Below are 121,896 nucleotides of genomic sequence, written 5' to 3' on the forward strand. Positions count from 1 at the left end.
CTCTTCTGCAGGGGCCTTTCAGGTAAACGTGTTTATGACATTTGACCATTTTCAGTGTCTGGGCTCACCCAAAAAGGTCCAGCCACATAGCTCTCCCCAGATCTCCTTGTCTCAGTCTTTCAATTATGCTGCATGACCGTGATCATCTGACCAGAGCCTTCCTTGCCTCCCAGGAATCAGGGAGGAAGGCATTCCTTTCTCTGCTGACTTTAAGGGCCGTGCTGAGAAGGGCAGTTCCCAAGGGAGGGGACTCACTACAGTGCAGCCTCCCCAGTGTGATCAGGACCTGAATCAGGGAGGTAGAGGAAGAATGGGCAGGAAGAAATGAATTAGAGAGATAATCAGGAGGTAGAAATTTCCGGGACCTAGAGATTGATCAAATATTGGAAGGACGGAGAATAGGCCATCCAGGATGCCCTCACATTTCCTCCTTGGGTGACTGAGTGAATGGTGGTGTCACCAGTTGGAACGCCATGCCCATCAGGTGTCTACGTGACTCCGTAGGCTTCTCCTCCCTCCCTGTGCTCTGTTGAGAGTCACTGAGAGGTGGTAGCTGCTACTACAAAAGGGAGCGAGACTGCTCAAGAGGGCTGTGTGGATCGAGAGAGAGAAGAGGGCCGGGAATAGCCTTTGGAGCAACTCAGGCTGGGCGGGGGGAAGGAGGGCAGACCAGAGTAAGAGCAGAGGGCCAGGGGTGACAGGGTGCCAAGCAGAAACTGAATGACTGAAATTCTCATGATCCGCAGCAGTAAAATGATGCCAAGGCAGGAGGAAGAGGGAGGGGATGCTCTTGAACTCCTTGATTTCCTGGTCAAATAACATGGAGCTGAATCACTCTCAAGTTTCAAGTTCCATATCACCTTCCTTCCAGACTCCACCAGGGACTCCCAGGATGGGACTCCTGCGGAGAAGGGGAGAGGGAGCCCAGGACAGCTGACTGCCTCAGCTCCTGGACAGCCAGCCCCTCCCACCCTGGGCCCTTGGGATCTTACCCATGAGCCTGGAGGGAGTGGGGCAGGGACAGGGTCCTATCTGCTTGCATCTCAGTGCTTTGTCACCCTGACCTCAGGGCCTCTAGGAAAGTCAGTCAGAGCCTCCTGCTCCCCCCACCCCCACCCAATTTCCTCCCTGGGCTGGAGGCCTGGGGACAAGAGCAACTTTGTAGGCATTTGCCTTTGCTGTCTTTTTTATGGCAGGCAAACACCATTGATTGGAGTGCTGTCACCTTCTTGAAATACTTAATTTTTGAAGGCGGGCGCTGCATTTTCATTTTGCACCGGGCCCCACTTATTGCTTGGCTGGTCCCGTGCAGGGAGACAGAGGCCCCAGCCTGATGGAGGAGGCACGATGCTCCTGCAGGGGCGGGGCTCCAGGGGGTGTCCAAAATAAGCACCAAGATGATCCTGCTCCCTCCCCTGACCCCTGCTACCGCATTTCTGATAGCGAGAAGCTGGGGGAGGGGAGGAACAGGAGGCGACTCCAGTCGTTTCTCAATGTCCCCTCAGCCCCTCTCACTTTCTCATTCTGCAGCAGACCACGGAAATGGGAGAAGTGCGTGACTCATTGCCTGTCGCGTCTGGGCTGAGGAAGCAGGAACCAGGGAAGCCAGGAGAGGAGAGAGAAGGGAAGAGGAGGCCACGCACGGACCTGGCTCTTCCTGCTTTCCCTTCCCGACTAATCACACTGGTTCCTAACCAAATTAATTCTCAAGGGGTCCACCTTCCAAACTTCTCACACATCTACCTGTTTATTGCTTTACTCCCTCTGCCACGCCCTCGGTTACCGGCCTGTGGCCTTTCACCCTGATGGTTGAACGGCGCCCTGCGGAACGCCCCTCCTTCCCCGCCCACTCCCCACTTGGCTGCTCGGGTATTGCCTGTAGCTCCCTCGCTTAAAACCTGCCGGCAATCTAGACTTCTGGGCACGGAGGCCCTCGCCCATGGGGGGCCCTGCTTGCCTGCTTGCCCCTGGGCCTCATCCCTCCTCCGATCCACGCCCCCCCCCCCACCGCCCCGCGCCCCCCGGGCTCCACTGTTCAACCTGGTGCTGCTTTTATTCCTTGACTGGCTGGAACAGTCAAGGAATAAAACACCCTTAAAACACCCTGATCCTGCTGCCCCTCCTTCATCTAGCTAATCCGTTTAGTAAGTCACAACTAGGTTTAAGCCTCACTTTAAGCTTTCCCTGGCTCCCTGAGTCCCTGTGACTTTGTCACCAAATGAATAGGTAATTAAAAATTAGGTGGTTCAAAATTCAAGAGATGTAAAAGGCCAGGCGCGGTGGCTCACGCCTGTAATCCTAGCACTCTGGGAGGCCGAGGCAGGCGGATTGCTCGAGGTCAGGAGTTCGAAACCAGCCTGAGCAAGAGCCAGACGCCCCCCCCCGCCCCCCCCTCTCTACTAAAAATAGAAACAAATTAATTGGCCAACTAATATATATATAGAAAAAATTAGCCGGGCATGATGGCACATGCCTGTAGTCCCAGCTACTCAGGAGGCTGAGGCAGAAGGATTGCTTGAGCCCAGGAGTTTGAGGTTGCTGTGAGTTAGGCTGACGCCACGGCACTCACTCTAGCTTGGGCAACAAAGTGAGACTCTGTCTCAAAAGAAAAAAAGGGTATACAGTGAACAGTCCCTGCCTCCTTTCTCTCCCTAGTTTCTTCCCTGGAGAAATCAATGTTTCCAGTTTCTCATGTAACCTGTATTTTATGCATACCCAGGCCAATACATATAAACATCTCCCTTTTTTACATAAATGGTAGGGCTCACATGCTATTCTGATCTTTTACCTGGGTTTTTTTTTGTTTTTTTTTTTTTTACTTAACCTAGTTGGATTGCACTAACATTTAAGTCCACACATACTCCTGAGTCTGTTACTTTTTATTTTACTTTGATAAAATTTGTACTTTAGTCTTTGATTTAGTCACGATTTCAAGCTCCTTGAGGGCAGGGAACAAGTCTTTTTTTATTTGGTATTTCCAGCACCTAGAATATGGTAGATGTTAAATGTCTGTGTGTTCTATAATTTGAAGGTTTACTGTGCACTAGGCAGTTTAATAAGTGTTGTACACACTTTGTCTCACGGTCAAAGTAATAAACAAAGAAGAGAATGAATGGACAACCAGAGAAGCTGGCATTGGGGAGGCCAGGCTGGGTACAGACCTGGCTTCCCTGGTGGTCCTGAGTGCCAGTGCTCTGCCCTTTGCCAGTGACTCTGGTCAGGGACAACATGCTACAGATGCTCCCTTCTGGAAAATGCCATCAGCCCCCCCCACCCCCCCGCAACCAGAATAAAACTATCGGAAGAGGCTTCTCAGACTGTTGAGAAAGAGGTTCTCCTCTAAGATACTGGGGGTAGAAGGAAAAGGAAATGTGGAAGGAGTCTCAGAGAAGCTGGAACCAGGAGAAGGACATTGGGGATGGTAGTGAGCTCCTAAGGATTTCAGGAACTGTGAGTTATAAAACCAAGTTAGGAAGTTGTGACCAGTACAGTTGTGACCAGTACAATCAGAGTGTACTTTTACATGTATAAGGGAAAATATCGTTTCTTTTTTTTCACTCTGTTGCCCGGACTAGAGTGCCATGGTGTCAGCCTAGCTCACAACAACCTCAAACTCTGGGCTCAAGCAATCCTCTTGCCTCAGCCTCCCAAGTAGCTGGGACTACAGGCATGCGCCACCATGCCTGGCTAATTTTTTCTATATATATTTTTAGTTGTCCATATAATTTCTTTCTATTTTTAGTAGAGACATGGTCTTGCTCTTGCTCAGGCTGGTCTCGAACTCCTGACCTCGAGCAATCCGCCCACCTCGGCCTCCCAGAGTGCTAGGATTACAGGCGTGAGCCACTGCACCCGGCCTAAAATTGTTTCTTAAACCTTTGTTTCCATTTTGTGTATGTGTGCTCTGGTTCTTGATGTGATCTTATTGAGGGTCTTGGTACAAACAAACCAAAAATGGTGAAAGGCACAGGAGAAATAATGAAAAACCTCATGGTAAGTCAAGTCCTGAACTGGGAGCAAAGATTCACAGTAGAATCAAACCTCAGAGAGGAAGGCAAGGTACCCTTTATGGAGCCCAGTGTCCATCTGAGTACAGACATCTTCCTACACCCCCAACTGACAAAGACCTTGGAGCCTCCCTGGAAGACTTCTGGGAGCCAGAAGCTCTGTATTTCTCAAACCTGTTCTGTTGATGCTGAAGTTGTTAGAAAGTTCTTCCCTTTTGCCCCTCTAACTTCCACCCAGGAGTTCTCATTTTCTGCTTCTGTTGCAACCCAGACTAGGAACAAGTAGGCAAACAAATGAAGACAGCTATCTTGTGCCCTCTAAGTTTCGTTTTCCTCCCAGTATTTGTTCTCTTTTCGAATATCTGAGCTTCCATAGATTTCATTATTCTGGTTATCTTTCTAGCATTTATTATTGAATATATAATGAATCAGATATAGATATAAGGACTTTTCATTTCTATTTTTCTAATTCTCACAACACTACTACACAAAAGTCACCATTATTATCCTTTTCCAGACGAGACTCAGAACATTTAAATTGTGTACCCAAATGCACCTAGCCAGTTAGTGGCAGGATAAAATCTATCAATGTCTTTGTGTGATGCTTAGAATTGAATTTGATCCTCTGAATGTGGTTTGGCTGGCTCAGAGTATTTATCCTGATTCCCCCTCTGGGGACAAATTGTGCTCAGACTCCTCATCTGTGACCAGGGCAGAACCATGTCTCTAGATAGGTACCGTTTTACCTTCTTAATTGAGAAATTATAACACACATACAGAATAGTGCATACATCATAAATGTGCATTTTAACAAATTTTTAGAAAGTGGACATCTACTTAACCTTCACCCAAGACCAGACGTAGAACAGTATTAGTACCCTCTAGTGACTGCTGCTGGCCTGTCTCCAATCACCACCCTCTTATTCCCCAGAGATATTCCCCATAGCAAAAGTATAAACTTTGCTTCATAGTTTTACCATCTCGGTTTGCAGCTGTAAGTAATATATAGTAGTGTTAAGAACTTTATATGGATGAAATCATACATTATTATTATTTTTTTTTTGAGACAGAGTCTGGCTCTGTTGCCCAGGCTAGAGTGCCATGGCATCAGCCTAGCTCACAGCAACCTCAAACTCCTAGGCTCAAGCAATACTTCTGCCTCAGCCTCCCGAGTAGCTGGGACTACAGGCATGCACTACCATGCCCGGCTAATTTTTTCTATATATTTTTAGTTGTCCAGCTAATTTATTTCTATTTATAGTAGAGACGGGGTCTCACTCTTGCTCAGGCTGGTTTTGAACTCCTGACCTTGAGCGATCCGCCTGCCTCAATCCGCCTGCCTCGGCCTCCCAGTGTGCTAGGATTACAGGCGTGAGCCACCACACCTGGCCTATTTATTTTTTTATTTCTGCCCTTTGCGCAATACTTTTTTTTAAAAAAAGATCCATTTTGTTACATGTAGTTCATTTTGTTGCTGTATAATATTCCATTGTATGAAGTTCTTGCAAGTTATTTATTCATTCTACTGTCAAAAACATTTGAGTTCCTTCCAATTTTTGGCTATTACATTCCCAAAACAACATTCTTATATATGTGTCTAGGTGTACACGTGCGCATCATATTTCTGTGAGTAGATTAACAAGAGTGAAATTGCTATATCACAGGGTAGGAGCATCTCCAACTTTAATAGATAATGACAAACTGTTTTCCACCAATTTACTCCCTTGTGATGGTTCACATTATTCCATATTCTTTTTTTTCCCGTCTTAGGGTCCTCAGACTAAATTTTTTTTTTTTTTTTTTTTTTGAGACAGAGTCTAGCTCTGTTGCCCAGGCTAGAGTGCCGTGGCTTCAGCCTAGCTCACAGAAACCTCAAAACTTCTGGGCTCAAGTGATCCTTCTGCCTCAGCCTCCTGAGTAACTGGGACTACAGGCATGCGCCACCATGCAGGCTAATATTTTCTATATACTTTTACTTGTCCAGCTAATTTCTTTCTATTTTTAGTAGAGATGGGGTCTTGCTCTTGCTAGTCTTGAACTCCTGAGCTCAAACAATCCACCCACCTCGGCCTCCCAGAGTGCTAGGATTACAGGCGTGAGCCACCATGCCTGGCCACATTATTCCATATTCTTGATAACATTCAGCATTGGCATTATGGTGTGTAGTGGGATCTGATTGAGCTTTTAATTTGCATTTTCATGATGACTAATCATTTCTTACATCTCTTCATATGTATATCAGTTATTTGGGGTTTCCTTTTTTAGTGACATGCCCTTTCAAGTCTTGTCATTTTTTTATTATGTTGTCTTTTTTCTTATCGTTTTTAAGGATTTCTTTATTATAATCTAGATTTTAGTTCCTTGTCAGTTATACATTACAAATATCTTCTATTCTGTGGCTTACCTTTTCACTTTCTTATTAGGGTCTTTTGATAGGATGAACATATAGTATCACATTAATATGATGAAATAAATTTAGAACTTTTTTTTTTTTGAGACAGAGTCTCCCTCTGTCACCCCAGGTAGACTGCAGTGATGTCCTCATAGCTCACTGCAACCTCAAACTCTTGGGCTCTAGCGATCCTCCTGCCTCAGCTTCTGGAGTAGCTGGGACTACAGGGGCATCACGATGGATGCCCAGCTAATTTTTCTGTTTTTAGTAGAGAGGGGTTCTCGCTCTTGCTCAGGTCTAGAACTCCTGAGCTCAAGCAATCCTCCCCCCTCGGCCTCCCAAAGTGCTAAGAACCTTTTGTGTCTTATTTATGAAGGCTTTTTTTACTCCAAGGTCATGAAGATATTTTCCTATGTTGTCTTCCAAAACTTTATTACTTTTTCTTCACATTGAGGTCTATAATTCACGTGGAATTTATTGCTGTGTTTAGTATAAGTTAGGGAGGAGGAATCCGATTTTATATTTTTCCCTATGAATACTCAATTGTCCCAGAATAATTTATTGAAAAGTAGGTCGTTTTCCTCCCTATTCCTCTGTGGTGCCATCTTTGTCATAAATCAATTGTCCAAATACGTGTGGGGCTGAATCTGGGTTCCCTACTGTGTTCTATTGGTATGTTTGTATATCCTTGCACCAGCACCACACAATCTTAATTCCTCTAAGTTTGTACTTGGTAATAAACTTTACTCTCTTGTACAGCAAGTCCTCTCCTCCCACCTCTCATGTCTAGGTATTTGGGAGGCCGGGATGGCTCATACACACAGGTCCGTGCAACCGTTTAGGGAGTGTGTGGGGTAAGGTGGGGGGGGTGGAGGAGGGGTGCTCAGGGGACAGATGGGGAGAGCAGTGCGGGGAGCCTCTCCGTTTCCATGGTATCCTCCCAAAGGGCGGGGACATGTAACATAACCACAGTGCCAATCACCCTGTAGGGAGATAACTGCGTCAGCGGGCTCCCTCGTCACTTATCCCAGAGGGACACACACCTCTGGAAACCCGGATACTAATCCAAAGAAGACAACAATCCACGCTCATCTCTTTCACAAGATCCTAGAGGCACGCCCTTTCCCGCAAGTCGCGTGCGCCTGGTCAGCACCCTTAACACGGATCCTGGGCAGATTGGTCCAGAGAGACGCGCTCGACCATTTGGGGAACCCCTTAGAGATTCCTGTCCTTCGCTCGGGAGAAATACCCCATCCACGGTGAGAAGCCACCAGCCGAGATACCCTAGGAGGCTGAGACGGACTAAAGAACCGAAAGAAACATTGACTGAGGGATTGTTTTCTGACTGAAAGACACAGACAACCTCAGTGCCTGAGCACTGGACAACCGAGGCAAACGCCTAGGGGGTTCTCTGAACCTGCCCACACTCCCTAAGGGCCAGCAGCCTTGTTTACTGCTTGTGACCAATGGGAGTCCCGCGAGCGCTGTTTCCCCGCCTCTTGGCTTAGTCCGGCCCCGTCATTCGCGGCTCATGGAGCAGCTGCGTACCGCGCTCTGCACAGTGGCCAATAGGAGAAGGGCGCTCGGCAGCTTTCGGGCAAGGGTGGGTCTCCTAGACCGGCAGACCGAGTTGTGCCCCGCCCGAAGCAGCATCGTCGGCATCCTTCGGGCACTTTCGGGTGGTTCCCTCCAGGGTAAAGTCGCGTTCCAACTCCCATCGATACATTTATTTTTCTGCCTGACTCTCACGCGTGCGCACTGAGAATACCCCAAGACCCTGAAACGAAAGCATCTTGAGAGAGGGGGAGGGACCCTAAGCTGCGGTCCGGCGAGTCAGCTGGGCCACCGCACAGCCCGAGGTGCTGCCTCAGCAGCAGTCCCCAAAACGGGAATTACAGGACCAAAAGGTATGGAGAGGTCCCACCGAGATTTGAACTCGGATCGCTGGATTCAAAGTCCAGAGTGCTAACCATTACACCATGGGACCCGCTGGCTGCTTTAGGCGGCCGAGAGTCTTCTCAAGCCTCAGGGCGCGTTGGGCAGCTTTTCGGAAGCTGCGTCAGAGCCTGGATGTGTCCAGCTGGACCCTGGGGCGCAGGCCCAGCCGCGCGGGAGGCGGAAGCAGGGCTACGAGGGCTTCCGCGTCCCTCCGTTACAGGCATGCCCAGTCCCCGAGGTGTCTTATCTTCCTGCCCCTCTTCCTGAGCTCCTCCGGGCGTCGGGACCCAAGTCCCAGGAAGTCAGAAGGGCGGTGGGCTGGCTGGATCCGCGATGCTGGGCCGGACTGCGGTCCGGGGAAAGCCGGGGCCAGTTCCAGCCCCCGGGCAGGAGGCGGGCGCACGCAGCTTGGGCTTCGCATTTGTTTATTTATTTATTTACTTGAGGAGTGCTGTGCGAGGACACTTTGGCCAAGCGGGGAGCGAAGCGGACTGGCACCTGGGGGTCCGGTGGTTCAAGCCCCAGACATCCCCTGGGATGTGCGAACCGAGCCTACGAGGCACGTCTGCTGGGCTGCGCGGGTGTAGGTGCTGGTGTTCCGCGTGGCTGGAGCTAAGGGACATTTGCATCTAACGCTTCGCCTGCACTTCGTGTCTTGTGGAGCCACCTGGTGGGACTGCTAAAATAACACCAAAATACTAAGTTGATGAGCGATTGCCCTTTAATCGTTCATCGTTAGTATCAATCAGATCAGTTAAAGGGACGCTCCCCCCCTCTGGGTTTTCTCTCTCACTTAAGTGAGAGTGTATGTGAACAAACAAAAATGTACTTAGCAATTAGTGTGTATAATAAAATCTCACTTATATGCAAACATATGTAATGGGCATTTGCCATTTTTTTTTTTTTTTCTTGCCACATGACATCTGACTCCTTTTCTTGAGGGATCCACCATGGTGTGGGTGTAGATAACAGCAGGCCTATGTCCCAAGGTAGCTATCTATACTCAACTCTGTAGGCTTGTGGCTGTCAGAGTGAGAGTGAGTGTCCTTTGCTTGGCGAATTGGACTTAGAATCCAGAGACTGATGCTCAGTAGCGGGGGCGTTTTACAACTTCTGCTGTTGGTGGTGGCTGTGACACCCAATGTCCCAGGGTCAATGGGAGCAGCCATGCCATGTCCACTGGCAGCACAGCTGCCATCCTAACCAGATTGCCCAGGATCCTGACTGCCTGGTTTCCTGGCTGCCTAGTTCCCCTTGGTTTTTGTCCATTTTCCTGGTTTTGCTTTGTCAGCCGGTCTGGCGCTTTGAGCTATCTGACATCAATAAGTCCCTTTTTTGTTTAATGTGCCCAGTCCTTTTGTGTTGCACAGAGTTAAGAGCCTGGTTAACCTAAATCTGAAAAGGTCTGTTGATGCGTAATCTTGGGGGAGCAAATTTATATGGGCCTTTCTGTTTTTCTGTATTGCTGAAAAACATTTTCTTATAACTCTAGTATACTATCAGAAGAAACAGTAAAGGTTTTTCCATTTTGAGAAACAAACCAATTTCCTCTTGAGCTCCTATGGTGGGTTAAGGGTGTCCAGTTAAGGCCTCAGCCTCCTGAGTAGCTGGGACTACAGGCAAGTACTACTGCACCCAGCAAAATGCACAAATCTTAACAGGAAAAATCAACAATTTTTTTTTTTTTTTAACAAATGTATACACCTCTGTGACCATCACCTAGACCAAGATATAAAGCATTTCCATCACCCCAGAAAGTTTCCTGGTGCTCTTTTCCAGTCATTACCTCCTACTCCCCTGGAGTCACTGTACTAGTTTCTATCACCATAAATTAATTTTGCCTGTTCTTAAATTTTACACATATAAAATATAGGTGTCTCTCTCTCTATATATATATATGACATTTACTTGGATCATACAGTATGTTTTGTGTCAGTCTTCTTTTGCTCTGTCAGTATTTGTGAGATTCATCCATGTCATTTTATATACAGTAGTACATTATTTTATTGCTGAGTAGTATTCATACCATATCAAATTCCTAGGAATGGAATTGCTGGGTTATAGGCTACCTGCATACCTAAGTTTATTAGGAACTGCCAAACAGTTTTACACCAAAGTGGTTATACTATTTTATACTCTCGCCAGCAGTGTATGGGAGAGTTCCTGTTGCTCTACATCTTTGTTAGTAGGTGGTATGTTAATCTTTTAAATTTTAGCCATCTGGTGGGTATATAGTGATCTCTTATTATGGTTTTAATTTGTATTTCCCTGATAGTGTTGTTAAACATCTTTTTTTACATGCTTACTAGCCATTTGGATATCTTCTTTTCTAAGTGCTTCTTCAAGTATTTGGCCCATTAAAAATATTTTTATTAATTTATAGGAATTCTTTATATATCCTGATATGAATCCTTTGTCACATATATGTATTGTATAGTGAACATATTTTCCTCATCTGTGATTTGCATTTTCACTTTCTTAACAGTGTCTTTTTTTTTTTTAGACGGAGTCTCTCTCTCTTGCCTGGGCTAGAGTGCTATGGCATCAGCCTAGCTCACAGCAACCTCACATTCCTTGGCTCAAGCAATCTTTCTGCCTCAGCCTCCCGAGTAGTTGGGACTACAGGCATGTGCCACCATGCCAGGCTAATTTTTTCTATATATATTTTTAGTTGGCTAATTAATTTCTTTCTATTTATAGTAGAAAGGGGGGGGTCTCACTCTTGCTCAGGCTGGTTTCGAACTCCTGACCTTGAGTGATCCTCCCGCCTTGGCCTCCCGGAGTGCTAGGATTACAGGCGTGAGCCACCACACCCGGCCACACTTGGCATTCTTAATAGTGTCTTTTGATTAGCAGGTTTTAATTTTAATCAAGTGAAATGTATCCTTTTTATTTCTTTTATGATTAATGCTTTTTGTGTCCATTGCATGTGGAGAACTGAGTTCTTTATGAGCACAATGGGATAGGAAGGGACATATGCAATTATACAGGTTACTCAAGTACATGGTGAAAATCTTGCCAGGCACCCATGGTTCACGTCTGTTAACCCCAGTGATTTGGAAGGTGGAGGTGGGAGAATCACTAGAGGCCAGGAGTTCAAGACCATCCTGGGCAACATAGTGGGACCCTGTCTCTACAACAAAACTACAACAAAAAAATTTAAAAATAAAAAAAATTACATGCCACGAGTTATTCTAAAAGAAAAAAAATAAAATCTTGATAATCTTTTGGTAAAAGTTAAAGGTGAAGGAATTAAAATATATATATGTATGGGATCTAAATTCTTTACATATCAGATTTTAAAAAAACTAGAATATATATGGGAGACTTGTCTGAAGCTGGAGCAGGAAGGCTGAGGGCATAAAGGAGGCTGTAGTATCCAGGCAAATGACTAAGGAAAAGACGAGCTGTATATAGCTTGAATCCTCCCTCAAGACCATTAGACAGATGGAAGGTTGAGTGGAGAGGTAGACTGGAGGGGTGGGGACCTCTTGGAAAGTTAGTGATCCTGAAACTGTTGCTGGTATCTGGAACACAGACTGTGTGCCTATCAAGACTGTAGAATTATGGGAAATCATGGGGAAAAATCAGAATGTTGGCAGGTGTTAGCGATTTCATGCAGTCTTCAGGATGGTCCTATAAGACAGACAACGTTTAGTCTTAAAGCCCCCCGTTTTAAGTTTTTTGTTTTGCTAACAGTGGCTTGCAATCCTATAACTTGGAGGGCTGGAAAAACTGAATTCTAGATCGCAAGAGAAAGTGAGCACCAGCAGACACAGGAGATTTAGCAGGAGACTAACTGTGAGCGAGAGACCAGCCTGGTGCATTGTACTGCTTTAAACATTTTCTGCCCACAAAGAGGAAAACCTGGGGCAAAGAGCTTTTTATTGATGATCCCTCTGTACCTTAGCTAACTATTTTGAATAGCCTCAAGGCAGAGGCCTTTTAACTGAGTTCCAGAGGCGTAGAGGCCTGTGGTTACATGAATGGATTTCCCAGTCTCAAGGACTGTGTCTAGACAAGATGTCTGGAATTGACTGGAAATGACAGGAAACCTGCAAGTTTTAAGGAATTGCCAATGAGATCTTAAAAACCTTATAACAGCCGGGCGTGGTGGCTCACGCCTGTAATCCTAGCACTCTGGGAGGCCGAGGCGGGCGGATTGCTCAACGTCAGGAGTTCGAAACCAGCCTGAGCTAGACCCCGTCTCTACCAAAATTAGAAATAAATTAATTGACCAACTAAAAATATATATACAAAAAATTAGCTGGGCATGGTGGTGCACCTATAGTCCCAGCTACTCGGGAGGCTGAGGCAGTAGGATCGCTGAGCCCCGGAGATTGAGGTTGCTGTGAGCCAGGCTGACGCCATGGCACTCACTCTAACCTGGGCAACAAAGTGAGACTCTGTCTCAAACAAACAAACAAACAAACAAACAAAAACCTAATAACAGCTAACGACTGTGAACTTCACTAACAGGCAGTGGGCAGTTAAAGCTGTGTAGGCCTCAGAAAGGTCAACTTGCCCAATTCCCACCAGATATGGATCTAGCAGGTAAAGAACCAGGGAGCTCCTCCTAGAGAGAACCTGGAACTGCCAGATGGGCTAACCAAGCCACCCACTCCACTGCCAAGGCTTGGAGTCCCTGCTATCCTGCAGGGTCATAGGATCATAGGACACCTGTGGTCTGCCCCACCTCTGGGATCCAAGCTACATGAGACAGTTTAAGACAGTTAGGTCAAGTTTTTGTTACCTGCAGGTAAACGCATTTTAAAAGATACACTTTTTGTAGTGGCATCATATATTTTTGGTTTATCAAAAATTATTAATAAAATATTTGGGGAGGGACCTTCCTAAGGTAGAGGAACGAGCATGCAGAAGCAAGACAACTAGTCCAGGTTTCCCCTTCGGCCACAGGAAACGGACACGCCCATTGTGCAAGAAAAAGACCACTAGCCCAGTAGCCAATAAGACTCCTCTTTTTTTGAAATGTAATTGTTGGGATTAATTTACAGAAAAAAAAGAAGAAAAATTAAAAAATGAGAACAAATTTCTTAAAAATAAAAAAAAGAAAAAGAAAAGAAAAGAAAAAAGAAAAGAAAAGAAAAGAAAAGAAAAGAAAAGAAAAGAAAAGAAAAGAAAAGAAAAGAAAAGAAAAGAAAAGAAAAGAAAAGAAAAGAAAAGAAAAGAAAAAAGAAAAGAAAGAAAGACTCCTCTTTTCTGAAAGTCCTAGCAGTGTTCCTTTCCTGGGCAGGGAAGTGGGAAATAAGCAGAGAGGAAATAGACAGGGCAGGCTTGAGCGCCCCCTGGAGGCCCACACAATCATTCAGATATTTGTACCCAACTTGTTCTGGAATTTGGAGTTTAGCAGGAAGTATCAGGAGACAGTCACTGTCCTGGAAGGACACCTTTATCATTGGTTTGGCCCAAGCTGCTTGGTTATGTCTGAACTTCACAGCTGGAGGAAAAATGTGGCTGTTGCTGCCCGTGACCTGATTTTTTGCTTCCAAACCACCCAAGGAGAAAACCTTTCATTTATACCAGTTTTGAAAAGAGGCAGATGTAAAGAATGCTTGTATTATTCAGGCCACTTTGGTTGTAAGTAACGGGAAACAACTCAAATTAGGTTAAGCCAAAAGGAAGAATAAAAAGGGTATGGTGTAACATAGCCCTAGGGCAGGCCTGTAGCAGACCTGGGAAAGCAGCAAGAAGTTGTCAGGAGTCTCTCCTTTTGGCCCCTCTTTGGGCACATGCTGAACTCTTTTCCAGCCGCACAGTGGCCTTCCCTGCTCCCCAAGCCACACAGTGTAAAGGAGCAGCTCTGCAGCTCCTGACTTGCGTGTCTCAAGTTCAGCCCTCGGGAGAGCCTGATTTCATGGTTTTCAGACTTAAATTCCAAGAGAGACGATCTTGATTGGCCATTAGCTCAAGCGTTGGCCTTTCTTGGTCCAATATGTTGTGGAGGGGCTGTTTTGTTTTGGTTTGATTTTTTGAGACAGCTTCTCTCTCTGTTGCCTGAGCTAGAGTGCAGTGGAGCCATGATAGCTCACTGCAACCTCAAACTCCTGGGCTCAAGTGATCCTCCTGCCTCAGCCTCCCAAGTAGCTGGGACTACAGGAGTGTGCTACCACACCCAGATAATTTTTTAAAAATATGTTTTGTAGGGCCGGGCGTAGTGGCTCACACCTGTAATCCTAGCACTCTGGGAGGCCGAGGCGGGCGGATTGCTCAAGGTCAGGAGTTCAAAACCAGCCTGAGCGAGACCCCGTCTCTACCATAAAAATAGAAAGAAATTAATTGGCCAACTAATATATATAATATAAAAATCAGCCAGGCATGGTGGCTCGTGCCTGTAGTCCCAGCTACTCGGGAGGCTGAGGCAGGAGGATCGCTTGAGCCCAGGAGTTTGAGGTTGCTGTGAGCTAGGCTGACGCCACAGCACTCACTCTAGCCTAGGCAAGAAAGCGAGACTCTGTCTCAAAAAAAAAAAAAATATATATATATATATATGTTTTGTAGAGACAGGGCCTCACTATGTTGCTTATGCTTCATGGTCCTATACATTTCAGCCAGAGACTGGGGGCACACACACTGTGCAGTAGTCAATCGGTTCCTGGAGAAGTAGGGTTAGCTCACAGAATAGGCAAACACACCACCAGACCTCCATTTTGACTATTTCTCCTTGCTGGAATAGATTGTTCCAGATCTTGGGCCAGAAAAGAGAATGTACCTAGAACATGCTAATCATGTTAACTACAGCATATCAAAATGGTCCCTGCTGGGAGATGTTGGAGAATGCTGTAATTGCCACAAAAGTATACAAATCTATTCCCCATAAGTCAAGAATGTGAGTAATCAAGATGGTGGATATTTCTGTGGCACCAGGCCTGGAACAAGAGTACCAATGAAAACCCACATCCTCATACCTAAATAATTAAAGCTATAAAAATGAAGCTGGTTGGGTGTGGTGGCTCACGCCTATAACCCTAGCACTCTGGGAGGCCGAGGAAGGAGGATCACTTGAGTTCAGGAGTTTGAGACCAGCTTGAGCAAGAGTGAGACCTTGTCTCTACTAAAAAAAAAAAAAAAATAGAAAAATTAGCTGGGCATTGTGGAATTTGAGGTAAAGTGCAGTGAGCTATGATGATGCCACTGCACTCTAGCCTTGGGCAACAGAACAAGACCCTGTCTCCAAAAATAAATAAATAAACAAATTGTAACTGTGTTCAAAATGTACAAGATTTACTTCAAGGGTAAACTGAAGCAAATGCAAGAAATTTTAAACTTAGAATTATTTTTCATGTTTTTTCAAGTTCTTTTTCTTCTAGAATATTAAAAATTAACCATTAAAATTAAAAGGCAAGCCGGGCGCGGTGGCTCACGCCTGTAATCCTAGCACTCTGGGAGGCCGAGGCCGGCGGATTGCTCGAGGTCGGGAGTTCGAAACCAGCCTGAGCGAGACCCCGTTTCTACTAAAAATAGAAAGAAATTAATTGACCAACTAAAAGTATATATACAAAAATTTAGCCGAGCATGGTGGCACATGCCTGTAGTCCCAGCTACTCGGGAGGCTGAGGCAGGAGGATCGCTTGAGCCCAGGAGTTTGAGGTTGCTGTGAGCTAGGCTAACGCCACGGCACTCACTCTAGCCTGGGCAACAAAAGTGAGACTCTGTCTCAAAAAAAAAAAAAAAAAAAAGGCAAAATAAAAATGATAATAAATATCACATTTCAACATCAAATTTATTTCAATAAAATTATTTTAAATCTAATTTTTGAAAATATAAGCCATAAAGTATTTTTATAAAAATAAAATTATTGGAATTTTAGCATTCAACAGCCACTTAATGGCCCATGTAAAGAATTGGTATCACACTTCCTGCAAAACATGTCTAGACCTACATATGTGAAAATTAAAGAGTAATACAAATAGTTTACTATTTTTATTTATTTATTTATTGCTGTTTATTTTGAGCATCTGGGTGCAGATGGGTGGAGGCCGAGAAAAAGGCGTCCACGGTTTACTATTTTTTTTTTTTTTTTTTTTGAGACAGAGTCTCGATTTGTTGCCTGGGGTAGAGTGAGTGCCGTGGCATCAGCCTAGCTCACAGCAACCTCAAACTCCTGGGCTCAAGCGATCCTCCTGCCTCAGCCTCCCAAGTAGCTGGGACTACAGACATGCGCCACCATGCCCAGCTGATTTTTTTGTATATATTTTTAGTTAGCCAATTAATTTCTTTCTATTTATAGTAGAGGCGGGGTCTCGCTATTGCTCAGGCTGGTTTCAAACTCCTGACCTCGAGCAATCCGCACGCCTCGGCCTCCCAGAGACCTAGGACTACAGGTGTGAGCCACCTCGCCCGGCCTGTTTACTATTTTTAAATCATCCTAAGCCACCATGTGCAACTGTGACTACCATGTGAATTTTCTAGTTCTTTTGGAACCATGAATATAAATGGGAAGAAAGGCCAAAAAAATAGATGCTAGGAACTAGGCCAGACTCTTATCGATTTTTATGCTAAGAGGAAGAATTTGACAAATTTAAAAATTTGTCTTTCTTTCACCTAAGCTCATTGCAGCTCAAATCCTATCAGTACTGTCCACAAATTTTCATTTCATTGGGATGCAATTGTGTTTTGAGGACATGAGACAAGTGATGTGGAGAAACATATCCCTGGGGCCTGGACAGTGTTAGTCCCGAGAGTGGATGTTTAGGGTTATCAGTCATGCTGTACTAGCGCTGAGCACTGGATTCTGAGTGACAGCGATGCCGAGTTGTTCATCAGTAAATATGCATGGCTGTGATATGCAGGATCCTTTAGAGCACAGGATCCAGGTAGGGGTCTAAGGGCAGTCATATGGGATGATTAGAATGGGATGATCCAATATTGTTTTCCTAATAGCTATGTTATTGTGCATAAAAATGCATGTGCTGCTGTGCACAATGATTCTGCATGCTAATTAAAACTGTAAAAGCTCTGGCCATAGAATCTTTTTTTTTGAGTTTGAGTTTGAGTCTCAGTCTGTTGCCCAGGCTAGAGTGAAGTGGCATCAACCTAGCTCACAGCAACCTCAAACTCCTGGGTGCAAGTGATCCTCCTAGCCTCAGCCTCCTGAGTAGCTAGGACTACAGGTGCACACCATGATGCCCAGCTGATTTTTCTACTTTTAGTAGAGACAGGGTCTCCCTCTTGCTCAGGCTGGTCTTGAACTCCTGAACTCAAGCAATCTTCCTGCCTCGGCCTCCCAGAGTACTAGGATTACAGGTGTGAGCCACCACGTCCAGCCAGCAATAGAATCTTTATGATATATATAATGGAATGAGGTATGTGCTCAATTCTGTTTTGGGAGAATGAAAAATGATTGCCAGTCTATAGCCACATCTAAGAAATGCTGAATTAAAGTTAAAAGATTTTGGCAAGGCATGATGGCTCACACTTGTAATCCTAGCACTCCGGGAGACTGTGGTGGGAGGATCGCTTGAGCTCAGGAGTTTGAGACCAGCCTGAGCAAGAGCGAGACCCCATCTCTACTAAAAAGAGAAAAAATTAGCCAGGCATGGTGGCACATGCCTGTAGTCCCAGCTACTCTTGAGGCTGAGGCAGGAAGATCACTTAAGCCCGGGAGTTTGAGGTTTCAGTAAGCTAGGATGACACCACTGCACTCTATTTACTCAGGATGACAGAGCGAGACTCTCAAAAAAAAAAAGTTAAACAGATTTCTTTACTCCAGGACTACTCAGAGCCTTTAATACACTAATGTGAACTGTGACTTACCAAGGAGAGACCTCATGGTATATTTTTCAAAATTACTTGACCACCAAAACATTTCAGGAACTTTTATTAATATCTCACGGAACACATTTTTAGCTCCTGCACTACCCTAGGTGTTCAGTAGGAAAGAGTCCCCAGGAAAGTAGAAACCATAAAGGCAGGACTGGAGATGTCACTGCAGAATCTGTCAACTCCAAGATAACAGAGAGACTTCCTCCACAACAGAGTGATGGATCCACTTTGTAACTGTCATGGGTTTTGAGTGGTCAGCAAGTCCCTGGAATTTAGTGGCTTGTCACTGCACCCTGTTCATCATGATACCTTGGCATGTTCAATCCCTGGCATTCTGGAATGTGTCGCTGTGTCTGATGCCAGGGCAACCTGAGTTCTGTAGGCAGTAGAATGCCCCCTGCACCTCCCTCCCTCCCTCTGATGCCTGATGCCATCTTTCAGGCTCCCACAAGCTCTCTCCATGGAGCCTTCCTCAGCTTCCCGGGCCCGGTTGACTCCTCCTTTCTCTGATCCTCTAAACTTGGCTGCCCCATTCTGTTGCTGGACTGAACCAAACCAGGCTGCAAAGCTCCTGAAGGCAAGGACCCTGGGTTATTCACATTTTTTGAGTCCACAAGATAGAACCCAATAAAAATGTGTGGGTGGCAGTGACGCTGGAGATGATGCTTCTGACTGTGATAGAATTTCCACCAAATAACCCCCAAGGACCCACCAGCCATTCTTTTGATCAAGGATACCAACCAAAATATTCTTTTTGAGATCAAATGAGATAACACGAAATACTATGTGCGCAAATGCTTCATAGAATATAAGGTTATTAAGTGGTTTTTTTGTTTGTTTGTTTGTTTGTTTGTTTGTTTGTTTGAGACAGAGTCTCACTCTGTTGCCTGGACTAGAGTGCCGTGGCATCAGCCTAGCTCACAGCAACCTCAAACTCCTGGGGTCAAGGGATCCTCCTACCTCACCCTGCTGAGTAGCTGGGACCACAGGCATGCACCACGATGCCCGGCTAATTTTTTCTATATATTTTTAGTTGGCCAATTGATTTCTTTCTACCTTTAATAGAGACGGGGTCTTGCTCTTGCTCAGGCTCGTCTCGAACTCCTGACCTTGAGCGAACTCCTGACTCCTGACCTCCCGCCTCGGCCTCCCAGAGTGCTAGGATTACAGGCATGAGCCACCGCGCCTGGCCTTAAATGGTTATTAATACAGTCTCCATTGTCCCGATCAGTGATTGCTCTATTTCTAATGATCTTTAACCTTTTATTGGTACTTCTAGTAACTCATGCCATACCCATTTGCCTTGCCCACCAGCTGATTCGTTATGATGTTCATCTTACCAGGGGTCTAGTTTTTCATGGCCATAACCACGGTTCCAGATAACGACAAGCGGTCAGCCTAGTGCTTTTTCTGTGTCCCTTCCTGGGTGCATTCGAGATGGTTCTTGAAGTAGTGGAGAGCCAGCTTGAACTGGATCTGGGCATTGGTATTAGTCCGGTACGTGCTGTAGATCTTCTCCAGAGCGGCCAGATCTGAGTCCACCGCTGGAGATCGGGACTGGTGACCTATCATCACGTCTGGACATGACCCCACCAGCAGGCTCCCTAGCCCGTCAATAAAGAACTCTGCAAAAACAGGGAGAGCAGAAGGAGGCAGGAGCTGCCACCAGAGACCCAGGTCCTCTCCCAGGTCTGGGAGGAAAGTCCTGGGGAGAGGACACTGTTTATACCCTGGGAACGTTCAGCTCCATGTGAAGCTGACACCCTTAACTCTAGGACCTGTCCTAGAACCTGTCCATGCGATGAGTTGAAAGCAAATGAAAAGGCTCATTTCTCAGGCAGTGATGTGGGTGCAGAGGCAGAGAGGCACAGGGTAGCTTTCCAGCTGGACAGAACTGTGGACTCCAGGGCTGATGGAAAAAGAGGAGAAGAGAGAAGGCGGTTACGTAGGAAAAGATTTCTGGAAAAAGAGAATAAAGCAGGGTGGGAAAAGAAGGAGAAGACAGAGCTGTAGGGGAAGGATCGGGAAGGGTGTCTCAGACAGGCAAAGACAGTCTACGGGAGAGGCACAAGTCAAGGAGAAGTGGAGATGGAGGCAAGAGAGACCCTGAGCTCCCTAGTTTGGGGTGAAAGGGGAAGGAGACCCCTGCTGCTGGGCAGGCGGGCGATCATGACCAGTGGGCATGGCCCTTGGGAAGAACAAACTTCTGAGGCTCATTCACAGCCCATCTCCCTTCCACACTCTTCCAACCTTCCCACCTGAGTGAGCCACTCGTTGCAGGCGGGGATCGAAGCCAACTCTTTGGAGTCGCTCTGTGTGGGCCAGGAAGAAGTTGGCAACGCCACTGGTCACCACACAGCCGGGGAAGCCTTCCAGGGGCTGGAAAGATCCTGTCCTCTTGTGAAGGCAGTCTCCGTTCTCACTCTGTTCCAGCAGCAGCTTAAACTGGAACGCATTTCTCTGCACACTGCCCCCTACCTAGTCGGTGAGCAGAGAAATCCATGTTAGAGAGTACACACTTGACATCCATCCTGCCGCCTCCAGGAAGCCCTGCTGGACTGCACCTCAGTTATAACAAGAACTGCACCCTGTGTCTATCCTCCCAAATTATCCCTTTATCCCAAATGATCCCAAATTACTCTGTTTTTGCTGTTGTGGCCATGGCTTTCACCATACTACTGTTGGATCCTTTGGAACTTTTATTTCCTCCCTACCCCAAAAAATCTTGAGGTGAGCAGCACCTACCCCAAGTGCGAAGGGCAGACAGACTACCACCAGTACTCTGCTCATTTGGCAGCAAGCTCACCCTTTCCAGAAGGTTACTGACTCCCTTCCATTAGGAGAGCAGTATTGGAGTGCACGAGAGGCGCCCTGCGTGCACTGGTCCATCTCTGGGGCCTCCACTTGTTAGGTTTCTTGCAGGGAGCAGTTTGTCTCAAGCTGTTTTCCTCCCATTCTCTGTCCAACCCCCGCTTACCTCTCTGAGCTGCCTCTTCATGCACTCATGGGAAATATGTGTATTTGCACTTGAACCTGAGTAGAATAGGATGAGCAAGGACATCTATTCCCAAAACAACTTTAATCCTCTAAGGATGACATGGTAAAGTCTGCTCATTGTCCCTCGTCGCCTGTTTTTTCCTTCTTCCTTTTAGTAAATGAATTCTCTGAGTTTTTGTTTATTTGTTTGTTTTGTTTTGTTTTGTTTTTGAGACAGAGTCTCACTTTGTTGCCCAGGCTAGAGTGAGTGCCGTGGCGTCAGCCTGGCTCACAGCAAACCTCAATCTCCGGGGCTCAGCGATCCTATTGCCTTAGCCTCCCAAGTAGCTGGGACTACAGGCATGCACCACCATGCCCGGCTAATTTTTTGTATATATATATTTTAGTTGGTCAATTAATTTCTTTCTATTTTTGGTAGAGACGGGGTCTCGCTCAGGCTGGTTTCGAACTCCTGACCTTGAGCAATCCGCCCGCCTTGGCCTCCCAGAGTGCTAGGATTACAGGCAGGCATGAGCCACCGCGCCTGGCCCGTTTTGTTTTTTGAGACAGAGTCTCACTCTGTTGCCCAGGCTAGAATGAGTACTGTGGCATCAGCCTAGCTCACAGCAACCTCAAACTCCTGGGCTCAAGCAATCCTTCTGCCTCAGCTTCCTGAGTAGCTGGGACCACAGGCATGCGCCACCATGCCCGGCTAATTTTTTCTATATATTTTTAATTGTCCAGCTAATTTCTTTCTTATTTTTAGTAGAGACGGGGGTCTCCCTCTTGCTCAGGCTGGTTTCAAACTCCTGACCTTGAGTGATCCTCTCGCCTCGGCCTCCCAGAGTGCTAGGATTACCGGTGTGAGCCACCACACCTGGCCTCTTTGAGTTTTAAGTGGACTAAATTAAGATATAGTCAACCAGCCAACTGAAATCTGTGTTTCCCCGCCTCCCTTGCAGCAAAGTTTGGCCATGCAACTGAGTTCTGGCTGAAGGGATATGATTTAGAACTCGTGTGCAACTTCTAGACCACATCCTTAAAAGAAACCTGCCTGCCTCTACTACCTTCCTTCCTTCTTGGCTATGCAGCCGGGGCCCACGAGGATGGTGAAGCCACAAGAAAAGGTCCAGGATTATCTTGGAAGCTGACTCAAGTGCCTGTGTGGCTTGTTACACGAGCAGGAACTACACCTTCTCTCTCGCTTAAGCAGTTGTGAACTGGTCTCTACAAGTCACCAAGGGATGTCTTATTTGATCTAGATGCTTTGGGCATTGTACACTTGCAGTAAGAGATAACGATGCCACTTACCTTCTTATCCATTTCCTTTTCTTCTTCTCTTTTCTATAGTGAATTGACTTTGAATGGTTTTATTATTTTCTTCTTTTTTTTTTTTGTTGCTCAGGCTGGTTTCGAACTCCTGACCTCGAGCAATCCGCCCGCCTCGGCCTCCCAGAGAGCTAGGATTACAGGCGTGAGCCACCGCGCCTGGCCTATTTTCTTCTTTTTTTTAACAGCATTAGCGCCATGTGTGCTTCTAAAGCTTTGTAACATTTACAGTTTTTAAAATATTGTGTGACAACAAGAGCCCTGCTCTCTTCCATTGCACATCAGTTGAGGGAAGGAATTAGAAGTGATGCACAAATGCACCATTTTAAAAGTAGAACAATTGTGAATTGTGGGGGAGCGTAATTTGCTCAATGAAAAGTAAGTGTGTAGGCAGAAGCAGAACTCAGACATCTGCCGATTCCTGCTGTCATGCCCTTGACCCCAGAGCTCTGCTGACTTAGTCGTCTCTTGCATCAGCCCCTCTCCCTCTCCTCTTGCATCAGCCCCTCTCCCTCTCCTCTTCCCTCACACTTTCCTCTCTCTCTTCTCCCCCTCCCAGTCTCTACGGATTGCAGTTGGGTAAAACCGGCAACTATTCCTTACCATGTCCAGTTCAGTTTTCTCCAGAACATCCACCAGCACCTCAATCTTGGTCTTGTCATTAAAGAAAAAGTCATCGTCCACCCAGAGAACATATTTGGTGGTGACTTGAGATATGGCCAGGTTCCTACCGGCAAACCAACCCTGTAGGTGGAATGCGTTAGATCGGTGGTTGCCTGCCCTGGCTCCATATGAGAATCACCTGGGGACCTTTCTAAATTCCCTGTCGCCAGGCTACATGCAACCCAGACACATTCAGATTAGACTCTGTGGGGATGAATCCAATGTACAGCCAGGTTGACAAACCACTGGGTCCAGGGAGTCCATGTCTCAGTGAAACACCGGAAGAAACAGTGACTACTCAGATCAAAGACTGAGACACAGAAAGACTAGAATGTCCTTCCTTGGCCCTGTGGCCTTTATGAATTGACTGAAGTCCTTTTTCACCTGACAGAGTTTCTGCAGCTCTCCCTATATCTCCTGGAAGATGTTGAGTTTAGGGGGTATCTGGTGTGTATAGTATCCATTTCCTCCTCTGTCCTTGAAGGAAGGTATGTGGGAGAAAGAGAGGGAGAGGGATCGAGGGAGGGAGGGAGAGAGGGAGGACAAAGAGAGATAGAGAAGGATGGAGGGAGGGAGGGACTGAGGGAAAGGGGAGGGAGGAGAGAGAGAGAGGCCCTAGCTTGGGTGGAATCACAGGATGAGAGGTTTCTTTGCGTGCCAGGAATGCTTGGGATGTTAAATAACTCAAGTCGCTTATCAGGACCCCACTTTCCATCCAATAATGAGAAATGCAGAAAAGTGAGTGTGACCCCGTATTTTTCTGAATCATGAGTCAGCCAGGGGGACTCAGAGGACAGTCCTCACTCCCTCCCACTCCAGGACTCTGCATCCTTGGGAAGACCACTGAGGCAGCCCCGTCCAGAGTAGAACCTGACTCTGGGACCCTCTTAACCCAGGACCCAGGTGCCCCCAATCTAGAAGGACCATACCTTCCGAAAGGGCATGGTATAATACTCCACGTGGCTGTCTTTAATGTCCAGGGGCTTCTTGCTGTCGTCGGCCACTATCACAGTCAAGTCAGGGTAATACTCTCGAATACTCTGGAGCATGATCATGAGCTTGTGGGGGCGCAAGAAAGTCTTGGTGGCAATGGTCACCAGGTCTCTGAGCTTCCTCTCTGGACAGAAAAGGGTGGCTGTCACAGCTCTGTCCTGCCAGAAACCTCGCTATCTTGATTGCTTTGTTCCTGTGGCTTCCTTAGGCTACAACCTGTCAGCGTTTGTGGGCCTCATGGCTCTTATACAAGGGAGGTGCTTAATAAGAGTTTGTTAGTTGGATTGGAAAAGAAAGATATTTAGAACATAACCAATTTTGTTGAATTTCCTGGTTCTATTGGCTCTACTATGCCATTTACCTACTGACTGTTGGAATACTTCATTTTTTAAATTTCAGCATATTATGGGGGTACAAATGTTTAGGTTACATATATTGCCTTTGCCCCGCCCAAGTCAGAGCTACAAGCATGCCCATCCCCCAGACAGTGCATACTGCACCCATTAGGTGTGAATCTACCCATCTCCACCCCCTTCCCACCTGCCTGACACCCAATGAATGCTGCTACTATATGTGCATGTAAGTGTTGATCAGTTAATACCAATTTGATGGTGAGTGCATGTGGTGCTTGTTTTCTCATCCTTGTGATACTTCACTTAGTTCATTTTTACGGGTGCCTGTTAGCACCTTTCCTGTGTCCTGCTTTCATCTTTTTTTTCCCCTTCTTTTTCTATTTCCATCTTAATACTAGGAGTTGAGATCACAGAGCTTTTCCCACCGAGGGGTTCAATATGGAGGGTCACAGAGCCCAAGAAGAAGAAAAAAGGTCTAAGGGCCCAAGCAATCAACCCCTGGGACTACAGGCACACATCACCGCACTGGACTAAATTTTTCTATTTTTTGTACAGATAGGGTCTTGCTCTTGCTCAGGCTGGTCTCAAACTCTTGACCTCAAGTGATCCTCCTGCCTCAGCCTCCCAAAGTGCTGGGATTACAGACGTGAGCCACTGCTCCCAGCCAGATTCCACTTTTTATCTTCCATATAGCTACACAGTTAACCTACATGGTTACTTGAGTAATCTATCATTAATTTGGTAATTTGTCAAAGTTCAGCCATGGAGGAATTAACAGAAAAAGATTGTGTTAATTTGTCCCCCTTTAATTTGAAAAGCTACCTTTATCATACAGTGAAACTCTAACATATATTGGATCTATTTCTGGATTTCCAATTTGATTCTATTGATGTATCTACTCATGCTCTAGTATCATTCTGTTTTTATTACTATTACTTATCAAAATGTTATAATTCATTAGTTTTTTTTTTCAGAATAAGCACAAAGCACATAATAAGTTAAATATAATTAGGAGAGTGTGTCCTAGAATTTTTCCTCCCAAACAGAGCTTGCTGTCATGAATCATATCAGAGCTATTATTTGACCAATGCTCCCTCTCCATCTCAGAGGTGATCCCCTCTGAATTTCACCAACAGCTCAACAAGGTGCCACCATGGAGCGCCAAGGACAAGGGCCTTACCTGGTCCGGGGTCATATAACCTGGGTATTACAGGATGGCGGATGGTGACTGGAAACTTGGCCACTGAGGACTTGGACTCCATACTCACTGGAGGGAGAAATAAAGTCACAGCCCGGGCAGTGTCACGTCTACATCAAGCTCCATGCTGCCCCCAGGAAGCTGACGTGACAGGGGAGTGAAGGTTTGGTAGGGAGAGTTCTGGCTGGGATGATCTGTGGCATTCGGTCTCCTGGCTTGCTGCGTGTCCCTGGGGCAGCCTGCTGAACGCCGCCTAAGCTCACATTTGCCACCGTGGGAATGCGGTAGGGGGAGTGGGCTTGGGATCAGACGGTCTGGATTCCATTTGACTTTGCCATTTTGTATCTGAATCTTTTTCTCCTTCTACAAAACCAAGATAATAACACCCACCCTACCTAAGCTCATAGGGTCATTTTGTGAAGGGAAATGTTTGAAAATCTCAAGGAGGGGGAGAACTATCTCTTTAGTTAGTGGTCATGACTATCATCTATCCCGTGTTTCATTTTTTTCTGTTGGTGTCCTGGGAGTGCGTCCTGTGTAGCTGGTCGAAAGAGAAAAGAGGGATTTTAATTCATCCAGAAACAAACTGAGGCTGCCCTCAGGGTGGCAGGGATTGTTCTCCTAAGAATTTTTGGGGTGGGAGGACAGGCGTGGGGAGACAAAGCCACTGCCCTTGCAACTGGGAGTTCCCACACCTCCATTCTTTCCTATTAGTGCAAGTTACGGTCACGCAGACTGGCTCCCTCCTCTACGGTAATGGAACAGTTCTCACCATGTGCTGAGAGCACAGCATGAATAGTCTGTCCTCTCCCCCAGTCGCTCTGTGGGGCCAGTGGCAATCTGGGGGAAGTCCCTGGTACAGTAATTAGGAAGCTAAGTGTCTGGGGTTAGAAACAGGAACAAGGGAAGAATCTTAAAAGCAGGCAGGCTTCCTGGAGGAAGAAGACTTTGAGAGGGCCCAGTGTTATTTCCTGGCTCTCTAAGCATTGTGCAACCCAAGGACAGGCCTTCTTTACCCATGTCCACCATGTGATGCTGGTACCCTGAGCTGGTGTAAGTCACATGCTGGAGGATGAACTTCAGAAGCTTCCGGTCACTGGTTGAAATGGTCAGCTGCTTCTGACCTCTGCCCTGCACCACACTGTCTGGGATGTCAGCAAGGGTGTTCAGTGTCCCCAGAGAAGCTGTCAGGGTGACCTAGGGTGGGGGAAGTGGAAAGATGCTAAATACAAGGGCTGGAAAATATCTGTTTTTGGGAAAGGCACCTGGCCAGGATGTCAGCCAGCCATAGAGCACATGGGGGGGGGGAGCATCAGGGATGCCCTTGACAGTATAGGACCAGCTCCGCAGGGGGTCCCTGTGACAGCTGCCTCTCCCAACCCCCAACCCCCCAAGCCCTAGGGCCCCACGGGTTCAAGGGCCTGTTTCTGGAAACATTCACATCTCTTGGCTTGCTGGGCACCATTCTTCTCAACGTCTTACTCCAGCCCCTGCTCTTTTCATCTCTCCTACCACCTCCTCCTCCTCCTGTCTCTGACCTCGAAATGGAGTTTGTCAGGCCTTGGTTCTAGACCCACTTCCCTTCTTCCTCTACACCTTCCCACGAGAAGGTGCCTTCTGTTCCCAAGGCTTTAAAACCCATCCACTGGCAAGTGGTGTCAACACATGTGTCTTCCGTTCTGAGACCCAGCTGCCGGCTGGTCGCTCTGCTGGGATGTGTCACACTTGCTGTCTTCAACACGGAACGACTAACTTTTCTCTAGACACCCATGTCCTGCCCTCACCCTAGTCCTCCCTGCCTTGTGGATGGTTCCTCCACCCCCTCAGCTTTCCGATCCTCCAGAGGGAAGTCCCTGCACCGCTCTTGTCCGCAGACAGCCCGTCGGTAGCAAGTCCTGTCAGCTCTGCCTTCAAAATGCTGCTAGGACTGGCTCACTTCTCTCCATCCCCATCACCACTCCGCAGGCTACTCTCTCCTCTCTTTATTTTCTTTTCTTTTCTTTTTTTTTTTTTTTTTGAGACAGAGTCTTACTCTGTTTCCTGGGCTAGAGTGCCGTGGCATCAGCCTAGCTCACAGCAACCCCAAACTCCTGGGCTCAAGCAATCTTTCTGCCTCAGCCTCCCAAGTAGCTGGGACTACAGGCACGTGCCACCATGCCCGGCTAATTTTTTCTATATATTTTTAGTTGGCCTATTATTTTCTTTCTAGTTTTAGTAGAGACCAGGTCTCGCTCTTGCTCAGGCTGGTTTCGAACTCCTGACCTTGAGCCATCCACCCACCTCGGCCTCCCAGAGTGCTAGGATTACAGGCGTGAGCCACCACGCCTGGCAACTCTCTCCTCTCTTGCAGCAGATGGCTATCTTTATGAAAAACAAACTGGACGATGTCACTCCTGCTGAAAACACTCATCAGGCCACAGGTGATACTTTCTGGGAACCTAGTTACAGGCCCTGGGAGAGCTGCAGCAAATGCCTTCAAGAAGCTTGTGTTTGGCTGGGCGCGGTGGCTCTCGCCTGTAATCCTAGCATTCTGGGAGGCTGAGGGGGGAGGATTGCTCAAGGTCAGGAGTTTGAGACCAGCCTGAGCAAGAGCGAGACCCCGTCTCTACTAAAAATAGAAAGAAATTAGCTAGACAACTAAAAATATATAGAAAAAATTAGCCGGGCATGGTGGCACATGCCTGTAGTCCCAGCTACTCGGGAGGCTGAGGCGGGAGGATAGCTTGAGCCAAGGAGTTCGAGGTTGCTGTGAGCTAGGCTGACCCCACGGCACTCTATAGCTCAGGCAACAGAGTGAGACTCTATCTCAAAAAAAAAAAAAAAAAGAAGAAGCTTATGTTCTCGCGGGGAGGAGGCAGCAAGCATGTAATCACACATGTGTTCGGGTCCAGGGCAGCGCTGGGAATAAGGCAATGTAGAGAACGAGAATGTGACTGTGGCAGGCAGGGGAGGCCTAAGGGGGACAGAGTACCTCTCCTGATCTGCTCACTTGTCACCCATTGCAACCTCTGACTAGCACATGGAGTGGGGACAGTTAAGGCCACATCCCCCAGGCGCCTCTTAGTTAGGGTTCTGGGTGGGATCCCCACCCATCAGCTGTACGGTCATAAGACTTCGTTTTGGATCTACATTAAGAGAGGAAAGGAAGGCAGGGCACAGAGCACTGTCTGCCTTGCTGGCCCCAACCCTGACAGAGGCCACACCATGCAGGATCCTGTGGCCATGTGGCGGCTCCTCTTGCAGCAGAAACAGCAGCATCCGAGGTCCCTCCATGTGGTCTTGCAAGTCCTCCTAGAACTCCAGCCACTGTCATGGCTAGAAGAGTCACACCAGCTATGCACACCCTTCTCCCCCTCCTACCTCGGGCTCATGCAGGATATTTAATCTGGAGAGGGGCTCTGTCACAGGCTGAGACAGGACAGGATGCCAAGTACAAACAGGAGCTCGGAAGGGGACTCTTACCTCATAGACTGGGGCATCTGGTCCTTCAAACTGCAGACCTGGAGGACACGGAGGGCAGGGGGGAGATAGAAAAACCACCATCTGAGTGGACACCACAACTCCCTGCCGCTCTCACCTACCTCCATAACTCCTACACCTCCTGGGACAGTCCCTTCCAGTGTCACCTCCTGTCCAGAGTGTTTGCTGACACACGCCCCTCTCCCCAGGGCTCTGTAGATGGTGTTCCGTGTCTCTCTCCAACCCCAACGGTTCTACAACCTCTGATGCCCATTCAGCTCTGGGTGCTGTGCATTAATTCAGTCCCTTCCAGTGTCTCTCACCCAGGGGAAGGAAGCAATGGATAAGTAATGAATCATCATTCTACGAGGTCAAATTCATGGAGACAGAAAGTAGCATGGCAGTTGCCACGGACTGGGGAAGGGGGAGGGGGAAGTTCATGTTAAATGGGTGTGGAGGTTCTGTGTGGGATGATGGAAAAGTTCTGGAGTCGGAGGGTGGTGATTAATGGCTGCACAACAATGTGAATGTACTTAGTGCCACTGAACCGGATACTTAAAAATGGTGAAAATAGTAAATTTTATGTTATACATATATTTTATTGCAATAAAAAAAGAATCATCCACAATGAAAAATCATTTTTAAAATGGCTATTCAAAAACACTAGCTATTCACTCCCAATGTATTTATTGTAGAATCTATCTCTGTTCTTGGAATATGACTAATTCAAATTCTAATTCAAACACATCCTTTCTATGTGGCCTTAGACAACTTACTAAACTCTTAACCATCCATAAAATTGGAAAAATATTGTATACCTTACAAGGTGCTTGTAAATGTGAAGTATATGAAGTCAGTTTATCTTTGTATTATTATTATTTATTTACTTATTTATTTATTTATTATTTTTTTAGAGACAGAGTCTCACTCTGCTGCCCCGGCTGGAATGCAGTGGCCTCATCATAGCTCTCTGTAGCCTCCTACTCCTCGGCTTAAGTGACCCCCACCTCAGCCTCCCGAGTAGCTGGGACTACAGGCACAAGCCACCATACCTGGCTAATTTTTCTATCTTTTGTAGAGATAAGATCTCGCTATGTTCTTCAGGCTGGTCTTGAACTCCTGGCCTTAAGCCACCATGACCACCTGAAGTCACCTTAAAAGGAAGGATGTCGAGAGCGGAAGTGAGGTAAGCAGGGTCCACCTAGCCAAGGGGCTGAGCCTCAGCCAGCTTCCCACTCCCCTCTGCCCCAGGTCTGGCACCTGCCTTTCCTTTTGTGTAGCAAACGCCATCCATTAACTCCCTGCACTCCCCTCTGTCTCAGGCAATCACTCTCATCTCACCTGTTTGATTTGTGGGTTTGTGCAATTTGGGTACCTGTTTTGCTCATTGATGCTGTACCTAGAGAGAGCTCAGCTCAATCTATGACATGTGCCAGATCCCCAAGCGTCACCACCACCCAGATCCTACTGGGAGGTTTTTTCTGGGGCCTGTGGTGGGGGCTGTTTGCCTCAAGATGACAAGAGCCCACATGCAGAAGAGTCCAACATCTCTGCACTGGAAGAAACATCTGCACCTGCAGGTTCACACCTCTGCTCTCTCCTGATAATATTCCACTCTGCTCTGATAAGGGATGTGATGCTGAACTAGAGGGGTGGTAAAATCCATGGTGGAGGGCAGTTTTACCAACATAAACATTGTTTTCAAAATGCACTCCCAGGCCGGGCGCGGTGGCTCACGCCTGTAATCCTAGCACTTTGGGAGGCCGAGGCGGGCGGATTGCTCAAGGTCAGGAGTTCGAAACCAGCCTGAGCAAGAGTGAGACCCTGTCTCTATCAAAAATAGAAAGAAATTAATTGACCAACTAAAAATATATATACAAAAAATTAGCCGGGCATGGTGGCGCATGCCTGTAGTCCCAGCTACTCGGGAGGCTGAGGCAGGAGGATCACTGAGCCCCGGAGATTGAGGTTGCTGTGAGCCAGGCTGACGCCACGGCACTCACTCTAGCCTGGGCAACAAAGTGAGACTCTGTCTCAAAAAAAAAAAAAAAAAAAAAAATGCACTCCCTAGGCTGGGCGCGGTGCTCACACCTGTAATCCTAGCACTCTGGGAGGCCGAGTCAGGTGGATCGTTTGAGCTCAAGAGTTCAAGACCAGCCTGAGTAAGGGCGAGACCCATCTCTACTAAAAATAGAAAGGAATTAGCTAGACAACTAAAAATATACAGAAAAAATTAGCCGGGCATGGTGGTGCATGCCTGTAGTCCCAGCTACCTGGGAGGCTGAGGCAGAAGGATTGCTTGAGCCCAGAAGTGTGAGGTAGGCTGATGCCACGGCTCTCTAGCCCAGGCAACAAAGTGAGACTCTGTCTCAAAAAGAAAAAAAAATGCACTCCCTGGAGGTGGGCTCATGCTTTGCCTGCTCCCATGATGCTGGAGGACATCCAAAATCCAATTATGTCCCAAGATTCTTGGAGGCACTATGCTATCTCAGAGCCCCAGGAAGAAGTCAGAGTTACTAAGAGAGATTTCCAGTTGTAGAAACAGTGAGGCTAACATTACATGAAATCACACTGGGCTTCCTACATTGTGCTAAGTACAGGTATTTTGCCTAAGAAGAGTAAGAACGTTGCCAGGGTCCCCTGGGGATTGCATGACGGACCTACCTGGGATGGGAATTGTGTGCAGGGGCATCACTTCCACTCCGTGAACTGGGTACCCAAAGGGGAGGTTGGGCTGAGCCAGCAGGGGCGGTGGGCGGGGCAGCCCTTCTCTGCAGGAGAACAGAAGCATCAGCAGCTGCCCTGACACTGGTGCTTGGGTTCTCAAAGTGGTGCCTGTGCCCCAGCCTTGCCCTGCCAACGTGCGACAATCGAAAGTGGATTGTCCCCGTCTTCCCTCTGTTCTCTCCCCACCACTTTTATTTGTCTCTCTCCCTCCAGTCTCCACAGAGACACAGAAGCCATTTACAACAAAGAACATAAAAAATAAAAATCACAGCCAGCAAAAAGAAAGAAACGAAATTATCAGACCATAGGGGCCAACCCAGCTGCAGGAGCTGAACACCAAAGTCACAACTGAACTTCTTGGTGGCCAGAGTAAAAAGTGATTGGCAGTCAGGACACTGCCCTTTAGACCAAAAGGAAGAAGCAGACCAATTCCTGAAGGGAAGTAAAACTTTTCCTAGCACTGAACTAAAAAATAAACTGTCACAAGTAACTTTATATGGAAGTGGTGGTTGTCATAGTATTTTTATTTTTGTTTGTTTATTTATTTAGAGGCAGGGTCTCACTCTGTTACCCCAGGCTGGAGTGCAGTGGTGTCATCATAGCTCACTGCAACCTCAGACTCCTGGGTTCAAGAGATCCTCCTGCCTCAGCCTCTCCCAAAGTCACAATATTTTTAGAGCAAACACAGTAGCTACTTTCACGTGTTATTTTGTTATTATGAACAATATTTAGTCAAAGGCAGGTGCATAACACAATCCCGTGAGACTGATTCTTTGAAGGATTAAGGTAATATGGTTAAAATGTAGCCTTTAGGGTTTTTTCTTTTTCTTTTTTTTTTTTTTTGAGACAGAGTCTCACTCTCTTGCCCGGGCTAGAGTGCCCCGGTGTCAGCCTAGCTTACAGCAACCTCCAACTCCTAGGCTCAGGCAATCCTCCTCCCTCAGCCTCCCTAGTAGCTGGGACTACAGGCATGCACCACCATGCCCAGCTAATTTTTCTATATATATTAGTTGGCCAATTAATTTCTTTCTATTTATAGTAGAGACGGGTCTCGCTCTTCCTCAGGCTGGTCTCGAACTCCTGACCTTGAGGGATCCACCTGCCTTGGCCTTCCAAAGTGCTAGGATTACCGGCATGAGCCACCACGCCCGGCCCAGGGAGCCAGTTTAACCAAGGATATCAATAAAATTAGTTTGAAAAAAGCTTAGGCTACTGCAGTGGATATTTATGGGAATGCGAAAAAGACAACATTTTTAAATGGAAAAGGACATAAACAGGCAATTAACAGAAGAGAAAACACAAACGGCAATAAACATATGAAACATGCCCAGCTTCAATACCAATCAGGGAAATGTGAATTTAAAAGGGAATTGAGGCCAGACGTGGTGGCTCACGCCTGTAATCCTAACACTCTGAGAGGCCGAGGCAGGAGGATCGCTCAAGGTCAGGAGTTCAAAACCAGCCTGAGCAAGAGTGAGACCCCATCTCTACTATAAATAGAAAGAAATTAATTGGCCAACTGAAAATATATATATATATAAAAAAATTAGCTGGGCATGATGGTGCATGCCTGTAGTCCCAGCTACTCAGGAGGCTGAGGCAGGAGGATCGCTTGAGCCCAGGAGTTTGAGGTTGCTGTGAGCTAAGCTGATGCCATGGCTAGAGCTAAGCTCTAGCCCGGGCAACAGAAGTGAGACCCTGTCTTAAAAAAAAAGAATAAAAAAAATAAAAATAAAAAATAATAAAAGGGAATTGAGGAACTAGTCCTTAAATGAATATTTATGAAACTTTGCATATGTAAAACATTTCATAACAACAACAACAACAAAAAGAGCACTCTTAAAACTGGGACTCCATCTCTTTCCTTAGATTAAGAGGTCCCTGAAGGCTGGCACTGCTTTTAGCAGGATGTGTCCAGCTAAAGAAATCACACATAGTCCATAACACAGAATCTTTGGCTTCCTGGTGAATGTCTCGTAAGCTATACAAATCTCTGGGGCATAAAAAGGAGCTGCTTCATATTTTATGTGCTTCCTTACGTGGTGGTACGCGAGGTAATCTGACAAAACTGCATTTGCAGACTACATCAGCAATGTGCCTGAGAGCACATGTCTGATGTGGAGGAATTGAGCTGGGCATCCACACAGCATGGCCGATTAAGAGGATATCTTGCCTTGAATTAATTATCTATGTCCTTGACATTATGAGAGGGGCTTGATACTCGGTAAGATCTCTGACTCATCTGAGTCTCATTCCAATCTGATCCTGTGTGCTAGCTCCATACTATACCCCAATTAAACTACTTGGGAGGCTCATGCCACTGCACTCCATCCTGGGTGACAAACTGAGACCCTATCTCAAAAGAGAAAAAAAAGTAGCACATGAGTAATGCTCCTCTAAGAAAAAGTTCATTTTACATTAAGGATTACAGGCATGAGCCACCATACCCGGCCTTCCTTCAATTCCCTTTCTTTGCTTTATTCCTATAGTTCCTCCCAGGGACCACTGCAAGGGAGGGAGGGTGGCCTTTCCTCTTCTCTCTCTCTTTTTTTTTTTTTTTTTTTTTTTTGAGACAGAGTCTCAGCTCTGTTGCCCAGGCTACAGTGCTATGGCATCAGCCTAACTTACAGCAACCTCAAACTCCTGGGCTCAAGCAATCCTCCTGCCTCAGCCTCCCGAGTAGCTGGGACTACAGGTGCATACTAACACACCCGGCTAAGTTTTTTTTTCCATTTTTCCATTTTTACTAGACATAGCATCTTGCTCTTGCTCAGGCTTGTCTCATACTACTGACCTTAAGCAATCCTCCCACCTTGGCCTCCCAGAGTGCTAGGATTACGGGCATGAGCCACTGCATGGGGCCATCCTTTCTCTTCTCTTAAGACCCACACCCTCAGAATGTAGAGAAAACTCTATAGAGCTGAACTTCAGGACCCAAGGGCCCTCAAAGTCTACATTACCTCCTCTGAAAGTGTTCAAATTCAGCCTGTCTCCTCGCTTTCACCGCTGGGAGGTCACTCTGGTCATATGCATCCTGAAAGTTATAACTTCTCTGCTCTTCGGTGGTTTCACATTTGCACTGGTTCTTCGGGAACAGCCTAAAATGAGCAAGAGGACCTTAAGCATACACTGAGTGGAGGTCTGGGGGTGGGGAGAGGAAACCTGAGGCCTAATCCAGTGGGCCATCCACCCTGAAAATCTCCTTTCCCTCACCCAGCTGTGCTAATTGGGTTGAGACCCTAGAATCCCTGGCAGAGACCCCTCACAAGGGAAGAGGGAAGGGAAAAGGGGGTGAAGGCTAAAGACTGTCCATCTCTTGAATTCTGCCCTGCACCTAACTTCTCTAAACCTGACAGCCATGTGAACATCACTGGCATCTCAGTCCCCCTAGAAGAGGAAGGCAGAGGGACAGAAAGGCAGCCTCTTTCCTACAGTTTGGGTCAAACAGGCCCTCCAAAGTTTTAAGGGATGTTGCTGGGTGCTATAAAGAAGAGATTGTGCCCTATAGACCACACCCTTTTCTGATCCCCACAATTTGGAATTTCTCATGCAACCAGGTTCAGAAAGGAAGGGAAACCATCTGTAAAATGGGCACAACAGGACACCACAGGAGGAGCAGGGAAGATGTCTGGACTAAAGTAGGAGAAAGAACACTCAGTATCTCACCAGATGCCGTCGTAGGTAAAGAGGTTCCGGAGACGTTCCTCAGGCAGAAGCTTCAGCACCTGGACCCCCAGCGGAGAACCTGGGGGCTCTGGCTTAAGACTCCTGAACTCTGCCTGAAGGGACACACTTCCGAACATAAATAAAACAACGCCAAGTCCCACGATTAAGATCAACATCTTGAGAAGCCACAGAAATCTATAGCTGTTGGGACACAAAAAAGAGCAATTTATGTTAAAATCTTTTTTCTTTATGAGATAATAGATGGCTTGATTTTTTTTTTTTTTTTTTTTTGAGACAGAGTCTCGCTTTGTTGCCTAGGCTAGAGTGAGTGCCATGGCGTCAGCCTAGCTCACAGCAACCTCAATCTCCTGGCTCAAGCGATCCTTCTGCCTCAGCCTCCCGAGTAGCTGGGACTACAGGCATGCGCCACCATGCCCAGCTAATTTTTTATATATATATATTAGTTGGCCAATTAATTTCTTTCTATTTTTATAGTAGAGACGGGGTCTCGCTCTTGTTCAGGCTGGTTTCGAACTCCTGACCTCAAGCAATCCGCCCGCCTCGGCCTCCCAGAGAGCTAGGATTACAGGCGTGAGCCACTACGCCCGGCCGATGGCTTGATTTTATAATGTATAAAGGGATATTAACTTGAAGGAAAATGTCAGTTAAGCCTACATCTGGTAATGGTTGCTAAAATTATTTCTGATAAATAAAGACGTAAAGAATCAAGCTTCAACAAAGGGACTCAGAAAAATCACAAGTAAACGGAAGCATGGGCAAAAACATCCAGAAAAAAATAGGCTTTCAATATTAATGTCAGCAGAGTTGAATCCCAGGCAAAAAAAAAAAAAAAAAAAAAGGCATTAAATAGGCCAAAAAAGGAACACTTATAATGATCAAATTCATAATCCACGAAACAGATAGAGTAGTCATGAACTTTATCTGCTAAATAACCGCATTAAAGTACAAAGAATGGCAGGCTATGAAGGAAGAAGGCTTAGAAATACAAAGATTCTAACCTGCCTCTCTCGGTCCTTAACTAATCAAGTCCCAAAAATATATAAAGCAGCTACAACAACAAAATGATGTCATTCATATTTTATTAAAGAGCTTTTCGAACATTTACAAAAATTGGCTACAAATTAGGATGCAAAAGAAAACTGTAATAAAGTAGAAATAGTTCCGGTCATATATTCTGTTATTTATTTTAAAGATTATATTATGGAACACTTCACGAATTTGTGTGTCATCTTTGCACAGGGGCCATGCTAATCTCCTCTGTATTGTTCCAATTTCAGTATACGTGCTGCCAAAGCAAGCACCCCATCATATATTCTGACAATGCAATTGAAACATAGATCAATAACAAGCCCTCTTCCCAATGATGTGGAAATTATTAAGAAAAAACTCTCCAAAGCAACTCTTTTATTTTATGTTTTTTTTGTTGTTTTTTTTTTTTTTTTTTTGAGACAGAGTCTCACTCTCTTGCCCGGGCTAGAGTGCCATGGCATCAGCCTAGCTCACAGCAACCTCAAACTCCTGGGCTCAAGCGATCCTCCTGCCTCAGCCTCCCAAGTAGCTGGGACTACAGATATGCGCCACCATACTCAGCTAAGTTTTTCTATATATTTTTAGTTGGCCAATTAATTTCTTTCTATTTTTTTAGTAGAGGCGGGGTCTTGCTCTTGCTCTGAGCTGGTTTTGAACTCCTGACCTTGAGCGATCCACCAGCCCCAGCCTCCCAGAGTGCTAGGATTACAGGCGTGAGCCACCGGGCCTGGCCTATTATCTTATTTTTTAATTCTATAATTTCTGTTTAGGTCCTATTATATTCTCCAATTCTTTGTTAAAATTTTCAATCACGTCTTATCATTCTTTTTTTTTTGAGACAGTCTCATTCTGTTGCCCAGGTTTGAGTGCCGTGGCGTCAGCCTAGCTCACAGCAACCTCAAACTCCTGGGCTCAAGCAATCCTACTGCCTCAGCCTCCCGAGCAGCTGGGACTATAGGCATGCGCCACCATACCTGGCTAATTTTTTCTATATATTTTTAGTTGGCCAATTAATTTCATTCTATTTTTAGTAGAGACGGGGTCTTGGTCTTGCTCAGGCTGGTCTCAAACTCCTGACCTGGAGCGATCCTCCAGCCTTGGAATCCCAGAGTGCTAGGATTACGGTGCCTGGCCATGTCTTATCATTCTTTTTTTTATTTTCTTAAACTTCAAATGCAGAGTCAGAATCTTATCATTCTTTAGCATAGTAAACATACACATCTTACAGTAAGTCTGATAACTCTAATATATATTACTCCAATATATATGTTTTAGCCTTTAAAACAAAAAGGTAAAACAACAGATAAAGATGAATACTTCTAGGCTGGGTGCTGTGGCTCATGCCTGTAATCCTAGCACTCTGGGAGGCCGAGGCGGGCGGATTGCTCGAGGTCAGTTTGAAACCAGCCTGAGCAAGAGCAAGACCCCATCTCTACTACAAATAGAAATTAATTGGCATATATATATATATATATATATATATATATATATTAGCCAGGCATGGTGGCACATGCCTGTAGTCCCAGCTACTCGGGAGGCTGAGGCAGGAGGATCGCCTGAGCCCAGGAGTTTGAGGTTGCTGTGAGCTAGGCTGACGCCATGGCACTCTAGCCTGGGCAACAGAGTGAGACTCTGTCTCAAAAAAAAAAAAAAAAACGTAAAGCAAAATATTGAAAGAATTATCTCAAAAAAATATGCAAAGCAAAATATTGAAAGAATTACAAAGGAGGGGGAGCTTGGGGGCTTAGTCGATCATTACATCCAGAGGGAGGTATGGGACACGGGAGCCAAATACCGAGAGGGACGACGGCCTCGCGCTGTCAAGGTATATACAATCAATTTGGAATCGCGGTACTTATTAATACAAGGAGTTCCTGCAGTGGGAGCCATGAAAGAATTAGTTGAGCAATTTGCTCTATATGGTGCAATTGAACAATATAATGCTCTAGATGAATACCCAGCAGGAGACTTTACTGAAGTTTATCTTATTAAGTTTATGAACTTAAGAAGTGCAAGGACAGCCGAGAGAAAAATGGATGAACAGAGTTTCTTTGGAGGATTGCTTCATGTGTGCTATGCTCCAGAATTTGAAACAATTGAGGAAACTAGAAAAAAACTAGATGAAAGAAAGGTATACATGGCAAGAACTACTCAAAATAAAGACCATTACATGACAAAGAAGAAACTGGTTGCAGAGCAAAAAGACACAAAAGATTTTAGACAAGACTTCCACTCAGAGATGTCTGGATTTTGTGCAGCTGCTATGAATGCTTCTACAGGGAACTCAAATCCTGGTCTTCCTTATTCTTGTGAATTGCCTTTATGTTATTTCTCCTCAAAATGTACGTTTTCATCCAGGGAGCATGTGGACAGAGCATCAAACTCCTCTAAGGATGGTGGAAACCATGATCAAACAGAGCAGTTACCATAGTGACTCCTTGCAGAAAATACAGGTGAACACTTTTAAAAACTCAGTGACCTACTCTGGCACACAAAAATCTATTACTCCTTCAGAGGCGGCTGACAGATTTATGCCTAGGACAACACAACTGCAGGAGCAGAAAAGAAGAAGAGAAGATGATCGTAAACTTGGAACTTTTCTTGAACCAAGCACGAGTAGTAATGAGGTTATGATTGGGCCTCTATTACCAGACATACCTAAAGTGGATCTGCATGATGACTCATTGAATACAACAGCGAATTTAATTTGGAATAAACTTAAAAAGGTAATTTCATGTGCGCCAAAGGCTCCAGAGGACAAGCTGAAAGGTGTGCATACGAGTCCTCCATTTAAACACAGAAGAAGAATATAGAATGCCAGCAGCAAATCAATACTTTCTTTTTTTTTTTTTTATTTTGTCCTGGATTATTGATGCTGGTTATTTTAATTTTTTTTTCCTTTTTTTATTTTGGCATATTATGGGGTACAGATTTTAAGGTTTCAATAAATGCCCATTTCCCCCCCTCCCCCCAAAAGTCTGAGTCTCCATCATGACCATCCCCCAGATGGTGCACATCTCACTCATTATGTATGTATATACCCGCCCCCCTCCCCCCTCCCACCTGCCCAATACCCTGTTACTGTAGCACCTATGTGTCCACTTAGGTGCTACTCAGTTAATACCAGTTTGCTGGAGAATATATCTGGTGCTTGTTTTTCCATTCTTGGGATACTTCACTTAGTAGTATGGGTTCCAGCTCTAACCAGGAAAATATAAGATGTGCTATATCACCATTGTTTCTTAGAGCTGAATAGTACTCCATGGTATACATATACCACATTTTATTAATCCATTCTTGGATTGATGGGCACTTGGGCTGTTTCCACAGCCTTGCAATTATGAATTGTGCTGCTATAAACATTCGAGTGCAGGTGTCTTTTTTGTAGAGTGTCACTGGATCATTTGGGTAGATGCCCAGCTATGGGATTGCTGGATCAAATGGTAGATTCACTTGTATCGCTTTAAGGTATCTCCATATTGCTTTCCACAGAGGTTGAACTAGTTTGCAGTCCCACCAGCAGTGCAGGAGTGTTCCTCTCTCTCCGCATCCACGCCAGCATTTATTGTTTGGAGATTTTTTGATAAAGGCCATTCTCACTGGGGTTAAGTGATATCTCATTGTGGTTTTGGTTTGCATTTCCCTGATGATTAGAGATGTTGAGCATTTCTTCATATGTTTGTTGGCCATTCTTCTGTCTTCTTTAGAAAAATTTCTGTTCAAGTCCTTTGCCCACTTTTTAATGGGGTTATTTGATTTTTTCTTCCTAATTTTCGTGAGTTCTAAGTATATTCTAGTTATCAGTCCCTTATCGGATGCATAGGATGCAAAAATTTTCTCCCATTCTGTAGGTTGTCTGTTTACTTTCATGACTATTTCTTTGGCTGTGCAGAAGCTTTGTAGTTTGATCATGTCCCATTTATTTATTTTTGTTGCTGCTGTGATTGCCTTTGGGGACTTCTTCATAAACTCTTTGCCCAGGCCAATGTCTAGGACAGTGTTTCCAACTTTTTCCTCTAGAGTTCTAATAGTTTCATATCTTAGGTTTAAGTCTGTTATCCAGCGTGAGTTGGTTTTTGTGAGAGGTGAAAGGTGTGGGTCCTGTTTTAGCCTTCTACAGGTGGCTATCCAGTTTTCCCAGCACCATTTATTGAAGAGGGATTCTTTTCCCCAGCGTATGTTTTTGTCTGCTTTGTCAAAGATTAGATGGCTATATGAGGATGGTTTTATATCAGGATTCTCACATCTGTTCCACTGGTCAATATTCCTGTTTTTGTGCCAATACCATATTGTTTTAATTACTACAGGTTTGTAGTATAGTTTGATATCTGGCATATTAATGCCTCCCATTTTGTTTTTGTTGCCTAGAATTGCTCTTGATATTCGGGGTCTTCTTTGGTTCCATACGAAGCGTAAAATTATTTTTTCTATATCTGTGAAGAATGCTGATGGGATTTTAATAGGTATTGCATTGAATCTGTAGATCAGTTTGGGTAGTATAGACATTTTGATGATATTGAGTCTGCCGATCCACGAGCATGGTATGGATTTCCATCTGTTTACATCCTCTGCTATTTCCTTCCTCAGTGTTTCATAGTTCTCCCTGTAGAGGTCTTTTACGTCCTTGGTTAAGTAAATTCCTAGGTACTTTAATTTCTTTGTTGCTATTGTGAAGGGAATTGAGTCTTTGATTTGGTTCTCAATTAGATTGTTGTTGGCGTATATGAATGCCTCTGATTTCTGTGTATTGATTTTGTATCCTGAGACTTTACTAAATTCATTTATCAGTTCCAGGAGTTTCTTGGTTGAATCCTTGGGGTTTTCTAGATACAATATCATATCATCAGCAAACAGTGAAAGTTTGATCTCTTCTGCCCCTATTTGGATACCTTTGATTCCATTTTCCTGTCTGATTGCTGTAGCCAAGACTTCCAGCACTATGTTGAACAGAAGTGGAGATACTGGGCAGCCTTGTCTGGTTCCAGTTCTAAGTGGGAATGATTTCAATTTTTCCCCATTCAGTATGATGTTGGCTATGGGTCTGTCATATATGGCTTGTATCATTTTTAGGTATGTCCCTTCTATGCCTATTTTCTTAAGTGTTCGTATCATGAAAGGGTGTTAAATTTTGTCAAAAGCTTTTTCTGCATCTATTGAAAGAATCATGTGGTCTTTGTTTTTGCTTCTGTTTATGTGGTGAATTGCATTTATAGATTTACGTATGTTGAACCATCCCTGCATCCCTGGGATGAAGCCCACTTGGTCGTGGTGGATTATTTTTTTGATAAGTGTCTGGATTCGGTTAGCTAAGATTTTGTTGAAAATTTTTGCATCTATATTCATTAGGGATATTGGTCTGTAGTTTTCTTTTTTTGTTGCATCCTTTCCTGGTTTTGGTATCAGAGTAATATTCGCTTCATAAAAGGTGTCGGGGAGGTTTCCGTTTTTCTCGATGTTGTGGAATAGTTTCTGCAAGATAGGTACTAGTTCTTCTTTGTAAGTATGGTAAAATTCAGGTGTGAAGCCATCTGGACCGGGACTTTTCTTTTTAGGGAGATTTTTAATTGCTGTTTCTATTTCAGCTGTTGAGATTGGTCTGTTCAGGGAATCTATTTCTTCCTGGTTGAGCCTAGGGAGGCTGTGTGTTTCTAGAAATTTGTCCATTTCCTCCACATTTTCCAGTTTGTGTGCATAAAGATTTTTGTAGTATTCATAAATTGTATCTTGTATCTCTTTGGGATCAGTTGTGATATCTCCTTTTTTATTCCTGATGGAGCTTATTAGAGATTTCTCTTTTCTGCTTTTCGTTAGCTTAGCCAATGGTGTGTCAATTTTGTTTATTTTTTCAAAGAACCAACTTTTTGTTTTATTAATCTCCTGAATAGCTTTCCTGTTTTCAATTTCGTTTAGTTCTGATTTGATCTTGTTGATTTCACTTCTTCTGCTGGGTTTGGGGTTGGTCTGTTCTTCTTTTTCCAGCTCTTTGAGTCGTTTCATTAGATTGTCTATTTGTGATCTTCTTGTCTTTTGGTTATAGGCATTTATGGAGATAAACTTTCCTCTCAGAACTGCTTTAGCTGTGTCCCAGAGGAGTTGATAACTTGTCTCTCCATTGTCGTTTTCTTCATAGAACTTTTTTATTTCCGTCTTGATTTCTTCATTTACGAAGTAATCATTTAGTAGGAGGTTGTTTAATTTCCACGTTTTTGTGTAGAAATGTGTGTTTCTGTTAGGGTTGATTTCTAGTTTTATTCCACTGTGATCTGAGAAGGTACATGGTATGATTTCTATTTTTTTAAATTTCTTGAGATTTTCTTTGTGTCCTAGGATATGGTCAATCTTAGAGAATGTCCCGTGAGCTGATGAGAAGAACGTATATTCAGTGGATTTTGGGTAGAATGTTCTGTAGATGTCTGTCAGACCCAATTGTTCTAGAGTTTTGTTTAAGTCCATTATTTCTTTATTAATTTTCTGTTTGGAGGATCTGTCTCGTGCCGTCAGTGGGGTGTTGAAATCTCCGGCGATTATGGAGTTGCTATTAATCCATTTGCTTAGCTCCAGTAAAGTTTGCTTTATGAATCTGGGTGCACCTAAGTTGGGTGCATATATATTTAAAATTGTTATCTCTTCTTGTTGGACTGTGCCCTTCACCATTATATAATGACCCTCTTTGTCTTTTACTACTTTTGTTGGTTTAAAAACTAAATCGTCTGAAATTAGAACTGCCACACCAGCCTTCTTTTGGCTTCTATTTGCTTGGAATATTGATCTCCACCCTTTTATTTTTAGTCTATATGCATCCTTGCAGGTTAGATGTGTTTCCTGAAGACAGCATATACTTGGCCTGTATTTTCTTATCCATTCAGCCAGCCTATGTCTCTTGAGTGGAGAGTTTAAGCCATTCACATTTATTGAGATAACTGATAGGTAAGGTAGATTACTGATCATTCTGTTGGGTTGGATGTTGTTTCTATGATTTCTGTCTTGAGCCATTGTAATATCTGGCCTTTAATATCTTTGGGTTTTGGTTGTTTTTATATTCGTGGGTTATTATTATGATGTTCTGTGCATAACGCTGTTTTAAGTACTTCTTGTAGGGCTGGTCTTGTCTTGGTGAATTCTCTGAGCCTTTGCTTGTCTGAGAATGTTTTTATTTCTCCTTCATATACGAAGCTTAGTTTTGCAGGGAATAATATTCTAGGCTGGGCATTGTTTTGTTTCAAAAGAGTGAGAATGGGGCCCCAGTCTCTCCTTGCTTGTAAAGTCTCATTAGAGAAGTCTGATGTTATTCGAATTGGCTTTCCCTTGTATGTTACTTGCTTCTTTTGTCTTACAGCTCTTAGAAGGGCCTCTTTAGTTGATACTTTGGTCAGTCTGATGACTGCATGTTTTGTCGTAACGTCTTCCTGTTTGCATTCAATCTCCCAGGGGTCCTCTGAGCTTCTTGAACTTGTATATCAAGATTTTGAGCAAGGCCTGGGAAATTTTCCTCTATTATATCTTCAAACAGCGTGTCCAACCCTTGAGTGTTGTCTTCTTCCCCTTCTTATAACCCTATGACCCTCACATTAGGTTTCTTCACATAATCCCACAGCTCTTGTAGGCTTTGCTCTTTTCTCTTGTTTCTCTGCTCTATTTCTGTGACTGATTTATTTAATTGGAGGGTGTTATCTTCAAGCTCTGAGATTCTTTCTTCTGTTTCATCTACCCTGTTCTTGAGACTTTCCACTGTATTTTGTAGTTCCTTGAATTGATTCTTCATTTCCAGGAGTTTGGTTACACTTTTCTTCAATGTGTCTATTTCTTTTCCCATATCCTGGAGACTTTTTGTGGTTTCTTTGTGTTGATTATTGAGTTGTTGTTGCAGCTGGGTGAGTGTTCTTATGATGCACATACGAAATTCCTCTTCTGTCATATTGGTTGCCTGATTTTGGTCGGTGTCTGTTTCTAGGGGGCTGGTGCTCCTCTTTGGGGGTGTGTTTTCCGTTTGGTTCTTCATATTTCCTGAGTTCTTTCGCTGATTTCTTCCCATGTCGATCAGTTGTTGTTTCTTTCCTTAGGTTATTGTTTGGGTATTCACACACCTTGTTTAGTTTCTGAGGCGTTAGGTGGTGCCTGTGGGTGAAATTGGACCACTCCCTGTATATTGAGTCAGTGGGTGCCATGGAAAGGCTGTGCAAGATGCCGTCCCTGTCAGTAGGTGGCGTTTGCCTGGAGGAACAGGCTATGGTGTTGATTTTGAGTCCTGTTATCAGCTCTCGTTCTGGGCGGAGCTGGGTTGGGTAAGCCTGCCCTCAGGCCATTAGCAGGGGTCAAAGTTCTGTTCTCTGCTTCCAGGGAAAGCTGTCAGGGCGGGGCTGGAATGGTCCCGCTCAGCCAGAAAGTCTGTGTGTGGGGGTGGGGCTGTCTGAGACCCGCAGTCTGGAGCGGGCCTCGCTTCTTTCCACCCTCCCCAACTCCGCAGCTACTCCTGGGCCTCTGCCAGCAGGCCAGACCACAAGCCACCAGGCCTCCCCGGACTGTGTTGCTGGTGGGGAGGTTCCCTGCACAGGAACGCCACCTGGGTTGGGCGCACGGCCTCCTCCTGGGAGGAGGGTTGCCCTCTAGGACGCTGATCCGCCCCTGGAGGCACACACACCTCAGTAGGCTGTTCACGTATAACCCTTCTGTGCCCCAGGCAATGCTAGCCCTCGGTGCAGGGGATCTGGTCTGCAGGTCTGACCACTGGGTCCCAGAGTTCAAACTGTATTCCCACCAGGGAGAGGATTTCCGGTCCTAATTCACCCACAGGGAGCCCAAGCTGGGTCTATGTCTCTTAGCCTCTGAGTCGGCACCTTTTTCCTGGGAACACGGTGCCAGCAGCACCTGGGAGGGCGGGCGGGGTCCCAAACGGGAAGGTCCCGTTCTCTGGAGGTGCCTCCGGCTGGTGGCTGTATTGTCTCTCTGGGCAGCCGCGGGTAGGGTCGGCGGAGGGGAGGAGGAGGCAATATGGCGCCTGCCGCGCAGCTCGGGTCTGTGCACACGGAGGTGCCCGGAGGAAGTTGGGAACCTGGTGCCACGTCTGCTACAGGCTCACCGTTGGCAGGCGGCGGCGGTCTCTGGGCTGGTGTCCGCAGGTCTCTCCACCCGCTGGGGAGCCCACCAGCAGTCCCGAATGCAGGGGAGGGGAAACAGCAAATCCACCTACCCTTGCCGCTGGTCTCCGGGCTGCTCCGGTGGTCTCAGCCTCCAGTTCTCCTCTGCAGCCTCCTCCCTTGGAGTCTCCCGGGGTCTCAGGTACCCCTCCTTCCGGCCCTTGTCCGCTGTATGCTCGTCTTCTTGCTTCTTTCCTCTAATTTCTGCTAGAATCTGTCTTTTCTGCAGAGACACTCTGTCTGGCGGTGTTATTCGTCCGCCATCTTGCTCCGCCCCTCAAATCAATACTTTCTAAAGAGAATTTTCGTTTTTTTTAGCCTATCATTTTAATTCTTCAAGAGATTTTACTACTGGTGTTTTTTATTGCACTCCTTGTAATTTCATTCAAGCTATTTATCTAAAATCATTTCTTTTTTTTTTTTGATCAATACTTCATATTAGGCCAGGCGCGGTGGCTCACGCCTATAATCCTAGCACTCTGGGAGGCCGAGGCGGGCGGATTGCTCGAGGTCAGGAGTTCAAAACCAGCCTGAACAAGAGCGAGACCCCGTCTCTACTATAAATAGGAAGAAATTAATTGGCCAAGTAATACATATAGAAAAAATTAGCCGGGCATGGTGGCACATGCCTGTAGTCCCAGCTACTTGGGAGGCTGAGGCAGGAGGATTGCTTGAGCCCAGGAGTTTGAGGTTGCTGTGAGCTAGGCTGACGCCATGGCACTCACTCTAGCCAGGGCAACAGAGTGAGACTCTGTCTCAAAAAAAAAAAAAATACTTCATATTACAGAAACTGTTCTTGTCATATAACATTGTCTCTCACCTTGCATAACTAAATGTAAAATTAATTAAAACAAATATAGAAACTTTACAGTACAAATAAAGATAGGCAGCCAGGAAAAAAAAAATAATTACAAAGGAGAAATAGACAAATCTACAATATCTACAATCATGGCGAGAGATTTTAACATGTAACTCTCCATAGCCAACAGAGCAAACAAACAAAAAGTTAGCATGTACTTATATTATTTCAACCACACAATCAGCAAACTTGATATGAACAGACATACACAGAACACTGCAGAATGCATGTTCTTTTCAAATATACACAGAACATTTACAAAAATTGAACAAATGCTGGGTTATAAAATGAGTGTCCAAAATTTCAAAGAATTTAAATCATACAGAGTATATTTTCTGACCCCAATGCAATTAGGCTAGAAGGGAACAACAAAAAGATAACTAGCAAATCCCTATGTGTTTGGAAATTCAGAAACACAATTCATGATAGTCGAACTAAATGATAACAAAAAGACTATGTGTCAGCTGGGCTCAGTGGCTCACGCCTGTAATCCTAGCACTCTGGGAGGCCGAGGGAGGTGGATCACTCAAGATCAGGAGTTGGAAACCAGCCTGAGCAAGAGTGAGACCCCGTCTCTACTAAAAATAGAAAGAAATTAATTGGCCAACTAAAAATATAGAGAAAAAAATTATCCGGGCATGGTGGCGCATGCCTGTAGTCCCAGCTACTCAGGAGGCTGAGGCAGAAGGATTGCTTGAGCCCAGGAATTTGAGGTGGCTGTGAGGTAGGCTGATGCCATGGCACTCTAGCCGGGCAACAGAATGAGACTCTGTCTCAAAAAAAAGACTACATATCAAATATGCTAGAATGTAGCTAATGCATTGTGTAGAAAGAAATTTATGGCTTTGAATACTTAGAAAAGAAGAAAATCTGAAAATCAGGAAGCCAAACGTCTACCTCAGAAATTTTTAAAAGATCTGAAAATTAAACCCACATAAAGTAAAAAGAAAAAAATGATAAAGACTACAGCAGAATTTAATGAAACAGGAAATGTACACTATAGAGGATCATCAAAGCCAAAGTTGTTTTATTTTAAAAAATTAATGAACTCTTTAGAAGGTTCCAGAAAAAAATGAGAGTAAGCACAAATCACTGATGTCAGGAACACTGGGGCATCAGTGTAATGGGGCATCAGAAGTAATAAGAGAACACTGGGGCATCAGAAATAATAAGAGAAAAACAAAAGAAGTAATAAGAGAATGTAATTGAACAATCATATGCCAATAAACTTAAAAATGTAGAGGAAATAGGTAAATTCTTAGAGAAAAATACAGCTTGTAAAAACTGACACAAGCAAAGATAAAAAATTCCTTATAACCCTATAAATACTAAATAACTTGAATCTGAAAATGACACACCCACACATATCCCAGGCTCAAATGGTTTCCCCTATATATTCTACTCCACATTTAAGATGTGTAAAAAACGATGTCAAATTTTCATTTTCATTTCATTTCTTATTCTTCCAAAGAATAGGAAAAGAAGGAACACTTCCCAACTGATTTTGTGAAACAGCATAAATATTTTACCAAAATCTGACAAGGATATTATGACAAAGGAAAATCACAACCAATGTCACTCATAAAAAGAGATGCAAAAGTCGTATGGTAGCCAATCTCCAAGGTGGGTCTCCAAAGATCTCTGCCTTCAGGTACCCACACTTTTGTTTAGTCCCTTCCCATAATGGGCTGCATGACCAATATATATACAGCATATGCCATTTCCGAGATTAGGTAATAAAAGATAGTGTGGCTTTCATCTTGGTGGCACATTTTCTCTCAGACCATTTGCTCTGGGAAACCCAGCTGCCATGCTGTGACTTGCCCAGGCAGAGCCAACAGACACACAAGCGAGCTAGGAAGTAGAAACCTTGGGCCCAGGCAAGCCTTCAACATATTAGTCCCTTTTCTTTTTCTCTTATAGATGGGGTCTTGCTATGTTGCCCAGGCTGCTCTCCACCTCCTAGATGCAAGGGATCCTCCTGCTTCAACCTCCCAAGTAGCTAGGACTATAGGTGCACACCACTGCTCCTGGCTAATTACAGTTTTTTCATTAAAATATGCCATTTATATTAACACCTAGTAGGTTTATGATCGTTATTTTTAATGACAATATTTTTAAAATTTTCTCAGCTTTAATATATAATTTGGCAAATATCTGTAGATACAACCCACATGTACAAAAGCTCTTTGTAGGCTTCAGTAATTTCTTAGAGATACAGGATTTTGAGCCCCAAAAGATTGAGAACTGTTGGTTTAAGTTCTAAGCGATGGCTGTGGTTACCATTAAGTTTTAATAACATACATAAGCTTCAAGTGAGCACATTTTATTATTCTTTAATAGAAATTATATTCTACATAGAAGTTAATCTGAAGAAGCAGTTACCAAGTGAGTTCCCAACACACACCTGGCTCAGCTAGCTACATGGGTTCCTTCTGAGAGTAAGCTTGCAAACAGAGGAGTTCATAATAAGCAGAGTTGTTCAAGTTGACTTAGGCAGCAGTCGCTAATTCTCGTGGCACGACCTATTCCTCCAAGTAAGGAGATGTAAAATAAACAGTAACCACCCGGTGATTTTAAAGATTAAGAAACCAAGCTTTAATTACTTCAAGTCTGTCACTCTGTGTGACCACTTTGAGTTTTTAATTAACAAAACAGTGCAAATTGCCAGGTGTAATATTTTTGTTTGGTGAGGGTAATATTTTCTTTGGTAAGTATGAATTAGTCATTTTAATTCATACATAAAGTATTTCGCCCAATTTGATTTTTCTTTTTTTTTTTTAGACAGGGTCTTGCTCTGTCGCCCAGGCAAGAGTGCAGTGGCATCGTCATAGCTCACTGCAACCTCCAACTCTCGGCCTCAAGCAATCCTCGCCACCCCACCTCCCACCCTCGCCTCCCAAAGTGCTGAGATTTCAGGCGCGACACACCGCGCCTGCTTCCCCCCTTCACTATTATTAATATATCACTCCTTAGAGGCTCTTTAGCACGCCGGGCTATACCACAGACGCTCACTCTGCTTTGCGGCTGTGTGCTTGACCAGAAAGGCGACTTTTCCCTTTCTTTGTGGGGACTGTCTCTGGAAGCCGCGGAAGGGACGAAGCCCTGCCCCTCCCCCGACCGCACGGAGCCCGCAGCAACCCGGGCGGGACCCACAGCCTCCCACTGACGGTGGGCGTAGGGAAGGGTTCCTCTGGTCGGCGTCTCCGGGTTCCAAGCCGCGAGCCCCGAACCCCGCGCTTGCAAGGCCGAACACCCGAGACACGTTGTGGGCCACGAAAGGCAACCCCACGTCGAATTTTCCCCACGGAAATACCAGCGTTCCCGGTTCCTGGGGGCGCAGCTTTTCTGCACCGAACCGCAGGCTCCCGGCGGCATCCGCACGCGTTGTCCCCTAGCTGCAGCCACTACCTGCGCGGGAACCCGCTGGGCTATATTTAGACGCCAACCTCCCGCTGCCTCCGCGCTGCGTCCGCGGCCCCCGCGCCTGCCCCTCCGGGAGACGGCAGGAAGGCCGCGCCGCGCGCCCACGCTGGCCAAGTCCGAGCTCCCACTCTCCTCTGCTCGGGGGACACTCACCCGGCCGAAGTCATCCTGAATCCCGACGCCCATGGACGACCGGACCTTGCTGAGCCGGACAGCCAAGCCGCCGACTGCCCAGCCCGGGCACCGACCCAGCCAAATTCTTGGGGAGCAGGATAGGTGGCACAAGCTGGGAGAGCTTGGGACGGTCCCCGCCCGGTCCTCCGCCCCCCGCCCACGCCCTAGATGTTTCTAGGGACCCAGCCTGGGGCGCCGGCGGGTCCAAGCATGGAAGCGCCGGCGCGTCTGTCGTGGTCTGGGGATCAGTGGACCTTGCGGGGCGCAGACCCGCCACTGGCCCACTCCCAGAACCCCAGACGGGCCAGAAGGTGGCAGTATTGACCCCTGCCTATGATACTTGCTGTCTAAGTAGTGGCCTTGGCACTAAACGCTTTATCTACGCGTGTCGTGTGTTCGTCACAACAGGCCTAAGAGGTGAGTACAGTTACGAGCCCCACCTTTCGGACGAGGACACTGCGGTAGAGTGGGGTAGGCTCTGCAGTGGAGGAATGGAATTCGAACCGAGTCTGGGTGATCCTGACGCTCGCGAGTCGAGCATTTTCCGTCCCTGGGACTTGGAGCTAAGAATACAAGGCGGCTCCGCGCGCCCAGGCCGGCGGCGCTGCGCCGCGTGGGGAGTCGGAGCGGACAGTCAGTCCTCTCAGAAGGGGATCGTGCCGATTCCGCGTCTGACCCAAAGCTCTGGGTGAGAAGGGGCGGGCGAGGCTGGGAAGGCAGCCTCCTGTGACCTGGGGTCGGTCCTGCCCCCCACCCCATCAGGAGCAAGTGGCGTCCTCCGCACTTCCCTTCCCGCTCGCGGCCATCGTCCACAGCTGCGGGAGCCAGTCCTCGCTCGGCGGTTGACCCGCGGCGCACCCTCCGCGAGCGCTTCTCGCCTCGCGGCTCCCAAGCCCCGCCCGGTCTCTGTCTTGGCCCCTTTTCTCCTCGGCTGCCGCCGGCCGTCCCCGGGCTTCGCTCTGCACCTTACAGAGAAACACAATCCCCGCGCCCGCCCTGGCTCCCTACTGCCGCGCCCGACCTCTCCTTCCTGGCTAGGCTGTGTCCAGGCGCCCACCAACCTCGCCGCTCACACTTGGGGTCGCCACACTCGGCCTTTGCCCCGCCTCCACCCTCCTGCTTCACCCCACACTCCACCCGAACTGTCCTGGCGAAAGACGCCGGGGAGACGAAAGCTGGAGTGTGGTCGAATCCCACTAATACACGGGGACCTGTGCGGCCACGTAGTGCCCCCGTGCCTGGAGGAAAGAGTCTGGTGAATTTCAGTTGAAATTAGCATTTGCGAGATCCTTCCCATAAGCCTGGTGCGGCGCTTCCAGTGGTACATCTTACGTGGGACGGTATTGTACTCTGATGGCCCAGCTAAGTCGCAAGCGTGAGCATTTTTAAGCAGACATAATGATAGTGTGCCAAATGCCTGCAAAATGGGCAGTGAGTGTGTACCGCCTGTACTTAATTATACCTTGCTGTGTCCCCAAAAGGATTTAAGATAAGGAGACATACAAGGCAGTGTACATAAAAGAGAAAAATGGCAATCAATAATTAACCAAATGAGTCTGAAAAGAGCATAGAAAGAAATGCCAGCATGATCTACAACCTTGGTGCAGGCGAGTCCCAAATTTAGGTCTGAGTTTTTCAGCAGCTGGCAGAGAAGAAAACGGAGGCTGAGGCAGGAGGATCACTTGAGCCCAGGAGTTGGAGGTTGCTGTGAGCTACGATAATGCCACTGCACTGTACCCAGGATGACAGAGTGAGACTCTGTGTCAACATCAACAAAAAGGAAAGTGAATACCCCCTTACCCGACTTCATATAAAAAGAAAAGTAGGAAAAAAAGAAGAAAACATCTTCCTTGATAGGACTCTGGAGTTTGCCCAGCTTAGACTCACATTTATAGGTGACACAATGGACATAAAGCTGAGGACCCAGAGGCATTTACGAGACACCACTATTTCTAATTGGGGCTATCAGTGTCAGCATGGAGGACATGGCAGAGCCCTAAACCTCGATGCAAGAGACCTGACTGTGACCCCGCTCTGTGTATCCTTGGGCAGCCCCTTCACCGTGCTGGGCCCCAATTTCTGCTCTCTCCTCTTGCCCCATCCTTTCTGTGTAATATGTAGAGATTCTTAAAGTCTCCACCTCACACCAACACCCAGAATTAGAATAAGGAAGAATAGTAATTCACATATTTATGACATTTTGTAGGTGATTCAAAGATGAGAGCTGTCACTAATATACTAGGTGACAGGAACAAGACCAACGTTGGCTCTAACAATGACTGAGCCTATTCCAGTGAAATTTATGGGGGGGCAAACATTCAGGGGGCATCCCCACTGATGCTCCATTACAGGAAAAAGGCCTCAGAGCATAACTGCAGGAGCTGTGAAACAGATGAGGGCATTAGCCCCAGGAGAAAACCCAGGAGGCATACCCCCTGGGGGTGTGCTGCCACCACCTCAGCCAGACACCTGCCAGATCCCCTATGGAGCCAACTCCTGACTGGAATTTTCTCACTACCCTCGTGAGAATCGGGCCTCCAGAGCCTGGAAGGAAGACAGGTTTTGTGACTCCATATCCTGCTTACCCCACGGCATGTTTTCCCCTCCTAGAAGGACGAAAGCACTATTTGAGAGCAGTGGGAATTAGGCAGAAGCCACACCTCCTGTTGGCAGGGCGCTCACCCCCAGGCCTGCCCTGCCTCCCTCTGCAGCCTGGGCACAAACTCACGGGGAGTCACTTCTGCTTTGGCTGGAGCTTGGGCTGGCAGGAAGAGGAAGAGGAAAGCCTTTCTGGTAGGGAGCACAGCTTGCCATTCCAAGTCAGTTAAGGACGGTGAACATTCTCGGTCATAATGATGCCACATACCTTTGTAGCTGTTTTCTCTTTAGAGAGGAGGGGGATGAAAGCAGAGGGTCTTCTGTGAAGTAGGGTGTAATAGAATTCACACTCAGACCTTCTGATTCCAAGGAAACGCTCCCGCTTCTAGACCAAACTACCCGACTCTCCTTCCCCCTCCACTTACCCTCCCTCCCACTCACTGGCAGGTAGAGAAAAGTGAACAGAGTCCCTCATCTCTCTCGGGTGTGTGTTCTCCATGACCTCAGTGCTGGTCTCTTTGATGCAGAGAGTTATCATTCACCCCAGACATGTTTGATTGTGACTTGAGATATGCCCAGGTTCCAATCTGCAAATCAGCCCCACAGATAGGAATAAGATTCCAGAGGGGGCCGGGCGCAGTGGCTCACGCCTGTAATCCTAGCTCTCTGGGAGGCCGAGGCGGGCGGATTGCTCGAGGTCGGGAGTTCAAAACCAGCCTGAGCAAGAGCGAGACCCCGTCTCTACTATAAATAGAAAGAAACTAATTGGCCAACTAATATATATAGAAAAAATTAGCCGGGCATGGTGGCGCATGCCTGTAGTCCCAGCTACTTGGGAGGCTGAGACAGAAGGATCGCTTGAGCCCAGGAGTCTGAGGTTGCTGTGAGCTAGGCTGACGCCACGGCACTCACTCTAGCCTAGGCAACAAAGTGAGACTCTGTCTCAAAAAAAAAAAAAAAGGCCGGGCGCTGTGGCTCACGCCTGTAATCCTAGCTCTTGGGAGGCCGAGGCGGGCGGATTGCTCAAGGTCAGGAGTTCAAAACCAGCCTGAGCAAGAGCGAGACCCCGTCTCTATTATAAATAGAAAGAAATTAATTGGCCAACTGATATATATATAAAAAAAAATTAGCCGGGCATGGTGGCGCATGCCTGTAGTCCCAGCTACCCGGGAGGCTGAGGCAGAAGGATCACTGGAGCCCAGGAGTTTGAGGTTGCTGTGAGCTAGGCTGACGCCACGGCACTCACTCTAGCCTGGGCAACAAAGCGAGACTCTGTCTCAAAAAAAAAAAAAAAAAAAAAAAAGATTCCAGAGGGAAGATGTCGCTTTTACACAGGCCAGGCCAGCAAACAAACCAGCCAGCCCTGGCAAAGTGAAAAGAGACTGGAAAAGCTCAGGGATCAAAGGCATAGTCAAAGAGAGAAGAGAAAGTCCTTCATTAGCCAGGGCCATCCATAATTGATTTGGGTCCTTCTACACAAAGGACAGAGTCTGTTTGTCCCCCATGATGCTCATTCACAGTGGCTGAATGATCAAAAAAAAAATTATTTTGCGTATTTTTTCTTTGGATTCAGACCATGTGATTCCTGGGGCTTAAGGACTTAGGGAACTGGTAGGAAAATTTCAGGGTATGAGACTACTTCATATGGCCCTTAGTAAAGTCCTATGTGAGACACCACCAAAAAATATCAAGTTTAGGTTCAAACCAGCTAATCTGAAAGAAGAGAGGGTCAAATGTAAATTTGCTCTGGATAGCCATTCCTGCCAGTGGCTGTAATCCACAGGATTCGGTGATCTGGAGACTTTCAGGGTTGAAAAAGCCAAATTCTCTTCCTTAAGCTAAAATGAATGTAAGAAAGTAGAACCACATAGGAGATTGTATCAATTTCCTATTGCTGCTATAACAAATTACCATGAATTTGGTGGCTTAAAACAACAGTTGATTATCTTACAGTTTTGGAGGTCCTGAGTCTGAAATAGGTCTCCTGGGACTCAAATCAGGGTGTCAGCGAGCTGTGTTCCTTTTGGAGGCTATAGGGGAGAGCTAATTCCGGCCTTTCTGAACTGCCAGATGCTGCCCTTATTCCTTGCTGTATGCACTAAACTGTGTTCTCCCAACCCCCCTTGTTGAAGCCCTGACCCCCAGTGAGACTGTGTTTGGAGATAGGACCTAGAAGGAGGTAATAACTGTTAAATAGGTCAGAAGGGTAAGACCTTGATCTGAGAGGGCTGGTGTTATAACAAGAGGAAGAGACATCAGAGATCTCTCTCCTTATGTTCACAGAGGAAATGCCATGTGAAGACACAGCAAGAAGGCAGCTGTCTACAATCCACAAAGAGAGGCCTCACCACACACGAACCCTGATGACACCCTGATCTTGAACTTCTAGCCTCCAGAATAGTGAGAAAATTACCTTCTGGTGTTTAAACCACCCAATCTGTAGGATTTTGTTATTTCAGTCCTAGCAGACTAAGACACCTTGGCCCTGGACGTCTTTCCTCTTCACTGAGTCTCCTCCTCTAGCTCTCTCTCTCCTGCCTCCCTCTTTCACTTATAAGTACCACTGTGATCACATTGGACCTGCTTAGATGACTGATCCAGGATAATCTCTCCATCTCAAGATCCTGAACTTATTACATCTTCAAAGTCCTTGTCCAGGGCCAGGTGCGGTGGTGCGGTGGCGCGGTGGCTCACGGCTGTAATCCTAGCACTCTGGGATGCCGAGGCGGGCAGATTTGCTTGAAGTCAGGAGTTCGAAACTAGCCTGAGCAAGAGCCAGACACCGTCTCTACTATAAATAGAAATAAATTAATTGGCCAACTAATATATATAGAAAAAAATTAGCCGGGCATGGTGGCGCATGCCTGTAGTCCCAGCTACTGGGTAGGCTGTGGCAGGAGGATTGCTTGAGCCCAGGAGTTTGAGGTTGCTGTCAACTAGGCTGACACCATGGTACTCACTCTAGCCTGGGCAACAAAGCGAGACTATGTCTCAAAAAAAAAAAAAAAAAAAAAAGTCCTTGTCCACATTCTGGTTGGGGGTGGCTTATTCTGCCTACTACGGAGGTCAAACTGGGGCCCATGAGAATTCTGAACTCCCAGGGCTGATAGACCAGGATGATGGTGGATGTAGCCACACAGACTAGACACCCTGGACCTGGACTTTGGGAATGAGAGCACTGCATGTAAATGAGCATGTTTTTGAAAGTATATGGGAAGAAGAGGATGGATGGACGTTGGGCAGCCAGAGGGATGGACTGTAATGGACATTTGCTGTTAGCCTAGCCAAGGTTCATTATCCTTTCTTCTGGTAACAATCCCTGGTTGTGATCTGGGTGGGGTCCAGTGGTAAAAGGCAACACAGAACCAAACCCAATCAGTGCATTGTATTCTCTAGACCAGGGGTCATCAAACTATTTTATCTAAAAGGCCAGACAGTAAATATTTTAAGCTCTGTGACTTACACAGTCTCTGTTGCAACTACTCAAATCTGGACTACTGCCACTGGGCAAAGGTTTGCTGACCCCTGCTGGAGAGCATGAGCTTGGGTTTAGTGATGAGAACATGGTCTAAGCCAATTAATTAGGGTGCATTTCAGGACTATTATGGGCCTACCTAAAGGAGGCTTGCTCTTTCCTGTGATACATGTAGGCTGTGTTGGTTTATGTCACATGCTAGAGGATAAAATCCAAGAGCTTCTTCTAGGGACCTCCATAGTGGCTCAGATGTCACCGTGGAACCACTTGATTGGACAGTTGGGAGTTGCATTACTATGTAAATGGGTTGTTCTAGGTCAATTTCCAGACTGTATAGTACCTATGCTGCTTGGCCCATGCATGGGTTAGAGAGTCCTCTGCATTCTTTTGCAGCTGGCGCACTGCGTTATTTATGATTGGCAGATTCGCAGGGTATTTCTTCCTCCCAGGTATGCAGAGAATTAGGGTGGAGCAATTTCACCAAGGCAAAGCGCCCACTTTCGTCCCTAGGAGACCCAGAATCCCTCACTATCTGGGATAAGGAACCCCAACTGGACCTGCTGATCTCTGCCCCATCTGGTATGCCATCTTCCAGCAGTCTTGTTCACAAGTGGCACAAAGATCCCTAATATCAGCAAGAGAGGACAAACTTTTTCAAGTCTCTACTTTCATCACTTTGCTAAATAGAGCAAGCCACCTGGCTAAACCCAGATTAAAAGATTGGGAAATAGAATCCCTCTCTTATTGTGAGGGTCATCAGGATCATAATGCAAAGGGGTGTGTATAGAGCAACTGGAGGAATTTGTGACCATTTTTGCAATCAACCACTTGGCCTTGGTACAGAGACTAAATCAAGGGTGTGGTTATCACGTTCTTTTATAAGACTTCTCAAAGGATTGTGATGGTGCCTGCAGCCCCATTCAGCCAGACAAAAGGGGTCCTGGAATGAGTAACTGTGTGGTCTGACAGAAGCCTGATATGCGTATTATTTAGTATCTGATATTAAGTCTACAGAGAGAATTGTGGGCATAGCTTTTGGTTTTATCTGAATTTATCTGAATGAATTTATCTGAAATTAAATACATAGAAAATACTGTGTTTTGAGAGAGCTATTTTGGCAAAGTGCCTCAAACCTGGACTGAAAGAGACCGAAGATGTCAAATAACCTGTATGCCCCTCGCTTCTACAGACAGGAAGCTAAAACAGCTTCTCAGGCAACACAGAGGGCATATTCTTCAATGCTGTCTTCCAAAGTGACCAAGGAGGAGGATGAAAAAAGAAGGAGCTTGTGAATATTGAGACAGGAAGGACACTCAGGTGGCAAATACTCCATTGAGAACTTCATGTAGCTAGATGCCATGGTCACTTTTTTGGGCTTGTGCTATGTCTTCTCGGGAGATTTTAGCACAATGATCGCTCCCTCTGTCTAGTAACTTGTTCTTTTTTTTTTTTTTTTTTTTGAGACAGAGTCTCACTCTGTTGCCTGGGCTAGAGTGCCGTGGCGTCAGCTTAGCTCACAGCAACCTCAAACTCCTGGGCTCAGGCAATCCTGCTGCCTCAGCCTCCCGAGTAGCTGGGACTACAGGCATGTGCCACAATAAAATTTAAAAAAATAACGGGGTCTACCCAGCCTATGCAGCCCCAGGAACCTCTACTCATTGGTGCTCAGTGGCTCTGCTTTGTCACATGGCCCCACTTAACCTCATTAGCAATGCACGTCTTTCAGCTAATTAAATGCAGAGTTCTGCCCAGGTGGCCAAGATTGTTAACCTAATTTAAATCAGTTAGCTTTGCACAGAGGAAAATGTCAGTGCTCCACCAGACCTCACACCCTTTCCTGGGCTGGACCAAATGTAACAGGATATAGGATCCTGCGGGTCAAAACAGGGATGAGGAGAGAGAGGGAGATCAGAGCGGGTCCATCTCCCATTTCCCGCCATGGGGGAGCCCCAGGCATAGAGACACAGAGCCCTAGTCACTGTGCAGAACCCTAGTCAAGCAAAACCACATAATTTGGGTTTAAATGAACCTGATTTAAGATGAAAGAGAAGAAAAGACACTGTTCATGGCAGAAACTACTCTCACTCCCTCAGGAGCTGGAGGGAGCAAAGGATGCCCACTCTCTCCAGGAAGGTGACCTGGAGCCCTGACCCTGACCACCTACATTTCTCTCAGGGCCTTTCGTAACCCACACCAGGCCCCGCACACCTTCCCAGGCCACCAGCCTCTCTACCCCTTTTAGCTGCATCCTAATCTTGTAGAAAGAGGGCTGTAGAAGCCTTTTTTGTTGTTGTTTTTGTTTTTGAGACAGAGTCTTGCTCTGTTGTCTGGGCTAGAGTGCCGTGGCATCAGCCTAGCTCACAGCAACCTCAAACTCCTGGGCTCAAGTAATCCTCCAGCCTCAGTCTCCTGAGTAACTGGGACTACCGGCACGTGCCACCATGCCCGGCTAATTTTTCTATATATTTTCAGTTGGCCAATTAATTTCTTTCTATTTTTAGTAGAGACGCGGGGTCTCGCTCTTGCTCAGGCTGGTCTGGAACTCCTGAGCTCAAATGATCCGCCCACCTCGGCCTCCCAGAGTGCTAGGCTTACAGGCGTGATGTAGAAGGTTTTTTGCCCATGATAGGATCTGGTGAGATTTGCCCTTCTTCCTTCCCCAGCCCCAGCCCCAGCTCCGGGTCAGCAGCCTCTGATTATAAAGCTGGTCTCCACCATACCCTTTCACAGTGAGCCTCTCTGTCCTTGGGCCCCCACTAAAGCAATCTCAAGTGGCAGAGGGGAGGAAGGATCCGGTCGGTAAAAGAATGACACGCCCGTATCTGAAGGACACATTCCCAATTGTCTGAAGCATTCGGATTATCCGCATTACTCTTTCTGAAGCAGTTTTATTGATAGATATTAGACACCATAATGAACCTTCTAACCAGGAGACCGTGGGAGAGATACTTATTTGGAACTAGCTGTGGCTTACCACGTATTGGAGAACACTCTGCACGGGTAGCAGGTACATTCATTCGCCCACACATGTACTCAGCAGACATTGTTGAACGTCTGCCAGACCAGGCACTCTTTTTTTAAAAATTATTATTATTATTATTTTCTTTTTTTTTTTTTTTTGAGACAGAGTCTCACTCTGTTGCCCAGGCTAAAGTGCAGTGGCGTCAGCCTAGCTCACAGAAACCTCAAACTCCTGGGCTCACGCAATCCTCCTGCCTCAGCCTCCCGAGTAGCTGGGACTACAGGCATACGCCACCATGCCCGGCTAATTTTTTCTATATATATTTTTAGTTGGCTAATTCATTTCTTTCTATTTTTAGTAGACACGGGGTCTTGCTCTTGCTCAGGCTGGTCTGGAACTCCTGAACTCAAATGATCCGACCACCTCAGCCTCCCAGAGTGCAGGATTACAGGCGTGAGCCACCTCGCCCAGCCAAGACCAGTTACTCTTCTACACACTGGAGATACAGCAGTGAACAAAACAGAAAGAAATCCTGGCCTCATGGAACTTACATTCTAGTAAGAGAGGACAAATAAACAAAACTAATAACTTATGGAAAATATTAGAAGGATACATGTATGTGTTATGGAGAAAAAGAGCAAAGAATGGTGATGGGGAATGGGGAGGAGGGAGTTGCTATTTCCACAGCAATTCTCAGAATTGGGCCCTGGGCTCAGCCCCCCTGCAGCCTCTGGTGGACTCACCTTCCCTGGGCCCTACTCTACAACAGGCATCGCTTTGCACTCTTGGTCAGAAAACTTGAAGAGATCCTCCCCCTTTCCTAAAAGACTACGTATTTCACACCTTCTCTCCTAAAACATCCATACCTCTTTCCCCCTCCTCATCCTTAGCCAACAATGTTGCTTTCTAGGTCAATCAATCAGGAAAAAACATCCACAAACTCTCACCACCACACCACCCTCCACCAGTGCCTGTGCCCAGGTGCTCCGCTGCCCCTCCTGCCACTGCTAACAGACCGTCCTCACTCGCATGCAAGGCCAGCCCTCTGCATGATGCTCCACATTCCATCTCTTTTCACCCTCACGAGGTTGTCTGCTCGGAAAGTTACGCCCTTCTCCTGTTTTGTCAGATTTTCCCCATCAAATAATTTCCTATCAGCCAATAAACATGCTAGTTTTCTCCCATCTTAAGCAAAAACAAAACAGAACCCCACAACCTTCTCTTGACCCCAGTCCCCCATTAGCTACCACTCCATTTCTCTCCTTCTTTTTAGTAAAACTCTTCAGAAGGGCAGTCTTGTCTCAAATACCTTTAAACCCACTACAATAAGTCTTTTGCACTGAGCAGTCTACTACCATGTTTCCCCGAAAATAAGACAGGGTCTTATATTTATTTTTCCTCAAGAAGACACCCTAGGGCTTATTTTCAGGGGATGTGTTATTTTCCCCTCAAAGCCTCAGCTTGCAGCACGCACAGGATGGCCGGGACCTGACAGGGGGAGCCGACCTTGTTGCTGGGGCTGCCCGCACCTTTCCAGTCACCTCTGGGATAGTAGCTGTCAGGAAGGGACAGATGAGAAGGGCTGCTCGTCTTCTTTACCGCTCTGTGACGAAATGCATGGGTTGTGCAGATACGCTGCGTAGCCACGCCATCACTAGGTCTTATTTTCAGGGTAGGGCTTATATTGTGCAAATGCTTAGAAATCCTGCTAGGGCTTATTTGGGTAGGTCTTATTTTGGGGGAAACACAGTAGAACTGCTTTTATCAAGGTCGCCGATGGCGTCCAAACTGCTACATCCAAAGGTCAAGTCTCAGTCCTTCCTGACCTATCAGCTAATGGCGCCCTCCTCCCACAAACACTTTATCCACTTGGCCTTCAGGACGCTGCCCAGCCCTGATTCTCCTCCTACCTCAATGGCTACTTCTTGGTGCCCTTGACTCATTCCTCTTCAACTCACCAACCTCTAAATGCTGGAGTGCTCTACAGCTTATGCAGTGGGTTGAACAGGGTCCCCCACATGAGATGGGAACTAGCTCCAGTCCCCAGACTGTCCCAGCAGCTGCTGTGCCTCCTTTTTGTCTGCTGGAGGTCTCAAGGCAGCCGTTTTCCTTTGCCAGGTTCCGGCACTGTTCTCTGAGCACCAGCCCACATGGTTCCTATATGAGTTTGCCAGCTCTGCCATAACAAAACACCGCATACTGCGGGGCTTAAGCAGCAGAAACTTGCTCTCTGACAGGTCTGAAGGCTGAAACTCCGATATCTAGGTGTCAGCAAGTTTGGTTTCTCCTGAGGCCTCTCTCCGTGGCTTGCAGACGGCCACCTGCCCATGTGTCTTTCCTCTGTGTGCATACCTCCCCAGCATCTGTGCAGCCAAATGGCCCCTTCCTAAAATGTCAGGTCAGATTACAGCCCACTCTAACAGCATCCTTGTAATTTAATCAGCTCTCTAGAGGCTCTATTTCCAAACACATTCTGAGGTACCGAGAATTAGAGCTTCCTTATATGAATTTGGGGAAGGGACACAATTGAGCCCCTGACAGTTCTCAAGAACTTTACTTGGGGCTGGGCATGGTGGCTCATTCCTGTAAACCTAGCACTCTGAGAGGCCCAGGTGGGAGGATCACTTGAGCTCAGGAGTTCGAGACCAACCTGAGCAAGAGTGAGACCCCCTGTCTCTACTAAAAATAGAAAGAAATTAGCTGGACAACTAAATATATGTAAAAAAATTAGCCGGGCATGGTGGCACATACCTGTAGTCCCAGCTACTCAGGAGGCTGAGGCAGAAGGATCGCTTGAGCCCAGGAGTTTGAGGTTGCTGTGAGCTAGGCTGACGCCACTGGAGCCCAGGCAACGGAGTGAGACTCTGTCTCCAATAAAAAAAAAGAACTTTACTTGGTCGGCTGATCCCTGGTGTATGTTGGGTTAATCTTCTAGCCCTGAGTGCTCATGTATTGAACCATCTGAGGCACTCAGAAAGCTTGCCCTCAGCCCTTCCAATCAAACTCTGATGAGATTTCAACCTTTTCCAGGTTTTAGCCCATCCACTGATACTATGTGGTGAGAGAGTCTAAAAACATCGCAATCTCAGTCACTTGAGGGCAAATTGGCTCTGATCATCTGTAGGTAGCAAAATGTCAAAGTTGGTGCTAAAGAAATTATTCGTGACACTTGTTTAAGATGGCAAGGCTGACTTTATTCAAGGAGGCAGTCAGAGCGACAGGTATAGGGACTGCTGCAACGGGGCCTTGCAAGTGTGGAGAGGGACTGGACTCAACTCTAAGGAGGACAAGTAGAGATTTATGATGAAGGGGAAGGGTGGGAGTCAGGAAAATTCCTAAAAGGAAACATCAGGGAGAAGGGATTTCCCGCTAAACTGGCTTGACGGGTTTCATCTCTGAAGGCACGCCAGGGTGGTCAGGTACCAATGGTGGGGAGTTTTCCCTAAACTGACTTAGCAAGATTCTTGCTCACACTGGATTCAACAGGAACAGAGAGGGAAACCCAAGGTCAGGCTTAATCAAGCTGGGGACTCAGAGGCTGACTAAAGTTTTGGTGAAAGTAGAGTCTTTTCTTCTCTGTATCTTTTCAGAAAAAAGAAAGAAAAATGAATAATAAATTTAAAAAGAAATAGGAAAAAAAAAAAAAAGGAAAGGAGAGAGTCTGTCTGGGGCATTAGCAATGTTCGCCCTGCATACGAGGCCCCTTCAGTCTGCCCGATGGACTCCGGGACTTTGATGGTATCTGGAACTGTAAACATGGGAACATGCCACATTGAGCTTGCAGTGCTCCACAGTGAGATGCCACATCCTGTTTGCTTCTTTCCTTGGCCACACAGGGCTAATCATAAGGTGATATTTCATAAGCACCTCTGCCTCCATTAGTTGCTTGGTCAGTGCAGTGACCTTCTTTCCCCCTCCCCCACCTCCCAGGATCCTCCTGGCTCACAGTAACAACAGGACTAGGCTGGGGACGGCTGGTGGGCTCCCTATCGCGTGCTGGTCCCACCACCATCACTCTAATTGTGGCATTACTCCACTGGGAACTTCCCTTACATACCAGAGCCCACCTACTCCAGTGTGCCTTTGTTCTGGCAAGTGTTCAGCAAGTGTTAACAGTGACTGACCCGAGAAAGAACCAAGCAGCACACAAGCGGCACACAGAGGGTCAGCGGGCTCAGAGGGGCATGCCACCAAATTCTGAGCACAGCTTCCTTATTTCTCTCCAGTTTTATACACTTTTTGGGGTTACACACAACCAATCAACTATGAGCATGCAAAATTATCCAGTTAACGGTGGGATTAGTAGGATCAGCCTTAAGCTTCACAGGTATCCAAACAGCAGTGGATTTTGCCTCACGGCCCCGGGCAGGGGCTTTTCCCTATCATCTAGGCCTGAAGAGCTCACTCATAGTTATTTCCGCCCATTGTTCAGTCTGAGAGTTGTTTCCAAATCCAGTTAGTTTCCCAGCCAAGTGCTTCCTGGCACCGCAGTGACTTAGACTCATGTCTAAAAGGACTGAAAAGGTTTAGCAACCTTGGTTGCTGTCAAGTTCCCAACACACCTTGCCCAGCATGAAGCTTCTGGCTTTCCTGCAGGAAGAAGGGAACTTGGCTTCTGCCCTAGTCCTGTTTGTTCTTTTTTTTTTTTTTTGAGACAGAGTCTCGTCAGCCTAGCTCACAGCAACCTCGAACTCTTGGGCTCAACCGATCTTCCTGCCTTAGCCCTCCTGAGTAGCTGGGCTACTCAGTACAGTACAGGCATGTGTCACCATGCCCCGCTAATTTTTTCTATATATATTTTTAGTTGGCCAGCTAATTTCTTTCTAATTTTTAGTAGAGATGGGGTCTCACTCTTGCTCAGGCTGGTCTGGAACTCCTGACCTTGAGTGATCCGCCCGTCTCAGCCTCCCAGAGGGCTAAGATTACAGGTGTGAGCCACCACACCCGGCTCCTGTTTGTTCTTGCAGGGGATGATGTCTGAGTAGAGAGGTGACTTAAAGGCACTTGAAGGCATCAGGTCAACACAAGTGCAAACAGCATGGACTCAGCAAAGGTGTCTAGGCCGTCTTGGTCTTCATCCTGCACATTCACAGCAAATGCCAAAGTTGGCCATGGTAACTTCTCCTGCTACAGCCCAGAGCCTTAAATGCTGTGGCCTGATAGTGAGAGAGAATGTCCCTCATGGGCAAACCATCAATCTCCTCTTTGAGGTCCCCCTGGTGTAATTGCCAGGTCCACATTGTCCTGTAGTCTGGACTTTCAGTTTGTTTCTTTCTCTCCCATTTAGCCTGAATGGCATTTTTCTTGGCCTGTATCCAGGCTTCTATTCCAAAAAGTGTGTTGCCCAGTGAATTTTCTGAATTTAATTGTCTGTGACAAACCAGTCAAACTGACCCTGAGTGACTATCTCATCCTCTAGACACTTCTGTTTTCCATTATAAATCCAGGCTGGAGTTACAAAGACCCTAAAAGCAGCTGGTCACGGTGGCTCATGCCTGTAATCCTAGCACTCTGGGAAGCCGAGGTGGGTGGATCACTCAAGGTCAGGAGTTCTAAACCAGCCTGAGCAAGAGGGAGACCCCATCTCTACTAAAAGTAGAAAGAAATGAGCTGGACAACTAAAAGTATATAGCAAAATATTAGCCGGGCATGGTGGCACATGCCTGTAGTCCCAGCTACTTGGGAGACTAAGGCAGAAGGATTGCTTGAGCCTAGGAGTCTGAGGTTGCTGTGAGCTAGGCTGACACCATGGCACTCTAGCCCGGGCAACAGAGTGAGACTCAAAAAAAAATTTTTTTTTAAATACAAAGACCCTAAAAGCTATAGGGTCTGCTGCCCATGGGTACTTAAAAAACAACAAAAACTGTAACAGCCCTGAGTGGCCTTCACATGTTCTTCCTCCATGCTCAGCATGTCAGCAAAGAGGTAGACATGGCCAGGCTGGCTTGGAGCACTGGGTCAGTCATTAGGCAACCATGTGATTTCCATTCCTCAAATAGCACAACTGGTGTGTCTTCCTAATCTGTCACCCAGAAGCCAACCTTTCTAGTATCACTGGGCTTTTACCTCTCTCTAATATTCCTGCTTTCCTCTCACTCATTGCAAGAGTGGACCTCAGTACCCCTCTGCATAACCGACTGGCCCTGCTGACCAGGGAGTATCTCATCTGTGGTCATGGCTAGGGTGGGAGGTAAGCAGTTTTACTTTTCCAGTGGTATAAGAGTGTAAACAACAACCACAGTGTCAGTGTGCTTTTCTTTTTTATTTATTTATTTTTATTTTTTATTTTTTTGAGAAAGAGTCTCACTCTATTTATTTTTGGGGACAGAGTATCACTCTGTTGCCCAGGCTAGAGTGCCGTGGTGTCAGCCTAGCTCACAGCAACCTCAAACTCCTGGGCTCAAGCAATCCTCCTGCCTCAGCCTCCCAAGTAGCTGGGACCACAGGCATGTGCCACCATGCCCAGCTAATTTTTTCTATATATTTTTAGTTGTCCAGCTAATTTCTTTCTATTTTTAGTAGAGACGGGGTCTCGCTCTTGCTCAGGCTGGTTTTGAACTCCTGACCTTGAGAAATTCACCCGCCTCGGCCTTCCAGAGTGCTAGAATTACAGGCGTGAGCCACCGTGCCGGGTCTTCTTAGCTTTTCTTAGCTTGATGGAGTCCTTTCCCTTTTATCTCTAACCACCAATGCAAGCCATTAAGTGTCTCAGGACCAGAGGCAAGTGTCACTTGGATCCCTTGTCACCAAACACAAGGTCGTTACCATTCAATCATCCTGATTCATACCTGGTTGGTTGGCCTACTGAGCTACCTGTTTTTTTTCAAAAATGGTCAACGTGATCCTGCCAACCTCTGGGAGGGAGTTAAAAATCCAGTGTTGCCAACAAACCTGTCAGAAGCAGGTAGGCCAAAGCTCCTTGTAGTATGACCTCTGCAGTGGGTTGGATGGTACCCCCTCCCCACAAAAGATATGCCCACCTGGAACCTTAGAATGTGTCTTATTTGGCATAAGTGTTCTTGCGGATATCATCAAGGTAAGAATTTTAGGACGAGATCATCCTGGATTACAGTGGGCCCTAAATCCAACAAGAGTCTTTATAAGAGACAGAAAGACAGAGACACAGGGAAGAAGGCCATGTGGGGATGGAGGCAGAGTGGAGTGGCGTGTCTATAAGCCAATGGACACCATGGGTTGTTGGCTTCTGGCAGAAGCTGAGAGAGACATAGGATGAATTAGCCCTGAGGACCTCCAGAAGGAACTCTGCCGATACCTTAGTTTTGGACCCCTGGCCTCCAGAACTGTTGTTTTAAGCCACAGACTTTGTTGCAACAGCCTTAGGAAACTAATATACCCTCTTTTACGGCAAGACAAACAGGCCTTCTGTAGCTAACTTTTGCTGGGAGTTACAGATTGTGTATCAGGAACACAGAGTTTCTTACTTTATGAAAGACGGAAGTAATTTTCCTTGACTGCCAGAGAAATTCAGTGTTGTACACCCACCTACGTGGTTTCAAGATACCTTACTTGGCAAACAGGCCCAGAGTTTTGTTGGGGCTTATGGGTCATGGTTGCTGCCACTGGCAGTCAGTCACAGCCACTCAGAATAAGAGCTTTAACTTGCCAATCCACAAGGCATCATTATAGAGTGAAAATTTTGGACATCAGAGGAACTTTCCAGCACTTTATGCACATTCACAGTTCAAACCTATAGCACATTTCAGGACCAATTACACAATTTTACAATAGTTCATATATTGAGTGGGCTGGAGCCTCACTTGGAAAGTTATTTTATCCTTTTTTCTTCTCTCTTCACTGCAAGTGTTTTGCCTATTAGCAACCTTTTTTACAGAAACACAGACCAAGTTTTTTTTTTTTTTTTTTTTTGAGACAGAGTTTCACTTTATTGCCCCGGCTAGAGTGCCGTGGCTCACAGCAACCTCAAACTCCCAGGCTCAAGCGATCCTCCTGCCTCAGCCTCCCGAGTAGCTGGGACTACAGGCATGCAGCACCACCATGCCCGGCTAATTTTTTCTATATATATTAGTTGGCCAATTAATTTCTTTCTATTTATAGTAGAGACGGGGTCTCGCTCTTGCTCAAGCTGGTTTCGAACTCCTGACCTTGAGCAATCCGCCTGCTTCGGCCTCCCAGAGTGCTAGGATTATAGGTGTGAGCCACCACGCCCAGCCGGCCCAGACCAAGTTTTAACACATGTACCACGGGGATTATGTGGTAGCTGGAAGTAGAGGGAGTGACTTGCACGGTTAGTACAGCTTTGCACTCACTTTTGGTGTTAAGTGGCCATTAACTCAGCCTCAAACTCACTATTAACACCTGAAGGCACTAATACTACCTCTAGCTGCTGGACTTCCCAATGTTGATCAGCAGGTGATATAGAATATTGTTATTCTATGAGTTCTCAATTATTATTATTATTATTGATTTGCATTTCAAAGATAAAATACAATGCAATATATGCTATAAGAAAGGAAATAAACTATATGCTATGGGGCAGAGAGGTGGCATTGAGATGGTCTGTAACATGGAAAAGGTACATCCAGTAGATTAGTTCTGTACACTCAATGAGGTAATGCATGAACACTTTTCCTGGCACTTAGTATATGTTAACTATCATTATCATTATTTGGTGGACTAAACTGTGTATACTCAGCACTTAGGATGATGTTTATTTATTTATTTATTTATTTTGAGACAGAGTCTCACTCTGTTGCCCCGGCTAGAGTGCCGTAGCATCAGTTTAGCTCACAGCAACGTCAAACTCCTAGGCTCAAGCAATCCTTCTGCCTCAGCCTCCTGAGTAGCTGGGACTACAGGCATTCGCCACCATGCCCGGCTAATTTTTTCTATGTATTTTTAGTTGGCCAATTAATTTCTATTTTTAGTAGAGACAGGGTCTCACTCTTGCTCAGGCTGGTTTCAAACTCCTGACCTTGAGTGATCCACCCGCCTCGGCCTCCCAGAGTGCTAAGATTACAGGCATGAGCCACCACGCCTGGCCAGGATGATGTTTAATATATAGTAAGTACGCAATATATGTATGTTAAATGAATGAATGCACTTGGGAACTCACAGTTCCCATGGTTTATGGACCTTTTCATCTATGTATTCAAAATTGAACTCAATAGCTTCTCCCACAAACCTGTGTTCACGTTTGCAGTCCATCCATTTCCCAAGCTCTAAACCTCAGAGGCATGGCCATTTCTCTGGTCTCTTCAGTATGTTCCTGGCCTATCATCTGCTTCCATGGCTATAGTCACCAATACCTCGGCTACTTCGGTAGCCCCCCAAATGACACCCCATAGTGCAGAACGCTAGGCCCTCAAGGTCTTAAGCCATCCTGCCTCTGCAGCAGCCTCTCTCCAGCCACAGTGGACTTCTCACTATCCCCTAACTACCTCTCATTCAACATTTGTTGAGCACCCATCTGCTGGGCCCTGTGCTAAATTCTGCCAACATAAAGATGAATCACTCACTCCCTTCTACCTAGAAAGCTCTTTGCCCACTTCCTGTCCTCCAAGCCCCTCTGCCCCAGGTGATTAATCATCAGTAGAGTGATTTTCATCGCTCTACTTTGGCACTCTGTGATATTCCAAGATGTTTCATTAGCTGTCCTTCCTGAGTAGATTCTGAGCTCCTCATGGGCAAGGAACCACGCCTCTGGGACAGTACCAATTGCCTGACATGTTAGGTGTTCACGCCACACTAGAGAAAGAGATGAAGGGAGAGAGGACACAGATCTTCTGCCTTTTGCAAGAAGGTAGGAGGCAGGTGTGGCCAGAAACCTGTTAAGCTACTGCTGGAACAGAGTGATAATGGTTACTGTATTCAGCAACAAGTGGGCTTCTTCTGGCCCCTGGGTGGCTTCCCCAGCTGTGTGGCAGGGATTAAAAGTACTAACCCTCTGCACAGTCAAAAATTCATATATAAATTTTGACTCCCCCAAAAATAGCCAGCCTATGGTTGACCCAAAACCTTCTGAGTAACAAATAGCCAATTAACACATATTTTGTATGTTACGTGTATTATATACTATATTCTTATAATATATTAAGACAATCGTAAAGACAAAACATATTTATTATTCATTAAGTAGAAGTGGATCATCATAAAGGTCTTCATCCTTGTCATCTTCACACCAAGTGGGCTGAGGAGGTGGAGGAAGAGAAGGGATTGGTCTTGCCGCCTCCGGGGTGGCCAAGGAGGAAGAAAGTCCACATATGGGTGGACCCATGCAGTTCAAACCCATGTTGTTTGAGGGTCAACTGTGGATTATTAAGAATGAAGTCCTGCCCACAGATCCTGAACAGGGAGCCCTGGATAGAAGATCCCACAACTTCCAGAACTGACTCCACCATTTCAGAGCAGGTTCAAACAGACTCACCACCTCTACAGCCTTAGGTCCCACTCCCATAGCTAAAGGGCTGGAAATCATGGGATGGACTGATAGTGCTGAGCCTCAGGGACCAGTCCAGGCTGCAGATAAACATGAAACAGGTCTGTTAGGAGCAGGACTGTGTGGAATGGCAAAGTATTGGCTGGGATGGAAAAACAAGTAAATTTTTAAGAGGAACAATGGGGAATAAACCAAAGAATTATATAGCTAATTGGAATGGTTAGGAGAGAATGAAAACCACATTTTCCAGATGGCAATATATACCAGATTCAAAGCAATGGAAATGTGGCCAATGGGTGGATTCTGTCATAACTGGAACTTGGCCCTTAGAAGCTGGCACGCACCTTGGAGTCACAGCTACACGAGAGGCTGAGGTGGGAGGAATGCTTGAGCCCAAGAGTTCTAGTCTGTAGTTGTGCCCGTGAATAGCCACTGCACTCCAGCCTGGGCAATATAGCAAGACCCCATCTCTTAAAAACACGCAAAGAACTGGGGCCTGGAGGAAAGCCGCACTCACTACACAGGACAAGGAATGTGGGAAGGTCTCACTGTCGGCAATATGACTCTGGACCAGGGCAGATCTTCTCTAATAGATTTAGGCACAGACAGTGGAGGGTCAGCATCCTAAGCCCCTGAAAGGGGTGGAAGACCTCTGGGCAAGCCAGGTCAGTTCCCCAGGATTACTGAGATAGTAGGACAGGAGTGGAGGGCCAGAGCCACAGCCACACATGGCATGCACACATCGAGACTTTGATCATCTGTCTCCACCCCCTAGCATTCTTCAGGCCAAGTCCCAGAAGGTAAAACTTGAGACCATCTCCTTCCCTGTTGACTAGACTCTGTCATCATCATGGTTGTGGTTAATCAGAGCAAGGAATGGTGCTGCTCTTGCTCACCAAGATTGTCCCATGGCCCCAGAACAGCACAAACAGCTTAAGTATTAGCTACCTCTTTTTTTTCTTTTTGGAGAAAGAGTCTTGCTGTGTCTCCCTGGGCTAGAGTGCAGTGGTGTCATCATACCTCACTGCAACCTCAGACCCCAGGGAACCAGAGCTCTCACATGGCAGCTGACCTCTGAAGGTCTGAGTGTCTTGGGTCCCACACCTCAAACCACTTGAGACAGACACACTAGGCTTTCAATATAAGTTTCCTTTTATTTTGAAATTGAAACAGCGAAATGAAGTGGTTTGTGGCTGAAACAACCTTCACGGGAAAGAGAACTGGAGTGTTTGTTCATCCATCAAAAAAAACAAACTCCAAAGTCTGAGCCAGCTGCCCCACCTCCCCCAACAAAGTCAAGAACAGATTCAAGGATGGGAGGAAGGGTACAACCAAAATCAGGGTGGTGATGGCTGGCAGATTTCCAGTAAAATACAATTTTCAAAGTTGCTGCAATTACAGAAGAAGGTAGCAGTCATTCTTAAAAACAGTCACAAGCAGGAGCCCTCCAGCCCTTCCCGATTTGCATCCAAAAACATAATGTTTCCCTCTCCTGAATAAGTGATGTCCCAGGACTGCTCCCCAATCCACTTTGCCTCAGGGGAGGAGGCTCTTTTGACTCACTCTGGTTTCAGAGATCAGGATCAAGATTCTGGAGAAAGGAAAGAATCCAAATGGTAGTAAAGGAAGTTTATTCATTACGATAACTCATCATCTGCTAAAATTCATTTTGAACGCGCCTTTACATAGCAGTGGCTTACATAAGGATTTGCACAGAAATGTTACAAGCGGCTCCCCAGCCCCCACAGGAGGAAAGGGTGAGTCAAGACTTAAGCACCCCTAACACACACAGAGCCTTTCTTGGGGGAGGGGGAGGGGGGTGACTGGAGTCACCTGGCCAGGAGGGTGAGGGGAAGACAAGAGCAGGTAGGACTCACTGGCAGGAATGGGGCGGGGGGTGAGACGAGCCAGGGGTGGCTGTGAAAGCTGTACCTGTTAGAAGGGCTAGCAGGTTATCTTAAACAAGTGAAAAAAATTGCCAAAGAGTGAAACTTATTTATGGGGGAAAAAAAAAAAGAAAACAGAAGAGTTTGGAAAAGTATGAGAAATTAAAACAATCCAGTGGTCACTGGAAAATGTCTCCCTCTTTTAAAAAATTTTTTTTGGTCTTTTTTTTTAAAATTTTTTGGAAAGTATTTGTAAGGTAATATTTTTTTTTCCTTTGGAAAAAGAAATCTTTTTTCCCCCCCTAACCTAAGCAAGTGGAGTTGTCACTACCTAATTTATCTCTATTGTTTTGCTAAGAGGTAGATAAAACAAAAGTGAAATGGGGCTTCTATGAGGAGGTCCATTAGAGGGTGGGGAGGGGCTGGGGTGGCCCAGTGGAACTCCCCGACTACAAAGACACAAAGACGGCCTAAGCGAGTCCGAAGGACTGGGCCCTCAGACTCTCCCAGGGCAAAGGATCCTATGCCACCTCTTGTCCTTCTAGAGCCACCGTCCCCTTGAAGACTGAGAAGGGAAACAGTGGAGGTGGAGGATCTCAAAGAAACCCTGTCAAAGAGGTCTCAGGTCTGGCTTCCCCAGGCTTCGTGACTTTGGGGCTGAGTGGCGGGTTCCAGGCCAAGCCCCAGGTCTCGCTCCAGCCAACCCCCTCTGGCAGAAGGGGGGGCAGCAATTCCTTTCCTCACCACCTGATCGACAAAGCTATAGTAGGTGAGTGAGAGGAAAGGTGGAGGCAAAGGGGGGTGAAACCTGGGCAGGGAAGGCAGAAAGGGGGACCTAATGGCCAGCCCTCCCAACCCAACCGATATGAGGGGGGATCCTGGCAGGCCTGCCTGTTCCCCAAAGACAAACCTTTTGTGGCACAAGCCTCAACTCACTCCTCCTGGCTGGGATTCACACCCTTATGCATGAGTCCCTGCCCTCGGCTCCAATCTTATTGTAAGGATTGAGGTAGTTAATCCATTTATACTCGTAGCTTCCATTACCTGTGGTTAAACACATGCTCCCGAGGAGCTTCCTGCTATTTCCTTTAAGAAAACAAAAATTCTTTTTTCTTTTGTCTTGTCAGTCCGGATTCCACCACACTAAGGTGCCAGTATTGGCACCATCAGACTGTGCCCCAAAGCCATGCACGGGCCTGAGGGTCAGGGATGCGGCTCTCACCTCCACGTCCCCCTTCAGACATGAGGCCTCCTCCCTTGTCCTGCACCCTGCAGAGAAGCCTTCCCTATCCAAAGGAAAGAAACTGAAGGTGTCAGCTGGTGTTACTCTAAGTCTGAATACAAGAGAAATGTTCTGCATCTAAATCATTGAGTATTTGTGTAAGGGAAATGGCTTTTATGTCCCCTGCCATTGATGAGGGTTTTTCTTCAATCTTCCTGCAATTACTGTGTCAGGCTGTGCTGTTTTCCTTCTACTGGTGGCCTGTGGTTTGAATGGCAAAGCCACCGGGATCTCCCCATAAACACTTCAGGGGAAAGAAAGGAGACCCCCCCCTCCTCCAGGACAGGCAGGAGGAAGGGGCTGCCTAGAGGCATCAGCTTCTCTGGAGGAGCAGGAAGGCTGGAGCGGCCCTCTGGGGCTCTGTGAGGTAGTTATGCAGCACTGCTGGTTCCCAGTTTGGCAGAGGGTATGTCTGGGGTGGGAGGAGGGGAAGGCACCCTTGAGAGCTAACTGAGGCCCCTCCTCACTGCCCGTCTGCCAGGCCTGAAGGGAACCGCGCGCCATCTCTGCAGTGGGGGCAGGGGACCGAGTAGTCCCGCAAGGGGGAGCCATTTGGAGCCCCAAACTTTCCCCCCTTCCCCAAAGTGCAACCAGGAGCCAACGGACCCGGACCCTTTTCTGGGCTTCCCTAGCCAAGTCCCCTACAAGCCTCGGGAGGGGAGGGCCCCATCCTTAGCTCATGTCACTTCCAGGAGCCCTTCCCCTCCGACAGCCCAGGTGTGTCAGAAGCCGGCTGTCGCTCTGATTCAGAAACAGCCTCTCTTTGGCACAGAGGAAAACAGACACAGAGAACCAACTGGAGTGTCCCCCTCCAGTGTCCTCTGGGTTTTACATGGGGTCTTTTCTGCCAATAGCGAGGCATAAGGAAGAGAATAGCTCCCAACTGCCCCCAGAAGTGGAGAGCTCAAGGAAAAGGGAAAAAAGATTGGTACGGACTGGGAGGAGGGGAGGAAAGAGAGAAAAAGGTGATGCAACTCCCTGTCCTTACAAATGGCTCTCTCCTGCCCAGACCCCTCCCAGGAGCCGAGTGTCCATGACCCAAACTGCAAAAGGCAACCAGACCCTAGAGGGGATTAAAGCCATCTGGTGTAACTGGCAGATGCAGCTTCAAAGTAAGTCAGTGAATCAAACCATTTTGGTTTTCTTTGTATTTCCAAGAATTCAAAAATATATCTTAAAGAGATGGTCCTTTCTTAAAAATATATATGTAGCACACATACACACATATATATCTTAGAGCACAGAAATGGGCTTTTTGTTGTTTTTTTTTTCCAAGTCGTTTTTCTCAAATCATCCAAATCTCCCAAGTGCTTTTCACAATAGCTCTCGTTATCTCACCCTGGATGGGGAAATGGAGGTGCTGAATAGGAGGGCGAGGCGCTGCCCAAGACCTAGCCTTCGAGCAAAGGATGCCTGCCCGCTAACCTTTAATCACCAAACCGTATTCCTTTTGCTTCCTGGTAGTACAACTTCCACGATTTTCCTGCTGGGCAAAAATCAGCCATGAGTGGAGCCTTGCCTAATGCAAGCAAGTGAAGTTTTCTAGCCCCGGGCCCCACACTTCCTGGTCTTTTCTGCTTGCCCAAACAGCCAAAGGAAAAGGACTCGGGCTTAAGGTGTGAAGGAAGCAGGTCCCCAAGGAAACTGAACACTGCAACAATCACATTTCAGGTACTGTGGGATTTTTTTTCTTTCTGATGATGATAGTTTGAACCAGATATCAAAGCATGCTTGCTGCTGGAAATTCGCTTTAAATCACTAAATGGCCGATGTCTGAATGTCATGTGCTTCATCTTGGGATAAAGCATATAGAGCCAGAGATGGAACATTGGGAGACCCTTATTGTGGTTGGGACAGGTGGGGAGGCTTAATTCTACTGGCCTCATAGGATCCCTAAATGCTTTCCTGCTTCTCCTCTCTTTGGGCCAGTTAGTTCTGGGGGCTGCAACGGAACATCATAGGGAGAAAGTGGTAACAAGGCAGGAACCTGTCCCAGTCTCATCCCCATATCCCCTGCCCCTCCTTGCCACCCACCACCACCCTAAATCAAGAATTCCCTAAGTTTGGGTCCACTTTTAAAAATCAATCTAAAGAAGACAGGGAGACAGAAGGGGTGCAGTTATCTGAGTGTCTGCTTGCCCCTTGGCTTATGGATATAGACTAAGAAGAAGTTGAGATGGAACTGAAATGAAACATTGTAATAACAAAAAAATGAAAAGCATTGCAATGACAAACCAGGTGGACCTCCCTGAGGGTGAGAGGGTGGCCTTGTCTTTCTTCCATGAACAGAATCTTGGCTCCCATATTTTTAGACGGAGAAAAATAGATTTTTTAAAAGGGTATATTTTTTCTAGTTATTTCTCTCCTCGATAAAACGGAGGCAATATTTTTTAAAATATCTCAACAGCACCACTGGTGGGAAAAACCGGCTGGCATGCTGTTTAACCAAAGGAGGAAAGAGGGGCGTCCAAGGGCCAATTGGTTGTTGGACATAGTTTTTGACCACTGAGGGCCCACAGCTCTGCTAGGCCTTTTAATCCTACTGGGTAGGATGTTCCAGCAGGGGCCAGCAGCATGGGGCTCTAGAAGCCAGAGATCAGAGCCAGGCAAGGCTCTGGGCTCTACCCCTCTGGGCTCTCCCAGACCTGGGCCTCCCTCTCAGCTCCAGCCTCTTCCCAAGAGGCCAGCCCCCACTGCCTTTCCCACCGGTCCTGTTCTCCATAGAGAGTTCCTAAAGGGTTAGCTGGCTCATGTAAGAAATTATGAAACATAACTTTCTCATTTTTTTCTTTTCATTAAAAAAATAAAATATTCAAGACTATCAGCTTCTCTTTTGCTTTGCTTTTCTTTTTATATAAAATATCAGCAAGCTGCAAAAAGAAAAAAATCAAAAAAATTTTTTTTTCAAAAATGGGGTTGGGGGAACAAAAAGGAAAATAAATGCTGAGGTAACTTCATACCTTGAGGTAGTTTACTTCGCACACAGCATTGCCTGACTCCGCCCACATGTCGTGGTTGTCTTGTTGTTATTGTTGTTGCAATGTTGGGAGGGAGGGGAACTCCACGCATGGGGTTTTCCACGTGTAGAGAGAGGCCTTCCTCCCTTCCCAGCACCCTTGCTATTATTGTCCAGGGAAGCTAAAGTGCATTACCTGGCTAATATGCATTGTCAATCAGTATATTAGGAGGGGAGGCCTAACCTCATTTAACTGATGGCTGCTGTCCTCCATAAGGGCTAAACTTCCAACGGATCTTATGAGCCTGGTAAATTAATAAATTAAGCTTATTTACTCCTTTGTGTATAATGCTGCTGGTATTCTGAATTTTGTTTAGACACATTTTTCATCATGCCAATAAATGAATCATGGAGGCAGAAGCCATCGATTAAATATTCCTCTAGAATACAAAAACAGAAGCAAGTATTCTACAATTTACTAAATTTGCCAGATGATGGACTTTAGCTTTATGGGGAGCTCAGGGTTGGCTTCCAAGTCCCACCACCACCAAGGAAACAGTGCCATGGCTGAGTGCCCAACAAGCCCTGCCTCTGGGAACCAGCCCTCATGGGAGCAAATGGGCTGGCATGAGGGCACCATGGCAGCCTTTGGGGCCACTCAAGTCCTCCATGGAACTGAGACTTTATCAAGGGGAGTCGGTTTCCCCTTCCCAGTGCTCATATCCAATCATTAAAATAGACTTTAAAAAAATATAAAATCCGCCTGAGAATGATGGGAATCAGGGACAGTGGTCAGCCCCTACCCTGTGAGCAATCAACACCACCTACGTGCACCTGGACATGACATGGGACCTGCATGGGCAGAGACGTGACTGTGGTGGAGAAGCCCCAGAAGAGTGGGGAATTTCACTTGTGCCAATTTTTCAAGATGGTGACCTGAAATAGATCAGCTACCAGGGCACTCCTTTTAAACGTGGATTATGACATATATTTTAAACATCTTTCTCCCCATTTCTTCCCCTTCCTTATTACTTACTGCACCTACTGACTGGTTGGAGAGGGATTGGAATTAAACAACAGATTCGGATGGGTCTTCTCCCTTGAGTCGATACAGTAAGCAAAGCAATGCATTTTTTCTGGTAGCAGTAAAGATAAAACAACATAGGAAGAGGTGATGTCAGCGCATGAGAATGGAGGTATTTTAATCAATTAACCAAGCAGGGGAAAGAAGGCTGGAAAGATTTTAGAGTCAAGAAAGAAACTATCCTTTGATGCTGATCAAACCACCCCTCTGTATGTTTTAAAAACCTTAAGGAAATTTTATTTCTCTTCCCACTGGAGTCTGACCTACCCTCTTGGTGGGGCCTGGAGAACTTCCTTAAATAATCCACGTTTAAAAGCACCCTGAGCTAGAATTTCAATGGTGACACCCCGAGGGGTGGGCAGTGTTGGGCCAATTGGTTGGGCATCTGGGGCGCAGAGATCAGGGTTCCTCACTGAACATCTTTCTCAAGCAAGTGGGCAAACCTGATCTACAGCCCAGCCCCGGTGTCCCGGATTCCCACTCATTCTCAGGCCTGCCGGGGAGAGTGCGCTCTCCATTGCTGCCCATTGTCCTGGACACGATGGGATGGGATGGGGCCGGTCACTTCCTCCGTGCCTGGGCCTGGTTACTCTGTCCCTTCTGGTGCTGCTGCTTAACCTGGGCCAGGATGTCTCGGATCTTTCGCTGAGCCATCTGCAGCAAGAACAGGCAAGAGGGAGGGTGTGAGGACCTCCAAGGAGACAGCCTTTGGCAGGGAGAGAGGCCATTGGGATCTGGGTGCCGGCAACAACAGAGCAGGTACACAGGACACAGAAGAAAGAGGAAAAGTGAGGGTAAGAGCGACCTTAAGTTTCTTTGCCTCCGACAGAGCTGGAGTATCCACTGGACAATACAGCAAGGATGGGGGAGCATGGGGGGCGGCAGGGTCAGAGAGACAGTAGCATAAGCCCACCCATCGAAATCTAAAATGTGACAAAGTCAACACATGTTACTAAGCCCCAAATGGAACACCTAGAGTTTCTAGACATTAGCATATTAAATGTTGTACAGAGTCATAAATAAGGAGAGGTCATCACAAATCCACTATTCATGTAACTACCCCAGGGAGGGGAACAAATACAATGCCCAGCTATGATGTAAGCTCCACTGAGAAAATGGATGAAATACCAAAGGATCGGGGTCTTTAACTCTTTCCTTCTTAAAAGTTTTTGCCCTATGACTAAAGTTTTACAAGGGAAATCAACTGCAAAATGGGATTCAGTTCATAGAAATTCACCTCAATGTCTTTGCTCTATAAATTGGGTGCTTTAAACTGTGTACATACAACAGTGCTGGGCATTCCAACACACTCATATGTGTTAGATACTATTATTGTAGCTCTTATTAATACTCCTCAAAGAGTTATCAGAGAAAGTTACTTATCTAAGGTCATTCAGCAGATAGACTGTGGGGTTTGAGCTCAAAGCCCTCTGCCTCTAAAACCCCCATTTGTGATGCTGCGCCACATGGCATGGGAGCCAGGTTCTGCCCTGGATTGCCTGAGCAGCCTCGAGTGGCCACCAAGAGGACTTGGTGATCCTCTCTGAACTGTAGGAAGTGCATTCAACAGTCTCCAAAGTTTCTTTCCAGTTTTAGTACTGGGGAGTTTAGATCTTAAGAAAACCCTATTAGCTGTCAATCACCCTTTCCCTGGCCTCATTAGGGTTCAGCAAAATTTGAACCTGATATTGGCCTTTCCTTCCAGGCTCTAGAGTCAGTCTCCATTGCTGGGCAGTGATAAGTTCTAGAAAGAGGAAAGGAGGAAGAACAGAAACCAGAGAGTGAACAGTCATTCTGGGAACAGCAAAGGGACTGCATCTGAAAAATGTAATCCACAGTGTCATTAGTGTTATTATTCCAAGATCAAGACTGGGTGATAGATAATACCAATTTCCTTTCATATCCAACGTAAACACAGGTTAGGGAAGAACTAAGGTTAGACAAAAGGAAAGACCATTAATAAATAATGTATAACATATATGAGGAGCTATATATAATGTATACCATACATGAAAATTGTTAGAGAACATTCCCTAGAGAGTCTTAAGAGGGTGTAAGTCATCTACTCATCCTACTCCTGCACCTAAAAGAAGAGAATGACCCAGCCCAGAGGCAGGCAGATATGGTCAAAGACACAGGACTTGTCACAGTCCTGCAGATCAACCTCTGGAGTCTCGCTTCTCTGCCCCTTGGGCTCCTGCAGTCCTCCCACAACAGGGAACACCATATGTACCTGGCTGGCATAGAAATGTCCGATGATTTTCACGATGACCTGGTCGTTCTCATCAGGGGTCTGGTCTCTTGGCACAACCACCTCAGCAGCTGTTAAATTCTGCAACTCATTCACCTGGGGATGGCCAGAGAGAAGCTCAGGGTGCCATCAACAAGCATGGGTGGGGGTGGAGGGAGGAGCAGGGGGCAGGTGACTAGTGGGTAGAAACTGGGAGAGTCAGGAGATGACTTAGAAGAATTAAGTCAATGGGCAAATCAGGAGTCCTAAGGTTGAGCAGGGCTGGGAGCAGCAGGCCAGAGCAGAGCCACTGGGTTTGGAGACCAAGGTCCAGGGCTTTCAACTGGCCTCAATGGCTCACCGTTTTGCCACCTTTGCCAATGACCCGGCCAGCTGCTGAGGCTGGTACCCGTATATGGGTCTCCAGCTTTACTTCCTCCTTGGGACCAAAGAAGTTCTCTTCCTTGAGTTTGCCATAGATTCTTCCCTGAGCCTGGAAAGAGAAGTTAATTGTCAATGAGCCATGTATCTGTGACAAAAGGAAAGAGCAGTAAACAGCCAGTGCAGCCTCCAGGATCCGGCCCATCTTTCTTCGGCCCATAGGCCCACCTCATCCTAGGTGGGTCTACCATCTAAGGCATGCGATAGAAAAGGCTCAGCTTGGCTGGGCAGCCTGTCTATTTGTAATACTAGAGGCCTTGCAGGGGAGATTATATGAGCTATGAGTAACTGACTAAATACTTCCCAGAGGAAAAAAATATTTAGCAGAGGAATATAATTCACAAGCTACAAATCAGACCTACGGGGTCTGGAATGGCTGCGTTTATCTGGATATGGCATCCACTAGCATTTCAAGGTACACAGAAAGCAGGCCTGCCTGACACTGCACAGTGGCCTAGAGAGCTGTCCCAGTCCTCTATCCTCACAAAGTCAGGTTAAGTGTTGGCTCTGGCTATCTGACCAGAAGTTCAAGAAGCTAAGGATGTAGCAGGGACATAAAGGAGAGAAAGGGGCCAGGCATGGTGGCTCACGCCTGTAATTTTAGCACTCTGGGAGGCCAAGGTGGGAGGATCACTCAAGGTCAGGAGTTCGAAACCAGCCTGAGCAAGAGTCAGACCCCGTCTCTACTAAAAATAGAAAGAAATTAATTGGCCAAATAAATACATATAGGAAAAAAAAAAAGAAAAGGAATTTGACATCAAATGCCTTCCATAGTAACTAAGGCAGAGTGCAAAGAAACAGCCCTCGGACTTCCTTCTTTCCCACAATTCGTGTTGACCATCAAGAAGTGATAAAGGGAAGTGGAAGTCCAAAGAACTGAGTTTGATGCCAACTTGCAAGTAGCTGTGCTGCCCTGTATCCTGCAAGGAAGGCTTAAAGATGTGCCGAGGATTTGACAGTTAATGGGAAATTGCCCCAGCCCTTTTCCCGCACTCAGGGAAAGTACCCAACCTCAATTCCCTGGTATACAGCTTGGAAAAACAAGAAAGATCAAAACCTTGAATTGGGCTTCTGGTGGTCCAGTGATGATAACCATACGAACTTTGGAGTCGGGGGTTTCAGGTGGTGCAATCTACAAAGCAAGCAACTGGTCAAAGAGGGACCAAAGAGACCCCTGGCATCTCCACTTCCTCCAGTTCCCTACCACCACCCCTTATTCCCACTGCCCATTCTGAAGACTGGGGGAGGGAAGAACCAAGACCCTGAAGCCCAAGTCACTGCCCCCACACACCAGCTATTAGGAGGGCAGAGGGCAGTTAGAAGGACTTGCTCCAGAGACAGTGTCTATACACAGGGCCTCCTCCACCCCTCTTTCCCCAATCTCTTGGGAGCCATCCATGGAGTCAAGAGTCAGACACAGATGAGATGGGGAGGGCAGTAACTGCACCTCCAGTTGGGAAACAAGCACAGCTTTTGCCCCAAGCTTTTAAGACCACTGAAACAACTGTATTTAGGTTTGTGGAATTTAAAAACACCTTCGTTTCACTGTAACAAATTCTCCCTTCTCTCTCCCCTGACCCTGGCCAGGGAAGCTGAGAGACGACTAACACTTAAACCAGTGTTAAACTGTGTGAGGCAGGGGCTTTGGCTGCATGGTTTCACAGCATTGTACTGACGAGGACAGTGTGGCTCAGGTCACACGGCTTACTGGGGTGTGACATGGTGGGTTGGGATTTGAACCCAGGTCAGTGTGAGGCATGTCCAAAGCTTTCCTTCTGTGCTACCACTCTGCCTCCTGCCTGAAAACCCAGAGGCACTGAAGGCATCCCATGGAGGCCAAGCAAGGTCAAAAGCAGAGAGGACTGACATTGCTCAGGGAAAGATGCAAATTCTCAAGACCATGGGAATCTGGGCGCAGACACAGAGGGTGGAAGCGGAGCCCCCTCCCATCCCAAACCCACAGAGCAGGTCACCTTGATGGAGGCGCTGGCGAACCGCGACAGCTGTTTGATGTGCTGCCCCTTCTTGCCGATGATGGCGCCCACCGCCTGGGCAGGAATGAACACCTGCACCATCTCCTGCTCGGGAGCCTGCTGCCAGGACAGAGCATGCTATTATTACCAATGGGACTGAGGGGCAGGGCCCAGAAACCCCTCCACTCCCCTGGCTTGCATCCTTGTGAAGGAAGGGGTACAGGCAACCACCTGCCACCCAGGCTGCCAAGGGATGCTGTGAGCTCCCCACCTTTACCTCTTCCCATGCCCAGCAGAGTGCGGGGGAACACAGCTGCCAGCACTCTGCAGTACCCCACGCCCTCCTCTGCACAACTGACACTTGGGACAGTGGCTGGGAGGAATGCAGAGGAGGGATGTCCCCAAGAACTGCACCCCCCTTTCCCTGTAAACTTCCCAAGCATCAGACTCCCATGGGGATTTGGACCCCTCGAGGGAGGCCACTGCAGGCCCAGCATTCCCCTTTATGGAGACCTTCCACCTACCATAAAGGAGCTATAGGGAGCCGCTCCAGTAACGCTGCTGGGAGGTGGTGGGACTGCACTGGATGAGGCTGGGAAAAGCCCTACAGCAGCCAGGTTGAGGCCAGGGATCAAGTGAGACTGCAGCTGAGGAAGAAAAGTGAGGAGACGGGGGCTCAGCATGATAGGACCTTGTGGTCCCTTGGAGGTAGCTGTGGCTGTGGCCCTAGAAGAGTGGGCCAAAAACCTGACGATGACATGCTTTTGCACAAAAACCTGCCTGACCTTATGCTTGCATACACGCCCACATGCACACAGGTGAGGAGCGGTGAGCGATGGGATGTTCCTACAGAACTAGCTCCCACAACCGGAGAAGCCCACGCGCTGTACACCCTCAGCAGTCCTTCCTCTGACTGCTCAGTCCACTCTGACTGAGACAGACTAAAGACGCATGACCCTATCACGTGACTGATGCCCCTGCATGAGAAGGAGGGGCAGAGACAGAGCGCTATTTCACTTCTAGCACTCAGTGGTTCTGAACCTTTTTGGTCGTGCACCCCATCCTCACTTCTCTTTAAAAAAAATCAGATGAGCCGGGCCCAGCAGCTCACACCTATAGTCTAAGCACTTTGGGAGGCTAAGGTAGAAGGACCCTTGAGACCAGGAGTTCAAGACCAGCCTAGACAACATAGTGAGACCCTCGTCTCTACAAAAAAAAATGGAAAAATTAGCCGGGCACGTGGCGACAGCAGGCTTACAGTCCCAGCTACTCAGGAGGCTGAGGCAGGAGGATCGTCTGCCACCCTGCGCCCACAAGCTGCTGTTGCTCAGACTCGGGAAAGGGCAAGCCATGCAGCACTCACGCTCATGGCGGCCACATCATTCTCGTAGGCCTCCCGAACTTTCTTCATGATTTCCTGCTCAGCCCTGCAGCAGTTCTCGATGGCCCCCTTCACAGTGATGGTCCTCTCAGGGTTGTAGAGGGTGAGGTCCTGCAACCTGGAGGAAGAGCAGAGGGGTGTCAGCCTTTCGCTGGAAGGCCAGGACCAGGCCAGAGCCCAACTGGGTCACAGGTCCCCAACTTTTGCATAACTCTCTATCTCCAGCCTTCTGTGTCCCCAGTTTGTAACCAGGGCAGGGAGTGAGGTGCAGAGTGGTGAAAATACCCAACTGAGACCCCCTCCCTTGGCAACAAATCCAGTCAGATGGGATATGCTGCTGGTCAAGCAGGAAGGAGGACTGTGCCACCAAGTCTCCCCATTGGCTCTATGCAATTCTGCGTCTTGCACCTTTCTGGAAGAGAACCATTGCTTTGCCCACAGGCTAGTCTTTGATGAAATGAGGCACGGTGTGTGCAGAGGCAGCCCACAACACAGGCAGAAAGGGACTGAGGTTGGGCCACTTCTCATCGTAGCAGACAGGCCTGAAACCCTAAAGGCCTAGCTTCTAGCTACAGGCTGCCCTCGCAATGCAGAGGAAAGAGGCTGTGACGTAGCAGGAAAAGCCTGTAGAGGCAGTCCCCTACAACACCCCCACAACCCACACGGCAATGGGAACGGGTGAGCTCCAACCCTTAGGGAGAGAAATGCTCTTGGCCAAGTGCAGTGGCTCAGCCTATAATCCTAGCACTCTTGAGAAGCCAAGGTGGGAGGATTGGTGAGCCCAGGAGTTTGAGACTATCCTAAACAAGGGTGAGACCCCGCTTCTACAAAAAAATATAAAAATTAGCTGGGTATAGTGGTAGACACCTATATATAGTCCCAGCTATTCAGGAGGCTGAGGCAGGAGAATTGCTCGAGCCCAGGAGTTTGAGGTTGCAACGGAACTATGATGATACCACTGCAACCTAGGCCAGGCAACAGAGCAAGACTCTGGCTCAAAATAAAGAAAAGAAAAAGAAAAATGCTTTTTTACCACTTCTTTAACTATTTTTATTTCGGCATATTATGGGGGTATGGATTTTAAGGTTTTAATAAATGCCCTTTCTTCCCCTCCCCCCACAAGTCTGAGTTTCCAGCATGACTATCCCCCAGATGGTGCACATCTCACTCATTATGTATGTATATACCCGCCCCCTTTAACTATTTTTCTTCAACAGACAGGAAACAGCACCTAACTTAAGGGGGCATAACACGCTGCCAACCCCGGGCCACCGTGCGTCCCCCACCCACATGGACAGACATGAAAGGAAGCCTTACGAAGAGATGGTGATTTTTGTCTCTGTGTCCTGCTCCACCTTCTTCAGGTTACGCCCTTCCTTGCCAATGAGACGCCCTACAAAGTTATTGTGGGCCAGGATCTTCAGAGGGACCTCGTCAGCCCTGGGGAAGACAGAGAAGAGCGCTTTCAACAGCAGGAGATGTGGAGGCACAGCCACCATGGACCCCAGAGTGACAAAAATCAGCAGATGGTGGCTGCTTAGTGATAAGGGAATTGGGGACGGAGGGGGATGGCCAAGGAGCACAAGGACATATTCTTTATTGTGATGGTGGTTTTTATAGATATGTAACTCATCCCACAGTACACTTTTAAAATGTGTGTGATTGATTGTACATCAATTAAACATCAACGGCCGGGCACGGTGGCTCACGCCTGTAATCCTAGCACTCTGGGAGGCCGAGGCGGGCGGATTGCTCGAGGTCAGGAGTTCGAAACCAGCCTGAGCAAGAGCCAGACCCTGTCTCTACTATAAATAGAAAGAAATTAATTGGCCAACTAATATATATAGAAAAAATTAGCCGGGCATGGTGGCACATGCCTGTAGTCCCAGCTACTTGGGAGGCTGGGGCTGCAGGATTGCTTGAACCCAAGAGTTTGAGGTTGCCGTGAGCTAGGCTGATGCCACAAGCCACAACACTCACTCTAGCCTGGGCAACAAAGGGAAACTCTGTCTCAAAAAATAAATAAATAAATAAAAATAAACATCGATAAAGCTATTTTTTTTAAAGGACAAGTGTGCAAAGGAACATGTATAAGCAGATTCTTTGCATCACTGTTTCTTTTTCCCCTAGTTTGTATAAGCCTGTAGCATCACTATTTTCTCTAAGGAAAATTTTAAGGCAATCCAAATACCTATCAAGAAATCCAGGGATTGGTTAAATGAACTAAGGACAGTCATATAACTGTGGAATTCTATGCAGCTATAAGAATGAGGTATATTAACACGTACTGAGACAAGTGCTGATACAGAGAATAAAAAAAGCATAGAATAGCATGTTTGGTATGATCCCCTCAGAGGTATGCTCGAATGTGCACACACACAAACTCACACACCCTTGTTAGTGCATAGAATTTCTAGGTTATACAAGAAGAGTAAGGAGAAGGAGGGCATTCTCAGTTTATATTCTTTTATACAATTTCTGCCTATGTCTCCTGTATCTCTATATTACTGGTATTAACAAGTTTGAGGGGAGGGGGACTGGCAGTCCCCGAAGATGCAAGGAAAGCTGGAGCTTACGTTTTGGTGTCCTTTGCTTCTTTGTGCATTATCTCCAAGATCATCTTACAGGCAGAGGAGCAGCCCTCGGGGGTTGAGTGGACGCTGATGGCTTTTTCAGCTGCACCTGCGTTCTCCTTCCTATGCACGTCTATCCTGAGGACCACAAGGACAACACTGGTTAGATGTCCCTGGGGGCACCAGTTCTTCAGGCTCTCCCCATCTCTCCTCTATCAAAGACATAAAACCTGCTCTTCTGAGAACAAGGCTGATTGAGTGCAGATTCAGGAAGGACAATGGGCCAGAGAAATATGACCAGTCTGCTGCTCTGGATTCTGTTGCAGTCCAGCACTGTCTGTCTGTCACAGAGGCAGGCTGCAGTCCCCAACCCCCAGGCTGAGGTCCAGTACTAGACCATGGCCTGTTAGGAAACGGGCAGCGCATCACCATCTGAGCTCTGCAGCACCCTCCCCCAACCCACAACACCCCATCCCCCCATCCCTGGTCTGTGTGATTGTCTTTCATGAATCTGGTCCCTGGTTCCAAACAGGTTGGGGACCACGGGATGCAGTGGTGGGGATTACCAGCCCACAGCTCTAAAGCTACATGTCCCCTTAAATTCTACATGTATCCCTTGAAACAAATATAAAGGGAAAATACACTGTTCTAAGCTAAAACTAAATATAAATGGGACTTATCATGAATAAGGACATAATGACCCTTCTTGCTAACAAGAGTGCATGGCCCAACCACTGCGACCAGTGTCACAGCCCAGACCCATGCTCCCTCCCCATCTACCCACCCTTATCTAGGAGGCTGAGATTGCAAGCTATGACTCCTGAATGTTCCATGCAACATTTCCTAGGAGCAAAATGACAATGCCCCCAGCATGCTTCCAAGAGCCTCCCCAGGTACCAGCCACAGTCCCCGGCACCCAGCCTCCATTCCCCAAGTACTCACTTGGACTGGGTCTGTTTAGTGATGTTGCGGATGGTGGCCCCTTCCTTGCCAATGATGGCACCCACATACTGGGTGGGCACCAGGAGCCGAAGGGGGATGTCCACCTGCTGCTGTTTGGTTTGGGCCCCCGCTGCCACAGGTGAGCCCTGGCGGGGCTGACCCCGGGAGCCAAAGCCTCCTCGGCGCCCGTTCTCAGGACCCTGTGCGATCTGCTCATCGGGAATGTAGGAGACCTTTAGGGCATGGTTCTCCAACTGGTGGCCATTCAGCTTCATGATGGCTCTGGGGATAGAATGAGTCTACCGGTCATGCCTATCCAAGCCAATAACATCAGATGCTCTCCTCTGGCAAAGCACTCTACAGACTTATAACATGGAACACACTCAAGAAAGGGAGAAAACCACCTGTCCACCACCCCCACCTCCAAAGACCTTCCAGTTTAAATGGCATCAAAGACATCAAGGAAAAGCAAATATAGTGATTCCTGACATTTGGTTGGGATTTATTGTTCACAAAAGCTTTCCATTTAGATCATCAGAGAAATAGGCTCCCAATCCAATAGGGAGTATAGGATGCTCCCAGTCTAAAAAGGAAGACCAAACCATACATCTCAAAGATCGCCCGTGCCAGTTGGAGAGCATACCAGGTACCTGAAGGGGCTTGGCAAAGCTGACACATACACCTTCTGGATTGTGGAGTCCTACCCAAAGTGCTAACTACTACAAATCCTAATCTTACATTAGGTTATTAAGTATGAAATGTCCAATTTCCTTAAGTACTAAGACAGTTAATATTGCTGACATTTCACTTCGACACTTCTTGTTTTATTTTTATCCTAAAGGCACATCCTCATTTTTTCAAACACACAGTTTGGCTTGTGATTATCTTTCAAATGTTTTTTTACAGCAATGTTTGTGAAACCACAGACAAGTAAAAAATTCTTGTTATTTTCGAGTATGAGTTCCTTTGTGGAACCAATGCCGCACAGACAGCTCAAAATACCAATGAAGTGTTTGGGAAGGATGCAGCTAATGAATGTACAGTATGTCGATGGTCTGAGAAGTTCCATTCTGGTGACTTTAATCTTGAAAATGAGCCACTTGGGTGATCTGAGACCAAGGTGGATGATGATGAGCAGGAAGCTGTAGTGGATGTGAATCCGTCTCAACCTACCCATGAATTAGCAGCAAGGTTGGACATTACTATTCCAACAATATTGGACCATTTGAAATACGTAAAGAATCTGGATAGGCCGGACGCGGTGGCTCAAGCCTGTAATCCTAGCACTCTGGCAGCCCGAGGCGGGTGATCCCTCAAGGTCAAGAGTTCAAAACCAGCATAAGCAAGAGCAAGACCCCGTCTCTACTAAAAATAGAAACAAATTAATTGGCCAACTAAAAGTATATATAGAAAAAACTAGCCGGGCCTGGCGGTGCATGCCTGTAGTCCCAGCTACTTGGGAGACTGAGGCAGGAGGATCGCTTGAGTCCAGGAGTTTGAGGTTGCTGTGAGCTAGGCTGATGCCACAGCACTCTAGCCCGGGAACAGAGCAAGATTCTGTCTCCAAAAAAAAAAAAAAAAGAATCTGGATAGATGGGTACCACATGAACTAAAAGAGCATCAGAAAAGAAATCATCTCAAAGCTTGACTTTCTTTGCTGTCACAACATAAAGGCGAACCATTTCTACACCATATTGTTATGTGAGGAAAACGGGATTCTTTTTTTGACAATCAGTCTTAGGCACGATGGTTGGATAAAGACCAAGTGTCAAACACAGTCCAAAACCAAATATTCATCAAAAAAAGCTAATGGTGTCTGTATGGTGGCCCAGTGCTGGGATTATCCACAATAGCTTCATGAAACATGGTCAATCCATTACATCAGATGTCTGCTGCAACCAACTGGATGAAATAATGAGGATGCTTGTGATCAAGCACCGAGATTGGTCAATAGAGACTGGCCAATCCTCTAGCAAGACAATATTCAACCAAATGTCACACAAACAATGCTGCTGAAATTACAGAGGCTGGACTTGGACACTCTCTGGCATCCACTGTATTCACCAGACCTTGCATCAACTGACTACCACCACTGCTTCTTCCAGTTTTGGGACCAATTCTTGCAAGGAAAAATATTCAATTCTCAACAGCTGTGGAAAACACCTTTCACGATTTCATTGCCACTCAATCTCCAGGCCTCTTCACTGCTGGCATAAACAAGCTACTGTTAAGATGGCAAAACTGTGTTGATAGTTTAGGTGCATACTTGGATTAATTGCACAGCTTCAGCTGGGTGCGGTGGCTCATGCCTATAATCCTAGCACTCTGGGAGGCTGAGGCGGGAGGATTGCTCAAGGTCAGGAGTTTGAAACCAGCCTGAGCAAGAGCAAGACCCCATCTCTACTCAAAATAGAAAGAAATTAACTGGCTAACTAAAAATACATAGAAAAAATTAGCCAGGCATGGTGGCGCATGTCTGTAGTCCCAGCTACTTGGGAGACTGAGGCAGAAGGATTGCTTGAGCCCAAGAGTTTGAGGTTGCTGTGAGCTAGGCTGATGCCACGGCACTCTAGCCCAGGCAACACAGTGAGGCCCTGTCTCAAAAAAAAATGTACCGCTTCTTCTTTAAGATATAATAAACAAAATTTTTGATTAGAAATCAGACATTTCATATTTAATGGCCTAATAGCTAATGAAAACAAGGTCAAAAGAGATTAAAATATATTAATATGTATGTAGAATCCAAATGTTAATCCTGCCCTGCCATAACCTAATGAAATGCAGGACAAAAATATTCAATTAAGTTAGGGCACCAGTATTGCAATCTTAACTCCATTGCTCACTAGTTACATGAACTGGGCAACTCACAACTTAGTCAAGACCTAAGTCTCATCAGCTATAAAGTGGAAAATTGATATTAATACCTGTACCCTGCCTATCTTATGGCTAGTACATTTAGGCCTGTGATCCATATTGAGCTGTGTGTATGGTGTTATGGTAGGGGATTCAATTCATCTTTTTACCTGTGAATATCATTAAAGTGCCCCAGTACCATTTATTGAAAAGACTGCTTCTTTCCCATTGAACTTTCTTAGCATGTTTGTTTAAAGAAGAAAAAAAACCCACCCAGTTGATCATAAATGTAAGGCCTTATTTCTAGACTCTCAATTCTGTACCATTGATCTATAGGTCTATTCTGATGTGACTACCACATTGATTTGATTACCATAGATTTGAATTAAGTTTTCAAATCTAGAAGTTAGTGTCTTCTAATTCAACATTTTTATGGTTATTCTGGGTCCCTTGGATTACTTCACACTGAATTTTAGCATCAGCTTATCAGTTTCAGGCCTCCCAGAGTGCAAGGATTATAGGCATGAGCCACCACGCCTGGCCCAAAACTTCATCCTTATAGGATTCATGTGAGAACTACATGTGATCGCATGGGATAAATTAAGGGATTTGTTGTTTCTAAACACCTCTTGAGTCTGGTACTTCCCTTGGTTAACTAAACCTATTGAGTTTGGCACCTCCTTGGTTAATGAAAACAACGTGGAAAATAAGTAAGAATTGGAGACAGAATGGATTGCTTACCCCTTGGAGACTGGAGTCTCAGTATTTGGGAGATCTGTAAAATGGGCTGAATAAAAATGAAGGGAGGGGAAAAAGCATCAACCATTCCCAAGGCTGGCAGTGGTTAGAAATGTTAGCAAGCAACAACAGGCAATAAGGAATGAGCAAGTGTTGACACAACCTTTACAGCCAGGCAAAGGATCTTACATGGCCACAAGGGGCAGCAGGAATCTCTAAAAAATTCTGAGCCCGGCAGGTATGGAAAAGAAAACGGTAGGCATTTGAGAAAGTGGGGATTTTACAAAGTACTACTAGCTTGGAGGAGGCAGAATATGAAGAAGCAAGAAAAACACCAAAAGCACAATGTAGCAAAAGCCTATACCCAAAGCCTATACCCAGGTCAGACGTGATTCTAAATTGAAGAATGTCCAAAACAAGTAGTCTGTTTATACCAGTGGGTGAGAAGCCTAATTAACCGCTCAACCAAAGGGCTAGAGATTGTGAGTGTGATGGGACTGAGAGGATCTTACCAAATCAACTAGCTTCACAACCATCACTGCAATGAAATGTCTGCTCACGCCTGTAATCCTAGCACTCTGGGAGGCTGAGGCGGGAGGATTGCTCAAGGTCAGGAGTTTGAAACCAGTCTGAGCAAGAGCAAGACCCCCGTCTCTACTAGAAATAGAAAGAAATTAATTGGCCAACTAAAAATATATAGAAAAAATTAGCTGGGCATGGTGGCACATGCCTGTAGTCCCAGATACTTGGGAGGCTGAGGCAGTAGGATCTCTTGAGCCCAGGAGTTTGAGGTTGCTGTGAGCTAGGCTGATGCCACGGCACTCTAGCCCGGGCAACAAAGTGAAACTGTCTTAAAAAAAAAAAAGAAAGAATGAAATGTCTGCTCCACATGGCAACTTCAACGAATCCTTTTTGAACCCCGAAGTCCTCCCTCACCATCACTAGATGGCGCCATGAACACAGCAAAGGACCCTGTGGTGCCCGGCAACCAGAGACTATCTGAAATGGACCTTTTCCCTGACTTCCTACCTCCCTTGGGAGGGCTTTGGGTCCCTCCTTTCAATGTATTTTGCTGTCAATACAGTAGTTTCTGAACCTTTGAGATCCCTGAAACAAAGGATAGGAAGGAGACACCCAGAAAAAACCCTATAAGGGAGTTTGGGTTTGGCTGGCCTACAATCTGAGGCCAGATGGGGACCCCAGCCTGCCTGGACCCTGGGGGGAAGCAGAGGGACCCGGCTCCCCCAACACACCACACAGAGACCCCCCACATCCCCCTGCAGCCCCACTTTCCCAGCCACTCACTGCCTGGTCTGCTCCCGGTTGGAGTAAGTGACATTCACCACTGCAGTCTCACTCTCGGTGTTCACTGAGGAGAAAACAGAGGCCGGTGTCAGAGCAAAAAAATCTGCAGGCCCCAGGATCCAATCCCAACCCAAGCCTTCCATGTTCTGAGGTGAGTAAGGCATAAAACTTATGAAATACTAGAATGAAGAGGCAAAAATATATTTTCCCTTGACTGGGCGTGGTGGCTCACACCTATAATCCTAGCACTCTGGGAAGGCTGAGGTGGGAGGATGGTTTAAGCTCAGGAGTTTGAGGTTGCTGTGAGCTAGGTTGAAAATTCAAATTAATCTTCTTGCATTTTCTTTTGGTTTCCTCACTCTGCTCCAAGGGAGTGGGTGTGTGAAAGGGTGTAGCTACGGTATCAGCAGTTATACCTGCAAGGCAAGCGCCACCACCCACCTCCACACACACACACACCAACTTGGGAGTCAATTTCCCAGTAGAAAGTTAATAGTGAAGGCTGGGCGAGGCTCACGCCTGTAATCCTAGCACTCTGGGAAGCCGAGGCTGGTGGATTGCTCGAGGTCAGGAGTTCGAAACCAGCCTGAGCAAGAGCGAGACCCCGTCTCTACTATAAATAGGAAGAAATTAATTGGCCAAGTAATACATATAGAAAAAATTAGCCGGGCATGGTGGCGCATGCCTGTAGTCCCAGCTACTCGGGAGGCTGAGGCAGGAGGATTGCTTGAGCCCAGGAGTTTGAGGTTGCTGTGAGCTAGGCTGACGCCATGGCACTCACTCTAGCCAGGGCAACAGAGTGAGACTCTGTCTCAAAAAAAAAAAAAAAAAAAGATCTGCAAAGATACGGCTAAAACCCAAAAATCCATTCTAGAGGCCTTTATATCCTCAAGGACACAGTGTATTAACCCAGCCAAATGGATTGACAGGAGTGGCTGTTGTGGGGTCTAGAAGGAAAAATAAAAGAATCTATCTGCATCTTTTCCAGGAAAAAGGATTTTCTGCCCTTCAGTATTCCAAAAATCTTGGCAGTGAACATGAACACACTAGGCCACCATAGCTTCGGGATACTAGCCATTAATCCTATCAGATTCCTAGCTCTAACTACCAGTGTTTCCCCGAAAATAAGACAGGGTCTTATATTTATTTTTCCTTAAGAAGACACCCTAGGGCTTATTTTTAGGGGATGTGTCATTTTTTTTTAAGTACGGTACAACAATCTATGTTTATTCAAATATAGTTGTCTTCTTCTGGAACATCATATCATCATAGCTCTCAAAACCCCGAATTCCATCCTGGATTTCTTGCAACTCTATTTCCTTTAGAGCCATTGGCCCCAATCTCTCATGTCGAGCAATAGAGCTCTCATGGGGCAGATGAGAAGGGCTGCTCGTCTTCTTTACCGCTCCGCAACGAAATGCATGGGTTGTGCAGATATGCTGCGTAGCCACGCCCGTCACTAGGTCTTATTTTCGGGGTAGGGCTTATATTGCACAAATACTTAGAAACCCTGCAAGGGCTTATTTTATGGGTAGGTCTTATTTTCGGGGAAACATGAAATGAGCATCTTTTAGTTTTCATCTGATTCCTCATCTACTCTTTCCTACAGAGAGGAGAATGGGGTGCCAAAGCTTACATTAGCATTCCAAGCAATCTGGGCAAATATTTTACACTTCCAATTATAAATTAACCTTTTCAGGCCAGGGGTGGTGGTTCACGCCTGTAATCCTAGCACTCTGGGAGGCCAAGGCAGGCGGATCATTTGAGCTCTGGAGTTTAAGACCAGCCTGAAGAAGAGCAAGACCTTGTCTCTACTAAAAACAGAAAAATTAGCTGGGCATCATGGTGTGTGCCTGTAGTCCCAGCAACTTGGAAGGCTGAGACAGGAGGATCCCTTGAGCCCAGGAGTTTGAGTCTGCAGTGAGCTATGATGACGCCACTGCACTCTACACAGGATTACCGAGAGAGACACTGTCTCAAAAAAAATAAATAAATAAAATAACCTCTCTTATGAATCAATGTATTGTGAAGCAGGGTCCCCTGAGCTTGCTCAACCTTGGGACACAAGCCTCTTCTCCCACAACACTGAGGACAGATAAGACACTAGGTCACAAAACTTCAGTGCAGACCACTCTTCACCCCTCAGGCCTGCCCACCTTAGTGAGGAGGAAGGTCCTGCAAGAACAATCTTCCAGTAACTGGAAATACAGTAATAAACCAACAAGACCTCTGCCCTCCTGGAGCGTGTGTCCCAGTAGAGGGAGACAACAATAAGCATAATAAATAAGCAAATTCTATAGAACATTTGACAGTGATAAGTGTCATGGAGAAAATATACATCAGGCTAAAGAGGATGGTGCGGGGGCAATTTTAAATACGATAGATCTCACTTAGTGACATCTAAACAGACTCAAGGACTTTCTTTATTGTCTGACAAAGTCAAACATTTCCCATACTATTCTCTCCAGGGAGCAGATACCCTTCCAAATACAGCTCCCCACCTCCCCAGTGAGCCTTGGATAAATTGAAACTAGTGTTGACTCCTGCTGCAGTTCTCAGTGAAGCTCAGCATGCACTTGCTCCCAAGCCACTGCTCAATCTTACTCTCTATTTGCCCAGGAGTAACTTATTCATTAGTCTAAGCTGTGAATAGTACTGGGCAATGGTTATCAGTGGGTCCATTTGTGTCCTGGTATTTATGATAACAGACAAGCTACAGGATTACGGCAGGTTAGAACCTGTTTGATAGATTCAGCACTTTACCTTTGGGTAGGTGAAGACTCTCATCATTTATAATCACTTACAGCTTGCCTCTTTCCACAAAGAATTTGAAGATGAATATTTAAATCTCAAAGAAAGTGAGATTTCGTGAGATCTCCAAATCTCAACCAGTATCATGTCTACCTAAAGACGAACTTATGTCCCACCAAAACCACTCGGTAGGTCCAGGCACGTTGGCTCATGCCTGTAATCCTAGCACTCTGGGAGGCTGAGGCGGGTGGATCATTTGAGTTCAGGAGTTCAAGACCAGCTTGAGCAAGAACGAGACCCCGTCTCTACCAAAAATAGAATGAAGTTAATTGGACAGCTAAAAATATATAGAAAAAAAAATTAGCCGGGCATGGTGACGCATGCCTATAGTCTTAGCTACTCGGGAGGCTGAGGCAGAAGGATTGTTTGAGCCAAGGAGTTTGAGGTTGCTGTGAGCTAGACTGACACCATGGCACTCTAGCCTGGGCAACAAAGTGAGACTCAGTCTCAAAAAAAAAAAAAAAAAAAAAAAAAAAAAAAAAAACCACTCCATATTTGATTGAAGCTCAGTTCCACAGAAAAGAATTTATAATCCTCATAATGGAGAAACCTCCAAAAAAAGAGAAGACTTTTTATGACCTAGAATTCCTTATTATTTTTCCTTCTGTGGGCCCACTCTTCATTGCTTTTGCCTACCCATCAAACTATATTAACTAAGTAATAAATCCTGTGCTTTTCATTTTAATTGACCAAAGACATAGGTAGCTGCCAATCAGAGCTTCTAAGAAGAAAGAAATGACCAGTTGACCATTCCAGCCAAAAACAAGAAATATGAAGCTTTTAAAGTAAAAGGGCTAGACTTCCTGGGGTTGAATGTGCAGCATCTATTCTTAAAACTATTCCTAAAATCTTGGCCGGGCGCGGTGGCTCACGCCTGTAATCCTAACACTCTGGGAGGCTGAGGCAAGCAGATTGCTCGAGGTCAGGAGTTTGAAACCAGCCTGAGCAAGAGCGAGACCTCATCTCTACTATAAATAGAAAGGAATTCATTGGCCAACTAATATATATAGAAAAAAATTAGCCGGGCATGGTGGTGCATGCCTGTAGTCCCAGCTACTTGGGAGGCTGAGGCAGGAGGATCGCTTGAGCCCAGGAGTTCGAGGTTGCTGTGAGCTAGGCTGATGCCACGGCACTCACTCTAGTCTGAGCAACAGAGCGAGACTCTGTCTGAAAAAAATAAAATAAAAATCTTGGGGCATCCATTTCTACCTTGGTTGATCCCTAAGAGCCTAGAGATTCCATGTTGGGAAGGAATGACTTTGTTCAAGCCTCCCGCTAAACAGAAGAGAAACCTGGTTCCAGTGCCAAGCAGCAGAGCCAAAGCCAAGGACAGGTGTCCCGGCTCTAAGGCCAATGTACCTCCCTCTGTAACACACTCTTAACTTTCTCCTTCTTTCGATCTCCAGGTAGATTCGATCATGGAAAGTAAAGCAGAGCAGGTCCCCCAAATGCCCCGTCGCCCGGCCCACAGCCCACTCTTACCTTGCTCGCAGCTCTCTACTGTACCATACTGAGCCAGTAGGCTGTCCAGGACCTGGAAGCACGGAGGAAGGAGGAAAGGTACTCTGAGCATCCCAGGAGTGTCGCAAAGTAGCCACTGGACACCCCATACCCCAAAGCAGTGGGCACCAGCAGAGCCATAAGTGGGTGCTGAGCATGTTACCTGTTCAGTTTGCCCTTTCAGAGGTACTAACGCTGAGGAGGTAACTGGAATGTACTTGAGCTATGTGCATTAAGGGCTTTTGGGAAAGCAGAACTGGGCTACCTGGGTTCTAGATCAACTTCTGCTGTCACCAAGTTTAGGGCTCAAGGAACACCCTTCACACCTCCCTAATGCCTCTTACCACTAGGACATCCCAAAAGCTGGAGTTCTGGGTTAAAGGTGTGACCCAGTGGGGACATTCTAATCCAGACCAGGACCTCCCCAGCCATTTCTGCCAACTCAGGCTGCTCCAGACTTCCTTCCTAGGCTCCACTACCCAACCCCATTGAGTTTCCCTCAAACTTACTTCCCATCGGAGCTGGGGTGGAATATTTCGGATCTGAATTTTCCGACTCCTGAAATTAAAGAGGGAACAGAGTTAGAGAAAGGTCTGGATGCTTCAGATCCTATGACCTTACAGTTTCTAATCCTTGTCTCAGTTTCTTTCTCCCTACCTTCTGTTCACCAATACTACAGTCTTAGAATCTAAGAATGGTAACCTCTTAGGAATGGAGTAGGGATGCCTTGCTTAAGAGACCAAAATTATTATCAGTGCTACCACAGACAAGAATGCAGAATCAGATGCAGCAAGCATCCAGGTAACATAAATCCCTAAAAAAAAAAAGAAAAAAAATCACAGCTGTTTTTGTTTGTCTCACTATTTTTTCTCTCATTCCTTTATTCAGCAAGCATGTTACCACCACTCTGTTCCAGGCACTAGAAATACAAGCTAAGTAAAACATAATTAATGACTAATTAACAACAATTTAGTTGGTATCTACTTCACGCAATACTTTGTTTCACACGCTGGAAACACAGCAATCAACAAAACTGACAAAATGCCTGGCCTCGAGGTGCTCAGTTTATTAGTGAAGACGTCATATGCAAACAAAGTACAGCAGGATGACAGTGCAGGGAGCAAGCCCTTGGCACAGGTATGGATTTCAACCTATGTTCCACTTACCAGCACTGATCTTAAAAGATTATTTAATTTCTTTGAGGCTGAGTTTCCTCCTTCGTAGAACAGAGAAATTATCTATTCACAAAGTGGTAGGTGATGTTAGGAAATATTTATAAAGAGTTTAGCAAAAGGCTTGGACTCAATACTTCAACTGTAAGAATAGATGCATCTGTAATACACTGGTGGGTGGGACTGAGTAATGAGTGATAAACAGGGCACACAACTCAGCGTAGTAACCACCACCTCTCCCCATCCCAGTTAACTATATATACTTTTTTTCTTACCTTTTCCCATCTTTTCCCATTTTAAAATGCCTCTTCAAAGTGTACTTTTCCCTGAGGAAGGCTTTCACGTTCAGGGTTGACTCCTGGGGCAATTGCTCATCTCCCAAATCAATGCCCAAATCCCTGGGTTTTAAGACCTTTAAATTGACTTAATGTGTTGTTGGTCAATTGTCATTGATGTCTTTGTATATCCTTAATCACAAACCCTTAGTTCAAGGAGAAGGTCCAAGAAATTCTAGTGGCTTGAAGGAAAGCTGAACTAGTAAGTAAATTAACCTGCCCCAAATTAAGCCACTTAAGATTCAGGCCCCAGTATTCCTACCTGGTAAGCAGCGGGGACTGTGCCAGCTCAGGCCAAGCTGGGGGGAGGGGGCGTCAAAACACAAGGGACCAAGAAAAAGGGATGCTAAAGTTCTAGCTGTGTGTCACTCTTGGCTGTCCTGGGCCAGTTCACTCACTTCACCACTCAAATGTCTCCAGCTGTAAAATGGAATCAGCAGGGTCTCTACGATCCATCCTAGCTTGGCAATTCTGAGTGTGGAGAGTCTTTATCCATAAAACATGTTAAGGAAATCTCTTCCTGGGATGAAATAACTTGGAGAAGAGAGAGGATAAGTGTTTAAGAGAATCTTTGTGCCTGTCTTCTTTGGTCTGTCCACCAATTTGACCTAAGGAGGTCAGATTATAGCAGGAGGAAATAGTATGGACCAGAAACCAGTCCAGATCCAGGTCCTCACATCCTGCCAGGCCACTTTTTTGTGATTCCATTCATTGGCCAAGAGGGAGCACCACATCTGCCTTTGTGAGTGATTCCTCACACAACTCATTTGGTGACCAAATGGACAGACTGAAAGTGTAAGAACCCTCACAATAAAAGCCAAACTGCTGGAGAGTTGGGGGGAGGAAATGATCACACCATTGGAAGATTAAGAACACTGACCTAGCTTAACACCCCTAACAGGTATTGCCCGCCCACAGTGAGCACTTCAGCATGAGGGGCAGGGCGGTGAGGGCTGCCTGACTGGGAGTTCAAACCAATAAGGGCATACATCAACCCAGTAGTTTAGCCGCCCAGTTTGAAGTGTGCTCTTTCAAGATGGTCCCTTAGTGTAATCTAAGGTCAAAGGTCAAAAATTCCCGCTTGCTTCAAACTCCCAGTTTTAGGGACTTTCTTTTCATTGAGGGTGGAGAAGGGAGGGAGAGAGGGGTGGCAATGGTGAAATCAAATCTCTGCTGGGATGTTAATCCATATCCTGAAAGCAATGGCAGGCAGATCGTCTGGAATGTCTGGAATGTTCCAGGAGAGGGAGGGGGGAGGGGGCAGGGCCACCCAACCAATGAAAGAAAAGACATCCTGGCAGCCCTCCCCCACCCCCAACCAGCAGAGACTCACCCAGCCCTCCAGGGCACACACCCCACCCTGGGAACCCACTCCAGGCCCCTCCAGGCCTCCTTCCGGCAAAGCCCCCAGCCCTGATTAAAACACAACAGGCAGGGCAGGGAGGCACAGAGGCCAAGAAGAACCTTTGTCTTTTAAGCCCTTGGCCTGGTTTCCATTAAGTTATGGTGCTACCTAATTTCTTTCAGGCCCAAAGCACATGGGGCATTGCTGAGAACTGTAACCCGCATTCCCTTCTATAGGTCTGCAATCCCTTTCCTAGGTCTCCTGTCTCATTCATTCCACAGACACAGAGAGAGAAGGCCCATGTGGGCTGGGCCAGAGTGGCTGAGGACTTGGGAGGATCCAGTGGGAAGCTAAGAGCCCCCTGGTTGGCTACTTCCTCGCTCTGTGCCTTAGTTACCTCCTGTGGAACTTGGATGAAGCTTTTGTGAGGTCTTAAAAGATAAGACTCGAGAGGCAGGGTGCCGTCAGGTAGTAAGCGCTCAATCCATGACCCAGTCCCTGGAGGCTGCAGGTGTCCAGACCAGCACACAAACAGGCAGACAGGCAGAGCTGACAATGAGCCGCTTAGCAGGATGGTAAGAGTTGTTAAAGTATTTAAAGACTTCAGCACTGAAAGGCAAATAGTGGGAACTACCACTGCCTACAGTCCAGTCCAGTAGACCAGCTCCTACCAGGGTTGAGCAGTGTCTTTGCTCTACAGGTAATAGGGCAATAGCCCCTGAGCCCTTTCTATATTCCTTGCATGCCTAAACCAACAGCCATTGTTCAGAAAAGGAAGGAGAGCTCCCAGAGTTCATTAACTCTCCTCACCTTCCTGTAGCTGATAAACCTGTTTATTGAAAGAATCAAGCTGCCAGCCCCTGGCAATAATGGCAATGGTTGCACTAGCCTGGTTATTTCCCTGGGTGCCAACACACTGTGGCTTCTGGTGCCCTCAGCCTGCCCCGAGCCACAGAGTAGTTATCAGGCCTAACACTGCCAGGCCAAACAGAGGGCATGAGTCCACAGGGCCTGAGTGACCATCCTTTTGAAAACCCAGGGGAGATTCAGGAGAGGGTAGAGAAAGCATCCTTGCCACAGCCTAAGGGGCTAAGTAAGAAGTAAGAGATTTAGGAAGCACAGACAGGGAGCTGGGCCAGGGACAAGGCTGGGATCTCTCCCTGGGCTGGGAGCTCTTCCATCCTTTCACACTCAAGAGTTCAGAGAATTGTCACTGACTTAGACTGCAGGGGAAGGAAACCAGGTCACAATAGGAAGGAGTCTAACTTTACAGGAAGGGAACATTCAGGGAATAAATACTCCAGCAGTGCCTACCAGATGCCAGGCTCTGAGATTCATCATCTCATATAACCCTCCCATCACCCATGAAGGTGGCATGTGGGCTGTTTTACAGACCAGGGCCCTGAGGTTGAGCCACTAACAGCAGGAGCCAGTATTTGAACCTAATGTCTGTCTGATCCCAGGCTCTTTGCACTGTCCCTGTACTGCCTTTTTTGATGTCATAAAGGAAACAAAAAGCCTTTGCCAAAGTACTCTCATGTTAGGCAGGAGGACAAAACGAAAATATGAAGAGTTCACACAACACAGTGAACAGTGGGCCAGCCACATGGGTATTGCTATCCAATAAGTCAAAACATCCCGCCTATAATTCTTTAAGATATTAACTTATTTTTGCAGCTGCACATTTCCAGTTACTTGAACAGTGATCTTATGGCATACTGAACACAGATTAGATATTTGGGGGTTTTTTGTTGTTGTTGTTTCAGACAGAGTCTCACTCTGTTACTCAGGCTAGAGTGCCAATGGCATCAGCCTAGCTCACAGCAACCCCAAACTCTTGGGCTTAAGCGATCCTTCTGCCTTAGCCTCCTGAGTAGCTGGAACTACAGGCATGTGCCACCATGCTCGGCTAATTTTTCTATATATTTTTAGTTGTCCAATTAATTTCTTTCTATTTTTAGTAAAGACGGGGTCTCACTCTTGCTCAGGCTGGTCTCAAACTCCTGACCTTGAGTAATCCTCCCGCCTTGGCCTCTCAGAGTGCTAGGATTACAGGAGTGAGCCACCACGCCCGGCCCAATTAGATATTTGATGACATCAAGCCATTATCATTTGGCCGGCAGTGGCTCACTCCTGTAATCCTAGCACTCTGAGAGGCCCAGGCGGGCTGATCGTTTGAGCTCAGGAGTTCGAGACCAACCTGAGCAAGTGCGAGACCCCGTCTCCACTAAAAATAGAAAGAAATTAATTGGACAACTAAAAATATATAGAAAAAATTAGTTGGTCATGGTGGTGCATGTCTGTAGTCCCAGCTACTCGGGAAGCCGAGGCAGGAAGATCACTTGAGCCCTGGAGTTTGAGGTTGCTGTGAGCTAGGCTGACACCATGGCACTCTAGCCCAGGCAACAGAGTGAGAATCTGTCTCAAAAAAAAGACGTTATCTTTTAAAATCATATTGTGATTTGTAAAGTTCTTATATTTTAGAAATACATACTGAAATAGTTAAAAATAAAATGACATGTCTAGGATTTGCTTCAAAATAATCAGGGGGTGGGGAAAAAATGAAAACATATTGGATTAATTGGTAATTGTTAGAGCTAAATGATGGGTGGTACGTACAGGGTTTCTTACATTATCCTTTTTACTTCTATATGTTTATATTTCTTTCCATAATAAAAAGGTAAAAACAAAATACAGGTAATTCTAGCTCACCCAGTTCTGAAGTCAAAGTTTCCAAAATAATAGAAATTCATTAAGACTAGTCTGAACTAACGTTTTACTAATGGTGTTTTATTTAGCAAGAATGCATAACCTGGCAAGGAACTTACCAGGGACTAAGAGCTATGGGCTGGGGTCTGGTGGAAGAAGGAACAGTTGCACTAGATGGGACCTTGTCAAAATGAGGCCTCCCAGGAGGGCAGACTGGACATGGGAAACAGGGACCCCAGGTCTTGGGGGCAAGGGAGACTGAAAACTGCCCCTAAGAATGCGATTTTTCTAATGCTCTGCAAACCTGCTCCTTCTTTCTGCTTTCATACCTAGAAGAGACGGTGTCATCTTCAATCATGTTGATGGCCTCATCTCTCTGGAGTGAGGGGTTCCTTTAAACCAGGGTGGGACAAGCCAGTTGAAGGCAAGGAGGAGGGTGAAGAGGGCAGCAGCAGGTTTTGGAATCTTGTCAAGCTTGGGGCCCCTAATCCCTCCAGGGCCCCTGGCATGAGTCAAGCCTGGACTTTCATCTCTGGCAGAGAAGTAGGATTAAACTGGGATCTTCAGATTAGATCCTTCACCTCCACCCCTCCCCCAGGCCAAGCTTCCTGCTCCATGTGTGGTCCTGGGCAAGTCAAGCCCTCAACTCTCTGGACCTCAGTTTCTCATGTCTAGGAAACAAGCAGTAGGATTAGTCCATCTTACAGGGTCTTATATACCCAGACAGGGATCAACCCTGTCTACCCATAGGGAAACACTTTCTTAATTAGTGATTTTCTGTGCACTAATGATCTGAATAACTGGTTCTTAAACTTTCTTCTTCTTCTTTTTTTTAAGAAGGTTCCCATTGAGAATGTGATGAAAAGCAAGAACATGCCACCAGAAAAATGCAATTTGCACACAATTTCAAGATTTCAGGGGTTAATAATGAAGACTTTGGAATCCATCCTTAACCCCAAAGTTTAGACACACTCCCGTGCCCCTCAGCCCCCATCTACACATTTAACTTCTTCCCAACGAAGTCCATGTTCTCCAGTCAAACTCACAGGCATCTCAAAACATGGGGAAAGAACTAGCCCAAGGCCATTAGAAAACAAAGCTAGACGGGGGAGTGGGGCTGGGGTGACAACTCAGATGCTGGAAGAGTGAGAAACAAAGACGTTTAAACCTGCAGAAACACACCACTTAACAAGTACCAATTTCTAGTCAGCGGTCACAAAGCCGGCTACCCCTTCCTCATGGTTGCTGGAGAGACTCCAATGGCTCGGAGCCATTCATTCATTCCACAGATGTTTTCTTGGCAGCTACTATGTGCTGGGCCTGCACTGTCCACATAGGAGCCACTAAAGCACGTGTGGCTGTGGAACACTGGCAGTGTGGCTAGTGCAACTAAGGAACCAAAATTGTCAATTTCATTTAATTGTAAGTGTTTATATAATTTAATCTTTTTCTCAACTGTAAACTTTATGAAGTCTAAACAACTTCATAAAGTTTAGAAGACTGTGTCTAAACTTTGAGGTTAGCATCTGAATTTTGGAATGGGCTCTAAAATAAAATACAAGCCGGATTTCTAAGACGTTAGGAACCCCCTAAAAGGCAAAATATCTCATTAATAATTATGTACATTGATTGCATGCTGAAATAATTGTTCAATATATTGGGTTAAACATATCTTTTAAATGAACTTCACCTGTTTCTTATTTATTTATTTATTTTGAGACAGTCTCACTCTGTTGCCCAGGCTAGAGTGAGTGCCGTGGCATCAGCCTAGCTCACAGCAACCTCAAACTCCTGGGCTCAAGCAATCCTTCTGCCTCAGCCTCCCGAGTAGCTGGGACTACAGGCATGTGCCACCATGCTCAGCTAATTTTTTAGCTGAGCATGGTGGCACTATGTATTTTAGTTGGCCAATTAATTTCTTTCTATTTTTTAGTAGAGATGGGCTCTCACTCTTGCTCAGGCTGGTTTCGAACTCCTAAGCTCAAATGACCCACCCACCTGAGCCTCCCAGAGTGTTAGGATTACAGGCGTGAGCCACTGCACCTGGCCTCCTGTTTCTTTTTTAATGTGACTATTGGAAAATTAAAACTTTAGGTAAGTGGCTCAGATCCCATTTCTTTTTTTTTTTTTTTAATTTTTTGAGGCAGACTCTCACTTTGTTGCCCAGGCTAGAGTGAGTGCCATGGCATCGGCCTAGCTCACAGCAACCTCAAACTCCTGGGCTCAAGCGATCCTGCTGCCTCAGCCTCCCGAGTAGCTGGGACTATAGGCATTCGCCACCATGCCCGGCTAATTTTTTGTATATATATTTTTAGTTGGTCAATTAATTTCTTTCTATTTTTAGTAGAGACCGGGTCTCACTCAGGCTGGTTTTGAACTCCTGACCTCGAGCAATCCGCCTGCCTCGGCCTCCCAGAGTGCTAGGATTACAGGCGTGAGCCACCCCGCCCGGTCTCAGATCCCATTTCTATCAGACATAGCTGGGCATTGATCTACCTCACTGAGCACAGAGTGACAGGCACAGGCTCCTTCTCTCCTGGAGTTTACAGTCCAGCAGGGAACCCAGTTTGGTTTGGTTTGGTGTAAGAGAAGAGAATGGACAAGGTTAACTGGGGAGAGGAGGGCTGTCCACTGGACCCCTTCAGAAGTGGGTAATTCCGAGACTCTTCAACAACAGGGTCCCGTGTGGCTGACACTGGAGCAGAAGCACCCTCCCATCGCTGGCCCCCTCCCAGCTGTTCCTCTTGGCTAGAAGATGCCCTAAAGTGCCAACCTCTGCCTTTTCCAGAAGATCACCACTGACTCAGTCCTTCCTATCCACCTCTCCTCCTTATCCCTACAGGGTGGAGAGGTGGTGGGAAAAAAAAAGAAAAATAATTGTCCAGGAAAACTTCTGAAGGGGGCGGACCTGGCACGCTTCAGGCATGGCAGTAGCTGAGAAAGGGGGCGGGGCTGGGGAGGGGAGGAGAAGCTGGCGCCATGCCCAGGGCTCTGTGCCAGGCTGATCCAGAGGCAGGGCAGCTAGACGGGCGGGCCGTCAAATGGCAGGCGGCGGGCAGGGGTAGGGGCCGGAAAATACTGACCTACTGGGAATCGTGGGACCAGGCAGAGCAGATGCCGCCACTAAGAAGAAATCCACTATGGCGGGGGGTCTGGAAGGCCAGAACACCACTAGAATATGTCTGTGACACCGTGCACAAGGTCTTTTAAATGTATTTGGCACATACGTGCGTGCATACACACCGCTTAACCCGTCACCAAGAAGCTCCAGTTGAAGAAAATCAGATGCACACATGGAGACAGAAAGGAGAGGGGTAAAGCCCAAGTCTGCGAGCATCTGAAACAGTCACTCTCACTTCATACATGGAGAAACTGAGGCTCAGAGAAGGGAACAGACTTGTCAACTTGGAGGCAGGACTAGAACTCAGCTCCTCTCCTAGGCTGTTTGTGCTCATTTCACCAAATCATGCTGCTTTCTCTCTGAAGAGAAGTGTTAATACAGCAGAAGCTTGTATGGCCCCAACATCAGTAGCAGGAAAAGTGCCCATATTCTGTATGGCTAAGTGCGTGCCAACTGGCTTTTACTGCATGCGGCTCTAATTTGGGCACAGGATTTAACTTGCAGAAGAGCTAACTACCCTATAATACGGCTGGATGGCTGTCAGATTTGTTTGCAGGGTAAAAGGGTAGTCACCAAAAGTTTTCATCTTGCAAAAACTCATCCAGGTCATGGGTAGGCAAAGCAGCAAAGGTGTGCAAGGTGCGAACTGGTGGTGGAAAACAAAACTCTGCTCAATTCGCATATCTCAGAAATAAATGCTTTAACAAAAAAGCCCCCAGGTTTTTTTCTTGCCCATCTGGGCAGCACTAGGAGGCCAAAACAGAAGCTGGGACAGCCCAGATCTTTCCAGACAAATCCAAATCTGCTTGGGCCAACTGCTACCCTCTCCTGGCATCTAGCTCTCTTGCCCTTTAACCTTCAAGTGGTTCCTGAAGGAGAGCTGGAGCAAAGAGATGGAGGTGAGAGAGTTTCTCTATTCTAGAGAAACTAGAATAAACCTTAAGTGTGGGGACATATGGAACGAGGTGACCCAATGTGAGCAGCACAGCTGAACCCTGCCACTGGAGGCAGAGATGAGGGGGCTGGAGAATTAACCCTCAGGGACATTGCTACCCATCCCTCTCGGGCTGGCAGTGGAAGAGTTTCCAGGATCTTCTCTGGGGTGAGGAAGGTTAATAAGTTCTGGCAGAGGAAAAGGTGAAGGGAGGGCAAAAAGAACATCTCTGGCCCCAGCCTCACCTCACTGTAGCTGCTGGTTTAGCTCTGCCATGAAGGTGTGAGTATCCCCCCAGAGACCTGAAGAGCCCACTGGTCAGGGCACTCTGGGGCCCAGAAACCAGGCTGAGGATGGAGCTACCACATCCTTGGGGATGCCTGGGAAATAGAGAGACGGGGGTCTCTCCTCAGGGGGGAACAATGAGCTTTAACAGCCTAGCTCCTCAAGACAGGATTTTGAGGTGGAAATCTCAGAAGTAAAGAAAGGAAACTACATCCGCCTCAAAAGAAATCAGTCTTCTGCAGCTCCCAACACTGCTCTGAGAAAAAGATCCTACCAGAAACAGAGTGGTCCTTGGAATCTTTAGTGTTCCCTCTGTAAGGATGAGAATGTATCTGGGTATACATTTAAAAAATAACTGAATCTCTCCTATTAGTCTAGAGAACCTCTGGTTGTGTCTCTCAAGGGATCCAACCGAGACCTGTTGATGGTCAGAAACCTAAGGAGGCTGGGTTTGTCTTCCTAGCGGGGTGGTTCATCAGGAACAGCTCTCCTCGGACAGCGATGCCTGTCCGGAGTTCGGCCTGGCTTGGGGTGGAGCAAAATACCCTCTCTGCAGAGGTCTTTCTCCCCAGGCCAGGGGTTCTGTCTGAAAGGATTGACAGTGCCCTCCAAGATGGTTCGACCCATCTTCGGGCAGCAAAGGGCAGGTCTCTACCAGCCAAGAGGCCCTAGGCCGCGCAAGGCCTTCCTGGGTTGGGAAGTGGAGGGGAGTGGCGGCAGGCAGCGGCAGTGCGGGCAACTGAGGAGGAGGAGGAGGAGAGGTGCCTGGAAGGGCGGCGGCAGCTGGGGCTGGGGGAGGGGAGTGCGCGGATGGCCTGCGCGATGGGGTGAGGCAGGCGATGGGCTGAGGCAGGCGTAGCCTGAGCCCACCAGGCGGCCCCTTCCTCAGCCCCTCTCACCTCACCCTCCCACCCCTAGGCTCTGGGTGGGCTGAGGATGCAGAGCGCGAAGAGGGGGACAGAAGATGCCCCCCACTCGCCTCTGCTGCAGAGCTTGGCACAGTCTAGAATGTTCTGCCGCCAGAGCCCCCTTGGGACCCCGACTCACTCCAAACCTGTCCAGCGGGGCCCAGGGGCCCTCAGCTACCCGCGCTGGGCCCCGAGGGGGAGGGGACCCGCGCCAGGGGCTGCAGGGTGGGGGTGGGGACCAGGACTTTGCCCTTTGTCTCTCTCCAGAGCCACCGGCCAGCCGAAACCCGAAACCCGACCCCATGGCGAAGCCAGGCAGCCAGCGAGGGCCGGCTCCCGCTCCCCCTCCGGGGTCCTTTAGTAAATCCAGACCCGACCTCCCTGTGGTCAGGGCCGTGACTGAGGTGGTCCTGTGGGGGAGGGGGCTTCCCGCCTGCACACAGGCCTGCAAGCATTTAAGTGGGAACCGGGTGGGGGTAGGGAGCCAGGGAGCCGGCTAGAGGCTGGAAGTGGGGCCGCAGAAGCTGGAGCGGAGAAAATGGCCCGGGAGGCGGCATTCCTTAGAGACCTCGGCTGGGCTGCGGGAGGAGGCAGGCAGCGCAGGGAGGCCTCCCACTGAGAGGGCAGGAACTGAGAGGCCAGGGAGTGGGGAAGGGGCACGGAACTTAGGAGCCTTCCGGAGCCTGGAGAGAAAAGAACGGTCTCTTCTCCTCGCCAGGCAGGTCCCCACCGCCTTCTGGGAGGCCCTACAGCTGAGTTACACGTAGAAGAGCCACACTCGCCCCCATGCAGAGTAGGCCATTTGTCTAGGGGTGAGAACGACCTGTCAGGCTTTTTGGGGAGTCATCACTTAACGATCTTATTAATAACTCGTCTTTGCATAGCACTTTAGGGTTTACAAAGTACTTCTTTACACCCACACTCTCCTGTGAACCTGAGAGTGACCTGACCTCAAGAGACTGACTTGAGCCTCTCAACAACCAAGAGAGACTTAGAATATTATTATTTCCATTCTGCAGGTCAGAAAAGAGGCTCAGAGAGGTCAAGTGACTAGCCTAAGGTGACACTAGCCAGATAAATGTCATGCTACATCATGCAGCCCGCTCCTGCTTGCCAGGAAAAAAAGGTAAATGGGTTCTTGCTCCTTAGAAAGGAACATGTATAAACTATGAGTTATGATTCTGTAGGCATGTAACAAAGGTCAACTCTTTGTCCCTTCCAGCAGGGAGGAGGGAGGGGGGAGGAGGGAGGAAGGAGAAGGGAGGGGAGGGAAAGCATCTCAATCCCTGCCCTTCCCCCCAAGCTCCCATTTTCCCCTGGGTTGAACCCAAACAAAAGGGGGGGGGGTTCAGCCAAAAGCTCCTGCCCTGGTGCCTTCCAGAAGTGTCAAAGGATGGAGTCTCTTAGAACTCAAAATACTTACCCAGCTTTATTTCATGAGGTTTCTGGAGATGAGGGAAAATTCAGGTTAGGAAACAAAGACCCAGAAAAAGAGAAACTAACCCCAGATCCCACAGCTTACACATCTGGGAAAGGAAAGGCTGAGGCTGATGCCTAAATCCTAACCCCACTCAGGTCTTTCTTTCCTCCACTTTGCCCATCTCCCTCACTGTGGGTTATTTCATTCCAATAGCAGAACTCTCATTTCCCATCTTAGCTATCTAAACAAGGGGAGAAGGTTGAGACCCATTTATCTCAATTTTCTTCAACCACTCAAGATGTCCTAAAAATGGCAACCGTGAGAGGAAAATACAATGCAAAGCAGGTATGAAAGGCCAAGGGGAGGAAGGAGGCTCAGAACAGGGAGGAATTCATGTTAGGCATGTTTTTATTTGCTAAGCTTTTTTTTTCTCCTCCAAAAAAGCTCAAGAAAAACTCTGAGTGCTACAGGATCACCTATTCCCGTGTTCTAAGAATGTGTGAAAGTATGTCCTTGGCTAAGTTCTTCTACAAGTTTCTTCTGCAGAACGAAGATAATACCTTTTGGGTTCTTACTGGGATTCAGTGAAGTAACAGTGCCGAGCTCCGAGTAGACAGATACTCAATAAATGCTCCTGTAGAAGGAGCTCATTTGACCCTCATCACCTTGCACAGTGCTCAGGAACAAAGAAGATGTTCAGCAAGGGAAATAAACAGGGATAGCCACCCTGCCTACCTGACAGCCTCATTTCTGCGACTCCTCCTTGCTGGATGCTGCCCTCCCTCTCCTAAATGAATTGCCCACAAACAGCTCACATACACAAGGCTCTTAATCCACTCTTCTTTTTTCTGCCTAGCCTCCAAAACTCAGCTTAGTGCCAAGCTTCCATCCTCTGTGAGTTGTTGAGGTTGTGGGCCTCCCATGTTAGCGCTTGGACTCCTGGCCTCTGAGCTGTCCTCTCAGCTTTTCCTGGATCTTAAGTGAAAGGTTTTCCTGGATCTAAAGTCCCGCTGGAGGGCAAGGACTTCGTCTTGTACCTCCCTCTTTTGGGAGACTCCCATTCTTGACCTCTATGTCTCCCTTTCCCACCTCAAAAAGGAGACCCAATAATGCTAAATAAAAACACAATAAATAATCAATATTTTATGCAGGAGAGGGGTCAGGCAAAGGCTCCTATTTTCTTTATGGCAAAGTGGTAACCACCATGTGTGAAAAGGCAAAACTGGCAATGGATTTTAAATGGCCATTTTTTGAATCCCAGCACTACTAGTCATTGAAAATGGCCAGGAAAGGGGAAATAGGAAGTTATTATTGAATAGGTACCTAGTTTCAGTTTTGCAAGATGAAGAGAATTCTAAAGATAGATGGAGGTGATGGTTGCATAACAATATGAATGTTCTCAATGTCACTTAACTGTACATTTAAAGATGGTTAAGACGCTAAATTTTACCTTTTGTGTATTTTATAATTAAATATTTAAAAAATACTTCCCCTGCTTTTGGCTTGGTACGGCGGCTTACTCCTATAATCCTAGCACTCTGAGAGGCCTAGGCAGGAGGATCGCTTGAGATTAGGAGTTTGAGCCTAGCCTGAGCAAGACCAAGAACCCCTCTCTACTAAAAATAGAAAAATTAGCTAGGTGTGGTAGCACACGCCTGCAGTCCCACCTACTCGGGAGCCTGAAGGAAGAGGATGGCTTGAGCCCAGGAGTTTGAGGTTGCAGTGAGCGATGTCATGATGCCACTGCACTCTACCCAGAGTGAAAGAGTGAGACTCTGTCTCCAAAACAAACAAACAAACAAACAAACAAACAAAAAACCCTCCTACTTTGTATTGAGCAAATACAAATTTTAAAAGGAAAAAATGCCAAGTACAAAGAGGGAAAACCTAAATGCTTCCAGAGAAAAATCATCTGATAAATTATATTTCTTCCCATCTCCCCTATAAGACCAAGGTCTTTCACTAGTTCCCCATTGCATTTCTAGTACCTAGCAAAGGACAGGTCATGCGATAGTAGATTATTAATAAAGTAAATGGATGAATGCATGCATGCATGAATGAACTAATGCATGTTTACAGGTACCAATCTTTGCAGCAATATGCAAGCTATCACAGAAGTTGGCACTATCTTGTGAAATATTTTCTCCCATGGCTTTTGGTTGTAATTATTTATTTATTCTTTTACAAACATCTGAAAACTGAGAAATATTTATTTTTAAATTATTTTTTAAAAGGCCAATGACTAAGTGACAAGGACCCCACACACTCTCCTAGGCTAAAGTTGCTGACCGTGGGAATTTTAAGAGGAGAGCAAAGGAGCTTGGGCCTACACAGTCGGCATTCCTCTTTTAGTTAGAAGTTAAAAGGAAACTACACACTCAAGATGGCCAGCAAGAGGGCCAAGGGAAGGAGAGTGAAACAAAGAATCATCTCAGAGATACGAGCAGGTTATAAAGATCATTCTGTTCCACCCCTTGCAGACCCCCAGAGCTCATTCTGGATGGAAATCACTCTACCTTATTCTAAAAAGCCAACAGAAGCAGCATCTGTGGATGAGATGGTAATAATCACAGGGAGGAAAATGCTATAGATAAGACAACTTCAGTCAGCTATTTTCCTTTCTTTTACATTAAATAAAAAGTTGCTGGAATGGACACTTAACAAGAGTACATTCTTCTGAACCCAGCTGCTTCCCCAGCCAACATCCTGGTACATCTAGTCCTAGCTCAGAATACACTGGCTGCAGCCACGACAGCCAAGTCTCTGTGAAGAATCATCTTTGCCCTTTAATTTAGGGCTCCATCTCCAAATCCTGCCAAAGCAACTGGTCTCTATTACAGTTGGACTTCTCCTCTCAAGCAACTTAGAGACCTTGAGGAGGAAGTAGAATAAATACTTCTAACTTTGAATAGACATCCTCAACAAGTTTATTTCACCCAACAGCCTCCATTTCAGTTCCTGTCTCCCCTCCTTTTCTCCTCCTCAGAGTCCCTAATGGAAAGTTGACAAGCCCCAAGCAATCCCAAATGCCACTTCAGAAAGAGGCAACACACATCATTCCACATAAACTAATTGTAAAACCCTTTATAGTAACTGATTAAAATCACAAGCCTGTTAAAGGGCAAAAAGCCACATCCAGATGAGAAGCCCTTCCCCTTCCCACCCCAGTAAGTAAAGGTTCAATCGTCATTCCCTGGTCTGGGGCTGTGGGCATGTGCGTGCACCCACCCATGTGACAGAAACGCGGTGTGCAGCCTTTGAGCTCGGAAGGCTGAAAAGAGGAAGTGGGCATGAAGGTGGATTCTGAGCTCATCTTTGGGGGCTGTTTCCAGACCAGGGAACCAGGGAGAGAATATGAGGCCACTACAAGAGTGGAAGAAAGGCCGGGCGTGGTGGCTCACACTTGTAATCCTAGCACTTTGGGAGGCCGAGGCGGGCGGATTGCTCAAGGTCAGGAGTTCGAAACCAGCCTGAGCGAGACCCCGTCTCTACCAAAAATAGAAATAAATTAATTGACCAACTAAAAATATACATACAAAAAATTAGCCGGGCATGGTGGCGCATGCCTGTAGTCCCAGCTACTCGGGAGGCTGAGGCAGGAGGATTGCTTGAGCCCAGGAGTTTGAGGTTGCTGTGAGTCATTCTGACGCCACGGCACTCACTCTAGCCTGGGCAACAAAGTGAGACTCTGTCTCAAAAAAAAAAAAAAAAAAAAAGAAAAAGAGTGGAAGAAGGAGGGAACAATGTATACAGTAACCTTCCAGTATCCAGAATCCCCAATGCTAGAATGCCTACTTTATCAGCTTACCAAGAGCAGAATGTTAAGATAAACATACCCATCTCCCACCAGATGGAGGGTGCTGCTCTCATTCCTTCCTTCCTTCCTCCGACAGATCCCCAAGAGGATTCAGACAGTCCCTTCATTCTGAATGCTTACAGCACCCACCTTATCTGTAGTTAAGGAGGTTCCCTTCTCATCAGTATCCTACCTTACATGTACCTTTGACAGTAGCCCATTAGTGTGAAACTTCAGCTGGAATCTGGCCCAGGTCCAGGGCATCAATGACAATAGAATAAATGGCCCATTTCCCCTAATGAACAATCAGTAGTATACTCCACCATGTTTGCCTCATCTCCCCAAGCCTTTTTTTGCTTAGAGGATGGGCAAGAGATGTACTGGGGTGGGGGTGGGGGGTATTATGATCTAGGAGGGGCTCTGTGGGGTTGCCCTGGTAAGCCTCATTTCTCTCCTCCAAAAGGTAGCTTTTCTGTTTTGCACACAGGTAGAGTTATCAAAGCAGCCTACACAAAGATCCCTTTCAACATGCCTATCCATCAGTTTCATATAAAATACTACCAAATTCATGTCAAGTACACTTAAACACCTTAATCCAGTGCCTTAGATATATGCCCCAAGCTGACACATACACACAGACACACAGAAAAACAGAACCACTCATGGACACATTTTCAGGCATCTATACACTGAATCGGTTCTGATTCTCATGGAGCTAACCACAGCTGTATGGGTCAAGACAGCGTAGGGCAGAGAACTGCAAGGCTTCAAAGAACACACAATGGCCAGGGCAGGAGGCAGAGAAGTCGATGTCTACAATAAAATAATAATAACGATCATACTACTGTGTACTACTATTAGCACTTTACAGTTACAAAAAATTGAGCTCCTGTTTTTAAATATTTAATTCTCCTGGGAGGAAGACTGTTCCTCTAGACCCCTGTCAAGTAGGAGACCTAGCATCCTTCCTAAGACTGACCTAACAGAGCCTCCTCCTTCCTTGAGCCTTACGAATCTTAAATGATTCCTATTCTCCTCATTCCACTTGCCAAAGAACTCAGACCGCACAAACAACCCTTACACATAAATTTCTGAATTCTCTGATTTCTCCGCTTACAGATGCTAACTATATCCAATCAACCAAACTATCCAATCAAATTTCACTCAGACTTAACATTTGCCATTTCAAGTGGCCAAAACATCTGGATGAATGATTAATTTTTTTAACTGAAATTGATTCAAAATGAAAAAAAAAAAGTCTGAAGTCTCCTTAACCACTCTTTTCCTAAGGAAATAGGGAAAGAATTGACTAGAATTCACTGAACAGACACGACTGAAAGGGAAAGAGTATGCGGACAGATCCCCACTTCTGCATCTTCTATTAGTTGACTTTTCTCCACAACCATCCTCTAACCTAGGAGCAAAATTCCCAACCATCCCATATCAGACATGTCCATTATATGCCTTCCGGCCACCCGAATGCCACTTGTCTAATAACCAAACTTAAGAGGTCTTTAAAATATCTGCACAATCCAGTCAATTCTTTTAATCATCCAGCTTTTTGCTCTGTATTTAACTCAAAAGCAGTTTACTTATGGAGAGCCATGCTTGGGAGCCTGGATTTCTGCAACAGGACTGCTTTTCTGATAGTGTTTGTTCTGCCTACAGTTACATTTCAGTGTGTTGCAATCAGGTTTTCTCTATATTAAAAGTACAGGGTCCAGGCCAGGTGAGATGGCTCACGGCTGTAATCCTAGCACTATGGGAGGCCGAGGCAGGCGGATTGCTCAAGGTCAGGAGTTCGAAACCAGCCTGAGCAAGAGCGAGACCCCGTCTCTACTATAAATAGAAAGAAATTAATTGGCTAACTAATATATATAGAAAAAAGAAAAATTAGCCGGGCATGGTGTCCCATGCCTGTAGTCCCAGCTACCCAGGAGGCTGAGGCAGCAGGATTGCTTGAGCCCAGGAGATTGAGGTTGCTTTGAGCTAGGCTGACGCCACGGCACTCACTCTAGCCTGGGCAACAAAGCGAGACTCTGTCTCAAAAAAAAAAAAAAAAAAAAAATTACAGGGTCCAGACCTAGTTTTCCTTATGATTTACCTATAGTCAACACATAGTTTCTTTCAGTGGTCTGTTTAGGGCAATAGCTTGTTCCAGCCTGTTGTATTTATTGCAAACCTACCATGCTGCAAAGATAGGAAGCAGGTCTTACAAAGCTGGCTTTGCCAATAAATTTTCATGCTAGAATGACCCAATTCCACCCACTAACAAGTACATAGTCCCCTTTGATCAAAATCCGAAGGACCATTCAAGTTCTACTAGGGTGGAGTGACCAATGGGGACTAACACAGCTTCCAGCTGGCCACCTCACAATGGTGTAGGAGCCATGTATAAGATCATTTCTAGCCAAATCAAACCTTATCAATAACCAAATGATCACAACTTCAAGTGCACGTTTGAGAGACCTTTCTGTTTTTGACAAGCATTTAAAAAGGTGTTAGGGGGTGAGATGAACGGTGGAAATGGGTGGGGTGCAAAAGTTTATACTAACAAGGAGTCAAACTCTAGCTGAGATCCTGGGAAAGATCCTCAAAGCCTCTCCAGTGGCCACCTAGAGGACTTGTTGTCCATCTTTTACAAGATAAAATCCATCTATGGAACCTCTTGTTATTGTTTCAGTAAGCCTTCAGACAGGCAGACACAGACAGCCCATTTTGCAAAGATTACAGGTTATTTAAATTGGCACTTCACTCTCCAAGGTTCTGTTGCCCAGGCCAAGACCTTCTGGCTGCTGGAAGGGAGCAACAGCTACTTGCACCTCCATTTTCTCTCCAACTACTCCCTCATCCTATCTTCTCTTTACTCACTCTTCCACTCTCCTCCACCTCTTTTCACTTCACATTTACGCACTGGCCTTGTGCCTCAGAATAGAAAGGTCTTGAGACAGCCCAGCTGCTGGAAAGGGTCTGTACCCCAAAGCCCAGAGAAACCCTCCACATGGGGAAGCCTGGGGGTCCTGGGCCTGGGGGTGCAGTTCCCAGGGCTAAGGGGCGCCACAGCCTGTGGTCATGGAGACCTGGGAAGGGAAGTCCTCCTGGGAAACCCAGGCCTATGGACATTTTCCATCAGGGGCTTGTTAAAAGGAGAAACGTGGGTAGCCCCACCTGCAGAGCAGAGCGGGTGGGCAGAGATACCCCAGGGGCAGGGGCAGGGGCTGGGGTTGGGTAGGGTTAGGACAGCAGGGCCAACACAAGCTCTCCAGGAAGAGCCTCCAGCCCCTCGGTGACTTTCTCTCCTCTCTCTCTCTCTCTCTCTCTCTCTCTCTCTCTCTCTCTCTCTCTCTCTCTCTCTCTCTCTCTCTCTCTCTCTCTCTTTTTCTGACAAGGGGAAGGGAAGGTAGGCTACGCTGCCGCCAAAAGCAAAAATAGCCTTGCCCTGGCTGACTCCACCACCGTTCTTCTTCTAAACTAGTGTCTCTGACCCCCTCTCCGGTGGGTAACAGTGAGCCTCCAGCCGCTCCCCTTTAAAAGGGAAGCGGGAAATCCACCCGGGCCCCTATTATCTCCCTCTCCCTCTTCCACTCTCCCTCTCCCCTTCCTCCTCCCCCCCGTCTGGAATTTCCAGCTCTGGACTAACTCGTCTGATTTCTCCAGCCTCCCCTGCTGCTTTTTTTCCTCCCCTTTTCTCTTCCCAACAGTCCCATCCCAAAATCTAAGCTTCACTTTCTGGAAGACATTAGCCACATTTTAAGAATCTTTTTAAGAGGATGGGGAGCGAACAAGACTGAATTTAAATTCTAACAGCTGGAAAAATGTCTGTTCTTCATACATTGGTTTGGTTCATACATTTATTCTAACAACACTATCACCACTACTACCACACCACACACAAAAACCAACCGATCTAACCAATAAGTAACTCTTCAACACAAAATCTTTAAACAAATAGTGCTTGCTGTTCTCCCCCTTTCCACTCAACTAAACCAGATCTGATTTTTAAAATATTTTAAAATTGTATACTCATACTAGCCTATCTCAATGGTATCTTTGTCAACAGGCTGTTACCCATTAAAGTACAGAATAAATAAACTCTTAAAAAATAAGCCTTAAAAGTACCCACACACATAGATTCAAATGATACATATTAAGGTAATTTAAAAAGATTAGAAGCTCAAGACCTTTGAATCAAGATTCCTCCAATTGCTAATGTCATGCATTTCATCTCTGAAACATAATTATAAGTATGTTTTGTTTTTCCACCAAAAGCTGTGCCATTAAAACTTTACATTTGGAATGGTTAACTATACTTTAAGTTAGTGATGGGAATCACAATTCTTTCCCTTCTTTACTAAAAAGTTCTCCATCTGAGAAACCATTAGGGTAAAATTTTATTTCTCTAATTTGGGGCAAAAAATAAGGGGTTCTGGAAACCTACAACTCTCCTAAGGGACAGCCAAATATTACTATCCTCAGGGATGTCCCATCTTGAAATACTGACCACCCAAATGATAACTGGCATTTCTCTAGCAGTGAAGGAAACTTAATTTGTAAATTTATAAGTTTACTTTTTAAAATGAGAAGACTATACCCTGATTTCTACCTTTTCTCCAAACAGGACAACTTAAAGATTCAACTATTTTTTTCACTTAATGTAAAACAAAACAAAAAAAAAAACAGCAACAACAACAAAAACTAATCTAGTATTAATAAGAAAATCTTTTTCCTAACAGGGTCATAAATTGTTTCTACTTTAAACTTACTTGTTGAATACTGGTCCCATGTATCTTTCACCTTGTATGAGTTATAAACTTTCTTTTTGATTTGGATACTAATCCATAATTACAAAGTAAAGTAAAAGTGCCTGAAAAATCCTCCCACTCTAGTAATTTTCCTTCCCTTGTTTTTTAACTCCCTTCATCCATTTTCAGCACCAAAGTATAAGGGGTTTTCCTTTTCCATTAAATGCAAACCCATTTCTGAAGCTGAAATTTTTAGCTTGTTTTAAAAACATTTAGTGATCCAATTATTTCTTCAGAACCTCCACAAACCATTTCTTAAAATAAAATTCAAAATAATTGTTGCCATTTACAAAACATCCCTTCACAAATTTTTAAGGTGTTAAGTTCAGAAAATTAAGGAATAAAATAGGAATCAAGTTTGAACACTTTTGAGTGTTCTCACACTTTTATGAATGGTTATGAGACTAATAATTTTTGTTTAATAGCTGGAAATTTAAAGGAACATGTTAGCCCACCTCATTTTAAGTCAACTTAAAGGAAAGAATCACCATTAACCTGCCTAAAGAAATCACCAAACTTGAATACATTTTGCCTAGAGAAATTAATGCAGTGCATCTCTTTTATATTTTTAACAGTAACACGTTTTATTTTTGATGACACCAATTATCAAATATGGTATCTGTAGGTTACATTCCTCTAGAAAAAGACACATCACAGTGGCAAGTGTAATAAAAATTTAATTCTCTTAAAAATCAATAATTTCCCTGAGTAAACAAGTCACACTAAGATGGTATCCCTTACCTTAAATACTCTTTAAGTCTCTCAGAATAAAACATATATAAACCCTTTTCACAACTGTCTTAAAAATTCTTCTGGTTTTTCTTGTTTGTCCCAATATTTGGCAGTGAATATATACAAATTCTCAACAAAAAGCCCAAAGTATTAATCAAATTCCAATACTGACTAAAAGGGAGTTTGGAAGGTGATCTCAGAGAAATTTTATGTCATGCATTTTAAAACTTGAAACTAATTGTATTTTCAGTTTAAATATATAGTGTCAGTCTCTTGAGTTCTTAAAAAGGTACACATCATATTTATCAAATAGATTTGGTGGAGGTAGGGGAGGAAAAAAGATTCAAAATGAGAACAAAATATATTAACACTTCAAAATCAGAGCTGCTTAGAGGTAACTGCTGAAACATATCTTTTGTTTGATTTCCCCCTTTAAAAAAACAAACCAAGAAAATTAGGTTATTGGGTTTTTATGAATCTCTTAGAAATTTAAATCATAATTCATTTGGAGTTGTGTGCATCAAGAAGAATTCTCTTCTATTTTAAGCAGTGAAAACACCAAAGTACATATATATGTTATATATATGCACACACAAAATATAGACATAGAGTTGTTCATTTTGCTTAGAGTATATTAGTCATAACTAGTTCCTGTTTTATACATCCATGAGATTAAAAAAGCCAGTAACAAACCTAACTGAAAAAAATACTTTTCAGACACAGACTAAAGACACATACCACAACATGCTTCCTCAAAGAACACAAAATGATAGAGCAAACTGACTTAATGCAAACAAACTCTTCTTTAAATCCCAAGACTTCAAAAACTGATTCATTCTAGAAAAATGAAGTGCCTTCTCATCACCACCCAAAATGAAAAGAAAAGAAAACAAAATTGACTTAAAGTTTGGACTCAAAAATTATTTAAGGAAGGGAAAGAACACACAGAAGATCTAATTTAGTATGGGTGTGGAGAGGGAGTTTTTTTACCCAGTCATCTCACAAACCCTCTCCCCATTCCAACTCAAAAAAGAGCCCTCAGTAATGCATTTTGGAGGGAACAAGAATGAGCCTAGAAATGGCTTCAAAGCAAGCAGATGGCTTGGGGAAAAAAGATCCATAAATACAGGAGACCATGAAAATTAAAATATAAATGTTTTGAGTTCCATTTCATCACATTTTGCTATTTTTCTTGCTTTTCAGTTCATTCCTTTTAAAATTAAGCCATCCTCAAGAGCAAAAGAAAAAAATGTCCACATATTTCAGAATGCCAGTTATTATGGATACTTTTCATCAACCCTCAGCTTTCAATTCAAATATCTATAATCTTCTCAATAAATCTATTAGTGTCAGTGTATTAATTTCTCTTATCATCTCTAGGAAATGTTTCGAAATAATAAATAAGACTTTTTCCTTCAAATTGTTGCCTGCTTACTCCTAACCATAATTGCCTTTCCTATAACAAAGTATTTCAAGCATTTAAGGTTAAATCACAAACTCTACAAAGGTACTAACGAGCCATACTGATCATCTATCGATACAATAGTTCCAACTTACTTAAATATCTCAAACTAAATCACTGAAAAGATTTTTATCTCCCATTAAACTTCCCAGATCCTCTTAAGTGCCCCCCTAAAAAAGTCACCCATCCTTCACCTTCCCTCCCAGAAAAGTCCAGAGATGATTCTAGTTGAACAGGGGTTGAGGGTCAAAGATTTACTGGGGCTTGCTTTCCAACTAGCAACATGAGCACAAACTCTGCACTGTCAACATGTTTAAAGTCTGATTTGAGAAAGCAGAAAGACTCTGCCCTTATACTTCCCAGCTCGAATTCAAGGAAAGATTTCAGAGTTCAATCAAGAAATCAATGATTTCAAATCCACTACCAATTTTCAGGAAGCATGATGGAAGTACCCCTTTTTCCTGAAAAAGCATAGAGGGTTTCAGAATGAACACACACACACACATACACGCACACATATACACACACACACACTCCATTCATCCACCGAGTTCTAGACCCTCCAAAGAGCCCCAGCTCACAGCCTGAACACAAAGATCTCACCCCAGATGGTCCCCTTGTAACAATGGGCTGAAGGAGTGGGGGTAGGGGGCTCAAAAAGGATAGTACAGCTAAGGCATATTCTTTGGAAAATCCAGTTGGGGTGGGGGTCGGAGGTGGGGGAGGATGGTGATGTGAGGGACTGGGGGTAGGGGTCTGTGGAAAAAGTCTTTGCCTGTTGCAGAAATATAAATAAAGCACAAGCATAAGGGTATTTGGGGGGGGCATGAAACTAATTCCACTTCCTCTACAGAGTAGAAGGGGACTCTCCCCAAATCCATTTAAGAATTATGGTGTAGAAAGGGTGGGAAAAACAGAAAAAACGAGGCCTGCTAGGAAGTTGCAGAAATCGCCTTGAGTCTGAACTCTTCAAAGATTTTAAGCTTCCCCACAAAAAACGGCCCCACACCTTGAACAAAATCCACAAGGTTTCACCCCTATTGACTTTCCCCCCTTTAATTCTACAAGTAACATCTTTTAGCCCAGACCCAACTTTTTTTTCTCCCCTTTTTACAAGCTGTAAACCACCCATTACAAGATCTTGGCCAATCTTCCCTCCCTGCCCCCAACATCCGGAGTTGGGGGTGGGAAGGCCAGTAATGGGTTTCTTCCACTGGAGACGCTAAGGACCCCTGAACACAGCCTCTCAGCCCCCCAGAGAAGAGCACTTTCCTACCTTTGTTTTTTAGGGACCGAATGTTCAATCTCTAGGCGTTTTCCTTGTAATTCTACTTTCCCTAAAGATTAAAAAAAAAATTGCTATGAGAGCTTGAACAGGGGTCGGGGTGGGCAGACGAGGGGGACGCTAGGGTAATTCAAGAGTTACTGAGATGCGAGCCCTTCCCGGGGATCCAGGCAGTGGCTTCCGCAGCCGGACGGGAAAAGGTTGCTCTAGGAATAGTGGAGTCTATAAATTCGTTGTTTTCTTAATTTTTGTTTTGTTTAATCAATTAGGCTTGTTGAGCGGATCGCCCTAGAAGCCCAATTTGGGGCAAGTGCGAGATCATTTGTGTGGGCGCGCTGCCGGTCCGGCTCCCAGATGTGGAGATTAGCTGGCAGGAGAAACGGCTCCCCGTTTCTCAGAAAGTGGGGGCGGGGGCGGTGTGTAGAACGAAACTTTATTTTTCTGTTGGACCAAGAAGGAGGGCTTCAGGCCGCGGGGCGGTCACCTGTCGGGCTGGCGGGGAGGAGAGGGGCGCCGAGCGCGGCGGCGGGGAGGGTCCCTGGCGGCCCGGCCTGGGCGTCTCGGGAAGCAGCATGGCGACCCGGCGCCGCCGCCGCGCCACCCTGCTCACGCCCCACTTTCAAATCAAAATGGCTCAAGCCCCAGGCCCTGGGCGGGAGGCGGGACCCCCTTCCTCCCCAGCCCCGCGGAGGGCTGCTCTCCCCGCGGACGCGCGGAGAGATAAGACGCAGTGCGGGGACCCCTTCCACGCCTGGAAAGGCCTAAGGTTGAGGAGGGGTGTTCAAGCTGGGGGGCCGTCCAGCAGCGGATAAGGAGGGCCTGGATGTGGAAATAACGCCCAGCCGGGGGTCGTCTCTGCCGCCCCCCACTGCTGCCAATGGGGGGCTCCCGCCCCGTCCGTGGGGAGGGGGTAGAGGGAACCCGGAGCTTCTCCTCCCGGCTGGGAGGAGGGGTGAGAAATCCCGAGTGTTTCTGCGCGCGGGGGTGGGGGGTCTGCTGTGCGGGGGAGGGGGCGTCGAAGATGGTAGGTCGAGGCTCGGTGCAGGCCCGAGGGACAGAGGAGTTGGCGGGCAAGGAAAGAGGAGGCGCAAGTCTCCGTTGTTCAGGGATTTCGTTGTGGTTTTTCGGGGAGGTGGCTGTGCTCTTACCGGAGAAAGTTTCGATGGCCTTCATCGCCCAGTGCTCGTCGGGGCAGTCCACGAAGGCGTAGCCGGATTTGACCAAGAACTGGCCGCTGTAGGATATCTTGTGCTCGGCGAATACTTTCTCCAAGTCCGCGGGGGTCACGCTCTCGTTGAGGTTGCCGATATACAGCTTGTTCATGGTGGCGGTCTCGGGGCAGGACGCGGTCCCGGGCAAGGCCGAACGAGCGTGCGCAGGCGGCGAGCCTCCTAGGCCTAGAGGCGGGGAGGCCGGCGGCAGGAGCCGCAAACTTTCTTTGCACCCCACCCCTGAAGTTGTCCGGAGCCCAGAGCCGGGAAGGCGGCCTGAGGGCGCGCAGAGGTCGCGGGGGAGTTCGGGGAGAGCCGGGGAGAAGTGCCCGCGGAGCGCTGGGAGGCGGACGACGCGACGCTGCTCCTTCCCTTCCGTCCGAAACCCCTCGGAGCGGGCTGGTGTGTCACGTTTCTCCGCGGCCGCCCTGGAGCCGCCTCTAAATAAAATCGACTTGAAAAAAAATGGAGCGGAAAAAAAAAAAAAAAAGGCAAAGCCACGTGGTGACAGCCCCCACCCACCCTCCTTGGGAAGACCCCCCGACGCCACAGGGCCCCTCAGCCTTCAGGCCAAATCCAACAATCTCATGCCTGGGGGTGGGGGACTCTACTCACCCCCTGAGTAAACTGGGCCGGTGGGGGTAGCGACCCTGAAGCTCTAGTCGCCCCCTCCCCTTTGCAAGAACCTGGCCCCTAGGGAAGCGCCCCGCCCCCACCCATCCTCCTACCCCGGCCAGAACTGGGGGAGGGTGGTGGAGCCCAGAATCTCCCTTGTCCTTAAGAGTAAAATGTGTGGTATTTTTTATTCGTTTGGGGGGGCGGGGTTGCCCACCCCACCTCGGTTA

General features: G+C 46.5%; 2 protein-coding genes, 1 long non-coding RNA gene, 2 other non-coding genes and 1 pseudogene across 8 annotated transcripts; 2 read left to right on the forward strand and 4 right to left on the reverse strand.

Annotated features, from left to right (window-relative positions):
- Positions 1–8,314: 8,314 nt before the first annotated feature.
- Positions 8,315–8,386, reverse strand: TRNAQ-UUG (transfer RNA glutamine (anticodon UUG)). Its single transcript has one exon. It is a non-coding gene; the product is annotated as a tRNA-Gln (tRNA).
- A 10,976-nt stretch (positions 8,387–19,362) lies between these two features.
- On the reverse strand, positions 19,363–50,322 carry B4GALNT2 (beta-1,4-N-acetyl-galactosaminyltransferase 2 (SID blood group)). 2 transcript variants are annotated; one of them, XM_012789690.2, is made up of 11 exons: positions 50,107–50,320; positions 35,485–35,685; positions 34,779–34,916; positions 31,756–31,862; positions 29,095–29,132; positions 26,649–26,829; positions 25,615–25,701; positions 24,018–24,205; positions 23,029–23,169; positions 20,379–20,598; positions 19,363–19,745 (listed from the first exon to the last, which is right to left on the reverse strand). In XM_012789690.2, exons 1-11 carry the CDS (start codon positions 50,118–50,120, stop codon positions 19,519–19,521), a joined length of 1,542 nt encoding a protein of 513 aa, XP_012645144.1. In that variant the 5' UTR covers positions 50,121–50,320; the 3' UTR covers positions 19,363–19,518. The 2 variants fall into 2 exon arrangements, with proteins under 2 accessions (XP_012645144.1, XP_075850612.1); XM_075994497.1 differs by lacking the exon at positions 23,029–23,169 and having other exon boundaries at positions 50,107–50,322.
- LOC142862258 (U6 spliceosomal RNA) lies at positions 36,700–36,806 on the reverse strand. The gene has a single exon (XR_012913334.1). It is a non-coding gene; the product is annotated as a U6 spliceosomal RNA (small nuclear RNA).
- Positions 38,774–39,347, forward strand: LOC105885070 (RNA-binding protein 48 pseudogene; annotated as a pseudogene).
- A 141-nt stretch (positions 50,323–50,463) lies between the features above and the next one.
- Positions 50,464–59,733, forward strand: LOC142861951 (uncharacterized). Its single transcript, XR_012913075.1, has 3 exons — positions 50,464–50,544; positions 55,011–55,125; positions 59,521–59,733. It is a non-coding gene; the product is annotated as an uncharacterized LOC142861951 (long non-coding RNA).
- Positions 59,734–70,712: 10,979 nt separating this feature from the next.
- Positions 70,713–121,524, reverse strand: IGF2BP1 (insulin like growth factor 2 mRNA binding protein 1). 3 transcript variants are annotated; one of them, XM_075993947.1, is made up of 15 exons: positions 120,989–121,163; positions 119,832–119,892; positions 96,044–96,092; positions 95,517–95,568; positions 91,224–91,287; positions 86,328–86,609; positions 85,389–85,523; positions 84,130–84,252; positions 82,795–82,930; positions 81,956–82,078; positions 81,432–81,548; positions 80,516–80,590; positions 79,379–79,510; positions 79,021–79,134; positions 77,349–77,441 (listed from the first exon to the last, which is right to left on the reverse strand). In XM_075993947.1, exons 1-15 carry the CDS (start codon positions 121,161–121,163, stop codon positions 77,349–77,351), a joined length of 1,731 nt encoding a protein of 576 aa, XP_075850062.1. The 3 variants fall into 3 exon arrangements, with proteins under 3 accessions (XP_020136716.2, XP_075850062.1, XP_020136711.2); XM_020281122.2 differs by having other exon boundaries at positions 81,432–81,551; XM_020281127.2 differs by lacking the exons at positions 85,389–85,523; positions 86,328–86,609 and having other exon boundaries at positions 70,713–77,441; positions 81,432–81,551; positions 120,989–121,524.
- Positions 121,525–121,896: the final 372 nt, after the last annotated feature.

This window comes from Microcebus murinus, chromosome 18 (assembly GCF_040939455.1).
Source record: "Microcebus murinus isolate Inina chromosome 18, M.murinus_Inina_mat1.0, whole genome shotgun sequence".
NCBI lineage: Eukaryota > Metazoa > Chordata > Mammalia > Primates > Cheirogaleidae > Microcebus > Microcebus murinus.

Bases quoted from the DNA above. Each gene is read 5' to 3' on its own strand.
- B4GALNT2 (XM_012789690.2), bottom strand. The intron at 29,133-31,755 runs GTAGGTCCGTCA...CGTGTCCTCCAG, and splicing joins GCACACAATTCCCATCCCAG to GTCTGCAGTTTGAAGGACCA. The intron at 19,746-20,378 runs GTGGGAAGGTTG...CTGTTTTTGCAG, and splicing joins GCAACGAGTGGCTCACTCAG to AGTTCTTTATTGACGGGCTA.
- IGF2BP1 (XM_020281122.2), bottom strand. From the start codon at position 121,163: ATGAACAAGCTGTATATCGGCAACCTCAACGAGAGCGTGACCCCCGCG. The intron at 119,893-120,988 runs GTAAGAGCACAG...TTTAATCTTTAG, and splicing joins GGCCATCGAAACTTTCTCCG to GGAAAGTAGAATTACAAGGA. The intron at 77,442-79,020 runs GTACATATGGTG...TTCTTGCTGCAG, and splicing joins GACATTTCTATGCCAGCCAG to ATGGCTCAGCGAAAGATCCG.